This window comes from Accipiter gentilis, chromosome 29, assembly GCF_929443795.1.
Source record: "Accipiter gentilis chromosome 29, bAccGen1.1, whole genome shotgun sequence".
NCBI lineage: Eukaryota > Metazoa > Chordata > Aves > Accipitriformes > Accipitridae > Astur > Astur gentilis.
Genome location: NC_064908.1, coordinates 21,055,858 through 21,177,753, shown reverse-complemented (window position 1 = coordinate 21,177,753; position 121,896 = coordinate 21,055,858). Strand labels below are relative to the sequence as shown.

Below are 121,896 nucleotides of genomic sequence, written 5' to 3'. Positions count from 1 at the left end.
AGAAAGGAAATTGTTATTTATTTTGATACACAAGGAAAGGGAAAAATAACTGAACGGGATGGGTGAGAAAAGAAAATTCTTCCAATTTCAAAACATATGCAGGGGCTCACAACCTTCAACTGAAAATACACATCCCTGTCAGAAAGGGACAGACCCATCTCCCTGGGCATGGCAGCCGGCAGTTCGGGCTGCCATGGCGGAGGGAGGAGATGGGAGGAACCTGCAGGGAGAGGAGCACCACCCCGGCATCCTCGCAAAGACATCAGCCCTTTCGCTCGCGAAGGGCTACGTGTGCGGCAGACAGCAGGTCTGACACCGTGCAGCGTCAGGAAGGGCTTGCCTTAGGTCTGCGCTTTGCTCTCCTGCACTGCACACGCATAGTCTTCTCCCCTGGTGCTTTCCTCACCTCCACAGAGTGAAAATGCACACATTTATCTTGCAAATAAAACTTTGCTTTCTCAAGAAACCTCTAACACGCTTGGTCCACATTTCCACGCTGGGGGGGGGGAATGCGATCTTATTTTTTCTCTTGGACCTATCATCTGATCCTTACCATCCACTCCTCCGGGACACAAGGAAGACCTTTCTCCATCAGTAAAGGGGTGGGCAGCCATCCGCGGGGCTCCGCAGTAGGACCCCCTTCTGCCAAGGCCGTGGTGCCCCCGGCATTTGGCAAGGCTGCTCTCTCCCCGGGTGCTGAGGCTGCAGGGGCCCCACTTTGGCCTGACCCCCCCCCCCCCCCAACAGGAGTCCCAGAGCCCAGCACTCCTGCAGAAGGTGCTGAGCCCCACAGGAGACTGCGGCGCTGGCCTAGTACCAGTCCTCAGCCTGGAGGAGTCGGATTAACCAATGCTTTGGACTTGTTTTCGGCTATTATGGTCAATAAATTAAAGGTATTTATTTAAGAAAGTGCCTATCCTGCCAATCTTTCCCCATGAGCTCTATTTTGAACACACCCTATAATTACTGATATTACCCTGGCAAATTTTCCCCATGAAGTTTTCTCCACTAAGAGCCATGACCGTACTTGTCTGCCTCTCCACATTATAATTATCACCAGGCAATATTTATAACTATACTATTATTATTTATGATATTTTATGCCCTACAAAAACCTATACGACATATGCTCAAACTTCAGCATCTGAGACATTCAGACTTCAGCTGGGACATTGCCTTCAATTTCTGTACTTGTTCTTCTTACATTTGCACTAATAGGTTAGTTGGAGTATTTATTGTAAATACAGGAGTCCTGTCAGTGTGAAACCTGCAGGACTTGGATTAGACTCCAGCTCAACGTACCTAAGCCTCCCATTGTGATCTCTCTCATTCTTTTTATTCCCCAGTTGGTGCACATTTCAGGACTTCTGATAGTTCAGGCTAGAACTGTGTATCATAGATTCTTGCTGAGGCGAGATAATTAACTAAAGGAGTGCTTAATTATTCCAGATGGACAATGGAGCGCAGCACATTTATGCCTCATGCAAAACATAAATAAACAGAACAGAATGAACAACACATGTTTGCCAATCATGGTCTAGACTTGAAATTTGGCACTGCAATACTTACAAACAAATGTAAATGTTTTATTCTCACACTTCAAAAAAAATTAAAACTCTGTCTTGTAAGCACCTTTAGTTTTAATTATTTAAGATCAATACTAATCTAAATGCCTCTGTCCCTAACATGCATCTCCTCTCCAGGGTCATAGACCTTTCTTATTATGAAATCACTGGCTTTCTCCACAAATATTACTGTTAACCAGTTTCCTCAGTATCATATGCATAAGGGCTATAAACTAATGAGCAGATCTAGGTTATGTAGAAAAAGTGTAGAAAGGAAACAATGTTGAACGTCACATTTACATTAACTTCTCACAGTTCAAATGGCAATTTATCCACAACATAGTATGAATCATGCAGTAAAAAAAGGGAGGAATCTCCAGTTTCTTTGATTTATTTGTCATATGGTCGACTGATGTCAGTATCAGTGGCTTTAAAAAAAAAAAGTTTAAACATCCAAAAGAAAGGAAGAGAGAAAGGAGGAAAAGGTCTAGCTTTCCACAAAATCCATTTCCTTTACAACGATGAGCTCAAACCAAACCAAACCAAAGGCTGCTGACGAGCAGGGTCTTCTGTTCCTTCCATGCTTGTCTCGTGGTCTGGTGCAAGCTGGGAATCAAGGGTATGGGACTGGTGGGTGCATTTTGTTTATATATATATATATATGTATGTATGTAGGTAGGTATTAATATATAGATACATACATACACATATATGCACACAGATACAGTCTTCCTAAAAATGCTCTTTGCAGTCCAGAGGCAGCAGGAGTCACTGTGAAGGAAGAGCTGGGCAACATATGGCTGTAGAGTCTGCACTGGAAAAAGTCACTGGCTAAATATACGCCGGCTGTTTGTTTTCTTTTATTTTCATGAGGCGAAATACGAGCTCTGCATAGAGTACAGCCTGTCAATGGGGTTTCCTACTCTAGCCTGCATGGAGTTAACTTCGGAAGAGGCAAGAAAACAGTCGCTCAAGCTAGTTAAAGAGGTATCACTGTCGATATCATGAAAAATGGAGTCGTTTCCTGCAAATGAAACGTATATGTTAAGCTGGATTCTGTGTAGCTGGAGGAGGACACAGTACACACGGATGCTCATATGTTGTGCGCTGCAGCAAAAGGGAATGCTCCTGGTTTTGTTTTTACACGTTAACATAATTTCGCTCTAAGGGTCTGACCTACAAAGAGGAAGGCTAGCAACCAATTGACAGAGTTCAGCTGGCAGCAGTGCCACTCAAATCTGCCAGGATTTAATTTATACTTCAGTCAGCAGCACAAAAGAGAGTCTTGGCTGACAACAGGAGCAAATGGTGCTGGGGAGGAGAGGGTCCCTGGCTCTCCGTGAGCTGGGATCCGGCATTTGTGGGGGCACTGGGGCCGCTGAGGAAAGTGGGACCAGACATTGAGTGCCCGTGACAGGGAAAAGTGGTCTGAGAGCCATAATCAGTAACGGTCTTCCTTTACACACAAGGTAAAAGACAGATCTACGAATGCGACGGGACCCAGGAGAAGACCCAGCTTCCCTGGCCTCAAGTTGTAAATACACTTTCACTTCAGAAAACTCCACTCTTTTGGAGCTGGTTTGGAACAGCACCTTTTATTTCCCTTAGCAACCAAGATTTCAGCTTACTTCAACTCCTAAGGTACCAGAAAGAGCTCTAGCTCAAGTCCTGTGAGCACTAAGAAAGTGTTAGTCCGGCTCTTTTTCCTCATGCACTCATTTGAAATGGCTTTGTGCTATCTCCTGTACTTGTTTTGGAGCACAGAACCTGCCTCTCAAGGAGTTTTGCTTAGAAAGCCAAGTAAATTGTTAGCAACAAAATCACAAGCCTCCTAATGCTCACTGGCACTTCAGATGTCCTCAGCTCCTTACAGGATTTACCAAAATGCCTGGTGTGTACCATGGACTTGTCTCAGTGGGAAAAGTAATAACACAGACCCAAAGCAGATTTCTTGTTGGCCTGTGCATGCCGTGCTCATGAAAGTGATATGCACGTGGACCTCTACAATGAAGCACTCCTGGTCAGCAGAAACGAATCTGACGTAACAGGCCCTTGTGGGCTACAGCAAGGCCAATAATCACAGTCTGAGAAGTCCTCTTAAGTTTTATTTAAATGCCACACTGCAATTGTCCAGAATCAATTATTAGGCATTTAATGCTTGTGATGTGTTTGGTGTACCTATCCACTTGATGGTGTGTGGTCAGGAAATCATGAAAGCAAATCATCATCTTGATTTTGGGCAGAGAATAAAATTACGCAGGAGAATTGTCCTGTGGTGACACATCTCTCGGTAGCTCAAGAACTGTTCTTTAACAAATCCATGCATCCAATCTGAGGGATCTTACAGGGGTGGTTATTCATTTTGGAATGAATAGATTACTTCTCTTTATTGAAGGCACTTTTTTTCCCAAAGCTTCTAAGAAAAAGGAAAAACTTGTGAGGGAGCTACAATTTGGTACTATTTATTTTTCAATGTCTTGGATAGTGGTTTAAAAAAGTGGAGCTGGAGAGGTGATGTTGCCTGGTTTATCATTTATCAGAATTATACTGTGAAATATTTCTGAAGAGTGTCCAGAGCCTGGGAGGAGCTCTCTTCTACCCCCTTATGTGTACATGAAAATATACAGACAAAACCGACTAGTACAAATTCCCTGGTACAAATCCCAGAAAAAAACATTATAAAAGCAAGTAACTCTACTGAACCTGTGGTGTGTGAACCAGCATAGGAACCCTGCTATTTCTGATGCGGCAGAATGATGCATGCCTTACCATAAGGGTTCATGTGGTCGCCTGGCATTTGTGGAGGGGTAAGACCCTGCTGAAATGGGTCTGTGCCATAACTGCTTTGATCCATTGCTACAATCTGCTGCTGTGGTGGTGCAAGTGGTGTGTAAGATGTCATCATCCCTTCCATTCGGTTGGACATTACTTCTGCAAAGCAAACAGGAGGGCACAGTCACTGCTTAGGAACAAAGAGGCAGCAGACAGTAGCATCAGTGGCAATACTGAACCTGAGCACAGAGTGAGCGCAGCTAGGTGTGTCCTGTCAATCAGAGGAGCCTTCCAAATTTTGCCTAAGTACATCCCTGAGCAGTAACTTGAACAACTTGTAGTTTCTGACAATATCATTTCTGGAGCTCCTGGGTGCTGGACCGTGTCTTCCCAAAGCCCATCCTGTATGTGACGTTGCCCTATTATTCTCTAACTTCTATTGGTACTAGTTTTTCTGGCTCTGCATAAAGAGGAGGATTTGAGGCTGCAAGGCCTTGGGAGTTGGAGAACCTCAAGAGCATCCACTGAGCAGAAGGGCAAGCTCTGGTGCCTCTGCACAGATCCTGCCCCAGGGTGCACCCAGCTGCCAGGGCACAGGAGGGGCTCCCTGTGCCTTGGCTGTGGCAGCAATGCCGATGCCCTTGCAAGGACTCTGCAGATGCCCAGCTGAGCATGGTCCCCCTTTCTTCAGGAGAAAACGAACTAGAGGATCTACCTAGAGCGAGCCTCCTGGAGACTTCCTCCAGTGAAAGCTCCTCGCTACTGCACATTTCTTCTAGAAAGGCGGTAACAGCTTCTGTGTCAGCACCTCCAGGGTCTGGCCCCATGGGAGAGCTCTGGGGTAACCTGGGGTGGGCACTCAGGCACAGCACCTCTGTGTGTTTCCACTGACGATAGCACACATTATCCACAGACTTGTGCATGCCCTGTATGGCTGTACTTCAGACATTATGTGGGAATGGCACTTCAAGAAACCTTGCAGATTCTTTTCCCCTTGCTTTGCCTTCATCACAAATCCCCTACCTTGCCCTAGTCGCTGTGAGTTTTGTTGCTCCTGCTGCTGCTGATGCCTTCGTGCTAGTTTTTTCATCTGAATAAAAGAGGAAGAACAGAACAATGTCACAGCTCTGAATACAACAATTTTGTTTCCTTACAAAACTCTCTGCAAACATCGAATCAATTAATACAGAACATTTATATTCACGCACACGCCACTGTGGGTTCAGTTTCATTTCTAAGCTTAAACATTTCAAATTCCATTTCATGCATGCAAAATTTACTCCCAACTTCATGCTGCTTTGAGCACACGAACTTAAATGTCTGTGTTTGAAAGTTGCCTTTCTTGTATGGACGTAGACAGCAGTGCATGCAAAATACGTACAGTTCAGTCCCTGGGACCTCTGGTATGTACTACATCTAGGGGGAGGGGGAAATCTGTGTTGGAGGACAATTTGTGTTTTACTTTTGAGAACTTGACAAACAACCTACCTTTGCTCTTTGGTTTTGAAACCAGACCTGGACAACTCGCACACTGAGTCCTGTTTCAGCTGCCAGTGTTTCTCTGACCTACAGGAGGGAATGTTTAATGATGTAATTTTAAAATATTTTTTAAAAAAACTAATCAGTTATGTTAGGAGGAATATGCCTGTACTTACAATAAAAACTGCATGTATAGAATTACTTTTTAAAATTCCTCTTATTTTTGCATAGTTTGTTCAAGTTCTGCCCTTCATGTCGCTACCAGTTTCATAAGTACTGAACAAATAGTCTGAGCTATGTAAAATAACACTAAGTCATTTCATGATTTTTATTTTACCCATAAAACAGTTCTGTGCAAAAAGATATAAATTTGGCTGTGAACAATTTTCATATTCTTGAGGTACAATTTCATACTTTAAAATGGCAAAAAGGCACATTGCACTTTCCCAAAAGACATACTTTGTACGTCAGCAGGAGAATGTAACTTTTTGCAAAAATGACAGTTTTCAGAATGCAACTCCATTTTTTTCCAGTCAAACTTAAGAGGAAACAGTTACCTGGGTTGCTTTTCACAAAGATTTGATTTTCACCAGCTTCACCAGTGAAGCAATATGTTATACCTTTCCCTAGCAGCTATAAACAAGATCAACAGCAAGGTTAAGTTTCATAAAAAAGCAAGACTGGAAGGACAAGTAGTGTGACCAGTGCTGAGCACCCATCTCACTGGACAGTGACTCCCTCTGCGGTGGGAAGGAGAAGGGCAAAAGCCACTTGTTTACCTGGGCTCTGATAGTCAAGGCCTACTTCATGTTTGTAAGACCCAAATATTGTTGTTCAGCAGGAATCAGGCACGGAGCTGCTCTGCATACCGTGGGTGAATATCCAGAAATAACGATGAGCTGGTTGGTCCTAAGCTGCTGATGGCTCCAGGCTGAGATGGTATCTGGGTAAGCATCGCCATGCGCTGGCCTGGTCTCTGTGTTCACTCCAAGGCGCCTGCTGCTGTACCGGGAAGGGGCAGGGGGCTATCTGACCCTGTCACCCCCCGTGGCCTGCTGTCAGAGCTGACTTCAGGTCCCCGATGAAGCACCTACCTTCCTACAGGGCTTGGAAGACACTTCAAAGGATGCTTTGAATGCTCGTCTCTGCTGCGTAGTAAGTATTGTCCTTGGTCGTTTAGGTCTTCTTGGGTCCTTTCCATCATCGCTTCCTTTTCCTTGGGTTACTTGTCCTTTGGTGGGCTTAACGTCTCCATCTTCATCATCGCTTTTAACTGGTAAAAAATAAACAGGATATAAAACTGTACTTGTTCCACCAAGATAACAGGGTGTTTGAGAACTGCTCTTCAGCTGCCAAACTGGTCAACCGGTTCAACTATTACCCCATGTTTATCTGAATACCTAAAGCAACTGCGGGCAGGAAGAGACTATCTTAGATTCGCATGCACTGCCTAAATCAAATGCCACAAAAGCATAAAAGTGTGTTTAATTTTTAATTGAGGGCATGGGACTGATGAAGGGATGGAAGTTCAGAATATGGTTCAATACTTCCAGGAATCAGGCACAAAGAGACTTTGTGCCCTTCTGGCTTCGTTTGGTCCCCTATGTGCTCACCTGCTGCAACCACACCAACTGATACACAGCTTTCCCTTCACGGCAGAGCCGCTTCTTCTCCCAAAGCATTAGTTGCAGAGAGGTGCTACTGCCCACACCGCTATGGCAGCAAAACAGTGTAAATGCAAATATCACAAAAATACCTCAAAGTCTGTTTAGCTAAATATAGTGTAGATTTCAGTTATTGTTCTGAATATTTTGAAGCTCTAGAGATAATATAAACTTTGCCATCTCATTTCTGTATCCCACAGAAAATAGCAGCATTCTTTCCTTGTGTATTACCATGTGTCTATATGTGCATGCACGAATTTTTCTTTCTTGGTAAATACATACAATATGTACATGCTCGTGTAGACCAAACAGATTATTTGTGTTTTCTATAGTTAAATTCTGAATAGTCGTACAATCTATTACGTGTGTTACTATATTGTACTGGGAAATCTCAATCGCAGTGGCAAAGGATGAAGTACAAATTTTGTTGTGAAAAACAGCTTTTCAACTCAGCATATTTTATTTCACCAGACTACTGATTATTCTTCCAGAAAACTTTAATGTACTATTACAGGGACTTCAACATGAAAAAACACACTGCAATTTTTATATACTCAAAGATTACATTTGGGGAATTAACAAGTTAGACTTTAATTCATTTTAGGGTCTGATTATTATACACCTAGCAATCTAATCACCTTTTACTTTAATAAGCATCTTTTGCCTAATGATTAAAGAGAAGTTCAGTCATTTTAATAACCATGACATTATTAACTTTCCAGCATGCCTTTTCTAAGGAAAGGTTTGTGAGGATTAATATTGCTCACTGGAGAGTTACTTCCGTGTCCAGTGGATAAATATTTGATTGGAGAAGGACACATTCTCAGCCAGGGCTATGTGAAATCATTTGCTCTCACACAGGCATCTGGGAGAGCTGTGTTTTCAATGTATTAGACAATGGGAGACAAAACATCCCATTTAATTTGTCAACTTGTTTTTCAGGTTTGGGTTTGGCTAACAGAGAATAATGAGGAAAAAAAAGCATCTCCAGGAGTAAGAAACTACGCCTTGTGCCAAGGGGAAATAAAATTGAAACCAAGGTTGTTTTGTGCCACTGTGGTAGCTTACTGTTGATCACAAAATAGAAAATCTGGTCCTGAAGGGGAGCCCACCCGTGCCCAAAGCAGATCTCAAACACAGCCGGCTGGCTGGCAAACAGCAGCCACCAGTGCCGGCGCAGTAAGGAAGGCAGGGGAGGAGGATCCCCATGCCCATCGCTGCAGCATGGGGACAGCCCTGCACACGCAGCTTTTCAAAGGGGGTTTGTCTGGGCACAGACAGGCGGACAGCAGGATGCTGAAGTCGGCAATGAGAATGACATGCTGAAGGGCAAGTAGGGAACTCACATGCCTCAGGCAAATTCACAAAGAGCCCAAACCCTGTGACATGAGATTTACAGAGCAGAGCACTCAAGGTCCTGCAAATACAGTACGGCAGTAAATAACATGCTGCTCCAAGAAAGGCCCCAGTCCTGCACGTCCTGCCGAGTCAGCAGTGACCTTTGTCTTGCAGCATTCCTGACATGAAAATATAAATTTCAGCAATGTGGAGAATATGGCTCTCAGATTAGAGATTAAGGATAATTACTGCTCCTAGCTAAATTGGAATAATGCATTTTCCCATAAACCAGAAGCAAATATTCATGTCATTTGTACGCTTAATGGAACGGTAATTGTTGATTTTCTTAGACTTTTTCCTGGGAAACGAGTGCACAATTATGATGGCTGGCAGCAATTCGTGTACACGTTGTCTCTAGTCTTGGGATCAGCCAGGGCACACCGGCAGCAGGAGGTTTCCAGTGTCCTTGAGTGTATACAGCACAGGAAGGAGGCATCCCGTCTCTCCTGGAACTCCCTGTGAGCCTGAAAGCCAGTCCTCACTGTGACCACCACTAGATGCCCTGGGTTTTGTACTGGAGAACCCAAATCTAATGTGTGAACTATTTGTCCTGTTCAGTACTGCGTTCCCAGCCCTGGAGAGACAGCCTCACTTTGCATGCCTCACTTCTGTACTATATGCAGCATATAAACCATAGTGCAGCTATCCTTAGGTCAATACGTAGATGATCTCCTAGGCTGACACGTGGATGGAGCTCAGACACAAAACCAGCAGGTAGACAACAGAGATGATCAGAAACTAGAGCCTTAGTAGCACAGAAGAGACATACTGCCAGGGAGAAGTCGGGATGGAAGTCAGGATAGCCAAGCATTGTATCTGGCTTGAAAGCACCCAGAGACAGACTCCCCTAAACTCCTCTTTCAAGTTATTGCTTTTTCTTTTCCTTTTTGTGTGAGCCCCCTTGCCTGCCTTGACAGGAATGGATACGCAGGCAGCCTCGCCAAGCGGGCAGCTGCCCTGGCTTCCTGCACTGTACATGCTATTGCTGCAGCACAAACCCGCTTCTTGGTCCAGATTCTCCTCAGTACTTCTGTGTTGTACTTGTAGTTTTTCTTATAGTTACCATTTGTGATTGGCAGAGAGAATACTCTCAAAAATCATATTACCACTTTGCCCGTTTTCCTAGATCAGTACTGAAAGTGTATGCACAGAAGATGCCCTGAAAAATATGTTAAGTGGATGGAAGAATGCCTGTGGAAAACGGCACACTTTGAATGAGGCCTCAAGTAACTGAAGTCAGTCTGTTTCCCATTTTCTGATCTTACAGAAAAATACTTTGACAAAAACAAAAAGTTTTCGTCCTTTTTCGTTTTGTCCTTTACGAAGTGGCAAGTTAAGGAAGGGAGTCAAGGTAGGGAGAACAGACTGCAAGTAGGGAATTTTTTTTTAGCCATGCCTGCTAATTTGCATGGGTGACGTGCATATAGATAAAGTAGATGTGAAAATGGATATACCTTCTATAAGAAAGCTCTACAAACCCTTGCGGCTTTTCCAGTCGGAGCAGGTGTGGGAAAAGCTCACCTGAGTCTGAGTCGTCTGGGCTGACCGAGCTCAACAAGTCTTTCTCTTTTTCATAGTCACTTTTGCAGAGCAACTGCCCTTCCTTAAGAACAAATTCGTCCCCTTTCCTCAGCTGTCGTTCACAAACGCAGCAGCAGAAGCAGCTTAAGTGGTAAACACACTCCAGGGCTCTCATCACGAATTCTGTTGGGGCGATCTTTTCCATGCAGCCACTGCACTTAGCAGCAAACAGCCTGTAAGAAAGAGAGGCAGTAAAGCCAAAGGGAATGTCAGATCATACACTGTGTGAATTTAAATACAGCAAATTCTTTAATTTAACTACAGATCAGCTTGGCTGACGCTTTTGCACACTGCGAGACTTGCATCCTTAGTCTTGGAAACATCACAGGCATGCAATTTATTCAAATCTCAATCCCTTTGGTCTAGAGATTCCCAAATCACCTTTGCTGGATAAAAAATACTAAGATTTGTCCTTATCTCACTGTTTTGTTCCTCTTCAAAATGAGAAACAAAAAGGAGCTCTCAGAGTTTGCATAACTTGTTCAAAACCAAATTTATTTTAATTCACCATTTAGAGGAAGGGCCAATTCACGCTTTGTTTTATACAGGCACTCTGGTTTCAGCACTTAAACCCTATTCTGAATAGATTTCATTAGTTTCCATTTTTGGTACTGTCTGTCTCTGAGGAGGCTGATAAATGAACACAGAAACAAGCATGAAAACTTAGAGCTATTGCTGGGGAGAAGACAACGCGCACACACACGCAATCGCACACATGCAATTGATAGAGAGAGGAGTGAAATAACATGGCTTTTCTTTGGATGTTGAGCTATTCCAGAACAACCTGTCTCTGAAGGGAGTACTGTGCATTTTAAATGGTGTGAAACATCCTTTGGCAGAGATAGACAGTGATACAATCTGCTAAATTACCACTATAATCACAGGCTCTAGAATATACACTGTATTCCAGACTAGTTCTTATTAAACCTTTATAAACCCCCTCTTTCATCCATCATTAATTTTCTAAGATAAAGTTAGAACGATTTAGATTAATTTTATTTTGCTTTTCTAATGGCAACTGGGAATCTCCCTAAGTGAGCTTTTAGAAAGAGAGCTGCTTCAAATAAAGATGAATAGCTAAGTTACATCCCTGTGTCACACAGTGGGCTTGGTGATTTGAAATTCAGTGTCTTTTATGACAATACATCAAAGTGCAAGGTGCATTAACATTTACATTTCGGCAATGAAAATTAACACAACTGCACCCATGTGTCCACAGGGAAAAAAAGGAGATTCTGCCTTTTTAGGATGAGGTACCCTGATTTTTTATTTTTTTTTTTCACCCCCCAAAATTACCATCTTTTATAAAAAAAAGGTGATTAACTTCAATTTTAGAGGCACAGGCTGTGGTAGTTACTGATTCCTCCAAAGCGTCCATTTTGTCTCAGCTGAGAAGTACAGCAAAATGGCAGTCACTAGCTCCTCAGCAAACTGATGGAGTCGCAGAATGGGCAGGAGGGAAAAGAACATGTAAATGCATTTGCATACGGCATCCAAAGAAAGGCTGAGTGCCCAGGAACTTGTGGGTTTTCCCCATCTGTATCTTTCGATCTAACAGAAGAGATCTACATTATTAACCTTGCTGGCTTGGTGCGTACCTCTGCACGACCACAGCCACAAGGTAACGGCTGTGCATCGTACAAGCCATGCAAGGTGGGCCGAGTGGCTCTCTTTTGGGTACGTAACGAATTAAATCTATTAAGGGGAAACTGATGCCACGCAGGACCCACGGGCAGTGCTAGTAAACAGGCCATCTTATTCCATACAGCCTATCGGGTTTGTCTGCAAGGTTTTTCTTACAATGCTTTAGCTAGCAAATTCCTAAGCAGGAAATATTTTTATCTAAACGCAATAACGTATCTGAAAGGATTAAAACGCAAAGGGAAAAAAACGAGCAAACAGCTTTCACGCACTTAAAAAAGTTCTGTAACTGCTTAAACATATTTGACTCAGCTTAATTAGGCTCGTCTCTTTTGCCTGAAGAATGCTGTGATGATGGAGCGCACTTCAAGACTCCGAAGATGAGCAGGTCTGGTGCGAAGGCATCCGGCTCCCCTGACCGGCATCGGCCCACTCCTGCCACCGCGACAGGTAACCTGCGCACGCTTCGGCAAACCTCGGGCCGAGGCTGTGGGGAGGGACCGGACGGCACGGCCCCGACGTGCGCTGCCCGCTCCGGGGGCTGCGGCGGCTACGGCCCGGCCGGGAGAAGCGGCCGCCGCGGCTGCCGATCCCGCAGCCTCCGGCTGCCTGGCTTCGCCCGCCCTTCGCACCGGGGCTGCCGCTCCGAGAAACCCCCAAGAAGAACCTTCAGGAAGCGACGGCGGCAGGGCGGCCTCTCCGACCGCCTGCGCCAGGCCGCGGGGACGCTAAAAGCCCCGCGCCGCGGCCGCGCTCTCCCGACGGGACCGCCGCGCCGCCGGCTCTCCTCCCGGACGGCCCCCGGCGGCGGCGCTCGGCCGCGGGGCTCCCGCAGCCGCCGAGGGCGGGAGGGCCCCGCTCCTTCCCCGCCGGGGCGGGAGCCGGCGGCCGCGGCCCGCGCTGCGGGTCCCGCTCAACGCGGCCGGCGGGGCAGAAGGGACCGGGCGGGCAGGCAGCGGGTTCCCACCTGCCCTCCCCAGCGGGCAGAGAACGGGGCGGGGGGGGGACCTTCCCGGGGAGGCGGAGGTGGCGGAGGTGGGGGGGGCAGCTGCCGCGGGGAGCCGGTGCGGGGCCCGAAGGCGGCGGGCCCGGCGCTGCGGTGAGGGGCGCAGCGCCCGGGGCGAGGCTGTGCCGCCTCCCGCATCCTTCCAGGCAAACCACGAAATATGCCACCGTCCAGGGAAGGCGGACAGCCAGATGGGACACGGTTTACAGATAATTTTAAGTAGGAAAGCATACACACACGCCCCCCCCCGCTAACTGGGACATAAAAATAATCTCCTTTCCTCTTAGCTTTGTGCTATGGAGTATGATGGTGACCTGAGTAGCACCTTCACTGTCATACTGCTTTACTGTTTGTTGGTTTTGGGTTTTTTTCTTTTTCTTCCAATAAAAGATGTCTAACACATAAATAGAAAATATTTTGTGTTACTTGTTGGCAGTTGACTATTGCCAGAAAGGTGGTGCTTTCACAGCAATGTTTCCGAAGGCAGCCTTTTAGTTGTAACAGATTACATTGTCGTCGACGTAGTGCTAACTCATTCAAATTAACATTAAATTGGCCTGACAATACTGCATGGACTCCATACCTTTCATTTGTCTGTTGTCAAGGTACAAAAATTCCATGCTCTGCACTTGGGTACTCTCTGCATTATAACATGCACTCACACAAATACGCACACGCATACTGCACCGTGTTGGATTTAATTCTGAGATTATAAAATCTTGTTAAATCTATCTTATAAAGTGTTTATAGGTATTTTTTCAGCTTCCAGAGAGTAACCCAAGGTTATGCACTTTTTTTGCACAAGGCAATCTCACAACAGGAAACTAATCTTGACAAATGACCAGACTTTGATATCTGTGATCTAAAACACTGCTCATTAGACTGTTCATTTTATAAACGAATGGTAATAAACCTGTTGAGAAGTGTAGGATAGCAGGAATACTTTACAGATCACCCCTTTACAGGTTTCAATCAAAGCCATAAATTTGAAGGGGAGCATGCAGATATTCTGTGCTGAGACAAAGACTCTGTCCCACACCAACCACATTTAAAGAAATATTTCTTTTGCTTTCTATACATTTTACAAATAATTTGCATAACTCTGACTTTTTACCCCCATGGCTGATTATCTCCAGCTCTCTTAAGTTAATGTCAAACCTCAAAATCCTTGGACTTGTTAAAGTATGTGGAGAGTGGAAATCAAATGCCTTTATTAGAAGCCCCAGGAAATCTCCGACTCCTAAGCACAACGAAAACATTCCAAAGAAAATTGTTCAAAGAGGACAAAGGAGAACAGCAGAACAAGAAAACCTTGTTTTGAATCAACGATTGCAAGAGTTTTATAAATAAATTCTGTTGCCTGGACAATTTTGAAAGACAACTCAATAGGTTTAGGAGTTTTTAAGTGTGTTTGCCTCTACGCCTGAAACACTTGGGGGATTCAGCTGAGCTAAAGCTTGGAACAATGGCCTGTCTGTCCATCGGAGTATCTGTAATAATCGCTGCGAAGCAACTTTACAGTACTAGATGGTCAAAAAATCTTCACCAGCCAAAACTGGGTGAACCTAACAAATTAATTTTGCATATATATTAGGGACAATGAAAACACTAAGACATGTGGTCCTGTCTTTAAACAGTAGATGAAAATGTTCACCAGCGGAAGAGGCCATAAAGATTTTATTTGTTAGGATATCCCTGTGAAGTCAGGCTGAATCAGTAATCCTTAGAAACAACCACAGTTACATGATCCATTGTGCCTTCCTGCATGGGCACAACCATCTGGTGTTTAATACGTACTACTGATTTATTATCTCTCGCGTAGTTATCTTGCAGTAAGTTTGACCCTGCTATGCTCCTGAGAATCACGGTTCTGCTGTTTACTCTTCTGATGTTCTGACAACCCACCCTTTACCTTTCCATTGCTCACCCAGGTCCTTCATTTCCTCCTGTCTGTGGGCAAATAGATTTTAATTGTTTTATTATAACTAATTTAATCTGTGCTGAGAGATCTCCATGTGCAGTGCAAAATTTGCTGTTCATATTAAGTGTGGTTCAAGAGGTTTGTTATACAGGACAGAGGTATAAAAATAGACTAATTCAGTCAGGTTGTTTATTTACTGGACCTCTACCGTGAAGCAGTAAATAGGAAGTTATTAAGCCGTGTTTGATATATGCAAGAGGACAGATGCTGCTGTCTACCTATCAGAGACGTTAAATCATTTTCCTTTCTGTGTTATTCTGACATTATGTGTTGCAAGAAGCCACAGCAGATACCTGGCTTTTCTTTATTTAATAAATATGCAGAGATGGTGGTCACAAGCTTTTGTAAATATTGTAGGTATAGTCTAGCTCTGACACTTTTCTTTCTGATAATAGCCTGTATATGACAACCCTATCGTGCCTATATAGCCAGCTGGGAGTTTGCTTGGCACTCGTATAGTACAAAATATGTTACTGCTGAAGTAAAATATATTACGCTTTTCACACAACTGAGTTTTATTAAGAGAAGAAATTAAATTACTAATGAATGACATCTGTTACTTGTTCTTTGGAAGAAATTTTGATACTTCCGTCTTTTTAGATGACATAGAATAGGGAAAACACTATACATGTTTTGGGGTTTTTTTCCAGCATAGGACTTGAACATTTTTTGTAGCATCTTACAGCTCATGGGTGCTTATAAAAAAGAAAAACTGTTGCTTGGTTACACTGAATTCTGAACATTCAAAACATCTCAAATGCACTAAAGCAAAACAGAAATATTATAATTTTATGATTTGAAAAAAAAAAGAAACCCTAAAAAAAGAAACAATCCATTTAAAATATTTTCCCTGCAGAAAAAATAATTACATAGTTTATTAAAGCCAATTTCATAGCTGAAACTTCAGTAAAAGAAAGATAATTCCCTTTTACCGAGTAGTAATAAAACATGCGCAAAAATTAAAAGTTTCTAGAAAAAAAAAAAAGTAGTATTTAGAGAGAAACTAAAACAAAGAAACCTTTTTCTTCTTATTATTAACCCTCTATCTACAGGTGCTGTAGCAAGAACACCAACTACTGGTGAAAGCTTATGTTTAAAACTGCGTTTCACAACATGGATTTGGATTCACAGATTAAAATGTAGCATACCTTACTACTGAGTTACCTTTTCTTCCTGTGAACATTTTACCTGCATTTTCATGAGAAGTGCTGTACTGCCATGCAAAGGCAACCTAATGGATAAAATAACGATAGAGGCCACATGTTATCCCATGCTAAGTGAAATCTTGCTCTGAAGCTCGTGGGAGTTGGACCATGGACATTGTCAGATGCCACAAGCTGATGTAACCGCTCTGTCCACCAAAGACCGACCCACCAAACAAGCTCACATAACTGCTCTGTCCACCAAACATGGGCCCCAGGCAGCATCACAGGATGGCCATATCGAGACGATAGCTTGTGTCACAACCATATCCACAAAAATACTACCCCTCCTTTGATTTCCTTCCTTTCCGTTTGCCTCAATGGGAGCAGGATTTGGTTCAGTTTTAGACTCTGCTTCCCATTAGTGGCAGGGACGGCAGGTCTGCGTGTACCTCTGTGCCACATAGCAGTCCCAAACAGACCACCATCATTGGCCTCTACCGCAACAGCATGACAACTGCCAAAAAGTCTTCTGCCCTCTGTTCATTTTCTCTCTTCACGTAGCTTCAACAAAGGAAAAAAGTCATCTGCGGCCAGCAGGCTGACATCCCCTCTTGAGCAGAGTTCAGGACACTGCAGGATCCCCGCAGCCGCTCCACCCACAAGGGCCGGTCCATGGGGACCTTCGTGCAGACCAGACGCTCCCAGCTCCCTCCCAACACACCAAGACAGGTCTCGGCTGCCGCCTGCTCTGATGGCACGGGTGTTTGGCAGGGGAATGGACTGGGACAGCCACCCCCTCACGTGGTGACAGGTGACTGCTCGTCACCTTCTGGAGGCCCTCAGGCCACCAGGCACCCGGTACCCAACCCCAGCTCCTGCAGCTGAGGCATCTCAAAATCCCTTCAGTGGGTCAGCGCAGCATTCGCTGACGATGCCAAAGCTCTGTGCGCTGCTGGTTCCAGGGTCGGGACCATGATGCTGAGACAACTGGAAAAGACCCAATGAATGGATTCACTAAAATGCAAAAAGACGCAGAGAATTCAAAGCTGCCATCCTAATGTAACTTGCTCAAGTGGGGCCCAAATGACCTAAAAAGTTACATCTTCCTTAACTATGAAGTAAAACACAAAATGCAAAGTGGAGAGGAGTTTCTCACTTCAAGCAGAATGTATTCTTCTTTTTGCTTAATTTTCATCCCCTAATTGACCACTTTGTTCAACTGTCTTCCATCACTGCCACGCAGTTCTATTTTATAGCATTTTTCCTTACAACACTTTGATGGAAAAATTTATGAAGAATCGAATTATTGCTGTTAGAAGGGAATTAAAACAATTTTTCATTTACAAAGTCACTGATATTGCTCTACTGTGCTCCACCTTTGGGAATCCAATTGCTCTTCTCAGCTACTCCCATTCCTCTTTATAGCACGGCAATTGCACTGTACAGATTATGGCTGCAATTTTCTCCTAATCTGTTCTGTAGAATAGAAACTGTTATAAAAGTTAAGGGCGCCAATTGAATTGATAAAGCCAGGGCTGCAATTAAGAAGCCTAATGGATTAACAAAATATGATGATTTTGTTAGCATTATATTTTTAGGCAGTGTAAACATTTGGGAAATAATGTAATTTTTGTCTAGGAGTTTAAAAAAGGCTAAACAGGCTTCTGCTGTTGTGCTTTCTGTATTGCTTCAAATTATACTGAAGTGCTATAAAAGCATAGTACATGTTGGCGAGTTTGTAGTTCTGCTGCAACTCTGCTGAGCTAGATCATTAGCGAAAACCAACGTTTTTTTCATTTTTCTTCCTTTGGATTTTTATTCAGTTATTTACACATATTAAACTAAATCCATCTTTATTTCCTACCTGTACAACCTCACTGATTTCCAGTGGGCAAAACGGCTCGCATTCTGCATGGAGAGGGGGTCTTATTTCATAACCCAGCTCCGTGTGAGGACCGCCTGTCTCCAGTGTGCTGAATATTCACTAGTCTGATGAGATGTCTTATCCTTCTTGTTCAGTAAGTGGCATACTGAATTTACAGTTGCCTTTGAATTTACATCCCCAACAACACAAGGAAATTCTTCTAATATAATTTTTATATGAAAATTCACCCTAAAGGCCCTATAAGCAGGGAAATTGTACTGTTGGTGATTCACTGCCCCGGCCTTCACTTTTACAGAAAAAAATAATCGTGTGTCAAAGCAATTCAAATGTAATTTCTAAGTTATTTCTTGGCTGGCAAGAATGACTTAGGGAAAGAATTTACACGGGGCCTTTCCTCTCAACTAAGAACATTAAGAGGAAGAAACGTTATTTGCCAGTATAAAACAAAATAACTTCCTGTGCCTGCTGCACTGATGCTGTACAAGAGCTTGTGCCCAAACCCATCAGCACAGCCAATTTAGCAACTGATTTGCAAGGGAAAGATACCTTAGTCCTGTGGTGTTAATGTCTTTACAGTGGGGGGTCTATTGCCAGCTTCTCCAAACTCATCAACACAATCTATTATTAATACCCAGAAAGGCTTTATAGTATCTTTATAGCACAAGGCAATGAAAGCTCTGTGGTGTAATCTGTTATCTATATTGCAAAAACATGTGAAATAAAACAAAACATAGACACTTCATAAACAAAATGTTTCATCTGTTACATCTCTCTGCCTCTCCTATATATAAAGCAGTAGGGTGCAGGAAAAGCATTCAGAGAGATTTGCTGTTAGATGTGGAACTGGCTTCTTTTTAAATTTTATTTGTAATGTGACAAACTTTAAACTGAATGAAAATTTCTGCTTCTTTCACCAAGATGAAAATGTTCAGACCTTTGCAAAATTAGGCTGCATTTGATTTGTGGAGCAAAGGGTTTTAGGAGCAAAATACAGCATCTAAAAATCCTCAAGGTAAGCTCTGTACAACAGAGCAATGAGCTGGTCAACACAACGTAAGGACGCAACAGCAGCGGGGTGAGGAGGGAAGCACAGTCTCTGCTCCTGCAGAGGCCGAGCGCGGCGCCCAGGCAGAGGCAGGACCAGGTACTTATGTCAGGGGCATTGCCATGGTAAGAGCTGAAGAATTTGTCTCCAGTAAGCAGCGGCGAAACCAAGTGCCCACTGGCATTTTCCTAGAGGCAGTTATTTCTTTGGAAAGCATTCAGGAACAGAATTTCGGCAGAGCTGGATCTTTTCTTCTGTTATTGATCTACATGTCAATATTTTATATGAAAAGCCCAGATTTACCCTACACTTCGTCCCTAGGAAGACACAATTAGAAATACCATTTACGGCAAATAAGTCAACACACAGTTTAAAACCTAAGATTTTGTTTTGAATAAACAGATTCTGGCAAAGGTGGAACTGAGAAGGGGGTATGGAGAAAGTTTTGTGTATTTGGTGCATATATGTTTGCAATACAGTAAGAACCAAAAAAGTCCTCAACACAGGCCTGTGTCTTATTTCCCAGATGCCCTTTTATTTTCTTTGCCTGTTGAAAATAAATTGTTCTTTTGTAGTGTTTCTCTTTTCAGTCCAACTGTCAGCTATTATTTTTCTATTTCCTCTTTTTGTCACTTTGCATTATTTTTGGTGCTGTAATTCCCATTTGTTCCCACTCCTATCTTCCTGTCTCCCATTGTTCCATTTTTTAATCCCCAGTTTTACTCTTCTTCGGCTCTTTTTTGGCCCATTCTCAGTAGGGTTTGAGAGAATACCCAGGCGTGACTCCCTGCTATAGCAACCACACCTCCCCAGGAAAGCCACAACAATCTCTTCGGGAGGAGGAAAGTCTTTCACAAGCTGGCAGCAAAAGCAAATCCTTCTTCAAGGAACAAGAAGGATTAGCAGAGAGCAGTGGGCTGCAGACTTAACCCTACCCCTCATTTCTTTAGAGCACCAGTCACTCAGAACCCTGCTGTGATGTACAATTAAACAGAACCCCAAAAAATCCTGAATGACACAAGAGCCGGATTGTGTAAAGGTTTAATTCCACTTTAATACCTTTCCAAGTTCAGAACTCAAAGATAGCAATTTAACCCAAGAATCCCCATCTGAGCATGAAAAGTTGCTGCTTGTCTTAGAAAAGTCGCTGCTATATTCTGCTCTAAATCATGTTCTATTAGCCTGGCCTTTCATTGATGAATTCCCCCCCACCCCCCCCAATCATCTCACATAGTTTTTCTTTACTGTCCTTTCACAAACTTTGTTCTTCTGAGAAGACAGAATAGTCTTACCAGAGGCACAGAGCTTTGGGAAAAACTCTGTAAAAAGGACTACTGAAAAAGGAAAAGGAACACGAAAAAGACCAAAACCCAAACCCCAAAACTAAAGGTGTGTCCTGCAACGTCTAGGAATGATAATTTATTCTTGTAATGTGGAATCACTCTTATTAACATCATGTCAATTACTTATTATTAATATTATGATGGAAAGTAAATAGCTCTCTTAATACAGGCTTTTTTGAAGACTCCAAACATCTGATTCATCTTTTTTACATTAATGAACAGACATCTGATTCATCTTTAAGTTAATGAACAGACTAGCCTAGTTATTCTAGTATGGACAACTACTATAGCTGCCCTATAAACTGAATTTTTAGATCAACACAGAACTACCAAAATCTCTAGCTTCTATAAGACCAAATACAGTTGATAGAGTCCTAAAGACTTAGCTATCAGCATCTGTGTTTGTATTCAGGCTTTGGTAAACTAGACTCTCTAAATCCATACATAAAGATTTATCAATAAGCAAGGCTCTATAGCATGTCCAGACCCTCCTTTTGCCTGGAACATTAGCACAGGGTTTAAGTTATTCCAGCAGTTAAACATATATCACACAGGACACTTCCACATGTGTGAAAATGAAATCCCATTAGACACCAACAACATTATTAAGCATGCAAAGAGGATTATTCCCTTAAGCTCACAAGGCTGAAAGGTTTGTCTAAACATTTTATTAACTTTTTCAGAATTTTTTTTTAATTAAATGAAAACTTGTAAGTAGGTCAAAGCTGGAAAATACTACTTAACTTTTAGTTATGTGTATATATATTATACACACACATGCGCATACAGAGAGAAAAAATAGAGATGCCTGTTAGAGAGAAAGTGTACAAAATCCCCCCCCCCCCCCCCATATCAGTACAGCATTCCTTTCTTTTAGTGAGAAAATTTGTACAGCTTGGAATTGTTCTATAAAAGCACAGAAATATCCCATGGTATTCCTGAGGGCGCCGTAAACGTTTCCAAAAATTAGGTGCTTTGTTGAATATCTGGCTGAAAAAAACTCCTGCTCTGAATGTACTGTCCTTTCTACAAAGTTGACAAAGCACCTTTTTTTTTTTTAACAGAACATTTGCTGAAATAGAATGAAGTTTGCTCACCAGTAATTCTGAGGTTAAGATCATCTGCTAAAGATAAATAAAGGAGAAACTGTGTCAGGTTTTGCTTCAAGTAAGTGAAATGAAGAACTCCTTTGACACCATCAGGAACAGGATTGGGTCCTCATTCACAGGTAAGATGACTTTAAAAATGCTTAGCTCCATTGAGAGGTCAGTCAAACTGACCTAAATCTATTTTCTGCTACTCCCTCACAGAACCCCCAGCTTTGACATTAAAGTGTTGTTAGCAGTGTCTCACTTGGCCGTTGGAAGGAAAACGATTCCTTTTTTGGATCTCACATCAATACGTCACAATTCACAAAACAGTTTACACTGGAAATTTGTGAACGCCATAGGCGACACTGCAGCGCGCTTGTACAACCTACCTGCTGGTCGTGATGGACACATCAGATGGTCACGTAAGGGGCATGGCTGATCTGCGCATTTCTCTCGTTCTCATTTCACTGACAATAGGCATTAAAATATTTAAGATTTGCTTCTAGCACTGCACCAAGCAGGCAGGAAATGTAGAAGCTTTGGTGTACAAGTTAATGAAATATGGTTGGGTGAACATAAGCTCTTCATTTAGACAGTAACAGTTACTGCTGCAGTTTCTTTGTACCCGCTTTATGAAAGTCATAAACTCTCCAAAGAAAAGCATGAGCTATTTTACCCTGATGGTCTTTGACTCCCTCTCACTACCTGCTGGCGCAGTTAGAAAGCATGAACTGCCTTTGAACAGATTAGGACCAAGTTAAAGTGTGACAACATCTTAAGCTTTCTCCACATGTTGCCAATGATTTCCAACTAAAGATGTTACCCTCATCACTTCTGCCACAATGATAAGAATCTATAGCCCACTCACTTGAGGAGATAAAAGCGGTTTAGCTGGAAGTATAAAGTACTCTGACTTGCTAAGCTGAGCGGCTGGCTGTCCCAACCTAGCTGAATTTTTCCTCTACAAAGCACAAAATCCTTATCATTAGGGACTTAAGCTGCTTTTTATTTTGAGACAAAAAGAATACTGTTTATTGGCATCCAACTCAAACCAGCTGTAAACAGTTGCTTTGATGAAGAAGCAGCTACAACTTCAGTATGCCCGAAGGCACATACCCATTGAGTGTCAATCATTAAAGGAAGAATGTAAGGTGTATACAGGGTCAAAAGAAGGCCAAGGGACATTTAAGACCTCGGGGATCCTGGATAGCCCGGTTTGCCTTTAGAACCAAAGGAGGATTTTAAGCTATTCTGCTGCATGACCTTTATCTCAAGAGGCAGCTCTGTGGCTAGGCTCAGCCCTGAGTTTACCCACAAGAACAGTAGGCTTGCACAGTTAGGCTTTTCTCCCCAACGTGACTGTGGAAGCAACATGGTGAGCTTTGATTTGACAGGGCCTAAATGGCTCCAGAATGCTGTACCTCATGACAAACTCAGGATCCACACAGACTTTTGACAGCAGAAATCCTGCTGGTTTCTCTACAGATATTTTGAGTCACAGATGTGCAGGGCACTCTAAGTAATTTTAATTCTTGTATCGAGCCTTCTCGTAACTTCTTTCTTTCATCAAGAATCACTTTACTGGCTGCAACAACTGTTTAAGAGATGCCCCACCAACCATTTTGGTGTGAGAAGTATAAAATTGTTATAAAGATAAAATGGCAGGAAGATCAAAATTTAATTAAAAATAAGTTTGAGAACCAACAGCAATAGCTCTGTCATGAAACACATCCCTACAGTTATAAATCCTCTTGTAAGCAGACACATACCAGCAAAAAGCCCAAACCTCAGGATAAGAGTCTCAAGAGCGCCTAGGCAATTCACAGATTCTGTTTGGAAAATAGTTGCTCTTAGATGTGGACTTGGAAGGGGTTTACAGTCATCGGAAGAAAGCAAAATAGTCCCATTTTTGTCATACAGTTCACTCTGAAAGTGCTAGGTCTTCTCTGTTTCCTGGAGTGGGCTAGCCCAGTTACTACTGTCATCAGAGTTAGATTAGGTCTCAAGCAAATAAATGCACATATTGTGTGGGTTTCTTACATATCCTTGCTTGTTCACCTTATGCTTTAATGTCTTTATTTGGACAGTAGTACCTACTAAACACTTTCCAAAAACAGAGAAATTATGCAAATCCTGGCCCCAGATATGTAAACTGAAGAGAGAAATGGTCGTGGTTTGAGAGGTGAAGTGGCTCAGTTGTTGATGGGCCCTTGATTTCTCAGTTGCAAAGTTCAACACAAGTGGGGAAAAAAAAGCCTACTTCTTACAGATTCCCCATAATGAAGTTCACACTGTCTCCATTCACACCCTTCCCTGATACAGACAATTAAAAAGGCTAATTGAGGGGGCAGTAAAGAGGTATCCTGCTGCCTGACACGGAGGCTAGCTTTGGGCATTGGCATGGCCTCCTTCACCCCCTGCACATGGAGCGAGCCCTGGGGATGGAGGCTCCTGCAGGACCCCCCTTGGGGCTGCAGCAGCTGAGGTGGCTGCTGCCTCGGGGCATCCTGGCAGCCGTGCCCTGCGGATTGCCATCCCCCAGAGGGACAGCAATGCTTATCTGATGCACAGCCACCTCCCTGGCCGCACATATTAACACAACCTCACAGCAGTAGCACTCGCTCAAAAAATGCTGGTCTGAAACATGCAGCAACACAGAGTGGAAATGCATTCACTGCTCCCCAGGACTCAGGGTACTGGCACTCCCCAGTGACAGCCAGCGCCCAGGGAAGGGACGCAGCACACGCAGCCCCACCGCTGGCTTCCAGGTAGCCCGGGGTGAGCCTCACACGCCTTGTGTCACCGTCTAGGAGTCAGCTGGGTGAATCTCCACCAGCTGATCAGTACACTGTGCATGGAATTAAATACTGAAGCCAAACCTGAGGCCCCCTTCATGGAAAACTCCCTCTTACGCTCCCAAAGGACCCTTTTATAACATTTAAGTAGAAAGAGACAGTTCTCTGCCACCCCATCCCCAGTCCAATGTGAAACTCTCTGTAAACACGTCACGTTTCAGGCTCAACCTCCTCAGCAAGGCACCGTGTATGAGAAGCACATCCCATTCCAGCAGGGAAAAAAAAGAATTGAAGAAATGTGCAGGTGTGGCTGAGGAAGGGCGTAAGATAGCATCACTGACAGCAGTGACACCTGGGGAGGGATCTGCAGAGTACGGACAGCCCTGGGGGTTGGTCTCCTGCAGGATTCCAAACCTGGGGAAACTCTGGAGCAGGGACAAATCCAGCAACCTCAGCTCCGCACTCTTGGCACCGTGGCGGGGCATAGCTGGGACAGACAGCGCTTCGGGCAGTTGGTGCCTCACTTCTGCACCCCTGCAACGGTATCCAAGTCCCCCGATATGGCTCAATTTGGCAACCCTGCCTGTCTTGTGTGGCTGCCTGCAGCCTCCCAGTGCTCATGCAACTCCTCCCTGCAGGAGCTTCATAAACATTTGCAGCCTGCACAGTTGTAAGAGACCCAGCCCATGGCCCACACCTGCACACACGCCAGTCTCACGGCCAAGACTTGGCTCCCATATCCAAGAAATACAGAGGCACTAGGCCAGTCCTAAGCCCCAACACCGGTCTCCTGTGGGTGGAAGGAAAGCAGCATGCCTGTTCTGTGGCGTGCTGGAGAGAACAGGCTTTCTAAAGACCAGGCACATGGATGCAGATATTCCCTAATCATGGAAGCAAAGACACGCGGGGGAAGCTTGGCCACCCGTGCCTACAGCTTCGTGCTGCAGCCAGGCTGAAACGGACCCTTCCAGAGGTTAAATGCCGGCTGCTCTGGGCAGCCGATGAGGGTGGGCTGGCATCAGCTGCTGGCCCTCCAGCCACTTTTCCTCCTCATCGGACGCTCTGCCTGGTGGATGCTGACATCTGGCAGGTGGTCCAGGCTTCCTCCCACTCCCCATCCCTGGCACAGCAAGAGAGCTTCCCAAAGTGAGCAGCAGTACAAAGGTTTCAGCACTGAACGGCAGTGCTGGTCATTGGGTCGCAGCGTTTATGCTCCTTTAGAAGAATGGAGCGACTATTTCAGTGTGAATTCAAATACTAAGTTAACTTAGCTACTAGGTGGGCCAGGCTAACCAGATCTCATTCATGCCACACAAGCTGGAATAGCTACATATTTTATAGGAAAGTGTTATTTCTATAGAAGGCCCTGATGCCACCAGAGACGTGGCTTCTCCAGGCACAGGCTCAGCACCTCCTCCTCCTCCCATGGCTGGGAAGAAACACACCAGTTTTACCAGTTCCTCTGGCAGATACAGGGCACATCTCCCTGCCCACATCCTCACAGATACCACAGATACCCTTGTTTTGGGGATTCAGTTCAAAATTCCTGCCCAGGCTTGGAGCTCTCTCTGGGGCTCTTGCCAACCTCACAGCCCCTCTCTGCTCATACCTGTACCCACAGCACCATCCTCCCACTGCCCACTCACATGGCCAAACCGGGAGACAGGCTTCCCTGCTGCTGCTCGCCCCCCCTTTCACAGATCGCATCCGCAGAAACATCTCTAGCCCTTGCTGCGCTGGTGCCTGCCTGGCGTTCAGCTTCTGAACGTCCATTTGATGCAGCCACTCTCCTCCCAGGTACACCTCACACTGCTGGAATTGCATGTATTATTTTGGGTTTGCATGACAGGCAAAAGACAGTAGAAAGTTTGTGGTGCTGTTAGTTTATACAACATTACATACATAGTAGAGAAAAATAAGTCTTCGCAATTTATTCTGTTAAGAAATTTTCCTGCATAAAACCTCATGAAATCTTTTTTAACAGAGACAGTAGTTCATCTTTATTGTCATGTTGATATCTTTATAAACTTACTCTTGTGATCTATAGGAAAAGCAAACCAGACAGCTCTGTATTTATGGGCATATTTAAAAAGCCTCTTATATTTAACAACTGCATTTAGCTGCGTTAACTGCAAGTTGCAGTAATAAAGGCTCTGCACACTTCGATGCTAAATTAAAAAAAGTTCTGCTGTTCAATAATACATAGATGCTGTTTTTTTCATTACTCTTTAATATCATTTCCATTTAGTTTATAAATAATTGTAGCTAGCTAATGAAACGAAATAAAACCTGCCTCCAACCCATTCCCTAGAGCAAACTAAACTCCTCTTTTTAAAGCTTCTTAATCACCGCCCAGTTCTTACAAAATTAGCATAGTAATGGGCTTTAAATTGAGCCTCTTTGTTTTTTAATTAAGCTCCCAGCAGGTAAAAATAAAACAGATTATTGAAGAATATGCCAACACTAATAGCCTGAAACTCTTTTGACAATTAAAAAGATCCCATGTTAACCCTTTTGAGGAATCCTGCATGCTAATTAGTCACTCTGAGGCCCAAATCCATCAATATTCCATCTAGACACCTTGTAAAGTTGAGATGGCGAAGCCGATCTGCGTCAATACCCGCTACCATTTCTGACAGAAAGGTGAGGCACCAACTCTCTGAGGCAGCAGGACCGCGCGGGACGGCAGGTATGGACCCGCGAGCCATCGCCTCGCAGGCTCCCATACAGCGGTTCGGGCCGGACGCGTGTGGGGCAGCACCCACAGAACCCGGGCTCGGGAAGCCGGGGGACGACGGACGCTTTGATGCCATCCACCGGATTCCCACGGCTGGCAGGCCTTGCTGACCCGCAGCAGCGGGGCAGAGCTGCGTGGCAGGAGAGGGGCCGACGGTATCGCCCAGGTATCGCCCAGGTGTCGCCGGAGCCGCTCCTCGCGGCACGGGCCGCCCTGCACTGCCCGCCGAGCCCACAACCTGCCTGGGCCGCAGCTCCAGGTCCGCTCTGTCTCCCAGCCCCGCACCGGCCGCGTCCCAGCCCCAGGGCCTCTGCTTCGAGCTCCCCGCGCTCTTTCAGCTCGCTCTGGTGCTCAGACAAAGAGCCCCTCTCTTGCTCTTTTAACTCCAGCGCTCACTGTTTGGCGATGCCTCCTTGGAGCCTCTGCTGCATTTTCTACAAAAAAATTAACTGGATGCCAGAGGTAGCAGCCCTGGTCGGCATTTCAGCCCCTGAGGCTTATTTGAAGTGTCTGCCTAGCAGCGCCAGTGCCCCAAACATGCCGGAGACACAACTACTCTTCTTTGCTTAGCAACATCAAACTGCCCCAGAGGCAAAGGTAAATCTTAAGCAGAACAAGGGGGTTAGAAAGAGCAATGTCGAAGCCATGTCAGGGACAGCAGTGATTCTCTGGGAAAATTTACTAGATACTGCTGGCAGCCTAGAAATAGGAATAGCACTAAGTTTCACTGGCAGTTCTCTGCCAAATATTTGGAAACCTCTTTCCGAGTCCCACACTTTATTTTCAGCGTCTGATTCAAGCGTCAGAGTGTGAAGTGCTGGCTGCACTTTGCTCGCATCCAGCCAGGACTATTAATCCCTCGCTTTCGGGAGTGCTGTGTCCATCCCCAGAAATGAAATCAACAACATGAAAAGCCCATTCATTTCCAAGAACGCTGATCACTCTGCATCCTTCAGAGACTCTCAATAAATGGTACGGAATGCTCTTGTGTACTCAGTAAAACCCCGTCAGGTCTTAGGCAGCTGCAGTAACTACTGTCAGTTGCTGCTTTATATTACACCTTATACCGCAAGGGTCACTGTGATGGAATTAGGGGCCGACAGAGAATGTGATCAGATTTAAGGGCAGACTCCAGCCATGAATATATGCTGCCTTCTTTCACTGAAGCATTTAGGAGCCTCTGACATGTGTCCTAACATTTCATTTTCAAAGATAAATGATGCTTCTTGCGTCTCTTAACTGATACCAGATAACTTGGAGAAAGAAGGATGCGCTTTGCTTATAATGGAATATAAATTCATTAGGTGAAGACCTTCATTTACTCTCTGTGCAGGGACAAGCATTACAAACTTCACTGGGCATCTCTGGACTGTGCCCTGTCACAAATAAATATCACCAGCAGAATCATTCAAAACAACCTAAATCCATCACAACTGAATTAACCTCCCCTGAACTACCCTGGAGTAGATCACATATAATTTGTATAAGAACCAGAGAGGCTGGACTGCAAGACGGTGGAGATGACTTAGTGTTTCTTAGACGGGATTCTCAGTCTCACAACCCCTCTCCTCACTGTCACTGCTGGGGCTGATGGAGAGACAGCTTATGTGCACAGAAATGCTAATTCCTCCTGGGACCATTTCAATGACGGGGACCTCTCCAGGAATATATTTTCTTTAAAGCAAAAAGCCGCAATGTTGAGAATAAGCTCGCAACAGTTTCAGCACATCTGGTTGAGAACAGCTGGAGAGGCAGTATTCAGTATGCACTTCTTTATCCTTGTGCTTGAGGTTTGTCAGCTATTGGTGGGGCTCCAGGGGGCTGGAGAAGAGAGCAGCAACTCATGAGGGAGGCGTTTCTCAAATTCCCGCAGAACTGACTTTAGAGAATGCAGAATCCACTGCAGTGAACAACTGAACCCCAACCATTTTATACTGAAAACTTCCCAGCAAACTGAGGATAACAATTCCCTATGCCTACAAGATTTATACTACAGATGTCAAGCTGGAAAGCTTACATACAGACATTTTGCTTTACATACCTTGTGCCATGTTACATTAAACAAGCTATTCTATGAATACTGGGCTGACGTACCCATTTTGAAGACGTGCGTTCATCCCAATGCATCTCAAGAACATAGAAATACAAGAGGACTTCAGCACAATGGTGCATTTAAAAATACTTCTGCCTTTTTTGTCAGTTTTTACCAGGCCCAGGGACATTCCTTACTATATGAATAATCCCTCTCCCACCACAGAATCAGTCAAAATGGAAGAAATTTTTTTCCATGTCTAATCCTGATTGGATTTCAGCTGCGGCTGCAGATGGAACTACAATGAACCTACCAACTTTTGCTCTGTGTGCACAGGCTGTTATCTCCACCAGCGTCTGACCTTTTGCAAATGTGATCCAAGGTGACCTTTTACTATTATTGCAGCAGTAAATGCAGTTTTTCAAGGAATTCTCACTGGAGCATGTTTTACATTAGTAGTTGGTATGCATCAGAAAATCCAACTTCTCTGATGTGTAGGGTTTATTAACACAGCTATCTCTATAGAGATGTACAATTTTATACGAACCTTATATGAAACTAGCATTATCACCAAGCCACTATCAAGCAGCACCTTTCAATGGGCAATGCAGCTGTCCAAACAGTGCCTGTTGTACCTGGGCGGCACATAGGTACTTGTTTACTCTCTTCCAGCAGAATACACAGAGGTAATTCTTCTGGATTTCATCACTGTCCCTTGTTTTATGCTTTATATTCAACCTTTCAGGAAATCAGAGAAAGGTATTATTTCCTAACAAAAATATCTGTCATCTGATTGCGGCTGGCAGCATGAACCTCCCCCCTGGTCCCCAAATGAGTGCTTTTGTTTAATGTCTCCTTGGTGGGAATGTGTTTTATACTGGCAAAGTGTAATATGGTTCCTTTTGGATAAAGAATATACAACCATTGCTTGTTGAAAGCTCACACCATCCTTTGTTTCATAATGAAGCTGGACTTATTGGTTGCTCAGTAGAAAAAAAAGGCAAACATGGATTTTTTTGTTAGAAAATTAGACTCTTGACAGATCAAATGTCAGCCCACAACCAACTCTGCTGACCCAGGCAAGGGGCTTTCTCATAACTTGGAAACACATTCAGAAGTTACCAAAGCCAAATAACAACAATAACATGAGAAGAACAGTGTTTGGATCCTAATGGTCTTTTAAGACCTCAGGTATTGGGAAGAAAACATCTGCAAAAGACCAAGATCAGAAATTGGACAGCAGTGCCACAGACTTCAATTTTTCACCACACCCTCCTTCCTGCACCCATCTGGTTCACTAAAAAAATTGCACAGCCTCGCTCATGCTAATCCACACATTCAAAAATGGGCATAGAATTTATTTCTTCACAGTGCACTTTTAAAATCACTTCTGGGCAGCACCTGTGAAGCCTTGTGGGACCCCAGAAGTCCTCACACAGCTTTGCTTCATTCCTGCTCCACCCATGGCTCTGATGTGGGCTGCCAGTGACAAAAACCTGTTTCACCCACAACCTGGGGACAACTCTATTTCCCAGGGGTCTGGAGGGGCTTTGAAGAGCAGTTTCCAGGCATGTGCCTGCTGCAGCCATCAGGCGCTGCTGCATACAGCTAGCAGGTGAGAGAGATCCTACACCTTCAGCAACTCCAGCTTCTTTTCTTTACAAGAAATAAATGAAACTTGACAGCAGCACGGAAACAGATAGGTCATGGCTGGCTTTGAGCTGGCTGCATTTGTTCCTGCTGGTCTCCTCCAGTGAGAGCTCTGTGTGCCGCCGCTGCTTCTCCCCTCATCTGGAGAGCAGCACCTCTAATGCCTCTGAGCAGGTGGTGATCTAGTACATCTCCTCTTCTGGCCCGTGCACCACCTGTGCTTAACAGGGGAGGTAAATAAAACTCAGAGAAAGGCTTAGAAATTTCTGGTGGGGATGGCCCCAGCATTCCCAGTATGAGAGCCACCTCTGCACAGATAGATACAGAAAGCAGTGAAGATCAGATAGGGACCTGGTGGGAGATAGTTGTCACCTTGTGAGGGGTGACTGAGTTGGGGCTATGCAAGAAAACAGTTATTGGCAACTTGGAGATTATCTGCGTGAGGACAGGCGAGGCTGATGATTTAAAGATCCCTGAGCATTGAAGTAAATGCTTGAAGACAGAGCAGCTGCTGATGGCATTGCTTCCTGCTTTGAATGCCTGAACATGCTGAGGGAACCTCCTTCCAGCTCCTCATCTTGAGGACATTTCACAGTAAAACACAGGCATTTCCAAGGAACATTTGCATTTTCTGAAAAGGTACAAATTCTTTTGGCCAGGAAGACATTGTATCACAGTTGTACAGTATGAAAACCTGTGTTTGCCAATGCAAATGACTAAATTTTACCATTGACTAAATTTATGAGCTTTAAAATCCGTAGCTTTCATATGAGTAAGTCGATACAATCAAAATAATTTGGCACAAAAATGCTAAGAACAAACCCCATCAGCCACTTGTCCACACCCTTTGAGACACATATCTAAGTGACATGACGCACCTGTTGAACCCCTAAAGTTGCAATCTCATTTGGAAAATACATGTGCATTTTTATTACCAAATTTGTCAGAACTGGGAGAAAGACTGTGCAGGTTTGGTAGTTAATAACACAGCAGAAAGCAGCATTTGCCAAATACAAGGCTCTGGAAAGAAGCTGAAATACCAAGATTGTGTGCCATAGTCACCTGTAGGGAACTCCTGCATTGGTCAAGAAAAGTCCATGTCCCTTTGTGAGTACAGGATGAACAGATTAACAGGGCACCTTTCCAAATGAACACTTATTGATAAACATTACTGAATTTAGGAGAAGAGTATCATGAAAGCTATCAACAATCCCATCAGCAATCATACATACAGAGAAGTCTTGGGATGGCACTGGCAGAAAACATAAAACAAAAAGGCAAGCGCCTGATTCAGATATCATGAAGATACAAGCAGCTCAATGCAAGTCTGTGCATTTGCACTCTAAAGCTGGTGCACCAGATAACTATCTGCCTTAAGTTTCTATCACTTGTCAGTTCATTAAAAATTAGTAAAAGCTCATCAGTAACTTTCTACAAAAGCCCTGGCCCTTCTTGATAAGGCTCTGCTCCTGATTTTGTTAAATCATCTTACAGTAAAGACTAGGATTAACCTGTAAATGCAGAAAGATGCAAAGCAATTAGAGTAGTTTCTGTAGTAACACAGGGATGCAGAAGTGAATCTTGCACAGCTGAGAGCGTTCTGCTTCCCAGCATTAAATATGTGCTCTGGAGCAGGAAGATGGCCCCAGCACTGAATTGTGCAGCCTCCAAGTACAGGAAAACTGGAACGTTTCTGCCATGGCAGGGGGAAATCACAAAGCAGAGGAAAAAAGTGAGTGGATTGTTTTGGGGGTTTTGTTTGTTTGGAGTGTGTGTGGTTTTTTGTTTTACACCTTTGGGAGACAGCAGACTTGATGTGCTGCTGTCCTGTTCGTTTGTAAAGAAATTATGCCCTTACTGTCAGTATTTGCTGAAGGGACGTAGCTAGGAGAAGGAAGGGGATCGGTTCTGGTTTTCTGTGTCAGAGAACACCAGCACAGATGAGATACTGCAGGAGAACCCTTCAGAGTGCCCTGCCAAGGGTGATGACAGCTGACATTAAAGTCAAACTGCATTGAGAGAGAGCACCTATACAGCAGTGACTTGCACTCCCACATTAGGAAGGTGCAGGGACTCAGCCTAGAAATATTAAGAGGGAATAAACAGGGAAATTAAATTTTGGTCAGTTCAGGGGAAGAAACAAGAGACATTATATTATATAAAATATTACATTATCTATATAGGCTTCAGAGATACACATCCATAGTGTGTTCAGTTGTGCACTTTTGCACACTGCACAGATCTATAAACTTTGAGGTGTTTATGTGCGTATGCATACCTAAATTGCAACACACTCCTTTCTGAGTCCTGTGACGATAACTGTACAGAACAGCACAGAACTCCCAGGTCCGCAGCACCCAGCAAAACCTCAGGCCACTGTGCAATGGTGCCCACGGACTCACCAGGGCAGGCTGCTCTGCCAGTCTGCTGTTAGTGAGCAGGGCTCATCCCAGTCCTGCACCTCTGTCATTAATTGCTCACAGAAGACGTTTCTTTGCTGCCCTTTATGTAAGGATCATCTGCCACACCCCTGGCAGGCACAAGGGTAAAGATGTAACTTTTCAAATTTCTGCTGTTTAACTCTATTCAGAAGCTTATCCTTATCGCCCCATCACACTTTCTCATCCCACCACTGTGTCCCCTCTCTAGCTGTGCTCCACCCCATAAGACACTGTGACTCTAATGCAGTATTTACCTCTGGTTCACTGCACGCTCCTTGCCTTTGCCTGGCTTTTCCATGTACACTCCAAGTTCTTCGTGACGTTCTTCATGACAGCAACTTTCTGCTTTCCTGTGCCGTACAGTGCCGAGCACAGCAAGCTAGGATCGCTTTTGTAATAACCATGACTAACAGCACTGATCTAACCCAGCAGCGAGTATTGGAAAACCAAGGCTGAGGAAGCAGGATTGCTGCCCGTGTGTTTCGGAGCAGCGCTCAGAGCTGGGGAAGGGCTGGAGGAGCAGCTGTGCTGGAGCCTGCTCGCTGGCTGCCTGGCACACAGGAGCCAGCTTCGCTTCGTCTGCTGATCCACAGTTGTCCCCCACTAACAGTTACACAGAGACCAGAGTTACGGCTCCAGTATTCTTCTTGCTTATTATATAAGCTGACTTCGGTCATCAGCTGCCAAATGGCAGAAACAGAATAGGATAAATGTACATGAAGCTGAACACCAAGTCCAGAAGTGTCATTTAGCCCTGTGGTTTCTTTTGCTCCCACGCACACTTCAGTATTTGACATTTCACAGAATGTATTGGTCAAAACTATCACCTAATTGCAGTAATGATCTCTTGGTTAAGAGCGAACTCTTGGCAAAGCTTCAAGCCCTAATCATTTCAGTTGAATCCAACTGCAAGAAAACAACTACCTTTAAAGCTGTCATTTCTTATAGCATGACTGTTACTGCCACCCCATGAAGCATACCTTCCACATCCTTTAAGTCCATCCTCTAGCTGACCCACATCAGCCCTTGGAATTCCAGTGGTTTTCTGATTCCCATTAAAAAGACCGAACCCTGGACAGTTTTGTGCATAAGGCAGACTTCTACCTGGCAGTAACTCAGCAAACAATTTTGTGAATCTGAAAAAGATAATTAAATAAAAAGTAGCAAAATACGTCTCTTGCACTCAAGACATTGTCTTCCATTTTTCTCTCATATTTTTGAAGCAATATTTTCCAATTTAATTTTTGTCTATCTTAAATTATCTGGAAGTGAGATAAGCTACCCATGAATGTTTTATTAGACTTGGCATTATGCAAATTGGAGAAGTTTGGAATTAACCATAAATTAGCTCTGAGCCCCCCAGAAGACTGCTCACATGATTTCCTACCTACTAAACACTGACCCTCAGCATTCTGCTGCTCTGGAGGAGCTGAATGCAATTCCTGACTTGACCCTGTACAGATAGAGAGAATGAGGTAGGTTAGGGCTTTAAAAGCCAGCCTGGAAAGCAGACCTCCTTTGGCTGTTGATGGAAGCATAATTATTTTTAAAAAACCTTTTAATCTAAGTGACATACAGAAAAGAGGTATGAAGACTATATGATTTCCACACGCTGAAACAGTGATTTTGATTGGGCTTATAGCACTGTAACCATTTACTTCAGCAATTCTGCCCACTCATCTCACAAAATAATAGGGAAATCCATAATTAAAGTCAGATTGAAATGCTGAACTCAAAGTCTTCTGACTTGCCTGTTCCTCCCCTGCAATGTACAAACACGAATTAGAGCACCTACATGCAAGTACAGCCCTGCAGTAACCATCTAAACGTGCCTCCTGATCCACAAGTGAAACAAACAAAAAGGTATTTCTTAGCAAACTCTTAAAATGACTATTACTTACAGCAAACAGTTTATTTGCAACTACCAAACACTACAGGCTGGATGCATCTCCACTCTTCTTTTCGTTACCCACCAGAATTAGAAGTATGATATGCTTAATTTAAACCATATTTCTCAAACCTCTAAGTGGTTTAACAGAACTGAAAAGCTTGTCACCCTGTAGAAAACAATTTTATGTCATTTTTCTATCAAAAATTCACGAGCTCTAATAGGCAAACTGAAGAAATAAATTACGAATGTGTTCTTCCCAACACATACATTCTTCCTTTAACACACATTTTCTAGAGCCCATGGCAGACTTTCTATACAGCACATTACAGCATAGCAAGATCCATTTGCTACAGGTATGTAACTTAAAACTGTTTGTAAGAAACATCCTAAACATGTCCCTTGCTGTAAATGTGACATCTTTACAGCATATGCTTAGTAAATGAAAGCCCTGGGAAAAGGAGGAAAGTCAGGATACCTCCCATATAACTGATTGTAAATTCTTGGGCACCAGGTTTATATTCTTAATAACCTACTAGTTAGACTTAGTGTGTCTGTTCCATCTAAGTCAATTTAAATGAGGTGTACCAGATACAGTACATAAAGTGTTTCATACTTGTGGAGATATGTTTAACTATTGTTTCTTTAGGAAAATCTAATAGCTAGCTCCATTTAATCACTGTCAGATGTTCTACATGTTGCAAGTGGTAACTTCCTTGACACAAACTGCTTTTAATCAGGAATCTCCAACATATCTTGCATACATCTCAGACTGACTTTTGTAATACATTAAAAAGTTTTTATAGTGTTTATTTTTTGGCCATGTTACACTGGTTTACTTTTTGCTTTACTGGGTACTTAGGAAAAACCCTACAAGATAACTTTTTCTTTCTCTGGAAAAGGCCATGAATTCCATGGGGTTTCATAAAAATTAAAACACAAATGCAACACCCCATACCTCCCCCTCCCATAAGCTCTCACCACACTTACTTGGAGTCTGGGCTAATACAATCAATTCTGTCAAACTAGTGAAAAACCCAGCCTTGGGCCCAGTGCAGTGTTACTGTTCTCCCCGATCTCAACGGTTGTTTGTAAACACATCTTGGTTGACAGCACGCGGATGGAGCACTGATAATAAGAGCCTTCAAACTATGTTCTTTAACTTCTCTGACTCTAAAAAGGCAATCAAAGCCACCCCCCAATGTGTAATTAAATATACGCAGGGGATAATCTCGCCTCCGAAAAGCTGGAGAAAAGGTGGTGTCGAGACTGGTTTGAAGTGGCCTCCTTAATAGAAAAGGACGGTCCCTTTCTGTGTACATCATGATTTGCTTTGGGATTTCTGTTGTGCCCCGTAAGCCTACAGGATATTACAGCAGCTTTTGTGTCGCTGGTGACCCAGCTGTTCATTATTGAAAAATTCCACTGCTTGATGCTGAGGGCAGGAAGGCTGACCCCTCATCTTATGGACGTTACTATCTTTCAAAAGATACAGGATTAAAGGGCCGAGCAAAATCTGGAGGAAAGCTATGTCTGGTTTTCTGTGTTTTCGTTGTCTTTTGCTATATTGGCCCAGAGAGGGATGTTTGTACAGGATTTAATTAGTTGGAATCAGGCTGAGATTATTGTTGAGACTATTTACTCAGCAAATCTCCAGTCTGAGCCGGAGCTCGAAATGAGTCTGAATAAGAAAATCTAGGAGTGCTCAGTCTTACTGCTCATATTCTGTAACGAGCAGCGAGGCATGGATGTGAAGGGTCTGATCATGTGAGGTGCTGAATGCCCGTCGTTCCCACTGGGATCAATATAGCATGGGGGGAACTATCATTATATCCCATGATTGAGCCTTAATCAGCTATAAATAGCAAGTGAGAAGATCACAAAAGCCCCTGAGGTTTAAGAACTTCTACTGCATTCTCTTGGGGAGCATGGCTATAACACTCCTGCATGATACAGCACAAGAAACAATAAAGGGCATGTTATCATCACTATTACAGTCGTGGGGATCCAGGCATTCCATATAGATCAACTTTTTATAATAAAATAGGTTAGGAATATATATTTTTAAAAAATATTTAATTAAAGCATCAATATTTGGACATGAGACTCTGGACCCATCAGCTTCAGTGGAAGAGAATACATTGCATCTTCTAGATACAAGTAAGGTAGCTAGAAGTAGAAGCTGGAGGGGCAATCAGTATGGGAGAAAGCAAGGAATACAGTTCCACAGTAGGACATGAGCATCTCTGAGAACACAGCACATTCACTGTCGGGCCTCCCCTTGTTCAGGGAGGGTGGGAGGAGATTCTGGGAGGAGATTCCCTGGGATTCATATCTTAAACTCCTCAATAATTTAAGGCTCTGAGCTCTCTGCATTTCAAGGGGAAGGTAGTCACTATTAGGAAAGGTTTGTAAAAGGTCAATAAGCTGCTGTTCACACTTTGTACAATAACACAGGTCCTTCAGTCACCACGTGCAAACGCAGAGATACCGATGCACTTTCTGGGGCTCTGGAGCGATCTTAACTGGTCCCTTCATCTACCCTTCCAATAGCGCTCCTCTGTGCAAGCATACCCGTGGAAGGCCACTGCAATACACATAGTTATTGGACTACATTTCCTTGTAGGAGGACCTCTACCAAAATTATGAATAGCTGCTTGCAGGCACAAGTAGTCATTGTCTAGTGTATTAGAGGAGGCACTAAGATTGCTAGAGAGAAGAAAAACGTGTGGGGTCAGCTCCCCTTAGCCAGGCACAATCCTCATCAAAAAAATTACTCCCTGTGATTTATTAGGCTTGAAATCTTGATGATGAACCAGAGCTAGCTGCCAGGACCTCATGTCTTGGAACACTAAGCAAGCCCAACGGTATTACTGCTGCAGCATCCCATCATTAGATGAGAGTGCACAGAAACCAAAAGATTTCTGCCGCATAGAAGGATGTTTAAGGTGAGGCGGCCGTTGCTTTGGTTGCACTGGTTACTATGGCATGAACCTGGCCCTGCCTGCAAGGGCACAGGGAGCTTTGCAGGCATGTTGGTCTGCAGATGTTACCATTCATGAAGCTGCTCTCTGCAGAGGGGAAAAGCCCTTCCCGGAGGCACAAGGCCCCTTGTTGCCTGGCTGCACTATTTCAGTCCAAATAATATTGTTTTAAAGTCACACTTGCCAGACTGAAGAGTAACAGATACAGAGAAAGCAAACACACAAACCCAAGCGGATCCTCACCAAGTCAGACACCAGTGACCACCCATTTCAAAAGACAAAAGCATGCTCTGACCCACGCCTCAAAGCAAAAGGCAGCAGGCATACTGAACATCTCAACTACTGGAAAATTAAAATAAAGCAGGGAAGTAGCAGAAAATTCAGTGCTGCTCCCAGATCTCAGCTCTGATTTTTTACCAGTTTTGAGCAAACTCTTGGCATTGGCTCAAAAGGCTTTTTGTGAGCAAGCATGTTGTCAGCATTTTTCCTTTAAAGACATATAACCTAAAGTAAAAGAATAAAGCCAGAGTGAGATTTATGCTGCAGCTTTCTCCCCCCCCCCCATTCCTCCCCCCCCCCCCCCCCCCCCGCCTCTTTTGGTAAATTACTGATGTTGATGTATTAGTCAGCTCTGCAAGCTGTGGGCATATGACTTCAAAGGCAGAGGTTTACCCTGCCAGGAAAGACGACAGGATGGACCTCTCCAGTGCCGGGGGTGTGGATCCTGCAGCTGAGCAAGGCAGAAAGGCAACTTATCTGTAGCTGCTGTGTAGCACTGGGAACTTCCCCAGACCTTTGCCAACTGTTCTCAACATGCCTGACGGATCACAGGGCCTAAGGAAATTATTGCCGTGTTTATATTACGTGGTTATATTATCTGCTTGTAGAAACCATAGCCCCCTTGTACACTCAGACTCTTCTCGCTAAAGAAAGGAAGAGAATTTGAATAGAGTCTGAATAGCAGCAAGATGCAGCAGACAATGAACAGAAAAACCTTTTTCAAATATTTTGCTAGTGATCCTGTATGAAACAGCAAGTATGCATTCCTCCTTGAAATGCATTATGAGCTTTCGTAAATAAAGATTTTTCTGAAAGTTAAGATTTTATAAAATTCAGAGCATGGAAGAAAAGCCGTATGGCTCAGTTCACAGACAGAAATCCCCAGGCACTGTGCAGAGCGCTCCTGGGGTGCCTGATCCAGCTCTGCAGTTAGAGGGGGTCAGTCTGCAGCTCAGGCTTTGGGAGAGAGAAGACTTGACCGAATGCACTACTCAACAAGTACTGAACATGTAACACGTCTTGTAAAAGTGGGTAAACTGTATCTCCTCCAAGAAGAAAATTGTATATATTCACCGAATTAATAGTTAAGAAATGAACCATGAAGGTTTCTTTTTTCTTTAAGTAGTGGAAAAAACCCTGATAATTTTAAACAAGGTAAAGCTCTGTGAGGACTGGCTCATTTAAAATAACCATGCCACAGGGGTCTACCCATGTCCAAGCCGCAGTGCAACTCAAACCCTTCTGTTTTAAAGCTCTGTAGCACAAAGGAGCACCACAGTAACACAGCATAGACTGTGAACACATCCACAGCTGACGCTGGACTGCCAGCACAGGCATTCACTGGACACAGTACCACTGGAAAATGAACTGAGAGCAGGTTTGGGGCTGGAATACATGTGGGACACAGGGTTTTGGTGGGCTTTGGCACTTTGTCTGGATAGATCATGGACACACAGCAATACCCCAAAGACCAAACCATTTGAATCCTTTACTGCTCATGTAAACAAAGCTACCACTGAGTATCCGTGAAGCACTACAGCTACATCTCCAGCTACAGGCCAACAGGGCATCAGACCTTCACATCCTCTTTAACAGGCAAATCCCCCCATGGCACAGGCAGCATCAGGACCCTTGGCAGTTTTGGGACCCCCTGCCCCAGCCAGGCAGGTTGCCTGCGCACACTTCAGTGCCGAGGAAAGGGGGTCTGCAGCAAGGGAGGAAGGGCAGTGTGGGCAGCCGCATCTCACACACCAGCACCTAACAGGCAGGGGGGACCCTGCATGCTGCCAACACCCACATTTGGAGCAGCGTCCACCCAAAACCGCAGTGGTGCAGCGGCGTGGATGCAGCAGCCTCGACTGTGGGGAAAAGCGCATGCTGCAAATTCAGCGCTGTGGCTGCGTGGTTATTCATCAGATGACCAGAAAAGCACTGCAGCAAATGCTCATTTGTTTAGCTTTGCAGCCACACTTGCTCCTTTGTTGAGCCGACATGCACAGGAACAGGGCGTAAAATGACAGCTGAAGGCGCCCAGGCTGCAAGCGCCACGCTCTGCCCCTCGCGAGCCCTGTCGCACTGCACAGCCGGGCAGCCACACACAGCGTGCTGGGTTCACCAGGAGCTAATGAAAGCCCTTCCCCCTCTTTTTTCCTCTCTCTCTCCTTTCTCCTTCTTTTCACAAAGAGTGAATGGATGGTTAAAAAGCCCTGATCTGATAGCTTCGTCCAAGCTGTGTTGCACCTTGAGAGAATCAACATCCAAGCTGTTGACAGCGTGATTTCCCTACCGGCTCATCCTCCCATGCAGAGCGACCAGGGCCAACATTTTTGGTGATTTATAAAGAAAACTGTTTTCACAGACAGAACATGAAAGACACAAGCTCTAGATTACCACTAAGATTAGCATGCAAAAATGTATTTGAATTTCTGATCAGCAGGAGGCTTCAAAGGGACCAAGTGCAGATTAGCAGGTGTTACGTGAAAAAAGAGAGAGAGCTTTTGTGCTACAAAGTTGCGTGAGCAAAACAAATATGTCTTTCACTTTGAAGAGCTGGGGAGGAATTTGTGGCCATTGCCATGGAAACTCAACAGGCCTTACGCTGTAAAGCCAGATTTTGGAGACAGAACTGCTGTTATGTCTGTATGCTGCTGAATACAACGTGTCTTTATCAGAAGACTGGTGGGGAAAGTTAAATGACAATGTGACACCATTATGACACCTTTGTTTGTTTCAGCTGAACTTCCATTATCTGAAAAAGGAAAAAGCACAGCAGGCACTTGCTTTCAATAATGGACCCCAGAAATTATGTTAATTTGGAGAAAAATTTAAAGGCTCCAGCGGACCTTGATTATCACTAAAATCCAGCTAAATTTTCTGGGCCAATATGGTCCTACCCCAAAACTGTGTAGGGTTGGTCTTTGGCTATATGTTTTAAAATTCTTTTTCCACTTCTTTTTTCAGTCATCTCATCTCTGCATTGTAACTGAATGGCACTCACGTGAATCACTGGGCCCTGATTAGTTAGCAATGATCTTCAACCAACCAAAGCAGCCGTTTGGAGAGCACACACTACCGCCGTTTTCAATACCCTCAGTGACCACGCTCGAGCTGTTACAAATCCACATCCCCAGGCCCTCCAAGCGGTGCTTTGCTCTGGTGCTGGCAGCAGACACACCACAGCCCCTTGGGGGTATCCCCACACACCCGCCCCCAGGTGCCAGCAGCAGCTGAAATGTCCCTAGAAGGGACAGGAGAGGAGTCCTCCTCCAGGGCAGGAGGGAACAGAAGAGAAAGGCAGCGCAGCAAAGGCAAGAGGTGGTGACAAAGGCCCTCTGCGAGGGGCAGCGACAGCAGGACAACAGGCTCAGGCTGCAGAGCTGCTCCTGCCTATGTGTGTCTGCCTGCCTTTGGTTGCCCAGTGTACCTGGCCCTGGTTACAGGTATTGTTTTATAAACAGAACACGTCCACAACTAACCAGCTAGTCCACCACTAACTCATCACCATCAGCACACTTAAAACACACAACTAATTAACTGATGCCAAGATATTATGCTTCAAGGTCACAGTATCTCACAGCTTCCGCTACACCATTTGGCCTTTGCTTACCAAGCAGCCTGGCAGGACCGACTGCAGGTTTTATGACCGGGAGACCAGCTTGCAAACCACTGCTGTTGGGGGCAAGACCGATTCTGAGGCCACCAACCTGCACTGCCGCCATCCTCCACGTGAAGAGCCACCCCAGACAAAGGCGGTGGCTAGGCAGTCTCCTGCTCGCTCCAGCCGAGGCCCAGCAGGACACCGCGTCCCTGGAGGGACACTCTGGCTGCAGGGCATTCAGGGCACCTCTCTGGTGAGGGCTGGGGGCAGCCGGTGCTGCCACGCATGGGGCCGTGCAGGCAGCGAGAGGGAGACGTGGGCAGGGAGTGACGGCCGGCGGCTGGCCAGTGCCCGGGAGAAAGGTGCTGTGTCTCCTGCTAGCCACCCCCAGCCCTGGCAAGGGGCACTGTGCCAAGGCAGCCAGCGCTCTGCTGCAGCTTGTTTATAAAACAAAACAAAACAAAAGACTATTTTCCCTGTGAAAATCCATCCCCCTCAGAGTGCCTGAGGTCTGCGGTGGATGGCAACAGAGCCACCGGCGGTGGGGCCACAGGGCCTCCTTCCTCAGGGGGCACGCAGCTAAGGCCCTGCAACCACAGAGGAGGTCACTTCACACGTATTGGGAAATGAGGGGGCAGTGAAGGCAGAGACTGTTGATTTTCCACTGGTTTGGATTCCTCCATGGGGAGGGCACAGCTGCTGACACTGCTGCCTATGACTGCCCTTACGGCCGGTGAGGAGCGAGTGCTCAGGGCGCCCGGGAGTGCCTCACATGGGGTGCAACATATAAAGGAAATAAAAATTATGGAAGACTTGGAAAGGCAGGATTCAGAAACCCCTCCAGGGCCGAGGGTCAGCAGGGGACCAAAGCAGCGCCCTGTCTGCTATGCTTGTGTTTCCAGAGGCAGAGGATCCTGCCTCCAGGCACCACTCTGAAGCGTGTTCAAGATTTTGTGCATTTCTCCTGGCGGACATTTTACTTCACAAGTTCCCCAGCGACTTTCTGGTTTTAGGGGACTTAGGGGGGCGGGGTGAGGGCAGTAATTATTAGTTTTGCTCCACTTACAACTGACCTTCCTAGAAAACCATGGACATTGAGATCCTGGCACCACATCAGACAGGAGACCAGTTAGAGTGCCCTGGTAACACTGAGCGAAGCTGGTTTCCTAGTTCTCAGATAGGAGTGTCAGAAGATACTACTTAGACACACTGGGTTTTGGTTAATTTCTTCCTGTTGAAAATCTGAATTGTTATTAAAAAAATAATAATAATCAACCAGTGCTTGAGTGAGAGTGGGCCTTACATAACACCTTTAAACGCCCTACTGGATTAAATTAAAAACATATTCTGTACAAGGCAGAAGCAGCAGCACTGTCCATCCAGACGTTAGATATCAACTACCTGTGAAAAGAAATGAGTGTAACAGTAGTCACTGGGAGTGCTTGAAACCCAGTATACTTGCTGGAACATGTATTCCCTGCCTTAGATCTCGTTTTTAACTTCCACAACTACTTGCATAAGAATACTGACTTCCTTTCCAGCTTGACTTACCTTAGCCTACTTCATTCATATTTGCAAATATGCATTTTGCCCCCAAGAAATCTGGCAGAAAGCAAGAAGTGCTGTCCTTTTCTACTTGTTGGCTACTTATGAAAAGACTTACAGTATTAAAAGCTAAAGAACTGGTTCCACAGAATTCCACAGAGATAAAGCATACAATTTGTTGCAGATACTGACTGAATTTCAGTATCATTTGCATTCAGCTAAGAGGGAGCAAAGACTTTTGGTTTTAATCACTAACTAGTCACATGCCTGTATACACAAAGGCAAATAACACTTGCACGTGAAAAAAGAAGCATGCTTTAAAATAATAATCTTTGAAGCATATTTCATATGGGCCAGACACTTTTACATTAATTGGTTACATCCAGATATTTTTGGAAAGCTAGGAAGGGAATATTTAGATCTTTCTCCATGCCATGGGTTTCTGAAAAACTACTCCTTCAAGTGTAAGCATACAAGAAATATGCAAACACATCATTTATCTAAGTGAAATAAAAAATATAGTCCTTGCATTTATAGCCTGTTTACATTTCTAGTAAAAAAAAAATATATTAAATTCATATTTAAGTCTAAGAGAGATATGACACAATAAAGATAATCAATTCAAAACAAATGAATATAATTTCAAAGTATGGGCTGAAAATGCCCAAAGATTATTCTGAACAAATGAAGAAAGAAAAGAAATTTTATGATACAGATCTAGAAGTTGAGGGAATAACTTACAGTCAAATGCCAAGGTTTTACACTGTCAGTTATGTAAAACAGCATAAGACAAGGCAGCTGAATTTGTAACTCACAAAACCCTGACAAGTGTGGTCAACCTCCTGAAAGCAATAATTTATTATCAGAAATGTCACGCCTACACAATAGCCTTATTGTTGATTCATTAGGTAATTTCCCTTGAAGACCAGCTGTTTCTAGTGTGGTAGGATGAATAATGAGGAAGATATTCAATGTTCAGGGTACAAATGACAGACATAAGGAGGTTCTAACACCACCAGCGTCCCACCGCCTACGGCACCAGCTCTGTGCTAGAGGGTAAAGGTCCTACACCTCCCACTTGCACAGAAAACCTCCCAGGTGTCAGATTTGCTCAGAGGGCAGGTTGCAGTGCAATACCTTCAATAGAATCAGGAGACCCATGTGATATGGCCAAGCAGGCCTTGGGCTCATTGTCACCTTCTATTTCCATTGACATGCCCCGAGGGTAGATACTTTCTCCTCCCAGCAGACTCAATTTATTCCCAGGTGCTCTAGTGAATGTCTCGCCACCAGTATAGCTTGCAAAAGACAGTCCCAATGGCTGTGCTCCAGGCAAGCTTTTATCCTATTTTCCAGAAGTGCCTCTTTTTAACCTTAAGCCAAGTACTATCTAGATAATAATTATTAAACTATAATTTACTACAGCTAGTAGTACTATCTGCTAGTAGTTTGGTTTGTTGTGTTTTTGTGGTGTTTTTTGTTTGTTTTTTTTTTTTTTTTAAATTTTACACAAATACATTATTCGTCCCTCAAACGATCCCTCTGAGGGCTACATCTCCATCACATTAAGTAACACTGCAATTAAAGTGAGTTAAATTCACCAATAAGCAGACAAGCACCATGTGCTCTGTGGTTGGTGTTCATTATGCTCAGTACATTAATGCTAACAGTTTGTCAAGTTTTTTCATGCCACAGCCACCTAAACTGTATTAACCAGAAAAAAAAAAGGAAAACTTGTCTAAAGCCTGCCCTTTGATCAGCCCTTTAAAATGAACTTGGAGTGCAAAAATCAGGTGGAACCATTTCTTTGCCTTCCAGAATGTATTTATTTGGAAACACAAATGCACGCTGAGCAGCAGTACAGCCAGAAGCATGAACACAACACTGCATAGAGCAGGATCTGATTAGAATCGCCACTGCTTTTGTTGTGTTCCGAAAGGCTGTAGCAGGATTGAAGTCTGGACATTGACAGTCACCTCTATAGCAGATTCCATGAACATAACTAATATGCTGATAATCATGGGCTGACAGAAGGCAAGGAATTTTCACTGAAATTAAAAAAAAAAAGGAAAATAAACCCTCTCTACCTTGCCTAGTGATGGCTTAAGCTTTGAGATGATTGAAGAATAATTCAAGTTCTAAAGACCTGTCATTTGCAAGCGTCCCTATTCCTGCTACATTTTCCTTTAAGTTGCAGTTATATTTACACTTTCAGTTAGACATGGCTTTATGAAAACTAAAAGGAACCCCAGACAGTAAATATTCCTTTAAGTATTTTTTTCTGTAGTAAGATGCACCTACATGGTACTCTGCTAATAGCACATAAACCACAATTGTTTTTCAGTGAAAGTTCTGTATAAGATAAATAATTTAGTAAATATCTTAGGTTGAAATCTTACTTGTGCTGCAGCTGAGATCAAAATCAAGCTATTGTCCTTACCTATCTATGGGGGGTGCGGGGAAAGGACTGCAATAAAACCCTGGATTTACAGTTAATCAGATCTGCCGACTTTGTGACTTCTGTGTGCATTTTAGTACCGCACCATAGTTGAGTAACTCTGCATCCGTAGACACCAGAATAGGTGCTCTCCTTCACCACAACCACACTGCAGTAATTCTGTTACTTTTAAAACTGTACCCTTTTACACTTCAACTGAGCACAAACCACAGTATTTTTACTACCAGAAGAAAAGATGTGTGAAGACCTATTTTCCCCTAACAAGGGAGAACACTAGTCCTTAATGCAAGCTCCCCACTCTCGAGCTCTCTGTCTCACCCCATGGAAAGACAGCCCATCACTTTGGGTGTTCTGGTCTCACTTGGCAAGCTTGAAGAAACCTTCCTCCACATTTGAAGTCTCCAAATTTTAAGAGTGGTTTCCAATGGTCATTAAAATATTTGCATAATTCATGGCTTGATCCTGTTCTCCATAGCAGGATTTTAAATTTGAAGTCACTCTTTGTCTAAATGAAAGTAGAGCTGAGAGAGTTGCTTGGGATTTATATTGCTAGAACCTCGCCCTTATATTCCCTTCAGTCAGCCTCTTTAAAACACGAATTTAAACACTGGTTTACTGAAGTCATAGGGAAAAATCACAGCACTCGGAAGAGGGTGGCACTGCAACTCCTGGTGTGCTCCTTGGGCTCGCAGCCTCCACCACCTCTACTCCAGGGAGGACGGTAACGTGGTCCTCCAGAAACGTACTGCGGGGAGAGCTGCAGACATCAGTCACGCTCTGAAGCCGCTGTCACAATAAAATCTCACTGCAATTAGGATTTAATCATGTGCTTCTTTCTAGCAGAGAAAGCACAGCACTGACATTTGTGATTGCCAAAAATCCAACCTAAGGAAACTGTTCGCACTTCCGAGAATTCTCCCACAGCATGAGCATCTCTTCTATCTTGTTGCAAGACTCCTTTCTATGAATTATGGAGTATATTGCATTAAGAGCAGTACACTTCAAGAACAACCAAGAGTTGAAGAACTCCTCCCTGGTCACTTGGCTCAGCAGTCCTACTGGGACATGAGCAGTGCCACTGACTGCTGTGAGACTGCACGGTGTTTCAGAAGAAGGAGACCCCCTTTCCTGTTTTCTGGCCTATTAGACCTTCAAGTCCCAACATGGAGATATGCTCAGTATAATTACTCCGTAAGGAAATTTATAAACTGTGCCCCACTACAGAGAGTTCTGTTGGCAGAAGTGGTTTTGCAATTAACAAAATCTTGTCCACTGTTCTGTTTTAGAATCTGATTATTGTTCTACATTTATCTTAAGCAAAGTGGCTGACAAGTAACTGCAAAATAATGTGATAAAAACCATTTATTATGCCAGCTTATTCCAGGTCTTTCTCCCTAACTAGTTATGACAAGGTAATAATGCTGGTTATGCATTTGTCTGACTTTAAATTGGTTACTTATAGCCATGATGGATGAGGGGAAAGATCGCCTTATTCTGAAAAGCAGCTCTTGATTTTTGATCTCATTTTTGCAGGTAATGAATTATATCTAATTAGTAGGTTCCAAATCTAATGAAGAGGTTGAGATGTTGACCCAGAGACAGCAAAAGAGGGTGAAGAGGCCTCCTTTTATGTTTTTTTGCTTATCTTAAATAAAGAATGCTTCACAAATACAGTCTTCAGGAGAGCACAGACTACACTGGCTAAAGATGGAATCAATTTTATAAGTCGCTGTTTCAGTTAACAGTTTAATGAAACTCATCTCCACAGATGTATTCTTTTGATTGGGAATGTAAACTCCTTATTCACCATTATGGTCTATTTATTTTATTATTTAAGAAAAGTATGAGAAATTGTTGTCATTGTTGTAAGCAAACCAGGCTCTGAGTGAAAGAAATTACTTCTGATGAAATGAAAAAATTCTGTGAGTTAAGAAAAATTTCCAATGTAATTCTTGAGAAATAAACAATTGTTTAAAAATTCAAGGAGCTGGAGTGGGAAAAAGCACAAGGGATGGATGGATAGATAAAAAAAAAGTTTTTAAGTTTTACATCATAGTAGCAGCAAAACAACAAAGCTCCATTTCTAATCACATTTTGCTCTTATAAGTGCAATTTTCCCCACCAGAGCCAGCAAAGTGAATATACGAGTACAAAATCTACCCCAAAAGTCGGTCAATTAGCTAGTCACATTTGTTATTCTTTAGCTTTCACACTAGACCCAAACCCATTGTTTTACACCTGAAAAGATTCAAACGTATCTTTGCAACACCTGTGCTACAGTTACTCATCTCCCTGTAATCTACACAGCCCTGCATCTCCCAGTGATTAGACTGCAGGAAGTTTGACAACCACTACATTAAGCCCTGAAACGCCAGCATACCAGCATGTAGAATAACCTTGTTTTACAACTTCTCTCTTACATTCCCTCTATGATTATTTTTAAAATCTACATTAAGACCTTTTAAGGAGTGTTAGTTATTAAAATAAAATGGGCATTTAAAAGACAAATATCTTCTGAATGAATAATGAGCACCTATGCCACATGGTTTATGTTCGTAAAAAAAGACAATATATTATACAAGTTCTTGAGATGCTGTGGCTAAACCTAGAATAAATCCCTTTTTTAACTGAAGTCCTAAATAGACCTAAAGTTTTCCTAAATATTCCTAAAATATTGATCCAGCCTGTCTACCTAAAACTTACACAACTCCTAAGTCTAGCAAACTAGCTTAGTTTAAAATGGACAAAATCCTAATCCCTTATTTATAACTTGTGAATCTATCCCTATCCACAGAAAACTCTAGCTGAACGTAATTACAGAGCACCAAGCCCTGCAAACAAGAATTCCGCCCTGAGCAGCCCACACCTCACAGCCCACCAGACACACAGGCGAAGGCACATTTGGCAATGAAGTCTGCAAGGGGGAAAGATAATGAGGCCAGCGTGGAAGGTAATTTCCAGAAAGTACAATGGCATCAGGAAAACCCCACTGAGTGTTCAGATGAGCCCGATGCTTTAACATGAGCTGGTGTACCTGTGTCCACGGGCCACGCAGGTCACCTGTTCTGGAGGGAAGGTGCTTCCATGTGAACCAAGCCACAACCAGCCTGAACACCAGCCCAGCGGGTGGGGTGGGCTGCTGGGCTGGTCCAGCCTTTGCCCTGCTCGGCGGGCACGCCTGTACCAGCTGGCAAGGAGTAGGAGAAGCTGGGTACATATGGGCAGCTTTGGGTGTTTCACTTGGATTCACGGCTTCTGCTGTGCATCCCGGAGAAGGCTTGACTTTGCTCGGTCAAGGCTTTCTCGCTTCTCCAAGGGCCTTTTGCTGTGTGGATAAAATGATTTCCCAGAGAGGGATTTTGAGTGCAACAGCCACACTTCCCCAAGTCTGAGCAAGGTGAGAGAGATAAAAGGGCTGAACACAAATTGCAGCTCAAACACATGACAAGGGTTGTGCTGTACCTGCAGTGAATGCTTTGGGGTAATAAGCCATCAGCTGTTAAAGCTTGCAGGGATCAGAGGATGCGAGACTAGAAAGCTGAGGCAATATACTTCTGATTCATTACAGCAAAACTTTTCTGCAGCGAAACAGAGATGTACTTGGAGGCCTTAAAGCATACTGGGGTGATCTAAATTCCTGCTTTTGTGTGGTGACACTGTGGGCACGCAGAAGCTCAGAGGACACAAACTGCCTGCATGACCCGTGCAGACTGCATGCACCAGTCTGAAAACTGCTGACTGATCTTTGCTTTCCCCGAAGCAAGCAGAATTTTATTGGATATATTAGAAGCAAAATAATCATCAGTCTTCTGGTATTTTTACCTGCGGGAGTCACTACATAACTCTTATTTCTTGTTTTGATCATAATTTGAGAGTCTCTTCAGTGCTTGGCACACAGCACTCAGATCACCGCCCTTTCCAAGGATGTTCCGTCAAGCCATGAACCAGCTTCATACAGTCAAACTCAATGCAACGAGACACTTAAAAACCCTAACGACTGCAGAGGAAGCGCTGGACTGAATAAACCGGAGCCATCCAGCGTCCTGCTTATGCTTAAAATTGCTAAGATGATGCTACCTCTTGATTAGTATGCTACTGAAAGGAACAGTACTTTATTTTTTGATATTGGAGCACCCTGAAAACTCAGGTACTTTGCTTGGATTTGCCAAGTGCAAAAAGAGAGAAGAACATGCTCTTTTACAATATATTGGTAAGACATCTGGATCAGGAGGTCCGTGGTCCACATATTTACTGAAAGAGAGACATTATTCCATGTTGTACTCACTTCATTACATGCCTGCCCTGCTCTTACGCTCTTCCTGAGTGTAGAAAGTGAGATGAAGGAACATTGCTATGACTTAAAAGCACATATTGTACAGCAGTAGCAGGTAAGGTGCTGTTTACTGTAATTCCTTAACTGAAGGAAAGTCTTAACCGACTTCTGCAGTGTTACGGATAAGGCAACGGCAGCTCTCCTGTTATGAACCTTAATTTTATATGATTTATAACTGGGCTGCAAAAAACTATTATTGGTTTAAATCTGTCTATACAAAGTCTCAGCATGGAAACTTTCTCAAGCATCTGACAAATACAGCAAGATAGCCATAACTAGCTTTGTTAGGTTAAACTGGACATTTTAAAAAGAAAAAAACAGCTGTAGTGAAGTCTCTGGCAGATAATGATCATTTCAGTTCCATCCTTTGCCTTTTACAGTTATTTTGGCAATGGCTAGATGAAATGAATATTCCCCCCAAAATGAGTATTCAGACATCCTTTCAGCTCTGTTTCTAACACCAAGTTTATTCTGTTTCTAAAGAAAAATTTCTTTCTAGGTAAGCCTACTCCCTTCTCCTGTCTTAACCGTGTTAAACCATACTTAATGGTCCTGTGCCAGAACAGCAGTTTGTTGCAAAGCTTCTGCAGGTTTCAACTCTATGTGCTCTAAGCAGGTGGCTACCCCAGTGCCCAGGTGTCCTGCACAGGCTGCGACATGCACACTCATCTACCTGACAAAAGTCTCATAATGCATAGATGTTGTGGCCTGAAGTCAATTCTAAGAGAAGCGAGTGCATAAGCAAAGGATAATCTTAGGGGATGTACCACTGTTTCCTGACTCGCTGCCCCACCACAGGCCATCCAGAGCCTACAGGGCTGCTTTGGTATGAGCAAAGGCACTGCCTGACCAGCAACGCTTCTGGCCTTCAATCCAGGCACTGCTGCTTCAATGAAATCTGCTCATCTCTGACCACATCCACTTAAAGTGAAAAATCTGCTCTACCTACCACTGTTTTATGATTGCCAAGGATGGGCTTGTAAACCATGCAGGTAAGAGTAGTGGAGTCCCTAGGTAGGGACAAGGAGGACTCTGAACTCCTTGATGTTAAATGGATAAATGAATGTGTGTGAAAGGCATTGAGCACTGTCACTATGAAGAGTTTTGAAGGAATTAAAATGAAGACGTGTCAGGACAAAGGAATCCCAACTACATTGTTGGGAACACTCAGGTTTTTTATTTTAAATGAAAAGAGGTATGCTTTCAAAAAATCTGTCAAGCTATTAATGCTTATTTTCTGGAAATAGTCCTAAGACTTCCCAATATTTAACTCCTGGAACCCAACCACCATGGAAGGGCTGGTCCTGTGCTCCCAGGTGTTAAGTTTGCACAGCTCACTTTGTTACAGGGCACTGCAAACATGTACTGAGCAATACCTGTTTAGGAAGAGTAGCATTTGCTTGCCAGGCAGACTAGTAAAATGATGGATTCATAGAACTATGTCTTTCATCTAAAGAGGTTAAGTGACCAGTTCCAACAATGCCTGTTTCTCAGGCAATACCAGTTTAAAGAGCCCATTTTTAAAGCCAGACAACTCTATTTTGTGTATTTATCTATTTATTTATGCATTTCCAAAGATCACCACAATATTTACTCTGTTATTAAACTCCATGTGTCAGGCACTAATGCCCTGTAATTATCTTTGCAACTGGATTTGATGTTGCAAAGTTACATAGTGTAGACAAGTGTCTTAATGATGAATGTCAGTGTCAGGGCTGCTGTTAGAGTTTCATCATGAGAAACACTGTTCTGCTTCTACAATTTACTTAGAAAACACACCTGCCATGCAGAGCAATATGAAAACAGCTCAACAACAAGCCTTACTTAAAAATCAAACCAAACCAAATCCCAAATCCCCCAAACCTGTATGTCAATCAATTTCAAAATGCCCTAGAAGAGTAACATAGAAAAGAAAAACTACAGTTACCAATGCTCATATTCTGCAGCTCATACTCAACTGCGCAGGCCTACGTGGACACATTACTAACATAATTCCACAAAATTAGCATAAAATCAAATGTTTGTGACTGGTATTTCCTTTGTTCCCTTCGAGTTTGGCCAAACCAGCACATTCTGTGTCATTCTTTTTGTGAACAAATGGCTGAGAGCTATCGCTGCCAATTCCCCATTATGTCCCTTTGCCCTCACTCATTCTGTCTTCATAGAGAACAGAAACCCCCCAGCAGCAGGAACACACTGCCATTAATTCAGTTACCCAGGGAATTTCACACCTTTGCCAGGCCCTTTACAGTTCTCATTTTAGTGCAACCTAATCTCAAATGGATGCAGAAAGCTGTGAAGAAGGGCAGCTCAAGCTGAAGGCAGCAATTAAATGATAATTAGAGCTTTACTTCATCTTGTGATTGATAGAGGCTTGCTGGGCCCAAACTGCATCTTGTCCTCTACTAATAGGCTACGCAAGATACTCCACGAGTCTGAAGGATTTTGTCTTATCTCAAGAGAGATAATCTACTCAACAAGTAATCTCCTGCCTGTGGTAAAGTGCCACTGTATATTTACCAGGCCAGTATTCTTCATCGTTCAGCATTGAACAAGCCCCAGGACTTCCTTAGGAGCAAGGAAACTGGGGCTTTTCTTTCCCATTTTCAGGCTTTTGGCTGCCTCCTTGTTCAACTGCCAAAGAGGAATCCGCTGCTTCGCCTCCCCTAAGCATGGTTCCTCCCAGCACAGACCCTTGCAAGAGACACCACCTTGGAATCGCAGCAATGGAAAACTTTTGAACGGTTTTTAATCTTTACTATTCCTGAGAAAGTTAACTGCATTACAAAGATCAGCCCCAGCATCAGATCCAAGCCAAACACAATCTGGGCAGAAGCATGGCAGCTGGGAAGCAGGAGCTAATGCACACATGATCCGTGGCTGCAGTTCCTGTGCCTCTAAGCTTGTATACTCGTCTGTGTCATTTGGGCCTTTGTAGACCCAATTACTTATTATAAACAATTCAGTTTATCTTTATCAGAATCATTATCTAAATTGGCTACATGACACATACTGTTTTCCTAACTGCACTCTTGGGAAAATCGGCTATAAAATCTGTGATTTTGTACTTTGTAATTATCCCTCTATGGGCTATAAAACATTACACTTGTGTTTAAAATAGGTATAGCTAGCATTTTCCACTGCTCAAAATGGAACATTTATTCTACCTCAGAAAATAAAATGCAGCAAAATATTTGGTGCAATCAACGCAAAGAGTTTTTGCAGCAGCCATGTTGCGGCTGCTGATGTGATTCCAAACGCAAAGGAGTTGCTCATGATGTGCTCCATTTTTATTACAGAGTTTCAGTCTCTTGCTTGATGTTTCTTTTTCTCTGGGCAAGGCAAAGATGACCTAAGTTAGTGTCAAGTGAAACATGGCCTTAGCTGGCATTTTAGTCTGGAAATGATGAGGTGTCAACAATAACAGCTAACAGGATCATACTCCCAGTGTCATTAATTTTCTCTTTTCAGTATCCTCCACATTTCCTGTTGTAAAAATGCTGGCCAATTCTTCCCTGTTGCTGACTTTTGTTTTCCTTACTGTTTTGAGAAATTCCTCCTTCCTCAGGATTTCTAAATCTATTTCACACAGTGCCAAGCCAGCAGCTCTCCCCATGATTAAAACAAAACACTTTAGTTCTAAAGAGCAAAGACCTAACCTCCCATCTCGCACAACATGAGGTGTCCCTGGCCTCCCTTTTTAGCTGATTCTGCTTGCTTGACGTACTTTCAGAAGTTCAGTAACTAGCAGTGGAGGGGTCATGTTTGCCCTCAAGTTGCTGCTTTTCATGCTTGACATGTTTTTCTACTGTCCGGTCCCTTAGCTGCAGCAGGGTCACGAGGATGGAGAAAAGGGTGGGGGTTACAGAAAGGGTATTGTATTACACAAACCCCAAAAGGTTTCGGTTACAGAATGTATATTGTCCATGCCTATTGGGCTTGTGGAGAAGTATCAAGTTCACCACATTCTCATTTGGGGACTTTGATCCTTTCAGTTAAAAAGAAGCTGCTTAGAATTACTCTGCAGAGCAAAGAAATGAATCAGTTGTACTCACTCACCCAGCACTGAGGAATGCCAATATTTCTGTTAGCCAGCCCAATCCTAGGGAGATTTACCCAGCTGCAGAGAGGCTGGAAAGGGCTTAAGTCTATCAACACAACCACAGACTCCCCCCCTCCTTTCAGAAAGGCCCAAGCACCTTTTATGTTGCCTGACTTTCAATGATGTGGAGCCCCTTTACACTGCTCTAGAAATGCATGTAATGTCATGCTGGGTTTGAGTATTTTTATGCTCCTTTCAAACTTGAGTATTCTTGTGCTGCTATTCTGTAGCTAAATCAGCAATGGGAACTGCAACCATGCACCTTATCTCCTCTCCCTCATCTCTATTTCTCTAGGTTATCCATGATCACCCAGGTATTCCTGCTTAGGTATTCTATCAGACAGATAAAAACATACAAGGAATCACCATAGCAGTTGATTCTGCTGCTCTAAATTTCCTGTGTCCCTGAGAAAGGCTGACATGTCTCAGTGAACTTTTATTCTCCTCAAAAGTATGAAATCCTGTAATTGTCTTTTCCTATAGGACTCCCTATATTTTTTTGCCTGGAACATATTTATGCACATACTGACTATGCTTTTTTTTTTTTTTTCATTTATGTATATAGTTCCTTTACTCAGTAATCTTTGTTAACCTAATTTTTATGGCCTGATGAGCTATGTGATGCGCATACTACCATATTCTTTCTCATTGCTAAATCAGGGATACCTTATATATGGGGTTTTTGTCTGTATTTTACTAGAACTAGAGAGACTCAGAGCCACCAGGTGTTTAAGGGTCCATGCCTAAGCTTTTATCATCAGGACAGCACCTAACCGCTACATTGCTACGTAACATGTACTTCACCACCTAATGACTGGGAGCCTGGCTCCCAGTTAGTGTGATACTGCAGGTCAACGCCTAATCCAAAGGGCAGTGTTTTTGCCAGCCCAACATAAAACTACATCATCTAGCATCAGCTACAGGGTCTTCTCTTACTGCTGTAGCTCAGGTGACCCCTTAGCACCGACTAAACAGCCAAATAATGCCTGCACAGAGAACATGTGGATGCAGCATCTGTTGATGACCCTCTCTCAACCCCCGGTGCATTCGTCCTTCAGTAACAGCAGCCCCTGCAGAAGAGCAGGCAAGGGGAACAAAAGGAACACTGGAGATCCCTCTGTCTTTTTCCTTTGGGTTCCCCCTGACCAGGGCACTAGACTGAGCTTTGCTGGAGAGTTGCAATCCCTGATGCAGCATTTTGTTGAGTGACTGTACGAGCAGCTTTTTAGCATTCCTTCCTGCTGCAGAAGCACACAATGTCAGGGAGCACCTGGGGAGGCAGTCACAGCAGACATCCAAGCAGCACCCCTGAGCTGCAACTGTTCTGTGGGAAGTGATGCTCTTGTGAACGCGGTCAAAAGGGACCCAGGAAGGCATATAATGAAGAGTTATCTGATTTTTCAAGGGTCTCTGTTTTGTTGCATTAGCAATTTTCTACAGCATTAAGCAGTTTCATGGTACATTGTAGTCTGTTGCCTGAAATGGCATACAATTTTCAATCCAGAAAGCTGAAGGATTTGAGACTTTAAACATTGTTCTAGGCAGGGAGACTAGTAACAGAACAGCAGTGACCCACCATAAGGTTTCCAGTGCAACAAAACTGATCCTCCTTCCCAGGACTGCAGTCCCATCAGGAGTCCTGCTCCAGCCTTTCAGTGAGCTGCTGCATCAGTGCCCAAGAAAGAGTCTACATCTTTATTAATCACTACCTATGCCTAACCTGTACTCTCTCCTTACTCCAGCCCTCCATCCTTTCCCTTCTTCCTTCCTTCTTACCTTTTCTCTTTAAACAGTCTCCCTTCCTATTCCTTCTCAGTGAAATTGTCCAGATATTATAATATTAATAATAATAATAATAATAATAATAAAAAAATAGAACTGCTTAATTAACTATGGGGTCAAGAACTGTCTTTTTGTACAACAAATGCAATATATGTATTTCAATTACTATTTTCAGTTAAATTTAGATCTCTACTTGTCCCTTCCAGTTACACAAGGAAAACAGCAAGTTATTGGCATCTCCACAGTGAGAGAGGCTGTACAACAGGTGTCTTAGGATGGTCACACTAATTTTCAGAAAAAAGTTAGGACACAGGGAAGAAGTTATAAAAGGGTTCGATATCACCTGTATGCCATAAGCAGCACTCTTGGCTTTCAAGAAGCAAACTGGACCACATCAGCCATGGCATTTTAAAAACACAACACTCAAGAGCAACAAGTGACATGATACAATATGCACAACACATCTGGACTCCACTAAATGGTATATCATGAACGGTCAATGCATAGGAACTGCACTGCACCTGGCTGAGATTCTTCATATAGGACATGGAGAATTTGGGAGCATCTGCAGCTTGAAGGGAGATGAGGAATACTGAGTGGCTATTGGGGTCCTTATTCTTCAAGATCTTGCCTTTTAGAATCCCTAACATTACTAACAACAGTAATAATATTTTTTATTGCTGCTTTGTGTTTGAAGCAGCTTGGAATCAATGTCTTTGGCAAGGAAGAATTCCATAAAATGTTCTGCAATCTCTCCTTTTTATTTATGACTATAATCCTAAAATCACAGTCAGCTCACATTGGGAGAGTAAAGGAGCAAAATGCTGTAAAGACAGCTTGAAAAAATGAGAGCTCTCATCTATTACAGGGAGTTCTATCCCACTGAATTTCATGAATATTATTAGAATTATGGCCACTGGAATATTTCTCAACTATTATATTAAACTTCACAGATCAAACTACATGTAGTTTTTCAAAGCAAACCCCCAAAATAAAGACCAACCAAGGTGCTCAGCACCTTTTGCACATGCTGCTGGGGGATCTGCCCTGTGCCCTCCATGGTAGCTGAACTCAGAACTGACTTCACCTATGGGGGGAGCTGCCTAGTAACCACAGGATACGTCCCTTTGGATTTACAGCAAGAGAGAGAAGGACCTCTTTGCTGAGCACGCAATGGTCACAGCCAATGGGGCTGTGGTGTGAGCAGTCACTTCACAAACCTCACAAACATGCAAACACCACTGGGGTCTCCAGGACCCTCCCCTGCCTGACACCCGTGCCGAGATGCTCCTTAGCACAAAAGTATCTCTAATTTTGTGCATAATGTGTATTCTATTGCTGCCCCTGCCACCAAGAGGGAACCATGGAAACAGGAACGACCTGGAGGTTTGGATGCATTTCCAAGACTCCTCACTGACCTTGTGCCAGCCATTCACTACCTCCTCCCAGAGCCATGCCTCCTTGCTCCCAGAGGCCCCCAGTGCTCATGTGGAGCAACATTTGTGGGAGAAGGTCAAAGCTTGGGTCTGAGAGCACAGAACACAGACCAAGGGGAGGCTGGGAGGGGAGCAGAGCAGGACTTCTGTGACTCCTGCCTGTTTTCCCCAGACATACGCTCTAAACAAAAGAAAGTATCCATTTGAAGAACGAGATTGTGCGTCCCAGAGAACCAGAGTAACATCCATGCTCCAGGGTAGTGGAGGAGAGGGAAAGGAACAATGTCACAGTGCAAATGAACTGCTGATCTGTGTAAAATGCCAGGCATGGGATCCAGCACCGTGCCAAGAGCACTGCTCGTGGAAACCGTGCCTACGCAGTGGGATGGTAAGCTCTACCGGGCCTCCACGGGGCTGTGCCTTGACTGTCTCCCAGCTGCCTTCTGGGATAAGACCTGGAAATAAAGCACCCTTCTCTGCACCCTGATCTCCTTTGGAAAGGAGCCCAGACACAAAAGAGGAGATGCAGCCTGGCTGCTCCAGGTGGGGCACCACCAATCCGAGCCACGCAGTGAGGACGCAGCAGTACTCTGCACCCGGGGACACACTCCTGCACATCTGGAGGGCTTCCCCTCCACGGTATCCCATGAAGTCTGCACAGGAGTAACCAAGCATGGAAGCTGGTCTGGCACCATCAAGGCATCAGGGGTATGTTCTGGTCAGGGCTGAGCTGTATGAACACTTCTCCTCGAGTGTTTTCTGCTGAAGCACTGAGTTAATCCTCTAGATGCACTTTCTCCAGCCTCAACATCCATCCTGCAAACCTCTATTATAATGCTGAGGAAGTCAAGGTGCTTACACAGCTGATTGCCTTCTCACAGCAAACTGCTGTGCATTCAATTGCATCTGCTAATATCCTCTGTAATCCAAACTATGTGGGTAAAAGCAATCAGGAAGGCTCAGATTAAATAGCAACAAAGCTTGATGTTGTTTCTGGGCTGTCCTGTCCTAGATATTTACTCAAAACTGCACTTAACATTCATGTTGTGTTTTTTCTCCCTAAGAGGTAGAATTTTTCTGCACCTAAAGACAGCAAATTCTCCATTTCTTGTCACCTAGAAAACAACTTGACTAAATGGAATTAACTGAAACCAAACTTCCATCGCAGAGAACTAGAAGGCTGCCTTTTTTGCTAGTCTACATCAATTCTTACTGAAGGGATATTTTTAATAGGCAGCCTACCCTTCTCAGCAAGATAAAGTTGGAATAAAAGAACACATTAGATGGAATATAAAAGTACATGTATGAATGAAGAGCTGTTCGCTGGAAACAGCCACAGATAAAAATCCCTGGAAATGTCATCATGCACTGTTTGTAGATACAGCTGTACCCATATCTCTAAATTACAAATGATAATGAGGTGTAAAGATTTTTATCAGATACCTAGCCTGCTTGAAAGGCCTTTGTGTGTTGGCTGGTGTAGTCTCATATTAGGTGGTAGGAATTTTGTTTTCCTTTCTAAGTGGAACATCAGATTACACAGGTCTTATTTCACTGCTGATTGCAGTCGTCCACTTAACATCTTGACAGATATTCAAGAATGGAGCAAGGCTGGTGGCGCTGCCGAGTGAGGTGCACATTCATCCATCATCTACTAACAGATCACTTAGAGGGCCAGGCCTTATGTCATTAGCCTGCCGCACTCCACAACTTGGTGACTTGCCTTTTTTTTAAATTCCTGCTAACTAGGTTTCTCAACAATTTTGTGACAGCCTATTAGCTTTCGTTCCTACAAACAAAAACATCAACTGAAAACATCGTAGGCCAAAGCTTGAGTAATACAGTAGTTTTTTTGATATATTTGCTGGAGATAACACAGTTGTGTGATGTTTTGGCCTATTTCCAGCAAGCATTACCACTGCGAATTCTGTGTATTGCTGAGTATTCTTCAAATGCTTTGTTTATTTTTTCACAGCAGCGGGACTGTGATCACCCGCTGCTCCATCTCCCGCGCTCCCGTCCCAGTCCACTCTGGCCCCTGCTGTGGAAGAAGATGGGCTCCCAGTTGTGCCCATGATTCTGCTGTCTGAGGGTCAGGCTGGCAGATCTTAAAGTAAGAAGGGTCACTTTGGGGTCCAAATGGACAATGGGCACTGGCTCAGACATAGGAATAACTAACCAGGACCCAAACACACCACTGAGCCCCAGGCACTGCATCACGGGAGGCTTGCAGCAGAGCAAGCCCTGGACAGGACAGCATGCTCAGCAGTCCTGATCCCCAACAACCCACTGAGGTCCTGCGGCTGCTTTCACCTGTGCTTCAGCTTGGCCAAAGGCAAAGATGCCCAAAGAGTAATCGCTGCCTGTGATCCAACCCTGTCCAATCCCTGACTGGTCTTCCTGAAAAGCAGTTTTTCAGAAGGGTCAGGCAGAGGATTTCCCAGACTCCAGGTGACCTCCATACCACCTCTGCTGGCACAGGCAAACCAAGTGCCCAACCTTGCTGTGACCCAACAGTGCTGTGCACCAGTATGGGACAAAACAAGGACCCTGAGACTTTCACCCCATGGAAGCAAATGCGGCAGTTAACAGTTTCTCCTCTACATGATCGCTATTGCTCTTGCTATCTAATAAGTTCAGAGAAAAATCTTTTTTTTTTAAGGAAAATTTATCTGGGGGAAAGAATTGAGATGAGTTATAAATGTAATCAATGTTTGCTGCTGTTTCCAGGCACAGTGCAAGTGGCAGGAGCATCCATACCACCATGTTGTGGAGAGGTACTGAGAATCTGGGGGTTGATCTCATCCAGAAAGCAAACTTGTCCATTGGTCCAACACAACTGCTGAAATGTTTTGTGAAACACAAAGCTGATTGTTCTATATCCATTCATTAGTGCTTTTGGCACCTCATTCAGACTCCTTTGTGACTTCTTTTTTTTTGTCGGCTTTTCTACTTGGTTACATTAAAAGAGGAACTCTCTTGAACCTCTTTAATGTTCTTAAACTCATAAACCACAAAGCATGTTCTATTTGTGGCAGCCTGTAAGATTTATTACACTAAATGGCTTTGTGTTCACACCTCTGTTGAAAGAGAGAAACAAACTCTTCAGTATTGGAGAAAGAATTGTTGCTTGTCAACATGCCACTGCATAGTTTGACTTCACTGGACGTATGAGGAGAGTAAGCTTCTCTCTAGCACTGTTGTCTGTGAAATAGTCCTTAACAAGAAGCAATGAATACGGAAACTTGAAGCTACCCGTATATGTGAAATAGTTATCAACCTGCCTGCTTTCATGTAACACGCAGTGGAAAAATGCATTTGCTTCTATTTGGGAAACACTCAGTAAAATCATTAAAAGCCATGGATGAAACCATATAAAACAGATTTGTTTCCTTGTCCCAGTATACTCAACATAACAAAGGGCATAAACTTCTTAATGTAAATAGATCACACTTGCACAACAGTATTCTAAATAAATCTGGGGCTAATGTAGTTTATGAGATACACTGAGGAGGTTAAATTGTTTCTGACTAGGTGGTTAATTAAAGGATTTATTTTGCAATTGCAGAGGACCCATAACTCATGAGTTACTGCACAATAAAAGTGTTGTAGATGTGTAAAACAACACCACGATTAACTCCCCCAAGCCACCTAGCCCCATGCAGTTCTGTGTGCCCCTTCTTTGTGCCACCGGCCCCAATCCAGAATTCAAGAACTTCTACCAAACTGTAGCTTGGGGTTGAGGGTTTTTTTGTTGTTGTTGTTGTTTTTGGGTTTGGGCTTTTGTTTTGTTTTGGTTTTTTTTTTTAGTGAAAGAGACACATCTGATGAAGTGGTTGGCTCAGGGCTTCTGCCAGCTACATCAGAGGAGGAGAAAAAAAATATATATGGAGGATTAATTATCAAGCAAAAGGGGTCTGGAACAGAAGAGAGAAACAGCCTGATAAGACTTTTTAATAGATGATTCTCATTCTGTTTCTCTCTCAAAAGACTCCTGAGGATCTTTGAGCTCTACAGCAAAGCCTCCATCAGAAGACACATTGCATTTGTATTTCGTTTGGCAAGGTCTAGCATTTGTTTTACCATTTCCTCAAAGTAATCTTAATGTTTAATGAAAAGTGACAAAGAGGAAGTGTGAAAAAAAAATAGAACATGGTTTTCCTTTTAGTTAAAACTCTGATTGTTTTGGTTCATATTAAAAAAATGATTTTCCTATATATTTAGCCCTCTAAAATCCATGCCATTCGGCTACCAGCATTAATGATGTTAGGGTGAATTATAAAGAGAAATCAAATTTTCCATAGCATTTGAACGCCATTAAAATGCCAAACAATAAACTACCAGACTGCAAATTAGATCAGTGGAAATATCAAACACATTGCGGTATAAAATCCATAATTGCATTTAGCGCTTTGGCTCCCAGGGGACAGGCTGCTAAAGATCATCACCGTGCCACATATGAGAAGCTATTGACAGAACGATAAAAATCGACAGGCTAACCAAATAAACACTGCAGGCTTCATTAAATATTCAGCAACTGAAATTTGACTATCATGCGCCTTTTTTCCCACTAGATGTGTCCTGCTGCAGCACTCAGAATTTTTACTGTGACAGCAATATGGGATGCTGTGCCCTGCAGGCCTGCGCAGCACCGAGCAGCGGCAGGACACGGTCAGCACCGTCAGGTACCGGTGCCATCAATAAACATGCTGCAGCTCAGACAGGGTTATTATTCTTCTGAATACATTATTAGCCTTGGCCCCAGGAATATCTGGCTCCAAAGACTTTAATTAGAGGAAGTGTAATATCTACAAAAGTTTAACACTTCTCCTATGGGGATAGGGACATCTCGTCCCTAACAAGGTGCTCTTTTAAGGAGCTGAGCACTAAATTACCTCCTCCCTCTCCCTCCTTCTACTGGGTGGGGGGATGCAGTGACTGCATGATCCTGCACAACCTGAGAAGGCAGAGGGTCAAGCTGTTCCAGGCTAGCCAATGCTCAAATGGCCACCTGTATTTAAAGAGCCACAGAGCATGCTGTTCACTTAAAGAGCTCTACACCCAGGCCAGAACGCGCCTGCTGGCTCAGGCTCTGGGATGCTCACCTCTGCATGGCTCTGACCTGGGGGAAGGGTGGTTTTCTTGATGTAGCTCTGGCTTTTACACTGTAAAAGGGACACAGACGGAATGAGTGACCCTGGCAGAAGACAAGATGGTGCTAATTTTGAATTTTATTAACCGCTCATTTCTTGTTAGTCTCTTGGATTATCTGCTGCCAGGAAGAGCGTGTCTGTGGCTTACGCAACCATTCCTTCTGGTCACGGTGAGATAAATGGAGCTACAGGAGAGCCTGGTACAGGCAGAGGGCACAGACCCATGCCATGTGTTTGCGGAAGAAAAAGAAATCTAAGAAAAGCCAGTACGTCCCAAGGAGTTCTGCAAGCAGAACAATACTTGCTGCTCATGGACCTGGCCTGACCAAAAGGGTGAGAGACTGAGACTTTGGACAGAGTTTGGGTACCAAACTGTTTAAAATATTTAAAATATACTGCCATATTTCTCAAAATTACATTGAACATTTCAAATCCTGGAAATGGTTCCCAGTATCCTGTCAAGATACATTTTAGCCTGCCTGCATGATGGGGGGTGCAGAGTGGCACACTTACTGCTGCAATAGCAAAAACGACAACAACGAAAAGACTGCACGTTTCCTCTTTCTGTTCCTACAGGCCTTGAGTCTGAAATTAGAACAAATAAAATGTATAATGCATGCTCTGGAAGCACCCAATAGGGTTATAAGCAGCCATTCCCTCTTCATGGAGAAAAAGTTTATGTAAATGACTGATGACAGTGTTATTGTGTGAGGAATATCAATGGAGTAATTACAGTTACATAGCTTGCTGCTGCACTGCTGCTCTAAGCCTGTGTTAATTTTTCACACCACTCCCTTGGGAAAGATCGCAGTGTGCTCCTAAGAGCAGAGCTAATAATCGGAGCTCTGAGCCACTGCCGCTGAAACTAGCCCCAAGGTCTTTCTGAGCAGACTGCTAAACACTGACTGTCTCCCCAGAGAGAAGAGAACAGAGATAAAATGATTAAAAACTGCCAAATTGGACTGGCAATCACTTGGCTATACTGTCAGCCCAAGACAAGACAAATCTCAGTTATTTTTTCTTTTGTGAGCTGGAGAACTAGGATAGCACAAAGCAGTGTGGCTGCAAACAGAGCAGCAGACTACCCACATTTTAGGTCTTCAAAAGTACTATGTCAACATCTGCAGACACAAATGGCGTGTCAATGATTGTATTTAACACTAACAGAAAGCAAGAATCGAGAAAACCAATTTCTATTTAGGCCTACTGGGACCCTTATTATTATGAGTCAACTCCACCTGTTTGATCCCAAGAATAATTTCAGGACTGAGCAGATCACAGACTCAATAACTACATCTTACTCTATATGAGCAGTTCCCTGAGGTTAGATACTGCTGATACTGTTTGTCCTAAAATTTTAGACAAATTACATACTATGGTCAGTTCTCTATAGTGAAAGGCAGCACAAGGATTAAGTGACAGAACACATCTTAAACTTTGTCCAATAAATGTGCTTTAAAAAGTCAGCCAAGGTATCTCTGCACCTCAGCGGTGTGAACACTGTGAGAGGATCCCAAGCCACATCTGATGATCAGTAAAATAAGGTACCACTTCCCACTGGGTTGGAAGAAATACTCCATATCAGAAGAGAAAAGTGTACCACAATTAGCCTACCAGCTACAAAACAACAGCCCACAGCAAAGCAAGCGTGCAGTACTGCCATCAACCACTTCAAAAAGGTATATCAACCTTTCCTGGTGAGGGGACGCAGAAGAACAACAGCCTGAAAGGGCTGTGGACAATCCCACTGACCTAACGCATCCGCTGTGTGAGTTGCATCTCCTGCCCGCATCCTGCCAAAATCAGTCGATGTAGCTCCATCCCTGTCAAGGAGCAAAAGGGTGACAGCCATAGACCTCTTCTGCCTTCCAATCACAGTATTTTTAGCTTGATTTAATTGCATGAAGTCATAAGTGCAGGTGTCAGCAATCATGTAACCACCTATCCAGGCCCTTTACAGGAGTCTAATTGTCAAGTGGTTCCTGCAAAATAATGGAAAAAAGATATCCCAGTCTGGAACTGGGGCTCAGACTCTCTCCTATCTATCCACAGGGAGCTTTTCTCCCCCACCCTGTAAATTTCTCAAACATTTATTTGTGATTAAAAATACTTTTAGCCCATTCCCTTCTGAAGCAAGAGGAAGAAATCTGGCAAGATATAACACTGGCAGCTGGCTTGGATAAAGTTGGGCTACAGGAGGCAACTTGCCTTGATAAATCCTCCAATGTTTCCAGTTTTCACCAAAACATCCATAGACACATCTGCTCCCCAAATATCTCATTTACAGTACAACTACTGGAAGCCTCTGATAGAGTTTCACAGGAATTAAGATGATATCTCAGCTCTGACTTTTTCTTTATAGAACTGTACCAGTCTTCCCTACATAGGGCTGCCTGGGCACTGATGTCTGCCTGGGGACTGCAGTCTCCTGCCACCTACGCAGCATCTACGTCTTCTGCAATAACAGAGCATACCCTGCACGTGGTACTCTGCCAGTCCTGAAAACCCTGCCTGGAACCATGCACAAAACCAGCTTCTTGTACGAGCAATGGGCGAGAGAGAACAGGTTTGGTCCTCCTGATCCTAAGAGAGGCCTGCATTTTGGAAACGAGATACTTTCGAAAACCTGCACATGAAGGAGGGAGGTAAGCAAAGGAACCCTAATACAGAAATTATTTTACTGTTTCCATCTCAGAACAGCCCTGGTTTAATATTTTTGCCCTCAGCTCTGCATCACGTATGGGGTGAAAGGGGATTCGCAGCAAGCCAAGGGATTTGCAAGGGGAAGGTCTGCAGTAAGTCCCTCTCTCTCCATCCCAGAGAGGGAAGCGGAAAGAAGTCCAGTGAAAGCCATGCCCCAAGGGCTGCCCTGAGGTGAGGGCACACAGGAACGCTTGGGGGCCTCAGGTTGAAACACCTCCACACAGGACATCAGCAGGCGCTGCTGAACTCCCGAGTGCAGTGTCTTCTACAGGAAAGCTGCGTGCTGGAGCTGGACTCTGGATTGCTGAACTAAAACCATATCTAAGGCAGAGTATACTGCAGTTATTTAATAAGTTTTCATTTATTTCATTGATAGCTCATTTTTAGCTGATTCTTTTTGATCTGTCTCAGTGCCTTGTGTGACATGTCCTGCAGGTCCACCCTGGCTCGTTCCAGCTGTGTTGAAAAGCACCATCCCTCCCTTTAAACTCTATGGCTTTTGCTTTTCATCAGAGTAAGACAAGTAGAATCCTTTCCACCTATTCCAAAACTGATCTCTCACAGAGGAACAGCAGAACCATGACATAGAGCTCTGCAAAGTCCCATTTATTGCCTCCCAGTTATCTAGCAGTTAAAGCTAATGTTTCCTACCTGTAAAAGAAGTCGTTAGGGTGAGTCTTTAAAATAAATTGAGGAATATCTACATATCTACACACCACATCTACAACCCCTTTCCACTCGGCTACACACAGATATATTCACACACAAACTACTCAATTAAGAGTCTAAATAGGCATATATGTGCAGCCTGGGAAAGTTTAAGTTACTGAGCCCTCTCTGTAGGGCATTTGTGGAGTGGAAACATTTCAGGCTGCTGAAGCTCAGATTCAGCAAGTCCCGTCTGCATGGATGTGACAGCCCTGTCGGACAGCCCTCATCCCGTCTTCAACATAACACAGTCATCTTGCCAGCTGACAGACCTCTGGCAGTGGAAACAACATGGGTTTGCTCACTGTGTTTGTTTTTGCATTTCCAATCTTAAAAAAATCCACTAGAATCTTAACTTTCATACACAAAAATATACCTTTTTCTCACACTAAATATATAGTCTATATGCACACAAGACACGCACTTACCACACACTTAAAGAACATTATTATGAGCAGAGGGTCATATTGTAAACAGAAAAACAACTTTCTACTTCAGCTGCTATAGATCCAGATGCTTTCCCTGTTCTGCAACACGCCAGACACATATGATTAAAAAGAACATACCAGGTATTACAACTATTAAACTGTTAGATACAATTTACAATGGCAATAACCCCCTTGTCGTTGGTCTTTGCTAAAGTTAACCAGAAGTTTGTCAGATATTTAACAGCCTGTGGAGTGAACCGAGTTTGTGACTTGTTTCACAGAAGTTTGTTCAGTTACTTCTTACAATCACTAGCTTTTGTTTTAACTCAGTTTGCTCAAGTTAAGAAAAATGTGAGGCTAATTGGTACAGGGCGCTTTATTTTTGGACCATTTATACGAAGTGTTCCACTTCATTTGCATTCAGAGCAGCTCAGACCCGATTCCTGCTCTGTACTTGCAGAGAGCTGGGGACTGAACACCTCCCAGCGCAGGCTGGCAAACCACACTGGGGCGGCACCAGAGCCAGGCGAACGCCTCAAGGACTCGGCTCTGGACAAAACAACCCCCGAGCCTTAAGGGCAGAGGCTGCTGACACAGGTCTGGGCACCGGGGTGCCCAAGGCAGGGCCAGCAGCCTCACCCCTCTGGGCCACCCAGCCCCACACACGGACAGGGTGCAGCCTGGCCACGCGTCCCCGTGCGAATACAGCTGGGGAAGGTCAGCCTCGGTGGCCCTCCTGCCAGTGCTTTGGAAGTGTCCCAAGGGACATCTGGTGGACCACTCTCCGGAGTGAAGGCAGGAGCAGGCACCAGGCTGGGCTGTCCGATGCACTTCCCTGGCCCTCCAACAGCACCGGGAGATGCAGCGCACCAGTTCTGGCATGGACTTCGGTGGACAAGAGTGGTAAGGCTGGCCAAAAGGCAGGAGAGGAATAAGCATCCAGCAGTGTCCTTGTTTTATGGAAAATTTTATTAACTTTGGTAGAGATGTTTGAACCAGGAAAGCTGCCGGTGCTTACTCACCAAGAGTAATGAGGTTTGACAGATTTTTCTCAAGAATTACGGAACATAGACTCCCCTACCCATCAGAAGCAAGATGTTGTCTGAGTGGATGTCTATCCCACAAAATCTGAACAATTTAAACAGGTGACAGCATGTACAAGTCACCATAAAGTTACTCTGTTATTTGTGTCCTCCCGCCTGGGTCAAGCACTGCAAACACAAACCAGCCCAGCCTCAGAGGACTCACCAGCAAGATGCAGCATTGGAAAGATGAGTAAGAGCTGAAGATGAGACAATGCCCAAACGAACATTTTCTCACTACAAGTCCCTAAGCTCAACTTCTTGCCTGCCACCTCTGGCTAAATTCACACAGAATTTAGCCCCAGACTTCCCTTGATTTTTAGCTTAACAAAGGATCCCCGGGTTTAGCAATTCCACCAGATGATGAGAAGACCAGTTTACAGAATGTCTTAACTTTCTAAATTTATTTCTGGAGAGCTGATAATTTAGGGCCTGACACCACGTGCAAGTCTTGCCTGAGCAGGAACCCTGCGTGGTGTAATCGTTTCCTGCTGCGAGGGCACGGTGTCTGGATCAAGGCTTGCAGCCGACACGCTTCTGCCTGACATCAGGCTGGATCAGCTGCTTCTCCATGCCATCAGCACAATCCTTCAACCATTCCTCATCAGCCAACTTTCCCTTTCAGTGGCACAAGTGTTGTCAGTGTATGAGCTGCTTTTTTTTTTTCTTTTGCTTCAGTTCTCAAGGGAATGAACTGGGAGGTGCAGATTTTATTATGCTAATGAAATAAGAACACAACAGCCCTCTGAAGCATGCAAGCCAGAGTCTAGGGGCAGTGCTAAAAACCTCTCCCACAGGAAAAACAGATACAAGGCTGGCTTTGAAAGTGGGCGTCTTCTACACTAACCACCGTATTGTCAGAAAACCACAGCTGTCCACCACATGAGCAAGCTCAAATGTAATTGCGTTGGGGCGTGCTGACAGTACAGTGCCCACAATGCAGCGCGCCGAGGGTGCTCCCCCGCAACAAGGGGCAGCTCCTCGGGCTTCTCATTGCTTCATGCTGATGGCCTCGCAGACCAACACTCATGAGGAGAAATAACAGGGCAGGGCCTGTACCGAGTGCCAAGTCAAGCTGTGCCAAAGTGAGCTTTCCTGTTTGTTTTCCTAAAGGTGATGTGCAGAAGGGCCTGCCTGGGTGTTTCTAACATAGGAACTTCCCCTCCGCCACTTCTTTTTGACTCTTCTATATGTGACAATTTTTATGGGTGCATATCTTGCAGCACAGCATCAATGTTAGCCTGCAGTGTAAATCTTCAGCTAAGAACCTGCATAATTCCTGCTGGATGTCCGATCTTTTGAGATGCTGTGCATAACCCCTCTCTAGATCAGCTGTCTGCCCTGCCATGCTCTTACAGTATATGCAGAACAGCCTGGGTCTTCCAGAAGAAAAAAAACCCGAAAGCCAGGCCATTATTAAAATGAGTTTAGTAAACAATAATCACAGGAATAGTTAATAAGCACAGCCTTTCTGTGTTAAGTAGGAAATTAGATCCACTGCCCCATTACTATTTTGAGTGAGAAAGCAATGATGCCTTTAATTATGCATAGTCTGCTTTATTTGAACTGTGTTGGCTGTTGTGAGGGAAATAATCAATGTAAACGCCTCCTGAGGTCGCTCCTGAGGCAGACATGAAATGAACTAAGTGAGCAGAGCAGTGCGTATAATCATATCAAGCAAATCCCCAGGTACTAGCCCGAGAATCACACATACATATGATTTATACACTCTCAACAACTCAACACTGACACCCCGAGCCATTTGAACAGCAGAGCTTGCATATTGCTTTGAATTCTTATCTACACATGACAAGTCAAATTTTTGAAGTTGGAATTAATTCTGTGCATTTTTCAAATGAATACACCCTACGCCGAGTTCAGTGGAAATCCTGCTTAATTACAGATCATGGAACTCAACTCCTTTTTAAAAACAGTTTGTATTCTAGGGTTTTTAAACAGAACTCCCCAGAGAATTTTTTCAGACTAAAGACAATCTTCAGTAGAAGCTCAACATGAAAGAAGTTTAGAACCAAACCCTACTTTAGTGAGAGATTCAAGAATCACTCCGGAGGTATTATCTTTTAACTTCTGTATTGCTACAGTATTTATCCACTAACAATTTGTTTACAACGCTACCCAGCTTTTTTGTTATTTTTCAAGTTTCAAAGTGCAAGCAAGTAATTTAAATATGAGTATCTATTTTCAGTGTGAATTGGCAGCAGTGCGTTAAAGGTGTGACAGAGAGAATACAACACCTGAAATGAGACTTTCTGGGTCAGATTCCCTTACCAATCATCTTTTAGTAACTCAGACACTGGCTCACCTTTATCTGCCCATTTTACTGCAGTAGGAAGCCTTCACCAAGAAGCCGACTTGGGGAGAGAAAAAAAAAAACAAAAAAAAAAAAAAAAAGGAATTGCACCGGGATTCAAAGAATCGATTTGGCTGCCGCAGCTCGTAGGAAAACATGCAAGACCCGGGCCTGGAATGGCCACCGAAGGCCCTTCCAGCTCCGCTGGGAAGGAATTTGCTCCAGAATTCCTCAAGCACCGGCCTGCGCTCTCTGGCGGCTCCGTCCCCGTCCCCGTGCGGGCCTGCTCGGCCCGGCGGCCCGCCCCGGCCGACCCTCCCGGCGGGCTGCGGGGCCGCCCGCCGCTCCCGGCCCGCCTCGGGGCTCCGGGCCCGGCCCGGCGCAGACCCAGGCCGCCGCTCCCGGCCCGCCTCGCCTCGGAGCTCCGGGCCCGGCCCTCCCGGCGCAGACCCAGGCCGCCGCTCATGGCTGCCGGGCCTCGGGCCGCGCACCCCCCGCCGGCGGCTGCCGCCTCGGCCGGGGCGGGCCGGGGGGCGGCGGGGCCCGGGCCCGCGGGTCTCGCAGGGCCGCCGGTGCAAATTCGCTCTCTAGCAGCCGTAGCCGCTGGGGAGCATCAGTGATGGATCGGGGAAGGACAAATCCTGGCTGATTTACATCCACGTGAGCCTAATTGCTTCACTTCGCACCCTGTAAATCACACCTGCCAGTGAAGTAATCCTGCCACTCCCTTGCACGCAGCCCAAGTCTGTGATGGATTTGGCAACGAGACTCAGGTATCACAAGTCCCAGGTCAACACATCCATCATTTATTGGGGATGGCACCGAAGTCCTACACGAAACCATTTTTTACAGCTGCTTGCTGCAATAACGCTTTTCAGTTAACCCTGGCGAGCTGCTTTCTCCCACCCCATCGGCTGCAGCCCAGAAACATGATGTTCCACCTGTGACATCACCTTCATTGCCATGGTGACAGACCATGTCCTCAGCTACACAGAGGGCCTTCTTGAAATGCAAATTTCTGTAAAGCAGAGAGCACGCAGACGCATGCACAGAGGTTGGACACGTCTGACCAGGAACAGAGCTGGGTCGCACAGCCCCGGACACGTTCTCCTGAACGGAAAAAGGCCGGTTTGGGGAAAGTCGGGCCAGTCCAACCCGCTACGGGATGCCAGGCTGTGGCATACCTGAGAGGTCTGTACCATCGCCTGTGAATGGCACCAGGTGCTCGCTGCTCACCGTGGGTTATCCGCTGCTTGCGCTGCCTGCCTCAGAGAAGGCTACGCTCAACTGACAAGCAGGTGTGCAAAGCAAGAAGTTTTCTGCTCTCTTAAATGCCTTCCTTCTGTGACCACTGCATTCTCACACAGTTCCGAGACCGGGCTGAACTGTGAAATTTTATAATCTCCCCCCACCCCCCCCCCCAAGAATAAAGTTTCTAAGCTGCCTCATGCAAGGCCTTCTGCTCCAAAAAGCACAGTGGAAAGATTTTTTCTGAAATCTCATCACTGCTGGTGAAGGAACCGTATCATAGTTATAAAGAAGTTTCTCAGTGCATGCCTGGATGTTTGTGCATGGACATCTGCTCTCCACTCCAAATGCAAGATTTCTGCAGGTCCCTCATCCATGTGTTAAAGGGAGTTTGATCTTTCACAGAGACGTGCACTGGCGTGAACTTCACCCTAAGGAGTTAAATCAGCTTTTGCTATGGAAACTCTCATGATAAAAATAGATCCTCCTGCTCTAAAGGATTTGTACCGTGCATGATTTAAGGGGGCTTATGGAACTATCCTGTGCAGTTTGTTTTGTTGCACAGAAATCATATTTGTCAAAAATTTCTTTCTTTCACCAGGATTCATTTGAATAGGTTCTGCTGTACTGGCCATATTATGGGAAAATACTAGCATCTCCTTTTCGAATGGAAAAAGCAAGCTTATGCTTCTTAGCATTTTGGCTAGAAATAAAAGTTTTACGGAGTAAGAGCTTATGGTGGTCTATAATTATTATACATAATCCTCCAACCTATCCCTGAGCATGTTACCATAAATCTTTAAGAGTAAATAAGTCTGAATAGAAGTATCCAGGGTCATGAAGTAGTAGTATTTCGTGACTTCAGACTTTTCAAGTCTACAAGCAAAACAGCTATCTCCAAAACATGCTAAAAAAAAAAAAAAAATCCAACAAGAGACTATGGGCTATTTGTGTTCTCTGCTGCATTTGCCTGTTTAATGCTCTTAAAATTGAAATGCTGTAATGGTGATTCTAGAAAAATACATTCAGCCCCATGTTTTCTGAGAGTTGGGTAGACACAGAGTTGGATATTGGGAGCTTATTTTAAGATTATTTGAATGCAGAAATATTGTTGATTGATTTTAGTTTTATGTTTTAAGAGGGCTGTTCTGGTCACCTGAAAATAAATGGCAAGCGCAAAGGCACATCCAGTCACCATAGGCTTGGCAGGCCTGAAAAAAAGTGACTGGCATGAGTTCCGAGTGAGGCTCAAGGCAATGCTCAGATGAACTATCACCTTACTACCTGCCTCGGTAGCACCACACACTGAGGATATGATCTTTTTGAATAAGAGAGATAGTATTTCTAATCCCAGCTTCTCACTTTACCCCTATATAACACATACAAGATGTAAAAGTATTTTCTCAACAGTTTATGAACTGTGAGCACCAGTGAAACGATGCATCTCGGCACTGCAATGCCTTAGCATGTCTGCCAGAAGAACTGTAACAATGGGCTTTGTCAGTGCGCGCAACCACAAAACGTGGAGATGCTCCAGGAGCACTGAATAGGCTCCTATGCCACACACACAGCTGGAATGACCTGAAATTCCTGTCCCCTCTCTTGAAATAATATGGGCAGAAGCGAACAAGGTTTCCAGCCCAGGGTACGAGGAAGAGGCCAGTCTGCCTGTGGGACTGTGTGTCACAGGCAGCAGCAGCCCTCCTCCACCTGTGGGTCTGCATTGCCCAACTGCAGAGCAGGCATTCCCATGGGCTTATCCTTCAGGCAGAACTTGGGGGATCACACAGCCGTACACACATGTGCACACAAACACATCTGCACACACTCACATTTTCCAGCCCCTTAAAGAAAATAAATTGCATGAACGTCATGCATATTTTAAGCTGATACCCTGGGGGATTTTCAGACCAAAAATGCCTCAACCAGAAAACTTTGTATTTTCCTTGCTCTCAAAAACTCAGAAGAATTCATATACAAACGATGACAAATACTTCATGCAAAGAGACAGTTACTCCCAGAGCAGAGGGAATAGGGCCAGCTCAAGTAGTTAGAATGGCTGCATGCAGCTAGCCCCTTTGCTTCAAGACCACAGGAATTGTTTATCACTGAGACTCTCCCAGGCTAATTGAAACCAGCCCTGACTTTTGAACCTGCCAGCGCTAAAGAAACTTTAAGTGTTTTCTCCTACTGAGATTTGGCCTATGGGGACTGCTCATTGCTCACCCCTCAGTCATTTTCAGTTCATTTTATTTCCACCTTGAATGAATCCTTAGTCTAAAAGATGCTTAAGCAATTCTCTGGTAAAACACTTCGTTTATAGGACAATGAAATTTTGATACTGTTGCATCCTTCTAAGGACACTGATACTAATTAAGTTTGAATCCATACATTAAGGACCACTATTATAAGACAGTTTCAACATGTATTTGTGGTTTATATTTTACAAGTGTAATTTACTGACATTTGCAGTGTACAGAATGCTCTCACTTAGAATTTTCACAAGCTCTTGTGCAGGGAATTGGAAAGAGAGTCCAGTCAATCTGAAGCTGGTTTAACATTTGCTAAAACCAACCTGAAAAACATTACCATCAAAAGGCAGACTTCCCTAGTGGTATGTGCTGTACTAGACAGGTATGCTGGCCTGCCCTACACATGAGTGGGGAATTTTTTTATTTTTTTTTTTCCAGGATGTATCTTCATTTGGATGCTGCAATAACAGGACACCAATGTATAATGCCTCCCTATGAAAAAACATGTTCGAAAACATTGCAACCATGATGCTCTACGGCTAACATGCAGTCCACAGCCTTATCATCGATGGAGAAACCGATACCGGTCACAGCACCAGGTCCTGGCAGCCTGACATCCCAAGCTCTCTTCCAGCTCTTCTAATCCCCCCAGGACACTGCTCAGTGCATCACAGATTAAGTCAGGACAAGCAGGCAGGCAGCAGCACATTTATCTTCTCTGCAAACATCAGTTCCAAGAGAGATTCCACAGATAAGACAAGTTCATTCAAATTCATTCATCTGAGAATAGAAACCTGAGCCAAAACTAACATGCATTTTATGCTTATTTACAGACCACCAGAGACTAAAGGATTCACCAAGAAATTCACAGGTACCTTCTCTGCAATAGTAGTGAAATGTCACAGACTCGTTCTCCTGGGAGGCTTCACTGCACACCAGCCCGAAGTTCAGCTCCTTCCCGGGGCTCTTATCCTTCTCCGGTCCTGCTTGCATTCTCAGTCGTGCTGTGGAACCGACCTTTGCCCATGCAGCAGTAAGGAGGACACTCTATGCCTGCTGCTGTCCGTACAGACAATCCGCCTCGTTACCACAGTAGCCAAACAACTACAAGCCCACAGGCCCTAAGAAATGCTTGCAACTCAAATCACAAAAATAACTGCACTCTTAGAGTAGAGCCCATTCATCTGCCCAGAAGCTTGGGGCACCCTGAAGAGCAGCCCTACTCTTGTGCCTACAGCCACTCCAGTCCCCCAGCCCAGCACCTCAACCAGAAAACACACCCAAGGGCAAGCTGCCATTTTGAAGCTTCTGGAGAGCGCAGCAGCATGTAAAGCTAATAACAAGGAGCTACAGACCTCACCTGTGCCTCTTGGGAGAAAAGGAGCAGAGGCTCATGGAAGAGTAATAAAATGGTTTAGATCTGTGTCTCCAGGATGATTCCAAGATGCAGTGATAATACACTGCTGGACCCCTTGCTTAAAGTCCCTGCAAAGATCAGCTCCTTCTCTGGTACCTTCTGTTCGTGGTACATGCAGCTATGAGTTGCTTTAGTATACAGAATGCAATTGATGGCTTGAAAAAAAGAGGCCAGTCAAGTTAAAATCTTTGTGCGTGTTGTGTCCAGCGGAACCCAGTGCTCAGATGTTGTCAGTTTATAGACAGTCAGCAGCCAGGTCATGTCATATGTGAATAAGATAGTGGTAATGTCAGAGAGGGAAAAAGAAATATCTTTCTCAGTGAATCTATGTCATGATCTCCTGTAGAAAAAAGGACCAACCCAACCCTCTTTTTCTTGTTACACACCTTTTCGCAACCTTGCCTCTAGAGACCAGCCATACCTCTCCTTGTGGGATAGACATGGGAGAGCAAACAGCATGTGACAGACGTTAGTCACAGTGCTTACACCGAGCTAGATGATGTTTGGTTCTGGAGACTCTAAATGCTGAGACATTTAACTAAGAAAATCAGGAGGGTAAGAGGACTATGTGCCTTAGAGCTCCATGTGCCCTGAGCCTCAACCACTGCAGCAGTGAATGCTGGAGCAGGAGCTGGAGAGAGAAAACTGTCCAGGGATGTAATGGGGCTCCAGCGACAAGGGGTGAACCAGCTGGACTGTGTGGATGCACGGCTGAAGTGATACAGCTCCTGCGTCCACAGCCAGGGTCCTCCTCTCTGCTCTCACGGACACCAGCACACACGTTCAAAGAATGAGGCTGATGGCCGTCCCCTGGTCACCTTGCCAGGACCTCTCCTAACAGGTTGCCGGCGATGCTGGCGTGCATCAGCAGGAGTAACAAGTTCCAGGAGCTCTGCAGGCCACAGCACCAGCATTTTCCACACATGCCAATACTTTCAAACTGTGGGTACTCCCTCTTGACAGGATGCAGGAATGCTTGGGGGCTTTGGATTAGCTCCTGGAGCTGGAACAGCCGTGTCAGCACGGCACTGTGCCCAGGCTGAGAAAAGTGGGGGCGTAACAGTCAAGTTCACCTGGAAGTGGGACAGGGGGTAAAACAGCTTGGGAAATGCTGACAGAGACTGGTTGACACTCAGCCTGTCCTGAGGAAGCCTCAGGAATGCCTTCATGCTCAGTATCATGCAGGGATCAGCCTGGCAGGCTCACACGTGCACACCGGTTGTTTCCCCTGCGACTGACACAGCAGCAGCAACATCCCGTCACCCCACGTGTGGGAGCGGTCCCAGTGCAAGCGTTGATACAAGTGGAGAGTCACCCCCAGCTTGCACAAGGCCAGCCTGCCTAATCCCCTCCTCACAGCCTCATGTCCTGAGCCCTCAGGAAGGGAAGAGCTTTGCACCGTGCTACTGTTCCTTCACCACTGTGGGCATCCATGCCCAAGCATGTGGGCACACGCATATGCCATCTCACAATATGCAGCAAAATAACGCTTCCTCTACCAGGATGATGTTGCCTTCATAACGAGTGCAGACGGTTCCACCACAGACCTGAGAAGAGAACAGTGAAAATGGACTGCTTGTGCTCTCTCTGTGCTCTCAGTTGCCATGGACAGCTGAGACGCCCAGAATAAAACACGCAGAGCAACTTTGCGGCTGGAGTGCAGAGATGTCCTTGCAGGTGCTGAGGCTGTACAGGACATCGCTGCTTCCTTTGTGGGACACACATTGACATGTGCTACCCTACAACAATGCAAAAAGTAATTAGGACTCAACCGTACGGTACTATGGAGAGGCCTTCACCCGCAGGCTGCAAAAAGGAGACTGTGGGCTGCAAGTTGGTGGGTTAAGGAAGTGGGAGATGTCAGTTCATGTCTCCTCTCCCCTCAAGGGGGTTCACACCTTTCACCGCCCTGGAGAACGTCCTCACCTGCGAGCGACAAGGTGTCTGGGGCAGGTTCCATCCCCACCCTCCTGCAGATCGCTCCACCACGCAGAGAAGGAGTCGCCGGCTGAGCGTCCGGGGGGCCGGCGTGACCTGGGCAGAGAAGCAGCGAGGGCACTCGCCCGGCCGAGGCCAGCAGGCGCCAGTCCCCGGGGGCTCAGGGCTGCCCACCGCTGCTTCCAGGGTGCTGTGGAGAGGAGCAGGGCGCAGGCTCCCCCAGGCACTCCAGGCTGCTGCTGTGGGGGGGAGAGGGAGAAGCACCGCCAGCTCCTCCTCCGGCAGTGCTTTAAGAGGAGGTTTTGGCTGCCGCTGCATTTTGTGCGAAACCTGATCTTGTCAGTGTGCGCGGTGTGCTCTCAGCATGCCTACCGCGTCGAGGCCCGCGGGGCCGGGGCGGAGGAGCACCTCCTTTCTGGAGCACAGTCAGCTGGGTGCGAGCCAGAGCCTCGGCAGAGGACGGGCAGCCCAGCGCCCGCGTGGCCTACGCCGGTGGGCAGCGGGTCCAGCGCGAGGGGAGGCAGCCCCTCGCCGAGCACGCGTACGCCGCCGAGCACGCTGCCTGCCAGAGCCGCCTTACACCTTCGGCTTGGCGTCGAGTTGGGCCGAAGTCTCCTCCTCCACCAGAGGCTCGGCTGCGGCTGGGTTCTCCCCTGCCGTCAGCAGCAGACAGGCTGACCGCCACCAGCCTTGTTGCCCCGACCTCCCCGCCTCCTCCAGAAGAAACTGTGTTCTTGGCATCTGCAGAAGAAGGACGGGGGACCGCGTCCTGCCCCAGGGCTGGCAAACGCAGTGCCACGCAGCATACAGCTCGCACCGCCCCGTGGCATCGCCGCTGCTGAAACCGCCCCGGCCCCCCAGTCCTGTGCTAGAGCAACAGAACGACACCCAGGGACGCTATTTCTATCAGCGATAGATGGACCCTGACTATTGCCTGCATGCATGTTCTTCACGAGAATGAGATGGAAAAAGGGATTTGAATCCAACCTTTAGAATAAATATATAAATATTGAAACTGTACAGTCCAAAGCTTCTAAAGACTCGCTCCCCCACCCTGGAAGTCTCCGAGTCACAAATCCCCTCAGGCTGGGGGAGGTCGTGGGGCGGCATCCCCCCCCCCCCATGTGCCCTGTCTCACCATCTTCTCCTCAGCACCGTGCCTTGCTGCTGTCGGAGCACCTGCCCTGCTCTGACCCTCACCTTTTATGTTCTTCCAGTGGATCAAATAAATCCCCCGCCTTCAAAATGGAAACACAAAACCAGTTTCTATTCATTTAAAACAACCACACACGTTAATTATAGCTATTAAAAACTACTCTGTATTTATACTTAATAGCAGCATCTTTATTGGGGGCTTGAGAGTTCACACTCATCTGACAGCCCTTTTCTGGAAGGTCTGAGCTAGATAAAGTTGCATAAACTTCACACTGGCTTTGCCCTGCTTCAGTGAAAGTACTGTAGATTTACACTGCTGAGAGACAAAAACTTGGCTGTAGAAACGTGAAATTACAAATCTAACCTCTACAAAATCCCAGCATAACACAAACTGAATTAAAATACCAGGCACAAAATATTTTCTTTTAAAAATTCTTGCGTTTTCAAGCACAGATTCATTCCAGCCCATGTGACTCTAGCTGGCAGCCAGCTTAGTACTGCTCCCTACTGTCAGTACTAAAACAAACAGAAATTTACAGCCTTTCCTCCATTCAAAATTGTCACAGAGCAAATTACTAAAACCAACTAGTATATCTGTTGATTACACCCTTTCTGCAGGCCAGAGGGTTCTCTGTTTATTCATAATGGGTGAGCAGAGTTAACATCCCTCTTTTTAGCCTCTCTTCCTTATCAGAATTACTCTGTATCTGGTTTTGCACATTTTCCATATTTTAACCCCAGCATTTGTACTCTTTTTATTATCCACCATAAGACACAGCACACTGCATCCACGCATTGCTTTGGACAACTTCTGTTCCCAACCATCATGGCATTACTAAATGCATATTGTGCATATTCATTTTGAAGAATAAACAAGAGTTTATTTGGTTTGTTTTTCACAAGCACGTGTACAAGTAAGTACAGCTTAATTGCCAGGCCATTTCAGAAAGGATATGCAAAAGCATATTGAAAACAACATCTTTAAAATAAAAAGCTAAGGGGAATGTTTCTCACCCTTGCCTGTTCACAAGACACAGCAAGTGCTGCCCTAACATCCCTCAGGGAGGGAGCCAGGATCATGTCCCTGCCTCCGGTTGCTTGCTTTCTTAAGCTGCAAGTCTTTGACTTGTCTGGAAGAATGGAGACGGTGAGGAAAAAGAGAGAGAAAACTGCCAGAAAGGTCATGCAGAATGGCTGGAGAAGTATGCTCACATCTGCCTGCTGAGTCCCAATAATACAGAATATGCACACAGTTTCGCTCCGAGAGGAAGCTTCAATTATTTCCCTCTTCTTGGTACAGCAACTGGCTAAATGTGGCATTGTCCTGTGCCTACGTAACTTCTGCATATCAGCTAATAGTAATGATGCACCCTTTAGGCAGGAAATGTAGGATCAAGATTTACTCCCCCCCCCCCCCACACACACACACACCACCACCACTATAATTTGGGTGTTTTAGCAGCGTCCCAGCCCCTGCTCCCCTATCCAGTCATCTTGGCAGGAATGCTAACATAGCTAAAACACAAGATGGCACTGATCCTGAGCCGTGACTGACCCCTACTTGATAGTCCCGTTTTTTTCATGGGGTATTAGTTCATAAAAGATTCTGCAGATCCACCTAAAGCTCCTTCCTCTCTGAATTTCCTCATGATGCAATCCATTGAAGTTTCAGGATGGCCTTTATTACAGCATATGCTGAGGCTTCAAATGTAAAGCAACATTCTGAAAAGGCAGCATCTGTCTCTGCAGGCAGGAAAACCCTTTTGTTACCATATTGAACTGTTACACATAGCAAGAGATGCAGTTCAAGCAGTAAACTCTTGATCTTCGCTCGAAAGTCTCTACTTTCACTTATCAGCCTGACATCTCACAGTGGGGCCACCTGACCAGACTATGGGGCTGGCTCCAGGGCTCGCAGACTGGAACCAGACCTCTGAGGGAACAGGGGCGGACGGAGGTGGCCAGCTCCCTGGGACCCTCCAACACAGTTCAAAGTGACATGTTTCAAACAGTCCTTTCCTCCGTACCCCATTGCCTTCAAAGCACAAACAGCTTTATAGCCTGGAGCATGTAAAGTATTCATTCAGGGATGCACGGCAGTTGCTCTTAGCGGAGGAAGGAGTGCGGCTCTGCAGAGACGTTCGCATCCTGCACGCTTCCAGGACTTTTTCTAAAGGACTTTAAAGCTGATTCCATTCTTTGATTTCTGCCATCCCATTTCTGCCAGATCCTTGCAGTTCTCTGTCAGAGCTCACACACAAAGAATTTTAAGCAGAAATACAGTAACCCAAAAAAAAAAAAAAAAAAAAGAAAAAAAAGAAAGGAAAGCTCCCCAGCAATTGGACTCCGAAGTTCAAGACAAAACTCCTCTGAAGTAGAAAATGAGTTAACACATAATTAGGGGTTTTCCCAAAGAGACTGAATAATTTATGGAAAGTTACTGACATGTTCCTGACATGTTTAGTCCAGTTACGCCTTTGTACAATATTAGGCTGTGACATCACAGCACTAAAAGACAATGTTTTCAAAAGAAAAATCAGTTATTGTGAAGCCAGCAGAGTAGAAGCTCCAGAAACTGCTAAACTTAGACCATTTTCCTAAATCACTATTTTATAAAAGGAAAAGGAAAACATTCCTGGCTGTGTGCAATGTGTGCTGAAGTCACAGGATCCCACTTGTAACAACTTTCCTTCCCCTTGTCACAGCTTAAATTAACTGCGCTCACGAGGCAAATGAACAGAACCAGCGCTCTCTGCCTAAGTCGTTTAGCAATTTGTTACCAAAATTGTTCCTGGAGCAAAGACCTACTCACCACTGGTCAAAAAGAGTCAGTCTAAATCTGAATGGACAAGTTTTCCATAGTGATAAATGGATTAATGGAGTACATATTTTGCAGAGAGCTGCAGGAAAACAACTGTCCTTAAACAAAGAGAGGGTGCTTCTTTCTATGTGAAGATACAGACACTGTTTATCTAATGGTTGGAAAGTTTACAAGAAAACAGCAAACTCCGTGCTGTGGTTGTTGAACTGAAGTAGTACTTTACTAGAACCAGGTTTTTTCGGTAATTTTGCGGTTGTAACAACTATTTTCTTTACATACTGCTATAGAAAAGGGACTCTTTTTAACTTAATTGAAGACACTATCAAGAGTAAATATACTGGGGCTTTTAATAAAAACAGTATGAGGAGAACATTCAAAGCTAAATAATCAGAAGCAATTTGTGTTCATGAGCAGAATGATGTGTCATTTTTTTCCCTTGCAATGCTCTGTACTGGATCAGTTTTGAGACTGTGGCAAACTTTAAACCTATCTTAAAATAATGAACAGCAGTGAGGGTTGAAGATAGTTTGAAAAATACGCTGGAAAGAGAAAACATATGCCACAGAGTGTGGTGCAAAAGTCATATTTCATGCATGACTTTAGAGAATGTTAATAAGGATTAGAACCATACTTCAGCAGAATAACAATCAGTCAAAGAAGTGTAATTAATTTTTCTTTAGATCTCTGTTAGACAAAAATACAGGAGAGATAGCATTGTTGCCTATAGATTTTGCTCCAGCTAAGAAATATAGCCCTTAAATACATGTCATAATTGTACACTATAACTGGAGTGTAGTACATGACTCATTTGCTTTATAGTTGTTGGTTTTATAATATTATGAATCCAAAAATATTTTAAACTTCAATTTTTTTTGCTTTGGCCAATAAATATGATTAAGATAATACATCCAAAAACATATGTAAGCTGTGTATGTGGGACATATGGAAAGCAGATGTGTTCTTAATTTACATATGACCTAAAAAAATCAGCTGATTACCAGAGATGGTACTTTGTGAAGCTGTTTTGGACTCAGAAGCATTGTTGCTAGCTCAGCACCATTTTAAAGTAGGCAGTTTGCTTCTCTTGTGTCTGAAACCCCAAACTCAATGCTGCAGAAAGACGGTATCCCTGGAACAGTGATCATTTGGCTTCACACAGAACAGCCCAGAAATGGAAAACCAAGATCATTTGTTTCTAAACACAATTGTTATTGAAAACTTCTCTTTAATATTTTAAGTGTAAGTTCCAGCACATGCTTACAAAACTTCAGTTGTGCCCTTAATAATGCTCTGTCAACCATAATGATAATAAAGGCCATGCTCAGTTTCCATTAATAAGCCCAACTCTGAATGCCAAAATCAAAAGGCAAAGCTGTGTCCGTCTGTCTCACTGGTGAGAAATCATGCTGAGGTGGTAGTCACTTTTTTCAAAATCACAGTCACTTTTTTCAAAATCACAACAGATCAGGGAAGCAGTTTCTTAATTATAACCCCTCATGACAGAGGTTCTCTGGGGACCATGTTCTGGTCTCCACTTTTTAGCTACACCCGATCAGAAGGCAGAAACTTACCATCAGATATAAAAGGCAATGAAAAGCTTCGCTTATGAGGCGCTCTTGGTAGCATATACAGCCAAGAAGGAAAGTTCCTGTGTCAGTGTCAGAAGAAGTCAAAGCTGGGCTGCAAAGTGGGACACCAGAAATACAGGGCTCCTAAATCTTGTGAAAGCAAAACATTTTCTAGCCTTTTTCTGAGAAGAGGTGGATCAAATCGCAGGGGAGACTGTCAGGGGGACGAGATAGCTTTTCCAAAACACAGGCTAATTGAACGCACCACTGGTAAATAAAGACACATTTTTTCAGGCAGGCATTTGTCACAGTTAGGAAATTCTCACTCTTCTGCCAGGCTCCATCTTGGCAGCGTCCACGGGAATTGCTCCAGCCAGAGTCCCCCTCGCAGAGGTGCCAAGATGCAAACCCGCCGCTGCCGCCTCTCCCTAGTGCTCGCGGTGCTCCGCAGACGTGCCCAGAGCCGCGGTGAGGGCCTGGGCAGGATCGGGCGCCCGGGCCTCGTGCCGAGGGCGGCAGCTCCGGCCGACTGCGCTGCCGCCCCTTCTTCACCCCCTCCTGCAGCGGACGTGGGGAGCCGTCCTCCTCCCAGCGAGACAGATGCCGGGAAGACCTTGCACGGCCTCTGCACTCCCTCAAGCCAACAGACAATATTTTTTTTTTAAGCAAACAATATTTTAAAATCTGTCTCCTCTCTCCTCCCTGCTGACATGTAATTCAGGACTTGCCGGTGCAGCAGTGGCTGCAGTGGACCCGGTGAAGCGAGCCCACGGCCAGCCCCACTGCTCACCCCGCTCCGGCGGCAGCGCGGGACGGGGCTTTCCTCCACAACTTTGGGGAGTGCCTCCGAGGAAAGCGTGCCCACCGCCGCTTCCAGCAGCGGTGGGGACTGCCCGCTGAGGGAGCGAGGGGCTTGCGCCCGCGCCCACCTCGGTGCTGCAGGGCCGTCTCCTGGGCATCTTCCCGCCGCGCTTCCCGCCTGGGGCTGAGGCCACGGCGCCGTGGGGCAACGGCCAGGAGCCGTCCTGGAGCCCCGCACGGCCCTGGGGACCAGAACCCTGCACTGGGGCCTGGGTACGGACAGGGTCTCTGCCCGGCAGAGACCCCAGCAAGCACCCAAGCAGAGCAGGACTGCTGTCTGCTGTTTCTCATGTATTAAGCTTTAAACCAGATACAATTGGGGGTTGTTTCCCCAACGTGGGCTCCACAGCCTACGCCGTTCTCCTGTTGCTCGTATATATGTTATGGATATACAATGCTGGTACACTTTCTCACAGCAGAGCCGAGGTGTAAAATTCATACGACTCTGGCCCAGCAGCTCTGATGCTGAAAGATGCTTTGCCCTGGCTGCAACACGGGTTCAAATCCACGCGTCAGGGCTGGATCTCGAGAGCTCCCATCCGCAGGGTTTGGTGCTGCCCCGCGGTTTCTCTCCACTCTTCCCGAGTGCAGGAACGCTGAGATCGACAGGCAGGGCACCAGGCAGAGAGAGCCGGTGTGGCAAGCGGTCAGTGTCACAGGCACTCGTCAGACCTACTGCTGAATTAGGATCCTGAACGATTTCTCCTCCTTCTCCCCTCTGCCAGTATTTTTCTTTCCTTGTCCCAGAATCTGTCCTCCTTCCAGGAAATCTCTGTTTATATCAGACAAGGCAATGGGACATGCAGTTATTGTTGGACTCTCATCCAGAAACCATTGCTCCTCTGGCTCCGCTCCTCTGCAGACAGCCCTCCTCCTCCATGGGCCACTGCCAGGGCTTGCAGCACACACAGCCCAGCCCTGCCACCGCCAATTTGGGTGCCCCCTGCCACCGCCAACACCCATGGGGCAGAGATGTAATAGACTCCCCGGTGAGAAATTAAAATCCCACTCTACTTGTCAGAGCTACCTAATACAATATGCACAGAGATTCTTCCATGATAAATCCTAAAAACTTAATCCTGTGAGATGCGGCATCACTACAGCAAGGAAAAGAAAAAAGGGCTGTAGAGAAGAACCCAGCCCGTAGGTTGTTGGGGGCATTTTCTCATCATCATCAGAGACCTCATGATCTGAAACATCTGCATTGTCTTACGCTGGTCATCAAGACCCACTGTCCCTCTGAACTCCAAATGTTTCCCTTCTCCACCGTTCGATGCCTCCCTGGGTCACAGGCCCTCGCACACAAATCATTTCAGCCTTCGGAGGGGGCTGAGAGGAAAGCAGGGAGGCTCTGAAATTCAATCCCCAAAGGTTTTTTCTTTTTTTTTTTTTTTCTTTTTTTTTTGGTCCAAACAAAAGTTATTTTTCTTTCAATGAGAATGCTTTAGCATCAAGTGCTGCTAACACAGAAACACCACCCCGGCCTCACTGTGAGCGGATGGTTGTTTCCCCCGTATACTGACCCTCTTGCTCAGAGAAGGGCAGGATGTGTCAAGAGGTGCTGCTGTGTAAAGCTTCAGGGCACGCTGTAAGGACAGGGTTTGGTTCCCTCTGGAAGATGCAGAACATGCTGCCTTGCCCACGTCCTTCTGAAACAGACCTGTTCGTTGTTACAGCAGGACACCCCACACCGGCACCGCGGCTGACGGAGCCACTGCCTCCCGCGCACTAACTGCAGCAGTGAAGAGCCCCAAAGTTTAAGCCCATGAGATTAATGGGATCCCAGATTGCTTTCTGAAGTCACCCTTTCTGAAATACACGCAGCTTTGTATCGCATCGCTTTGGTTTGCCTTTAACATTTCCGATGTGTTAAAATACTCCTGTTCTTGCATTTCAGGGAGGCTTGCTTTGAAAGTCTGATGTTTTGACGGCTGTTTACGGTTTTACTGAACCTTGTCCCCAAGCACACCCTGACATCACACTGTCTGCTGCAATTCACCTATTAGTTAACTGACCTTAAAAGTTTACAGACGTTTTATGGACTCCTTCACCAGCCTCACCGATTAGCTGGGTATTTAACATTTTTCAGCTCGCTACCCCCAGCCTGTCCTTGCTGCAGACTGCTGCCAAACTGATACCTGATAACTGATTCTGAGATTCTAGCAGAGCTGTGTGTTTAAAGCAAACATGCTCTGCTAAAGGAAAGCCGCTACCTTGTATGTTCCTTCCCTTGCTGTTTTTTTTAAAACAAGGCAGTGTGTATGTTCCCTTGTTTGCACTATATGACGGCAACTGCTGGTGCTTAAGGTGGAAAGACAAATCCAGGCGAAGCAGCAGCAAACTGCTCTGCACACCCCAGACATGAGAACTTTCCCATCCCGAATCCTGGTGCAGCCCGGTCCTTAGAAGCCATGGGAAGAAATGGTGTGTCCCGGGGATGAGCGCGCCTGGGACAGGCCCCAGCCTGCAGGAACCCTGGGCAGGTCGCTTTGCAAAGGACTTTGATATCTGCTGGAGGAAAGTGCCACGAGAGATGCAAGCATCTCCCGAAGATGAGATGTGTGCTCCAACCGGGGAGGCACGAGGTCGCCAGGAGACTGGGTGGGGGGACGGGGCGGAGAAAGGGGAATTCCTGAAAGATAATTTCTTAAGACATTTAATTAGCACTGACTTTTAACATCTAAAATTACTTTAAAAATGTGCATAGAGATGAAAAATACAGAGGAGCTGGACACACCTTCTAAAACTAGGACTGGTGAGTAGTGCCGACTGAACCAGCTTGTCACAGATTAGCTGAAGGAAGTTTTACTCAGTATCTCTACCAGTAGTGCCAGGATGAAAGGAAAAACATCTTAAAATTTTCCCATTCCCTTGCTTTTGGTTACAGTTTGAAAAAATACTTAACACAAGAAAAAAATAATTAGTCTATCCCCCAGAATGCAGCATTCTTAAAATTTCCCAGACTTCTGTTTCAAAAATTACAGCAAGCAGTATAAACTTCACAAATCCACTGAGGAGGCAACTCTTCAAATACCTGTGGTTTCCCACATTTTCCAAGGAAAACAAAAAGATTTATAGTTTCTCATGTTAAATCTGAGAGGCTAAACTTTGAGAGACATACTTGCCCACCTGCTGCATGTGTATTAGTTCTAGCTGAAGAGAAGTCAATAAAAATGAAGAAAGAAGAATTTGCAGAGCTGGTTAAAGTAATAAGATTTGTTTCAGAGCATCTGATCTTTAGACTAACAGACTTCCAAACAGTTGGACAAGTAAATAAAGCACCACAGGGAACCGCTAGTTGGAATAGGTTACCGCAGGGATACGCACAAAGGAATTCCTACAACTAAGAAAGGGCCGGAGCTATGAAACTTATAATACCAGCGATTGGGATGAATTGCTGACTTCTACGACACTTAGGAGCAAATTCTATAGGTACCCACACTTTGAGGAGGACATAAAACTCTGTTCCGAGCTTCAAGAAGTATTACACCCAATAAAAATTACCACTGAGTAACAACAATATTTTGCACTTCATGTTGATCCTATGCTTCTGAAAAGATGGGGTTTTTTTAGTTCCACTTACTCTTTTTTCTGGATGGAAGGTTTGAAGAAGCTTAGCGATACATTTCCCTACATGGTCTTACACGACGCAAAAGGAAATATTTCCTTTAAAGGCCTTCCTTTCTTTAGAGAAACAGAAAGAAAATCCAAACAAAAAAAGTTAGCCTGTGAATCCTCCTACCATCTCCCCGGGATTTTTCTGTACCGCATACACAGCTTCCCCGGGATGGAAGCAGGAGAGCAAATGCACGTCATGCAGGGTAGTTCAAGACAGGATACGTGAAACCCATGAAACAGTCCCAGCTCCCAGGAATCGGGAGCGGGGCTGTGTAATACAGCAGGCTGCATGCAGCTCTGCTCCGGCAGAGCAAAGCGCAGACAGCGAACAAAGCAGGAGATGTCCCATGTCCATCCAGCGACGAGGGGGTGGAGGTGACACTGTTGTAAGGTGCCATCTGATCAGGACTTCTTTTCTGTGCTTGACATGAATAAGGGGATTAGGATGGCAAGTTTCCGTGAGCTCACTCTATCGGACAAAAGGCCCTGAGGTTTAGTGTCACACTGCCTGATAAAAGTACAGGAGGCTGTCAATCAAGGGCTCCTAGGTACTTGTGTCGGTGACATAATCTTATTAGAAGATAAACCAGTGAAATCCTTTTCATGATGAAAAGTTACATTTAATTGCTCCTTTGCTTTTCTTCTCTTTCTCTTGTTCATTTGTCCATTTAACTTTGTTAATGTTAGCTATTACAAGAATATAACGGCACAAAGATACAAGCCATCTACACTACAGCCATGGTCATAATAAACTAACAGCTAAGAATCCTGAAGGATGGTAGTGTCTGTGCAGAAACAGCACCAGTTGTGATCTTTGAAACAGAAGGTCAAAAGAGGTACTGAATTAATTAGCAGGAGTGCTCATGCACAAGGATAAAGTTAAATGTTATGTCAGTTGCTTTACCAAAGCAGCTGACAAAAAGACTAAAAAATGGTTAAAGCTCAGTCTCTGTGCAACAAACAAAGGTAAACTTTTAATATCCTCTTACAGGAGTGAATCCAAATTAGCCTTAGTAATGTGTCTGTTTTAGCCAGTTTCAGGTTGTTTCTTTCAGTTTCAAAAACAGGCAGCTGATGCTGATAGCATGAATCACCGCACACTGCCAGAAATGAATCAGGAGAAACTTCACCAGAGTCCGGAGGGGCGAGTTGGGAACGTCAGCATCTGCATCCCCTGCAGGCCCACCGCGGCGGCCGGCACCTGCAGCGCTACGCCTTGGGCTCGGCTGGGAGCAGGTCAGGATCCAGCCCGTGTCACACAGGCCAGGGTGTCCGGAGGAGCCCTGGCAGCGCAGAAGCTCTCCCGTGCCTGAGAGGGAGGCTTGAGAGGGCACACGCGGGGTCTGCACCGTACTCTCTTCTGGGGAGAAAGGAGAGGAGAAGGACGGGATACTCTGTCCGACCAGAAGACCCTGAACCCTGGTGCAGAGGAGGTGGCTCTGACGCCTGGACACTCTACAGCTGGCCACCCGTGTGGCTGTGCAGCTGCGGCACGAGCAGCCCACACGCGTATTACCTGCCCCAGACATACTGAGCACAGCTCGCGGGCAAACACAGGACTCGGGTCCTCCCTCATCCGTAGTCCCCCAGCCTTCCCAAGACCCCCCAGCCATCATTCTGAGCCGAAGGAGGCCGTCGTGCCTGCAGCTGGGAGGTGGAGTACGAAGGGCGAGCCGTCATCCACACAGGTGGTACGGCATCGCACGCTGCGCCTGCCGCCCGCTGTCGTGTTACACGTGTTTGCCGCGCGGCACGGGCGCTCCCCTGCGCGTGCATGCCCGTGCACCGCGCTGCTCTGTGTGCGTCTCGCAGTCCGGCACTCACAAACATCAAGGCCAAGAGAGAGGGGATGAGCTGCCCGGGCTGCCATTACCGCTGGGCGGTCGCTGCTCTCTGCCCACCCGGGCGGCCGCAGGCAGCTCTGCCCGCAGCCGGGGGCCTGGGGGGGATCAGCCACCGTCGCTGTTGAGCGGCAGCGGGACTATTTGGTCTGGCTCGAACTCCTCGGCAGTGCCAGAAGCAGCAGAATAGCAGGAAGCCCTGCAAAGTTTTAAAGCTATTTTCCAAATATTTCCAGTTTGGGAAAGAGAGCTTGGATGTGATCTTGCTTTAACAGGACTAATCCGACAAAGGCTAAATCGAAGGTCAAGAAGCCTGTCCTGCAAAAATCAAAATGGACACAAAGATTAGCCAAGCCTTTGCCGGTACGGAAGAGGAGAGTTGCTCAGGTCACTGAGGCCCAGATTGCCTCAGTAAATGCCTCTGGGAAGTAAATGAGCATTCACCACACAGTTTAGTCACCCCAAGGCCCCCAGCTCTTCAACTAGTTGTGCGTGTAACTTTACGTTGTAAATAGCTACTGAAGAGACTGAGTAACATTAACCACCTTATTAATGCAGGATCACAGCCCAAGCTAGAAGCTATGCTTCTCAAAATATATATTTTTAAAGCATCATACAATTGTCACGATTAATAAACTACAAACATATTCTGTGTAAATGACTAGTGCCATTTAGTGCCACGGAGTACCACTAAAATAAGTTTTACACAAAGCACCTGAGTGTGCATATTATCCAAATAATTTGGCTCTGCAAATGTGAAAAGTTTAAAGAAAAAATGAATTCCATTCATTTTACACATACTGTCCCTTATTTTATCCAAGTGCCTGTCTGACTGAGAACAAACTAGCACTTTAAGTTGAAATGCTTTGAGAAACTAAAAGTGTAATTCTCTCCCATAACTCAGATGATCTTAAAGAAAATAAGTCCTCCAGTGTTCTTCAAGAAAACCACATTTTCATTTGAGGACTAACAAAAGAAATCTGACAAATGTCTTAATTCTTTGCTTTTTTAGTAAAAGTACGCATGAAAAATCATAAGAAAGAAGGATCAGAGTGGTTGATGGCAGAACAAAAGCAGCTGAAAAATGTGATTTAACATTGGTTAAATCAGTGGTAGTTGGTGATTTAGTGAAAAGACAATTGTTACATTACTGGGCTCCTGATCACATGTCACTGGCATTCCACAAACGCTTTGCCAGTGGAAATCTAACTCCAGCTTTTGGGAAGGCAATTTCAAAACAGTGCAACATATTATAAATTAATTACCTGACTTACTATTTTCTCTCAAAACAACAGTTTCTATATTATGTGTATTTACAAAATCCTTTATTACGTTTTCAAATATTTAATCACACATATTTCATACCTGCCAGTTCTGTGTTAGACTCTAGAGACTCTGATTACTAAATTGAGAAAACCTGTCAAAAATATTTGCATACAGGTTATTTGGTATGCACCCAAATTCCTCTTACATTTTTCCTGAAATCAACACGAGATGTGGAACAAGATCAGCCCCCCCCACTCAGCTCTGTCAGGGAGTTGTCCTGGTCATCCCCATCTGAAACGTTGCAGGGTGTAGGCTAATCGATGAAAGCGAATGCCTACAAATGAATGTTTAAAAGCTTACAAAGCAGCAATGAGGAAAGAACAATGGGTGAGCTAAGCGCAGAAATTTATTTTTACTGATTGAACTTAAGCAAATCCAAGGAACCATTAGGAAGTGCTGTCAACTAAAGCTTGAAATCTAAGAAAGTAGCCATTCAAAGCACAGTAGGCCCTTATAAACAGTTAATCCACGCAGCTGCAGTAGTTAAAGCAAACACACTACCCTTCACTGCGCCATCAATTACACCTTCCCAGAAAAAATTACACAAACTTTGTAGGATTTTTCAGAGAGAAGATGGATTCTTTTGGAGACTTGAGGTCAAGACTGGGCTGTTTAAAGTATATTATTAACAAATAAACATTTATTGCAAAAAAACCCTATAGGCCTTTGGGGAGGAAAATTGTGTTATTTTTGGCATCAAATGACACAAGCCATTTATGACATGAATGGCTATCACCAACAGACTGATGAAATGGCAAATGTCTCCCACTTAACTTCCCCTGGCTTCCTGAATAAAGTTTTTCAAACACTTTTTTCCTTCTGAAATGGCAATAAACTCCATGTAATTTTGGTTTTCTCTCTGTTCTAGCTATTTCAAGATCCGTAGCTGGAAAGGGTTGAAGGTACTTCCAGATGGAAGCTGAAGACTCCCCAAAGACTGGTAAGGCGATGAAAATCACATTGTTAGGATCCGGGGCTATGTACTGCCCTTGTTTGTATGTATTCTTCCTTGAGTGACAACTCGCAATTGGCTTTCAGATGGCTGGGTGAAAAAGCTGAGGTTTAATTGTGGCATCCAACAAATTGAATGTTATAGCTCTTGTCATTGAATGTATCCGCTCTGCGCTCAGACAAACCCCTGCCAAAATATGAGCTGAATTTTTAAGTAAGAAAAAAGCCACAAATGGAACAGGCTTCAATTATGCTAGACAACCAATATTCACAGGACATGTATGAAACGAAGACAGCTTGCTTGCCTTGGGCTTGTTTTCCAACCTTTCTGTAAGACACGGATCAGCACAGCGAGCTCCGCTACTGCCCAGCGCTCAGTCCCACCGCCCCGGGCCAGCCGTGGAGCACGGTCGCTTGTGGGACCATGGACTGTCCTGCTCTGGCCTCTGCCATGAGGGATGCTGCGGGCAGGCAGGCGTCCGCAGGGAGCGGGCACCACCGGAGTGCCAGCGCTGCTTCGCCGAGTCCTCCCATCTCCTCCGTGGGGAGCAGCGGCTGGATGGGGAGGACGCCATGCCGGGCAAGGCTGCTCTCCCTGTAATTGCCCTGGAATCTCTGGGGATTCTCCCACATAAAATTAATGCAGGCGCCATGAAGGCTAATTTATTCCACACCCACAAAACCATGCTGGGGAACTGGCCCGGGCATGGGTAGCGAGGCCGAGGCAGCGCGACTCTAAGGACCACGCTAGCAGGAGCTGCGTGCCCCCGGAGCACCGCCTGCTCCCTCCAGCGTGGGACACCCACCCAGGAGTTCAGGGACCCCACAAAGGCCACGAGTGCCCTCGCAGCCCCCAGCACAGGACACGACGGAAAGCTGCCACTGAAATACAAACTCTGCCTCCTCTGTGCAATGTTCTCCCGCGGCAGCTCCTGCCAGGGCTGCGACAGCCAGGAGCAACCAGGGTGCAGTGGCTGCAGCAGGGGATGCCCCCAGCAGTGGGATTCTGCCCGCTCCTCCATTAACAGCGTAGCTGTCGGTTGTAACGCTTTCTGCTCCCATCAGCTGAATCACTTGTTAGTTGCAGCTCCAACCACCAAGCCTGGCAGGTTCAAACCAATGATACCAAGTAGAGATAGTATCGCTGCAACATTTCACATGCCATTTATTCCCTCAAATAGTTTTACTCCATTTGTACTTTCGCAACATTTCATAAATTGCTCTTAACAATAACCTGTCTTTTGTACTACAAGTACTCCCATCGCTGTGTCTCATCTGTAAAAAACCTGTTGCTTTTCTTTTTACACATACACAAACCAAGAGGCACATGGAGGACGTTGTAGTATCTGCTGTAAGCATCAGTGCTCACGCAAATGCTGCCATAAGCACAAACAGCACATGGCTACAACACTGTTACTGTCACCTGTTCATAACTTTCACGGGAAAAGGCGCGGACAGCTTCCTTGCAGCTTGGCTGGTAAATGAAGTAATGAAGTAAACAATTTCTCATATGTGTGTGTAAATAAATAAAAGTGAGAAAGTGCCCAGATATTGCAAAGCTTCGGCATGTTTGGCTGACAAGAAAGGGAATCCTTAGAAGAGCAGCATCGCCCCTGGGGCAAAGCGATGCCCAGAACATGGGAGCTCTTCCTCCCTAGACCTCAGGGAGAAACAGGCTATGAAAATCCGGGCAGCGAGGCTGTCGGTACTGCCTCCCCCAGCCCCGGGCGGGCAGAGGCACCGGCACGGCAGCAGGACTTCCCAGCCAGCTCTTGGCACCGGTGGGCGACGGCACCGGAGCCCACGCTTGTCGGCTGCGCGCCTCCAACCACAGGGCAGACGCTTGCCGAGCCGGAGCCTGTGGGCATGGGGCAGGATCTGCCTGACACCGGGGAGCACCGCATGAGCCTCCAGCAGATGCACACACCTGCCTGCAGCGACGGCAGAGCGGGTGCTGCCACCCACGCTCCCACCCTCTCCTTTCCGCAAGGGGAGAGCTGGAAAGGGGCACTACGGCAGTGGCAGAGCCTAGAGCTGCCGCCGAGCTGCATGGGGCTGGGGCAGTGTCAGCTGGACGGGCTGCACTGGCCGCCGAACCTGAGCTCCACAGGGGCACGCAGGGTCACTCCAGTCCTCTCATGGCAGCATGCGCTGGGGACGTCCAACAGCAGCCACCGCTGAGCCCCAGCAGTGCGAGATGGTACCGGGTTCCCTGCTGCCCACCACCACAGGGTCCGCACCCTCACCTGCAGGGCTGACAGCAATTCTGGAGCCTCTGGACTTCTCCCCTCCCAGGTGCAAATGCAAATTCTACTGGCAGGACAGCCTGGGGGGCTTTCTCTGTACGGCTTCGGTCGTCTAAATTTCACTGAGGCTTCCTTAGTCGCCCCTGTCACGGTTACAAAGTAGAGATGCTGTGTCTGTGTGATTGCATGTAATAAAAAACAGACCGACATGTAATAAAATTAGTATCAACAGAATCCCTTCAGAAAAACGTTTTCTCTTAAGATGTCAAGAGAGCGGCACACAATATGCAAAACTTGTTCACTGGGACCCAGGGCAGCCTGTCTTTGCGTTGACCTCTGCAGAGAGGTAGGTCTTGCTCATTGTTCCTTTCTTGCTCTCTCTTCCCTCTTCCTTTCTCGCTCCGGACTCTAATTATCAATGACCAGAAGGTGACTGGAAAGCACTCGAAATACAGTATTTGCATTCCCCCAGTGCAGTCACAAGCACAGAGAAGCCAAGTGGCTTGCAGAGGACCACAGAGCCACCGGCAGAGCAAGAAGCACATGCTTGGCTTTGTCAGAATGCTTAATGAGGGAAAGGGATTTCTAAAGCCTCGCTGCTGGTACTAACGTTTATATAGGGCCCCACCACGCTTTTCTCATCAACTCTAGTGTGAGTGGGAGCTGACCCAGAGGGTCACGCTCCACATGCGAAACTTTTCTTGCCATCAGATGAAGCCCATGCCAAGATCCAATGGCGAAGACAACTCACAACATTAAACTGCGACCTCTCTTTAGGGTGGGTTTTGCCTGTGAAGAGCCCCATCCCCAGAAACTTCAGCGAGCGCCTCCGCCGAGCCCTCTCTAGACACTTGCTGTCAGGTAAGTAAACTGACCTTGCTTGACACTGCAAGCCACTGCACGCCGGGGCAATTGGCTTCAATGGCATTACTCACGGGAGCCCTGGGAGTGGGGATTTGCTGGCTGAGGCCCCCGCCGGGGCCCACAAACTGGCAGCGTCAGCCCCTCTGCGCAGGGAGTGTTCCCGGTGCTGGTGACTGCTGCAGGAGGAATGTGCTGCCAACATCCGCAAGCAGTCGCAGCCCGCTGCGCGCACCGGTAATCTGAAGATAGCTCTCAAATTATAACAGATAGGTACTGACTCAAGCCTGCATGTACATACAAACCTTCATGGAGTGGATATTCAGCCTGCAAACCACAATTATTAATAGCAGGGGGCGGGGAGTAGAAGGAGGGAGGATCAGCTCTTTCTCGCCTGGAAAGTCAGAAATGCCAACCTCCCAATGCCCAGGCAGACCCACCTGAATGGGTAACCCACGTGGCCCCATCCCACGCATGCAGGGAACCCCCACTCACCGCCCCCCCAGCTCCCGCTCACCCACCACAGCCAGGAAGAGCCAGCCTGTGGCTTTTGACCCGCGTGAGCTCACGAGCAGCGCCAGCACAACTCCAATATCCTGAACACGTCACTCGACTGGTAGGGGGGACGGACCAGGTCACCTAGACCCCCAGCTGCTGGAAGAAGTGGCCGAGGCAGAAGTGGGGCTGTGTGCCCAGCCAGCTCCAGCCTGTGCGGCCGTGGTGGGACCCTGGGAGCCAGGTCAACCCTCGCTCCCCGCTGCTCAGCACCTTCCCACAGCTCCCTGCAGCACCTGGCACCTCTCCTGTGGCTCCCGACCATCTGAGAAGCTCAGGACGAGGCTCACGAGCTGGGTGGGTTGGCCTGCTCCTGGACAAGGTCAACCACAGCACTGAGGGCACAGCACCGCTGAAGTAAATAGCTGAGGTGCTGCTGCACTGGAGATGGCTTAGCCCAGATCATCAACTGCAGAGAAACGTCTGCAGAAGACACTGAGCGTTTATGAACAGTGCTGGGGCTTCCAGACTATCACGTACAGCTGGACCTTACTGCACCAAAGTATCCCCCTAACCGAAGGTAGCTCGCCTCTTCTGCAGTCATTTCAGTGTTTTGGTTTGCATTTTTTTGTCCGTTTCATTATTTCCTACAGTGCTTTATTGTGATTTGCTAATAAACCTCCTTGTACGATATAGAATTAAATACTTGTCTCATTTCACAGGCATTATCAAAAGAAACCTCAGCAAGAACACACCCCCTACCACCACCAAAACTGGATTAAAGTTGTGACATAAGAGAAAAAACCAGAAACCAGAGAAGCCGCTTCCTTGGGAAGCTGCAGAAATAGCTCTATCGGGTGATAGAAAAATGCTGGCTGTAGGCAAGCTGATTTTGCCAAAGGATAGGATCCCACAGGTTGAAAACAACTGTTCTGTGGAGTGGATGTTAATGAGAACTGTAACCTTTCTCACTAATGAGTTTTGGCAGGTATCGTGCTGCAGCCCAAGGGTCCAGTCCCGCGGAGCTCCCAGTGACCCCAGCTCCAGCTGTGGCAGGCAGCGGTGCCCAGCGCGCTGCCGAGCCCCACCTCGAGAGCAAACGCTATCCCCAGTCACACCGTCCACGTCCACGTTCTATGAGAAAAGTGCTTTCTCGCTAATATGCAAGGAATGCACCAGTGCTCAATTTGTAAGGAGAAACTACTGTAAGAAGCAATGATGTTTCTATCAGTCTGAGAGAACGACGAGTAACCACTGGCTGTAATTAGAAATGCTTTCAAACAATATTAGTAATTTCTTCTGCAAATTCAAATTTGCTTGCTTCCTATCATAATAATAACCTCTAATAAAAGTAACAACTGCAAAAAAACATTACCGATGTAGACTATTATCCTTTTTTTGGTTTTGTTTGTGTTTGGTTTTGTAATCAGTGAATGGTGATTCAGGTTACTCGAAGGAACAAACACATGAAAGTAAACTTCCTAACAGCTACCAGGAGGATTTGGTCCTCAGCATGTGCACATAAATTCCAGTAGCTCTTACTGGGAGAGTGCATGTGCGCTCTTGTACATTATAAATAATACACTGATTGCAGTAAAATCAAGAGCCAAATTCTGTCCTTTGATGAGCAAGGATGGCTCTCATTGAAGTCAATAGGAATTGCATGTTCACAAGTTCACGTCAACATTTGCAAAGGAAAATTTTGTGCATATTAAAAAAATATTATGTTACAGAGGCAAAGCAAATGACCTCCACAACAAGTATTCTCTGTAAATGCACTGGCTTCCTACAGGAGCATCAGGGTATAAACCCTTATAAAGTTCCGAAGAAATATATTATTCCTTGTTTATGTTGATATTGAGGGCATTTAATCAATTTGTCCCATAGTAGTTCTGCTGTATCTGTAAAGAAGACCACTGCAAAATTTCAAAAACAACAAAATAACAAACTGGAATTAATCATATTAACAATTCCTTTACTGTAATACAATCTCGCAAAGGTCTGCTTGTTCAGTTGCCCACAGGCAAACAGTTTTTGAGAGTTGAGTACAATACCCCAGTTCTGTACGAGCATCGCAATGAGAAGCACGCAGGTGGGTTTAGCTGGGCTGCTGGATTTCCATCTCAGCCTGGAAAAGTTGGTGTAACAGATCCTGGGTTCCTCTGGCAATACTGATTGAATGTTTTACCTTCTCGAGACAGCGGATACTTAATGTTGCGTACAAGATAACTTCATTTTAAGGGTTTTGCTTCTACATAATCTGCATTAAAATTGCATAATATGCCACACATGGTGCTTTCTACTTTTAAGGTATATTTAGCGTCCCATAAAGGGCAATGGCAATACATATATTCTGTCTATGTGTTGGTCATCTAAAAGGAGAAAAGGCTTGTTGTCCATAATTTGTTCGGGAACAACCAGAGCCTATTTTGCAAAATGGCTGTTTTGAGAACAGCCTGGTCAAGTCCAGGGAACAGAAGTCCCCGTCCACTCCTCACATCTCTCTCACAGCAGTAACTTGCCCTTACTTTTCTTAGTGCCCGCTGATGCCGGGGCTGGCCGAGGTCTCACTGACTGCATTAGTCATAGCGATTGGACAAGTTTGTCAAGATATGTTCAAAGCAATTGCAGGCATACCAAAAAGTAAAACAAAAGTAAGACAATATTTCATTTGGGGAATATCAGTCTAGCCAAAGCAAGTCCAGGAACTTAAAGTAAACCTCAGGTTAGTATGTGTAAAAAACATAATAAAAAATTAAAAAAAAAAATAAAGTCAAAGATCTGCCTCAATTTTATGTTGAATTTCAAGAGGCATCTAGAAACAGTGAATAATTTGCCTGAACAAAGTATGCAAGATTCAGATCTGTATTTGCATGCATGTTATAAATACCAAAGAGCATCACATTTAAAACCGAAAGTCAGCTCATTTTACCTTACAAGTATTGCCATTTTTTTTTTTTCCCTTAAGGTCCCTGTTCTCGAACTCAGAAGTCTAGCTTTACTTTCAACATTTATTTTAAATTAGATACAAAGTTGTTCACATATTTTTTTTACTTAGTTACCAATAAAGTGGTGTCTCCTTCCCTAAATGTTACCAATGCTGTTAAAGCTCCCACTGCTGCAAAATAATCTTATCTCCCTGTTACATTTTTTAAAGTATCTTAACTCAGAAAAGACCTCTGCTTTCTAAAAAAAAAAAAATAAATAAAAATTCGAATATGTTTTTATCAAACAAAAATCAGTTTTAATTCATAGCTTTAGACATAGCATACCACAATTACATAGTCTGCAAGGTGTATATTCAATAATCATTCCCTGCCCGCTTGATATATCTATTCCAATTGACTTAAAGAAAGGAAATTTCTGTTCCTAATTGCACCCATCTAAGCCCAAAGTAACTCCTCTAATTTCATTATTTAGCTGTTAGAGACTCAGCTGTCAAGGTTCACGTCACACTGTTACTTACAACTAACCTTATTCTTTGTTTCAGAACAAATGTGGAGATTTTATATTTTGTAATGAACAAGAAACTGTCATTTCATTATGAGTCAATCTTTGCCTCGTGAGTAATACAATCATCCCCAAATCATGCCAAAAAAACCTTTCTACCACACTAAACCATCCAAGAGCAATACCCAGTTTGTTTACCTTTACTGGAGATTACTGTACAATTCACTTTGCAGTTTTATTTATTTACGTGCTTCCTTTCTTACCTCACTTGAGCAATAACATGACATATCATGCAGGCAAAAAAAAAAAAAAAAAAAATGTAGGCAAAAAGAAGCATTTATCCCTGTTTTTTTCTGCAAGTATGTCATTTGACCTGGTGCACCCCTTATAGAGGACATTGTAATGGTCTTTCTCCATCTCGCTGGCGTTTAAAATTCACAGCCTTTTTGTGAATCTGCATTTCATGCAACTCGTGGCATGGTCCAAGCCAGCCCAAGCAGTAGAAAATCCCTTTCTAATATTACCACGAAATATTGCTGTTGTATTTACACACCACATTCTTCCAAAACTACCACAAGAACTGAACAGCGCAAGGAGTATTGTGCAAACCAGACAGAGAACGTACTTGCCTGCCCTTAGCCTAGCAATGACAAGAAAAATGAAGCGTTTTACTAAGCCCTCTCTTCCCCCCCCCCACATTACCCCTCTGAGCACGTCAGCAGGCGTCCGAGGGCTTCTCTGCGTACGTGTGCCTGGGTGGGGGGTGCACGCGCGTGTGTCTGTGCGCCCGAACGCGCTCCCCCCTCGCTCCCCAGCGCAGGGCAGCCAGCGCGGTGGCTTTCAGCGTGTGTTTCGTTGCAGCCGGGGAGGGCCCCGGCCGCTTGCTCGTGCGCTGAAACCTCCCACTGACTTGCACACCGAGTATGCAGGGAACTCAAGCTCTCCTCTCGTAATTTACTGTGTCTGCTGTACTCTTCATTCCAGGAGAAGGAGATATTAAATAAAATGGAATCAATTCCTGTCACAACAAGAAATGGCAGATTTAGTCTAAATTTGAATTTTGTCTGGAATGAAAAATCAGAATCACAGCTGCATTATGAAAAGCATACTCCTCTTCCTCCTGAATATTTCTTCCCAGCTCTCTGACTAAATTAAGCAGCCTCCGGTTGCTGCTAAATATGCGCCCACCTTTCAAGCTCACCAGAGTCGTAAGCATTTTAAGAGGTACCATGCCTTATTGGTTGCTTCACAAAGGAGGCAAGCAAGAGGGGTATGTATATATTTACAATTGAAATACACTAGTAACGTAATTTGTCTAAGAAGAGACATTATAATCCAGCTATTTTATCATGATATATTATCGATAGTTGAAAAGGTGTGACATATGCCTTTGAACTAGTTCAAAAGTTTAGGCCAAAAAATAACAGACGTGATTTCTAAACAGAAAACAAAACATTCCCGTTACGTATTTCAGTGAAGAAATTTTTGCAGTGTAGTTCTTATTTATTGGTTATTTTTGTCAGGTTAGTAGTTAAGAATTATAAATTATCCCCTTATTAATCTAATTGCCTATTGCCTACATTGCAAAAAGATCCTCCCTATCATTTTCTACCATGGATTAGTGCAAATTACGTATTACCGTTGCAATTATTTTGTCCAATAAGGTTACCATGATTGTAGCAGAAAACCAAAATGTCTCCCCAAATTCCTAAAACACGTTCCATTCCAGATCCCCGCTAGTATTTACTCAGCCTAACTCCGAACCAGCTCCAGGCTCGTGGCTGGCCCTGCCGGGCCGGTGCCGTCCCAGCGCCCGTGCCGTTATCTGCCCCGCAGCCTCCCTACGTGCTGCAGAGATGAATTCCTGCTGACACAGGGGGGACCTGCGGGGGCTCTGCCCGATCGCGGCTACTCTGCTGACGTCATCGGCAGAAATAACAGCTACATTTCCTCAATGTTCCCGCTTTTGGAATTGTTTCGAGGTGCTACAAAAGCCTGACCCTACAGAGAATTTTTAATCGGGCTGATGTGTCCGATAGTGCAGGGCTGGCTGGATTTTCAGCAAAAATGCCAGAGTGTTTCAGCGACTTTTAAAAGCATTTTTAGTGGATGACATAACTTTAATCGTTACTCCATGTCCTGGGCATGTGCTTAGGCTACTCCTCATCTCTAAGATTCAGTCAGGTTTTATGCTATTCCCTAACGACACACACTCAAGGACCAGTCAGTGCCAGTCTGACATGAGAGACAAACGAAGCGGAGGGGGACACCGCTGTTCTACACAACTCTGCCGAGTTCTCATGATGAACAATTGCACTGATGAGTGTAACGACACGTCTGGTGCTCCTCAGTTAAAAAAAAAAAAAAAAAAAAAAAAAGTAAAACTGAAAACAAATAAAATCTTCCTGTTAGCAAACAGTTATTACCCATTCTGCATGTAGCAGAATCTGGGAGCTCAAGTCACCTCTTGTACCACGGATCCTGCCTACATTCCACAGCCTGCGCTCACGACAGACACGCGTGCTCGCTCCCTCTGGAAGAAAAATAACATTCACAAAAATAAGAGACATTTACTAACAGGAAGCTTTTGTCTTTTTTCGAATAGAAAACGCAACTGAACTGGGAAACATCAGCCTCAGTATTATACTCATGTGAAGGAATTTCCAAAATCTGGAGAGGGTAATATTTCCCTACAGCAACGAGGCTTCACAGCATTTTCTTTCCTTCCTGCGAGGTACGCGCTGCTCTGTGCTGATTGTACATAAAAAATAAACCCAGTCACTGACAAGAAAGAACTCAAAGATGAAGGACAGTATAACGACATACCAGAAATATACACCAAGTCTTTTTTAACAGCACCCAATAACGATGCTAAAACAACGTCTGACGTATCTTGAAGAATCTAACAAAAATCTAAATATTTCTCTTTCCCACCCTAAGCAAAACTTAGAATGCATTAGTGAAAAATTATGAAATAGCAGCTGATTGTTTGCTATCCTATCTCTCGAATAAATGACCTCTTTTACAGCCTTTATTTCCAGAGCTAGAATAGGAATATGGATCTTTCTAGAAATTATATGCATTTCTTACATATGAAATATGTAACCTGAAACAGTTATTTTTCATAGCATATATTTTCTTTACTATCAGCAATAACTAGGGCGAATTGTTACGTAACACTGAGTAGCGAGATAAAAACAAACCAGAAAATCACAAAAATCGCAAAAAAATTGAAAATATACAAATGGGAAAGCAATGTAATATTTATAATTATTAATGTTTTATAGCAGGAAGCACTGTTATGAGTGGTACAATAAATAAATTCATTTAAGCAAAGAACCGGAATATAACTACCGCAAACCCCCTATTTTTGATAAACATTCATTCTGAAGGTTTCAGTTTCTCAGAAAGAAAACTTCTTTTAGAGAAAAGAAGTGCAAGTGTAAGGTTCCAAGTGTGCGACAATCTTGCAATTTGGCAAAGCTCTCATTAAAATCAAAGTGAATCTGTTTGACTTGGGCTTGCGAGAGTCAGCCTCACTGGTGCCACTGTACTGCTCTGGTTTTTTTCCCCCTTAAAAACCTTGCAATCAAATGTACCTGTGACCCTCAAAATCTTAAATTTTAGCAAAATAAGTACTTTGCATTAAATCAAAAGATCAGGATGTACTCCTGCAAAAATTTGTTGGATCTCTTGTATGAAAGGAGTGTAAAATACACGCATAGCTTGTCCCACTAATGCACCGATGATATTTTTGTGACAAATTACACTTATCAGGCACCTCTGCCTACTTCAAACTCTGCTTGGGCCACTAATCCATCTCCCCCAGGATTTATTCTAACATTGCAAGCATAGGGGTAGCTTCAAACAGCCAACGTTTTTATTTAAGGGGGGGGGGGGGGGGGGGAGGGAAGCAAAAATGTTTTCACCCTTCCCCCTAATGTGAAATGCCCTCATCCAAGGATGGGCAGTAATCATTCCTGACCCAGTGAAAGGTTTAAGGTCTGATATCTGACCCATCAGAAGCTTGCTTTCATTAGAAAGACGAGACACCAGTTTTCCAAAGATATACACACAGCACTTGATTACAGTCCTGGGAGTTCTGGAGAAATCTGACCTTTAAATTACATTACTATGTACAGAAAAATCTATTTAAAGCAAATTTCAGTAACTAAGATATTTAAGTAATCTTTATTCTCCCCCCCCCCCCCTTTTTTTTTTTTTCTCCACCCCCCAGAGATCTGTAAATAGGACTTGGGATAACAAAAAGCATCTGATTTTACTGATACCGGTCTTCCTCCAATACTGACACTGTTCCACCTCACTACTCCAAAGCACGCTTACTTGGCATACAGGCATTTCACATCCCTGTATGTTACAGCACAGGATGATGGCTGTACCAGCACGCTGGAGGTGACTTGCACAACTTGCTCATGGCTTCACTCCTCCCTCCACACTCTCACTGATAAAACTGATCATCTGCATCGCACAGCCCATGAGAACTACTCGCATGTATGAATAGCTATTTTTATCCTTCAGCTATCTATCATAAGAGAGTATTTCTCCAAGTCTAAAAGGCAGCAGAGAGGGAAAGCACACAAACAATGTCAGCATAGTTTCACATGTTTGCTCTTTGGGGCTAATAAAATTTCAGAGAAAACAAATTTTGATTTACCGTGTCTCCCCTCCCCTTTCCATGAGCTGCTGCTGCTGTCAGTCCTTAGGGGCACACACAGCAGGTCACCATGTAATGTCACACTAGGTGCTGGGATTCAACAAAGGCTAACATGTTGATATCTTTTTATTGCTCGTCAGCCTGGTTACCCCATTTCCCCCCTATACAATCGGACACCTTTGATAATACGGAAAGTTCTGAAGCGGTGACATTTCTATTTTCAGTCTGAGAAGTATTTCTGTTTTTACAAAGCAATAGTCTACAATCTTGCTTTTTAAGGTGCGAAGCGTGACCCTTTATTTTACGGAAACTAAAGATGGGACTTAGAGGGTACATTTGCTCGCAAATAATGTAAATATTTACATTGCCAAATCATGCTTTTTTAGGTAGCCTAAAGACTATTATAAATTCTTTCCTAACTAACAAAAACAGCTAAGGTAGTGCTACCTACAGAGACACAAGTTTCATTGATCTACAGCTATAGCTACCACGGGGCGTTCTATTCTGCGTGGAAGTAAAAGACAAAGTCCGCGGATACGCTCCCTACACCGGGGTACGAGAAAACACAGATAAAGCGGAAGGCCCGGCCCCGCGAGGGCAGGACAGCAGCGGCCCAGCAGGGGAAAGCTCCGGGTGATTTTCACGCGAAGCGCCCGGGCCCGTGGCGGACTCTCTGGTAGCGTGCTGGTGAGGGCTGCAGCACGAAATAGCACGTTTTGTTGTAATTCCTAAACAGGGGGACATTTATCTGGGCCATTTATACAAGAGTTATAACCCTAACAATATTTATACTCAGCATGTCATGTTAGCATTTACTACCAGTTTCCATGGAGATGGATTTTCATGCTGTAGCTATGAAATGCACATTGTTGCCACTAAGCCACTTCAGGCCTTTCTGGAAGCCTGCTGAATGCCTGACAAAAGTTGATGCAAACCAATAGTTGTTGTTCTTTGTTTGTTGCCAGACTTCTAGCAGAGCCATATTATGTCCTAGTGATTGAAGTGCCCATGTTCGCCCCCCTCCCGCTACAAAAAGGATCCTCAATTTCGGTGACAAGCATGAAGTGGGCTTCTGCAGGGGAGGACAAACACGGCGCGGGGCAGGGGCTCTGTCTCCGCGCAGGGACGCGGCGCGGCGGGGGGCCGCCTCCCGACAAAGCCTGACATTTGGGGATAAAGCCGAAATAAAATAAAGCGCGGGCAGCGCCCGGCCCGGGAGGGACGGGGCCAGCGCCGGGCTCCTCCCGCCGCGGCCGGCCGCGAAGGCGCGGCCGGCGCCAGTCCCCGCGGCTGGGCCCCGCCGCGGCCGCCCGCGCACCCTCCGCGCCCGACGGCGGCTCGGCGGGACGGCGGCGGCCCCGCGCCCGGCCTCGCTCCGCCGGGCCGGCCCGCGGCGGCCGCACCGACGGCCGCGCCGAGCCCGGCCGGGGCGCCCCGGCCCCGCCGCCGCCGGGCAGCCGCTCCGCGGGCAGGTCAGCGCCCGGGGCCGGCCGCTCCCCGCGGCTGCCGGCGCGGCTCCGGGGCCGCGGCCGCCGGCGGGCCGGGGCGAGCCCGGGGCAGAAGGGCCCCGCGGGCCGGCTCCGAGCGCGGCGCTGCCCGGGCGGCGACAGCCGCGGCGGGCCGGGCCGAAACGGGCCGAAACGGGCCGAGCCGCCTCCCCCGCCCCCGACGGCGCCGCGGGGTCCCGGACCGCGGCGGGTCCGAGCGCGGCGGGTCCGAGGGGCGGCGGGGGGGGGGGGGGGGGGGGGGGGAGCAGCTCCCCGCTCGCGACAGGCGCTGCGGCTCAAAGTTTCTCCGGTCCCGCCCGCTGCCGCCCGCCTGCAGCCCGCCGCCCGGCGCCGGGGTCCCCGCTGGCCGGGGCCGCCACCCGCGCACGGCCGCGGGCCCCGGCGCGGCGCTTCCCGGCTCCGTCGGGCTCGGGGCGGCGGGCCGCTGGGAAACGCGCCCCGAGCCCGCAGCGCGCCGCCGGGCCGGGCCGGGCCGGGCCGGGCCGCCCCGCCAGGGCTCCCCCGCCGGCGGCGGCACCGCGCCGGGCCCCGCCGCGCTCTTACTGTTGGTAGTCCTGCTTGCAGTAGAGCTTTCGGTCCCGGAAGTAGCAGCTGGTGGTGAGGGCTTGCTGACACGCCGCGCACTGCAGGCACTCCTCGTGCCAGGAGGACTCGTTCACCCGCATCAGAAACCGGTCCGAGATGGGCCGCTGGCAGCCCTCGCAGACGGCCTGGTGCTGGCAGTCCGACCCTGCGAACGGCAGACAGCGGCGTGAAGCGCCTGCCCCGGCCCCGCTCCGCCGGCCCCGCTCCCCCGACCCGACCCCGGCCCCGCTGCCCCCCGGCTCGGCTCCGCTCCCCCCCCCCCCCACCCCCCACCCCCCGCCCCGGCCCCGGGGGCAGCCGGCGGGGCGGCGCAGCCCGGCCGGCCCCGCGGCTCGGCGACACCGAGCTCGACGGCCGGCGCCGAGCCCTCGCCCCGCGGACGTCGGTGAGAAAGCTCCGCGCCCGCCGGCAGCCCCGGGGCGAGGCGGCCGCAGCCCGGCCGGGCCCCGCCGGCGCGCAGCCCCGGGCAGCGAGCGGAGCGCGGGGGTCGCTTTCGGCGCAGCCGAGAAGCGAGCGGCAACTCACCCAGCAGCACTCCTAACGTGGCCGGACCCGAGCGCAGAGGGTGGTCTTCCATTTTAATACCGTCCAGCATCTTTGAGCAGTCCGACTGGCCCCGCGTAAAGCACCTTTCCAAGGACTCGGGACCTGTTGCGATATCCATGGGGCGGCCGGCGGCGCGGCCCGGCGCTCCGGGGCGGCGGGGGAGAGGCGCTGCCGGGCGGCGGGGCCGGCTCAGCCCCGCGTCTGGCCGAGCTCGGGGACACTCTGCGGCCGGGAGGAGGGAGTCGCTTTTATTTTTATCTGGGAGACATGAGGAGCGTTTCCTGCCCGGGCTTCCAGAGACGGGGGGCAGAGGAGAGAGCCGGCGCCGCTGCCCATGGGGGCAGCCCGCGCTACACGGGCGCGCACATGCCGCGCACAGGGCGCAGGGCAGCCCGCGGTGTCACCTGCTCGCCGGCAGCGCCGGAGCCCCACGCCCTCCGCGGAGGGCCCTCCCGGGGCCGGGCCGGGCCGGGCGGAGCGGCGCGGCGGGGCCGGGCGGGGCGGCGGGGCTTCCCCGGCGCTCCGCAGCCCATGTGCCATGCGGCGTCCCGAGGAGCCGCGCCGTTTAGAGCAGGGGCCGCGGCGGAGGAACACACCCCCCGGCGCCTCACCCCTCCTCAAACTTGCTGACATTTGAACTCCATTGGTGCGCGCCGTATCGCTGCGCCGCGGTGATCCGTCTCCTCGACGTCAAATAGTGCCCTGGCCCCGCCGGGCCCCCGCGGCCCCCGAAGCGCGGCGGCGCCCGGGGCGCGGGGCGGGCGGGCTCCGCGCACCCCGGGGCGGCCGGCGCGGCCGGGCGGCGATGCGGGCCGGGGGAGCGCCCCCGCGGGCCGGGGGCCGGGGGCCGGGGCGGGGGGTGGGGGGCGAGCGAGCGAGCGAGCGCGGCCGCCGAGGATGGCGGCGGAGCGGGGCCCCGGCCGCTCCGCTGCCCGCTCCGCTCCCGGCCCGACGGCGGCTCCCGGCTCCTGCCCTGCCCGGGGTAGGTAGCAGCGCGCGTCCCCCGCCGGGCCGCGGGCAGGTGGCGGCGGGACCGTCCCTCGGGGCGGCCGGCGCCGGCGGGGGACGCGGGCCTCGTCCCGCGGGCGGCGGCGGCGCGACCGGCCCCGGCGGGGACGCGGGACGGGGCGCGGGGGTCGCTCCGCGCCCGCCCGTCGCCGCCGGGCGGCTCCGCGCCGTCGCGGCGGGGCTGCCCGCGGGAGGGCCCGGCCGCGGGGTCGGCGGGCGGCGGCGGGCGCGGGGCCCCGGGGGAGCGCCCGGCGGCCCCGCGCCCTCCCGCCCGCCGCCCGGGCCGAGCGGCGGCCCGAGAGCTGCGGGAGCCTCCCGCGGCGGCGGCGGCCCGGGAGCGATCGGCCGCGGCCCCGCGCCCGCTCCCGCTGCCTACACGGCGCTTGCCGCGGGTGCGCGGGGCTTCAGCGCGACCGCGGCCGGGCGCGTCGGGGCCGCGGTGGGTGTGCGGGGCGCGGGTTTGCCCGGGCTGTGCGTGGGCAGCAGCCGCAGCAGCAGCAGCAGCCGCAGTCGAAGAGGCCGCGCTCCTTCGTTCCGTCGGAGGGAGCGCGACAGCCGGGAAGAGCGATCCCCCACCCCGTGCTGGAGGGAGCGCGGCCGGGCCCCCGCGTCTCGGGCTTTCCTTTCGGTTTTGCTTTTTTTTTTTTTTTTTTTTTTTTCTTCCCCGAGACCGTTAAAAATCTAAATCCGAGGAAATAAAAATCCGGAAAGGATTCCGTGCGGAGTTTCTTAATGTGACCCATGATATGCTCTGACCTTGCCGCAGGAAGGGAGTTTATTTTGTAATGCTCCCAAAATATTGGTATTTAATAAGCGGGACAAGTGTTAACGTGAATTACTTAATGCTTCTTTTTCTGGGTCTTAAGATAAAGCCGCCTTTTTATGCCGTTTTCGTACAGAAACCTCGCTGAAAGAAATTCGTGATTATGTTTTCGTTAAATATTTTGGAAAGGGTTTTCAGTAACAGAGCCTGTTTGGTTTTTGTTCCGGACAGTACAAATCTGAAAACCATAGTAGCTAATGCTGAAAAAATAATATATGATTATTTAATTCTGAGATCAAGATAAAAGCTGCTTAGATTTCAGAGTTCAATCCGTGGAGAAAAATCTTCTCGTTTACATTAATTTTTTATGTCCCCTTCCTATTTCACGGAAGGACTCAGTGTTCTCCATCACGCAGGGCTTCCGTCAAATTATCTTCTACAATTGCGAGGAAAATTAGAGCCCCTCTTTCCACAGTAGTTTTCGTAACTTCTCATTAAAAAAGAAGGAGAGAAAAACAAGAAGAAAAAAAAAAAAAAGCAACGCTGTGCGGCGGGACAGTTGAGAGCGGAGCGGGAACCCTCCCAAACTCGCACCCGCAGGAATAATTCAATCTTTGTTCGTGGGCTTTTACTCACAAATATCACACCAAAGATTTGTTGCTTCTTGCCATGTGTGTGTACGAACGCTGCACCGGATAATTATTATCCCTACCTCCTACCCCGAGAACAATTCGATGAGGTGTTATATTCGGTTTATATAGCGCTTTTAACGAAAAACAAAATACAATTAAAACACCCACGCGCAAAACCATCACAGAAATAAAACCAAACCAAGACTAGCGCAACCCCACCTCCCCGTGGCTTGGTTCTAATTCCCTGTTTATTTGCAAGGCAAATCTTTTTGTTTTGAGGTGTTTTGGTTTAATTTTGAGAGTCGAGCGCGAAACGCAGCCGGTCTCGGTTCTGCATTTCCTCACCGAGGCGGGGAAGAACGAAGCGCGGGGATCAGCAGCCGAGGTTGAGCTCGGCCGGGGGAGCCCCCGGGCCGCTGCCGGGGGCCGGTGTGCTGCTGCTGACACACCACCACCCCCCCACCGCAGCAGCCGGCTCCGGCGGGACGAGGCGCCCCGGTCCCGTCTCCTCGTCCGCCGCCTGCGTGCGCGTGCCGGGCGCTCCGGGGAGCGCGGCGGGGGATCGGCTGGGGGGGGGGACGGCGGCGGCGCCACCCCCTCCTCCGCGGAGGTGCGCCTGACGGAGCGGCCTGTCTGGGCGCTGGCGCGGGACAGCGAGGGGCCCCGGGCCGCTCGACGGCGACAACAGAGGAGCCCCCCCCCCCCCCCCCGCGCTTTCTCCGCGTAAGCATGCCGTCCCCGGCCGGGATGCGTCCTGGCTGCCTGCCTGCGTGCGCGGCCCCGCCGGGCGCAGCGCGGGCTCCCCGCGGAACCGACGTGCGGGGAGCGGGGGTCGGATGGGGTGGGAGGGGGGCGCGTCCCACGGGGTGCCGCGGGTGCTGCCCCGGGCGCCGTGCCCGCGCCACCGCCCCCCCCCCGCGCGGGCCGCCGGTGCTCTCCGCAGCCTGCGGGGTTTGCCGCGCTGGTGCGGGACGTGCGGTCCCGCCGAGCAGCCCCGCGGGGTGCGCTGCCGGATCCGCGGGCGCGGGGGTGCGCCCCGGCCGGGGGCGGCGGTGACCGCGCGGGGCCCGGCCCGGCTGCCCGGTGCGGCGGGGCCTCGGGCGCAGCCTGCCCCCTGCCGGCGCGCGGCGGCACGGCCGGGGCTCCCGCGGGCGCGGCGGGGCCGGGAAGCGGGGCCGGGGTCAGCCGGGGCGAGCAAGCGCCCGCGGGGCCGGGCGGCCCGGGGCCGGCGCGGGGGCTCGGGAGCGGGACCGGTCGTCCCGCGTGCTGCTCCGCGGGGCAACCGGCGGCGCTACCCGCCCCTAGACGGGGCGGACCGGCCTCCCGCCTCGCCGTTGCGCGGCCGCCGGCCCCGGCGGCGGGAGCCCCGCGGGGCACCAGCTCACTTTGTCCTTGTTTTTCTCCACCCACAGCGGGACCCTGCGCCTCGCCGCCCCGCGGAGCCCCGGCCTTCCCCGCCCGCCGGCCGCCGATGCCGACGCACCGCTGCCCGGGAACGCGCCCGCGGCGGGCGGCGCTCGGGGAGCGCGGTGGGCCGCGGCCCGGCTGCACGGCGGACAGGGGCCGAGCCTGGCGCGGGGCCGGCCGCCGGGACCGAGACCGGCGGGCGCCCCTGGGGCGGCCTCAGGGCCGGCGACCCGCGGCGCGTACCGGGCGCTCCCCCGAACGGCTCCGACCGAGCCCGCGGCGGCGGCGCCCGCCGCGCGGTGCCTCCCCGCCGACGGCCCTCTGCCCCGGGCCGCCGCCGCAGCGCCCAGCGGGCCGGGCCGGGCCGTCGTGCGGGGCAGTCGGTCCGCCCGGCCCCGCCGGCCCGGGAGCCTCGGCGGAGCGGCCCCCTGCCCGGGAATTGCCGCCGCCGGGTGCGCTCGGCGATGACTGATTCAGCCCGCTCACCCTCCCTCGGAAGGATAAATGTAAGCGAGCCGCAAAGTGTAGTTACTAATAACAATAACAATAAATTATTGGGTTGTTGCTCAGTAGCGCAAACAAACGCTTGCCGTGAACCACGCGCAGCCTCCCCGCGCCTCGCAGCCGCCCCCCCCCGGGGACCGGCCTGTCCGCCGCTCCGGTCCGGCTGCGCCCCGGCCCCGGCGAGGGTTCCCACCCGACCGGCAGCCCCGTAGTAGCAGGTGACCGGGCGGCACCGGGCTCGGCGCCGCGCCGGGGGCCGGGGCCAGGCCGCCGAGGTGCCCGGCGGGGCGCGGCCGGCGGGTGGGTGGGCTGGAGCCGGCGGGGTCCGCGCTCCGGGCCCGCCGAGCTCGGTGCCGGCGCGGCCCTTCAAAGGGCCCGACCCCTGCCCGGGGAAGCCCCGCGCCCTGCCGGGGGGTGGTGGGAGCGGGGCCGGCAGATCGCGGTTCGGAGGCCGCGCCGCGCGGAAGGCGGCAAACACCCAGCCGGTATTTTAATTAAGCAGGGTCTCTTTGATATAGGCAGCCTGATGCTATCTCTGCGCGCTGTTCCCTGCACGGCAGCTTTTGGGTAGGAAAACTGCTGAGGAAGCGGGACGGCGCGGAGCGGAGCCGAGCAGCGCCAGAAAGCCCCGGGGAAGACGGCGGGTGCGTGTGAGCGCGGCGCGCTGGGAGTTCCAGCTCCGCCGCGGTGCGGGGCGCGCTGTGTGCATTTTCGGGGGGCCTCGAGGAACTCGAGTCAATTTACCATGATTAAAGGCACAAGCAAGGAGGCGCCACACATTTGCATGCGCCTTCATCTTTCTTAAGTGGATTTTTGAGGGCAGCGCGGCAGACAGGCTGGGGCTCCGCGTCCTCCTCCGCCGGCGGAGCGCCTCGCCGTGCGGCCTCGGGGACCGGGGGTCTCGGAGCCCTCGCCCGCCCGAGGGAGCGGCGGGACGGGCCTCGGCACCGGAGCCCCGTCGGGGCCGCTCCGCCGCCCGGTCCCTCCAGCGGCGACAGGCGCGGCTCCGCGCCGCCCTCTCTCTCGCCGCGGGCCAGCGGCTCGCCCGGCGCCGGGCACGACGCGCAAGGGCCGCGCCCGCGGAGCGGGCTGCGCTGGCGGCGCTGCACCGGGCGCCCCGTCTCTCGCTGCCTGCTCGCCCACCCGGCCCCGCGTCCGGGCACGGCCCGTGGTACCTCGTCCGGGCCGAGAGCAGCCGCGGCTGCCCGCGGCCCGGCCCCCTGCTCCGAGCCGCCCGGCCCGGCCCGGCCCGGCTGCCCCCGCGCTGCGGAGCGGCCGTCGCGCCCGGCCCCGCGGCCCCGGGCGGGCGGCTGAGGCCCAGGGGCGGCAAAGGTGGACGCCGGGGCGGGGTGTCCCGGCTCCGAGTCCCGTTCGGACCAAACCGAAGCGCCCTCGCCTCCGCCAGCGAGCCGGCTCGCCCAGGCGCGGGCAGGTACCCGACGGGGCGGCCGGGCCGGCCGAGCCCCGGCTGGCAGCGGCGTGGTGCGCACATGTGTCCCCGCGGCGGGCGGTGCCAGGTGCAGGGCTGGGGGCAGAGTTTACCGCCAGGCTCTGACGGCTCCGCGGGTTTCCCAGCCCGGGGGGCCGGGGGGGGTGTCTTTTCCCAGTTCAGGGCAAATACCTTCGTTTCACTGGGAAATTTAACCTCGCCTTGGAGTTGGATCCATTATACGGGTTTAATATCCGCTCTTTTACAGCTCAGCGTTGTAAAGGCAGCAGCCAGGTCTGTGAACTCTGACATGTGCACCCGCGGGGGGGTGGGGGGGGACGGGACCTGCCGGCGCGGAGCGCGCCTGCCAGCGCAGCCTTTCATCTGCGGGGCCGCCGCACCGGCCCCGCCGGCCGGCAGCGGGAGGGGGCGGCGGCGCTGCTCCCCACCCGCGCAGCCCGGCCGGTCCCTCGGGGCCCCCGCCGCGGCCCCGGGGCTCCGCGGCGCCCCCGGGGGTGCCGGCGGGGCCCCACCGCTCCCGGGGAGCGGACTGGGCCGGCGCGGCCGAGGTCGTGCCGCCTCGGTGGCCTCCCCCGCGCCGCAACATGGCAGGTGCCCCGAGGGCGCGGGCGGAGGCCGGGAGCCCCGACGAGCCGAGCCGAGCCGAGCCGAGCCGGGCGCTGCCTGTCCACAGGGCTGGCCGGGCCGGTGGGACGCGCTCCCGCAGAGACCCCCGCTCCGGAGAGCCGCCTCTCCCGCACGGGCGTGAACGGGGCGGCGCGTCGGAGGGACGGAAAGGGGACGAGGGGACCCCGAACCTTCCGCTTTTTCTCCCGCGAACTGGCAGGTGCGTGGGGCGGCCCGGGCGAGGGCACCGGGCCAGCGCTGACCGCGGGGCTGGGCCGGGCCCTCGGACCTCGCCAGCCGGGCAGGAGGGACCGGCGGTAGCGGCCCGGGCACGGCGAGCGCTCGGCGTCGGCGCTGCCGCCGGGCGGGCGGTGGTGCGGAGCGGCGCCGGGAACCGCGCCGGGAGCCTGCTCCACCGGTGCGGAAGGCCGCGCCGGCCTCCCCCGGCAGGATCCCGGTTCCCGCGGGTCCCGCCGCCCCCCAAGCAGCAGCCCCGGCTCCCGGCGCGGGCGGGCTGCCCGTGCCGAGCGGCGCCGGGGCCCGTCGGGCCGGGGCGGCAGGAGCGGGAGCGCCTGTGCGGCTGCCGAGGGCGGCGGGGCCGCTCGCCGGGCGGGGAGCGGGTTCCCGTCGGAGGGGGCCCGCTCCCCGGCGGGGAGGGAGCGGGCCGCTCCTCTGCTTTTCTGACGCGCCGCGGGAGCGTTTCTATACGTTTAAGCCAGGAATCTAAATGAAACTCGATTTTCAGGAACAAAGAAATCCTAATTTCCAGCAACGAGAAATCCTTTCCTTCTGGGGCTGGGCAGCGTCTCCGTTACGACTAACGTTTTCCTCCGCCGTGGCGACGGGAGCGCGGAGCGCGGCCGCTCCAGGCCGCTCTCCTTCCTCCCCCGCAGCGCCCGGGCCGGCGGAGCGCGGGCGAGGCGGCGCCGGGCCCCATCGAAACCGGCTCCACCGGCCGCCCGCGGCTCCGCGCAGCCTGCGCTCCCAGGGCCGCCTCGGCCGGCGGCGCCGGGCCCGCTGCGCGGAGGGAGCCCCTCCTGCGCCCGCGGCCCTTCCGCGCCTCTCGCAGCCGAGCCCGCTCCGCGCCCAGCTCTCCGCCGGCAGGATGGGGACAGCGCGGCGGCCGGGGCCCGACCCGCCGCAGGATGCTTCTCCCCTCCCGGGCCGTTCCCCGATCGCCCAGGGCCCCGCGGGGCTCCGGTGCGTGGGACAGGTAGGGCCGCGGCCCGGCCCGTGGGAAGCAGCCGGCCCTGCCTCGGGGCCGCGCAGACACCGCTCCGCTGGCGCGCCCTTTGCGCGCCCTTTGCGCAGCGCCGCGTACCCGCGGGCTGGCTTCGGCCGGGAGCCTCCACCGGGGCAGCGGCCTCCGGATAGGCGCTGCCCGAGGGTCCCTCGTCCTGCCTCGCCGTCCCGGGGAGACCGGGCCGGTCTCTTCCCGCCCCGGGGCATCGCCTCCCGCGGCAGCCCGGGCCCCGGCCGGTCCCGTCCCGGCGGGACGCGGGGGCGAGCGCCCACTCCCGAGGGATCCGGCGGGCGGGGGGACGCCGGCGCGGAGCCCTCTCCCCGGACAGGGCTGCCCTGCAGCCCCGGAGCCCCGAGCGCAGCGGGCCGCCGATAGCTGGAGTCCGGCCCCGGCGCGGTGCCGGGATGGACCGAGCCCCGCTGCCCCCGGCGCGGCTGCTCTGGCCGGTGCTTCTTGAAGGGAGAAAAGAAAAACGAAGAGTTTGGAGGGAACCGGGAGAGGGCTTTGCCTGCAAGGCGGCATCGCTCTTCACGTAGAGACGTTAATAGTTAGCAGAAAACGCAGGCCGTAGGTAATTGTGTTACATTATCTGATTGGGCTTCGCTGCTGCGGCTCTCCTGAACTGCCTTTGTGAACAGAAAACGGTCACGTAAAATGGGGAAGTATCAGAAGCCGTGCAAATAAATAGTGCTGGTAACCTCGCCGGTCTGAGCACTCCCTTGAAGAGCGGAGCGGAGAGCTCCTTTCTGGTTTGTATTAGTGATTATTGCACTGTCATTAAGGAATGCAGGGGTGGAAGTATTTGCTTCGGGACTCGAAGCACACGCGGTACAACAAGAGGGAAGCAAAACGCTGACGCGTGCGTGCCGCAGAGAAAGCGGAATAACGCTCGGCAAGCCCGGAGAACATCCAAGGGCAGGAGAGCCCGGGCGGGGAGGAGCCGGCGCTCCCTGCCCCGCCGAGAGCCCCCAGCCCCGCGGAGCTGCTGCTCCTGCCTCTCCGCTTCGGATCCGTCGTGCCTACAGGCTTCTGCTTCCCAGCTCCCCAACACACATGCCTGGCAGCTTGTCGTGCGGAGTGGATGCGTGATGTAATTCCCCAGCATGACATGTTCTCACCTGATGCCAACCGATCGCTCTCAAGATGCACACGGAGCTGCAGGCTTTCTGGCAGCACCTTCTTGTCCTCTCTGTCTCTCTTGCATGTCTGCCTTTTTCGCTGACGCGCTGGGTGCTGGCAAAGGCGAGCCCTGGAGCAGCTCCCGGGATCTCCCGAGGTGCGGGCTCCCACCGCCCCGCACCGGGGCTGCGCTTTGCTGGCACCGGCTGCCCCCGCCGTGTGCCCCTCGGGTGCCCGCTCTGCCTGCGGTCCTGCCCCGTCCTGGGACACCGGCAGGCGCGGAAAAACACCGTTATTTTTTTCTCCCGTTATCCATAAGCCCACAGCTTAGTATTTCTAGCTATCTCGGAACGTAATTTATACGAAGTCAGCTGTGGCATCGGACTGAAGAGGAATCCCTTCTAACGGTGTTTTCCTAAAAGAAATCCTCTGATCCCGGGGCTCAAAGGTTATCACGAACAATAAACACTTTCACCCTCAGCCTCATTTAGACAATGACCGATGAGCCAATCTGACACTCCTCTCTGCACTACGGATTTGCTCCTCTAATTATTTTTGTATTTTTGGTTTTGGTCAGAACGGGGGATCTGTATAATTTTCGCTGGAGCTGCGGTGCCCGATTTTGCCCCGATGGCACGTTTTGTAGCTCCGCATGTGGAAAACGGAGGGGGGGACAGTCAGAGGGCGATGGAGCTGGTTCGCCCGCTTCTAGCCCAAGCCTCGGTTTTGCTCTTCTCGTAGAGATTCCCTGGGCATTTCTGAAGTTCAATGTTTGCATAATACACGGGGAAGGGTGTTCCCCAAGAACAGTCGGGTTATCCGATAAACGTGTGCCGAAATAGTCACATTTAGCACAGACTTAGAGCACCCTTTCAACCTGGGTGAAAAGGGACTACAAAGCGGATAACTGGAACAGTGGATGGAGAACTTAGAAGTCTGATTTTCGGTGGGAACCCTGCAGACGTGAACGCATTCGGTTGCAGTCTCGGTCACCTGAAAGCTTGGGGGATAGCATGCCCCCCCGCCCCCCGATGATCTTTTGAAGCAGCGAATTTCATAGCACAAATTCTGATTTGTTCAGTCACTTGTTCACACGGAGCGAGAGTTAAATTCTTGTTCAGCGCGTAGCATTGTTTAAGCCCGATTTAAAAAACAAACCAAACCAAAACGAACCCCACACGCAACGCCAAGAAGCCCGTCATAATAAACCAAACGATAAACGCGTTTACATTTCTGATTTTGGCTGCAGCAGTACGATTAGAGCAGCCGGGTTGTTGCACTCGGGCAGGCGCTCAGCTCCACAGCCGAAGGCGAGCGCTGCACCTTTAAAAGCCCCCGCTCAGGACCCCCCGACCCGCTCGGCTTTCCAGGGCTGCGCTCGACACGGCGGGCTCGAAAGGGGAAAAAAACCAGGCGGAAAGGCCGGAGAGAGCCGGCCGCCCGCTCCCGCCCCGGCCGGCTCTGCGCCTCTTCCCAGCGGAGGCTCCCGACCCGCGGCGGCCCCGGGCCGGCGGTGCGGGACCCCCGCGGCGGCCCCGGCGGGCTGCCCCTGCCTGCGGCACCGGGCTCAGCCCCTCACCGGCTGCGGAGGCAGAATCTGCTGGGACGGACACCTCGGCTTGGGTTCTGAAATACCAACAGCACCCGAGCGCCTGGGTCTTAATTTTTACTAGTGTCAAGGAATAAACCCATTGCTCATAAAAGTGGGGGAAGACTGAGCATGTTGATGTGTTGTTATACCGGTTTTTTATATGACAGGTTGTAAGATGACTCAAGAGGCCAATACAGCACGTTAAAGGGGCTCTCACGTCCTGTTTTCCTCAGCTGTGAAAGTTGGTGAAGTGATAGGATTAGGGGTCATACACGTTTAGACTCCCTTTATCACATGGAGGAATTTCACAGCAGAACACAAGGAAAGCATGAAACCTCAATTACTTGACTTCAAGCTATCATCATACACTGGACAGCGTGTGGTATTTTTAAAATTTTGTTTCTGACACCTTTTATGCTAGAGATTCTTTTCCCTGCCTTTGGGTGGGAAGGAGTTGCAAAGATACTATGAAAAGTGTGGTTAATGAGTAAAATATGATATTAAATTAAAATATTGGTAAGATATATTAATACAAGTTATTGATAAGTTATTAAAATGCTGCTGTTAAAATGGGAAAAGACAGTTATGAAGCCTGTAAGACTTTGAATTTTCAAGCTCAATTCGCCAAAGCCCCCCCCCCTTTTTTTTTTTAAGACGGAGAAACGTTGCACAACATTAACATTTTGTTGTGAAATCCTAAAGCATCTCTGTTGCCAGAGCAGCCACTGCTGACTGAAGCAACTGCTGTTAGTTTCAGCTATCTCTGGCTCGGTCCCCTGAGGATAGATATGATGACCCTGGGACCCCATTGCTCCTGGAAGGGCAGATGCCCCTGTCTGCCATGGGCACGGGTGGGCCAGCCCCTGCCGAAGACCAGGCTCAGTGTGAAGAGGCAGAGCAGGGCAGGACAAAGATGGGCTGGAACTGCCTGAATTTAAACGCTGAGAAGGCTGGGAAGGGGCAGCTAACAGGATGTATGAAGGGCAAAACATGGTAAAGGCAGAGAGGACTTTTCAGCGTAACATTTTGTTTCCTTTTGGCAGGTGAAAGACATACAAAGTGGTTGTTATTGGCAGCTAAACAGAGTTTTCAGTGCTCTGAGATACACAACTGAAGACATCATACGTCCACCAGCAAGAATATATGCTTCTAAAATATAATTACCTTGGAAAAAAGAGCATTTTAATTTCAATTACAATTATTCTATGAGAGACAGATGTGAACTGCTAAAATGTTTATAACGTGGCTTAACAGTGAAAAAACAAATATTAATGAAATGTGTTTCACTGATGGGATTTGATTGGCATGCTGTATTAATTACAGGCCTTTCACCTCTGAAACTGCTGTTCTAATCCTGTCAGTGCCCAGGGAAAACAGTTTAAAGCTTGTTTATATATTCTAAAATGATATAGAATCGTATAGGCATCTTTTTTTTTTTAAAAAAAAAGGCTGAATTTCAGCCTTGGTTTCACTACAGTGAAATACTTAAAAAGGAACATCTGCCAACATATACATTCTGGTCGCCATCCTACAACCCCAATACACCTAGAATATTTACAGAGACTACTACATGCAAATGATATCTGTTGGATCCGTAATTTGGAATGAAAATTAAAATAGTAACCGAATTTCTCTGGCATGACACAGCCGAGACCTGTAGGTCTCCAGCAGGTGGAGACAAGCACACTGGCGTCCTTTATTTAAACAATAATAATAAAATAATCAACGAAGGGCAGCTGATTTCAGTATCACTAAGCCAAGGAGTTCAAAATCCATCATTTAACTTTAAAAATATCATAAAAGCAGTTTAAAAGCATGGGATCTTAAACCATCCTTTTAGTGGCTAAAGCAGAGGGTACCTGCTGGTCACATATGTAGGTTTTTCTTTGCAGCCAGAGGAAGAACAAACTTTCTTAACTTCAGAGGTAAAGCATTGCTTGGGATGTGCCTGTACCGAGGAAAAGCCCAGCTTCCCTCCACCGAGTATCCCATGCGGATTCAGCACAGACTGAGAGGAGACAGATGTCCCTGACCAGGGAGCCAGAACCAAGGTGAACACCTGCATTCACGGGGCAGTCTCTGTCTGCGCACACCAGAGCACTCCTGGCTTTAGCAGGGACACGCTGTCCCCTTCCAGCCTTGGGCACCTCATGTCCCTGCGCACCCACGAGCAGGGAGACACCAGGGCCCCTCCTTTCTGTACTGGGTAAGAGCACGCGCTGCTCTGCCGGGCTCTGTATGGCACCCGCATCTGGCAGACCACCACAGAGGACAGCTGAAGGAGAATCTACTAAGGGGAGAGCCTTTTAATGCTTACCATAAGTAGGAAATGGAAATAAAGAGAGAATAAGCCATTTATTTAGAGCCCAGAGACCTTAAGTGCAAAGAAGTTCCCTGTCCCTTAAGCTTCCACCAAGCTAATGTTAGGGTACCCGATGCACAAGAACACAGCAGAATGAACCGGCACTGCTAACCAGCAGTACTAACGAGCAGTACTAATGTGCAGGCATGAAAGGCAGCACTAGCAGCCTAAATCCTGCAGTAAGCCAATCCTCAAGACCTCAGCCCCCTCCCTACTTGTACGAGGGATGGCATCCTGTATAATGGAGACCCTCACAGGTGACATCAAGAGAGCAAATGGTCCATCCGCTGCCTGCTGAGAAATCCTGTGTGGCACCTAAAGTGAACAGCATAACCTGTGAGCCGATTTAGGTAAAGGAAGATAATTAGTTTGCAAATAATAAGGATGTGTTTTTCTCTGTAGTAGAAACACTAACATGTCAAGCACCATAATGTAGTAAGCAAATTAGCTCCTGTGTCAAAATGGAAGTGGGAAGAAAAAAACCTGTAATAGGACAATATTTTGAACTGTAAACCCCATTTTAGTCTATTCTACATGTTCAATGGCAGGGCATTTTATGTGATTTGGATACAACTCTACTAGCACATTAAAGTTTATTGGCCTTGAAAATATGGATACATCGCTGATGATAGAAAACTTGGTATTATACTGTCAAGGCATATTTTATTTGTTCTCTGTCCTAAATACAACTCAGACCTTTGGACTCCATACAGAGTTGGACTTTAGCCTTTTCCTGTAATTATTTGGTGTCTTGTTAACATTTTATGAGCATGTCTGTTTAAATAGACTTATTTGATGTGCATTTATTTTGGCTGTAGCCTGCTGTATAGGATGGATGTGCTTTTCTCTTTGTCTTTTAAAAGAAATCAAAATAAAGCTGAACAATGGAACTACAAGGGGACTAAATTTAAATGTAGTGTTTGTTTCATTTAACAACAATGCAATACAGTTGAAATCAAATAGACCTGACAACATTATTTATGAGGATTTAATATTTATATGGTAAGTGTAGAACATTTGGATAATTACAATTCTAAAGCATCAGTTTGTTTGCCAGTTGCATTGACTGACTTGTATTTGAGCACCACAGGCATATTTCGTTTGCAGTAATGGACCGTAAAAAAAGGCTGGAGTTTTAGAGGGCTTTTAAAAGCCACTCTTCTACTCTTTTTATTCGCCTTCAGAATCGTTTTAGAGAAATAGAGTATCTTCAGAATTTTTACCTGTTTGCATGAAAAGACCTTACTTACTCATTTCTGTCTCTGCAATGATCACAGCAGGCAGAGAAGAGGCACTGAGCGAGGCACAGCCAGCCCTTCTCAGCCACCTGCCCGGAGGCCTGGGCCCTTCCCAGGGAATCTGTGAGGAGCGAGCACACGTGCATCCTTCCGCTGCCATATTCCTCCTCCTCCCCCGGAATGCCTGCAGCCGAAGGCCCAACTTATCCACCCAAACGCTGCTTTAATAATTCATTAAGCTGCGTAGATTGTGCACTCTCTATACCTCTGAAAACATTGGATTCATCTCTTTTAGATCTGTTGGTACCACTGGTCATATACTACAGGTGTGAAAGTGTGTTGTGTGAGAATGAAGATGTGCCTGCTAAGCTCTGCTCTTGAACTTCCAACCTGCAGAGTGATGCTGGCCTTGTCACACCCAGAGGAGTCTCAGAAGGGAGGAAGACAGGTCATAGCAGAGGAAGCTTGGAATAATGTTAAGCTATTTTTCTTTTTCTATTCTTTACATGCAAAGTATTCCTGGTAAGGTTTTAAACTTCAGATGCTGAAAATAAAATAAATGCAGAAACAGAAAGAATGCTATTAAATTACATCTTGCCTTTCTTTACCACCTTTCACCATATGACATTCAAGAGAACTTGCAAACATGCAGAGATGTGTTTGCTGACCACTAGAATGCAGCAACTTCCGAAATAAGGAGCATCTGCATAGAGCAACATCCAGCAAGAGCTAAAAATAGTTAAAGACATTAAACAAAGAAATAGTCTCAGTTTCTTTGAATTTCAGGGAGGGTTCAATACTATCTCCTTTGTCCTTTACTATTTCAGCTCCAGTAACAGTCTCTTAAACAAGCTGCTGTGAGTTGCTGGGAGGCACGTAGGTGCTGATGGTCCTCCCCTCTGCTTTGCTCCCCAGCAGTGCTCTGCCCTTGCTGTTCAGTGGCGAGTCCTGTCATCGGGGTGGTGGGGGCAAATGTTCCGCTTGGTTCTGCTGAGCTCTGATCTGGGCATTCTCTCGCCCCAGTGCCCCGAGCTCTGAGGTTGGCTGAGCTGGCAGCACAGATCAGCCGGTGCCAGGCGGGATGGCCCTGGGCTGGAGGGAATGGGACTGCCTCCTTGGTGAGGGGCACCCGAGGCCTGAGCGGCAGAACTCTGAAACCATCAGTTCATTTAGTAACTATCCTGCACCAAAAACAGAGACTTGTGTGAGCCCGTGAGGTTTGTTCCACAGGTTTTCCGCTTCTCCTGCTAAGTAAAGTTTTTTGTCCACAAGCATGGAGATGGTTTGGTGTAAGCAAAATAGCACATATTTTAGAATATGCCTTGGACAAAATGTTACTATTCCAACATCTTTCTTAAGAATGTAGGCTGATTGTCAGTGTGGATGTGGCCTTTCATTTTGGTGTAACAGGTACTGATGCGCAGTTTACTCAGTGTGCAGAAAGCAAATTTCTTCTGTTTTTCTAGCAATCATAATCCTTTCTCCTCACAGACTACTACTGTTATGCTGTAGCAAAAAGAAGCAAAAGAAAAGGCTTCGCAATTCCCAGACCTCAGTCATACTTTTCCTGCTTTTTAATCCTTGTGTTCTCTGTACTGCGCCTTGCACAGTAGTATCAGGGGCTCCTCCTGGGTTCCTGTCTGATGTTTTCATATGGTCAATATGTTAAAACAACAGTGCTGTTGAGAAGGTAGAGTCAAATAAAATCACCATCATGAGGTTGGAAGAGGTTATCAGACATCACAAAACATGACAAAAATGATGGATGACTTTGGAGTACAAGTTCGCATGTGAGCATCTTAACTGATGCAAACAGTATTAAGAGTTTTCAGATTCATGTGCCCACACCCTAAGCCTTTTGCAACAGGGTTTTGCTGAGTGCCCTGCCTGCACTCCACAGCTTGGTGAATCGTGTGGTCCAGGGTCAGACAACATTGCACTACCATTCATCAACCTCAGTTTGTTCAAATCCGAGGTCCCCATAGCAAGCTTGTGCAAGCCCACTACAGAGGATGAATTTTACCTTCCATGTAACTCCTGTTATCGCTGTTGAGAAGGCAGTTTCTCTGAGGAAGCTCTGTGACAGCGGATGATGGCACTGACGCTGCACCTACTCTCTGAATCTGCTTGCCAGGCTTGTCACATCAAGAGTGCATCCTTTGAGATGCTGAGGATAATTAATGCCCAGCTGAGTAACTTTCCAGGGCTCACTGAAGAGGAATGAATATTTCAGTGCTCTAAACCCTATTGTCACCCTCACAGATTACTCTCCTCATCTCTCATTTCCCAGAAAAAAAAATACAACTATCCTCTTTCCCTTCCCTTGTGTACTTTGTCCCTCAGGCTAAACTGCCTCCAGGTCTTTACTTTTCCAAAAGTCACTGTTTTCCACTGGCATTGCGCTGGCAGAGCTACACATAACTATTCCCTATATTACTTTCAAAGCATCAGAAACTAAATGAGAGATTTTTCCCTAATCAGGTCAAATCAAGAGCTAAACCTGCACCGTGGGAGAAACACTCAAATCTTTCTTTTCTCACTTGGCTCCATCTACTGATATTACAGCAGAT

General features: G+C 47.4%; 1 protein-coding gene across 2 annotated transcripts; it reads right to left on the bottom strand.

Moving 5' to 3' along the window:
* Positions 1-517: 517 nt before the first annotated feature.
* On the bottom strand, positions 518-106,120 carry LMX1B (LIM homeobox transcription factor 1 beta). Of its 2 annotated transcripts, none has more exons than XM_049833217.1 (8): positions 105,383-106,120; positions 104,816-105,002; positions 10,400-10,632; positions 6,911-7,089; positions 5,826-5,903; positions 5,361-5,427; positions 4,335-4,496; positions 518-2,171 (listed from the first exon to the last, which is right to left on the bottom strand). In XM_049833217.1, exons 1-8 carry the CDS (start codon positions 105,519-105,521, stop codon positions 2,053-2,055), a joined length of 1,164 nt encoding a protein of 387 aa, XP_049689174.1. In that variant the 5' UTR covers positions 105,522-106,120; the 3' UTR covers positions 518-2,052. The 2 variants fall into 2 exon arrangements, with proteins under 2 accessions (XP_049689174.1, XP_049689173.1); XM_049833216.1 differs by having other exon boundaries at positions 2,047-2,589.
* Between the last annotated feature and the right edge of the window lie 15,776 nt (positions 106,121-121,896).

What these genes read in the sequence shown, in the direction of transcription:
- LMX1B (XM_049833216.1), bottom strand. Translation starts at nt 105,521, where the DNA reads ATGGATATCGCAACAGGTCCCGAGTCCTTGGAAAGGTGCTTTACGCGG. An exon ending in CACGTTAGGAGTGCTGCTGG is followed by an intron (nt 105,003 to 105,382) that starts GTGAGTTGCCGC and finishes TGCCGTTCGCAG; the next exon opens with GGTCGGACTGCCAGCACCAG. An exon ending in TTCAAAACCAAAGAGCAAAG is followed by an intron (nt 5,428 to 5,825) that starts GTAGGTTGTTTG and finishes TCTTTTATTCAG; the next exon opens with ATGAAAAAACTAGCACGAAG.